General features: G+C 42.2%; 4 protein-coding genes across 5 annotated transcripts; 1 reads left to right on the top strand and 3 right to left on the bottom strand.

The window, feature by feature from the left end:
• Positions 1-33,749: 33,749 nt before the first annotated feature.
• LOC139393641 (mitogen-activated protein kinase kinase kinase 5-like) lies at positions 33,750-69,252 on the bottom strand. Of its 2 annotated transcripts, none has more exons than XM_071141995.1 (28): positions 68,800-69,239; positions 68,477-68,616; positions 67,549-67,736; positions 67,072-67,240; positions 63,208-63,314; positions 62,724-62,894; positions 62,177-62,289; positions 61,586-61,745; positions 58,493-58,643; positions 57,995-58,099; positions 57,571-57,623; positions 55,698-55,793; positions 54,934-55,018; positions 54,125-54,258; positions 53,172-53,299; positions 45,967-46,103; positions 45,546-45,651; positions 45,217-45,374; positions 41,442-41,634; positions 39,306-39,465; positions 38,784-38,955; positions 38,044-38,253; positions 37,387-37,492; positions 36,933-37,176; positions 36,482-36,594; positions 35,613-35,710; positions 35,278-35,354; positions 33,750-35,009 (listed from the first exon to the last, which is right to left on the bottom strand). In XM_071141995.1, the coding sequence occupies exons 1-28, from the start codon at positions 69,128-69,130 to the stop codon at positions 34,901-34,903; spliced, it is 4,014 nt and encodes a 1,337-aa protein (XP_070998096.1). In that variant the 5' UTR covers positions 69,131-69,239; the 3' UTR covers positions 33,750-34,900. The 2 variants fall into 2 exon arrangements, with proteins under 2 accessions (XP_070998096.1, XP_070998098.1); XM_071141997.1 differs by having other exon boundaries at positions 34,318-35,009; positions 38,044-38,229; positions 68,800-69,252.
• A 2,792-nt stretch (positions 69,253-72,044) lies between these two features.
• Positions 72,045-78,502, bottom strand: LOC139393625 (smad nuclear-interacting protein 1-like). The gene is made up of 4 exons (XM_071141994.1): positions 78,195-78,502; positions 74,321-74,444; positions 73,520-74,148; positions 72,045-73,269 (listed from the first exon to the last, which is right to left on the bottom strand). Exons 1-4 carry the CDS (start codon positions 78,359-78,361, stop codon positions 73,017-73,019), a joined length of 1,173 nt encoding a protein of 390 aa, XP_070998095.1. The 5' UTR covers positions 78,362-78,502; the 3' UTR covers positions 72,045-73,016.
• Positions 78,503-78,761: 259 nt separating this feature from the next.
• On the top strand, positions 78,762-82,980 carry LOC139405930 (dynein, axonemal, light intermediate chain 1). Its single transcript, XM_071148382.1, has 6 exons — positions 78,762-78,924; positions 79,165-79,301; positions 79,445-79,614; positions 79,856-80,034; positions 80,560-80,724; positions 82,847-82,980. Exons 1-6 carry the CDS (start codon positions 78,844-78,846, stop codon positions 82,880-82,882), a joined length of 768 nt encoding a protein of 255 aa, XP_071004483.1. The 5' UTR covers positions 78,762-78,843; the 3' UTR covers positions 82,883-82,980.
• A 506-nt stretch (positions 82,981-83,486) lies between these two features.
• On the bottom strand, positions 83,487-121,660 carry LOC139405929 (nucleolar GTP-binding protein 2-like). Its single transcript, XM_071148381.1, is given in 18 exon segments — positions 83,487-83,680; positions 83,851-83,933; positions 84,503-84,579; positions 85,125-85,222; positions 85,225-85,602; positions 86,186-86,293; positions 86,952-87,055; positions 87,058-87,094; positions 88,327-88,431; positions 95,582-95,710; positions 96,278-96,391; positions 107,838-107,996; positions 108,619-108,685; positions 108,972-109,156; positions 120,275-120,405; positions 120,723-120,817; positions 121,056-121,146; positions 121,554-121,660. Coding segments are annotated over 18 exon segments (2,169 nt in total). The 5' UTR covers positions 121,618-121,660; the 3' UTR covers positions 83,487-83,536.
• Positions 121,661-138,537: the final 16,877 nt, after the last annotated feature.

Genomic DNA, 138,537 nt, shown 5'->3' with positions numbered 1-138,537 from the left:
GTTTTTACTGCAATGTTTGCGCTTACAGAAACAACATGCCAATCTGTGCCAAAACAATGCTGGAGAAGTATAACAAAATGAAACGTCTTCACAATTCTTTAGTATGTTCTAATACAGTATTCCAATCATATTTGTTGTGCAGTCTAATGGGGCTTATAAGGTAATTTAGCAAACAGCGACTGCATGCCAAATAGAAGCAGAGTGGAAATACGTGTTTAGATTTCTTGATTTCATTAGTTCATCGTGCACTGAAAAAGATACCAAATGTACAAGCTTCTCCATAATGGATCTCTCCACTCGTTCCAACTGAAGCACTCTATCCCCCGCCTGTAGATTTCAAGGAGCATCTGCCAAAGAGGGGGCTGTGATGGGGGGTAATCGGCACGCTTGAGAGGGGACCCCCCCCCCACACCAAAAGAAAAAGACCCAGTAGGGCTCCTTTGTGCAGCTGTTCAGTCGTTTTAGCACAAACCCCCAAGAGCCACCTGTCACTGCAACTAGAAAGGAGCTTGTGTATGTGTGTGTGTGTGTGTGTGTGTGTGTGTGTGTGTGTGTGTGTGTGTGTGTGCTGGTGAGCAGGGGGCTTGTGTGTGTGCTGGGGAGCAGGGGGCTTGTGTGTGTGTCTGTGCACATGCTTGATTGTTTGTTTGCATATCTGACAGTTCATTTTTTGAAGAGGGAATTTCAAATGAAAAGAGAGGAGACAGAGATATTCAGTTGGACTTGGCTTGGGATGAATCCAGAAACCTATTCAACAATCTTTCATTTGTTTTAAGATTTGGTCCCAGTAGTATACCCAAGAGCCTTTTACAAAGATATGAGATGAATAGGAGCAAATTAAGCACTTTCTGTTGCCTGTGGAGGTCTTTACCACATATACGAAATGAAGATGAATTGAAGACAGATGTGAAAAATAACCTATAATAGGATCGAGGGAAGAGCATGACGTTTCATTTTCAGGAGATGAAGAGTAAATTAAGAATGTATATCCCTCTGCCTTGCAGTCAGGCATAGGTTCATGTACAGTGGAGAGCAATATGCTTATAAACATGTTATTAATTTGATATAACATAAGAGCTCATGTTACATAGACTGGGTTGGATATGCTCATAGCTCAATGTTGTACAGTGCAATAACCTAACAACCATGTTGGCAAAACAGGTTGTTTTCGTATGTTCTCTTTCTGCATACTAGAATGTGCTACTGTGAGTGCTGCAAGCTGGAGCCCTAGCACATTGTACAGTTAGACCTTTCAGCATGACTTCCCTGCATGCAGTATTTGGAGAGATTTGGGAGTTTAGTGCAACGGTTTAAAAGGTTTATTCACGACCTCTTTAGAGCTCCCTGCTTTGGCTTTGTCCTTGTAATCCCAATGTTTCTGCCAATCTATCAATTTTTCTGTACTCGCACAGAACAGTAGAGAGCAACTTGCCATGGGTAATTTAATGAGGAACAATGCTTTTCTGAATTAGCTCTCTCCGTGATAAACTACTCTTCATACTTTGGACTGCGTTGTAACTACCCATGGCGAAACAGGGATGACTTGGCATGTGAACATTCGATCAACAGTACAAAAAGCACCCCTTTCATCCTGTTTATTCAACTTGAGAAACCTTTTAACATCCGTGACTGTTTCACATGGACTGTAGCTGAACAAATGTAACATTTTCAAAAGATAACTTTATTTGTCACATGCTTTGTAAACAACGGCTGTAGACTAACAGTGAAACGGTTACTAAGGGGCCCTTCCCAACAATGCAGAGAGAAAAAAGAGAAATAGTAGAAACAAAAAAAATGAAAATGAAAATGAGAAGATTAAAGGATCAGTGTAGAGTTTAGCACACAGAACAACATTGTGTTTATGCCATTTGAAATGTGTCAATCTTTGCGCAGGAAGCAAAGGAAATCTGGTCCCAGATCTGTTTGTGCTGTATAACCAACTTGTGGTTGTTATCAAGGCTATAGAGCACAAACAGATCTGAAACCAGGCTAAAAGGAACTCATTGGTTTCATCACAGATTTCTCGGTTGTGATGACAAGAAAAACACACTTTTAAAGAAAGGTTTGTAGATTTGGTCATTCTATAGGCCCATAATACATAACTGTGACAATAACAGTCGAAGTAATATAAACGTTTTAGATGGTCTCCTACCTGGAAGTTACTGATTAAGCTTTTTCATTTTAAGAGCCTTTTTCTACTGCCCTCTCAAACCCAAGCTTGAGGGAGAAAAGCAGTCCTTTCATTCTATGTGCTGGAGCACACTTCTTTTTAGATCCCCTTTTCAAGAGATCTGCAAATGCACCTAATCTTTTGTACCCCCTTTTTCCAGGGTATTCAGACCCCCCAATCCTTTCATCTGTCTCTCAATGACCCCACACACGCAGTCACGCACAGGATTAATCTTTTGGATAAATCTTTTGAAAAACACACATTTTCTACAGCCTTGTAGTGCCAGTGAACTTATTGCAACTGAATTATCTTGATAGATCCACTGCACACCCAGGGCATGACGTAAAGTCCTCACTCTGTCTTAAAGAACATGGGTATGACTGTTTCTCTGTGCGCTGAAGTAATGGTTGGTGATAAGGCTACACAAAGGAGTCAGTGACATTTGTTATAAAGTTGGCCTCCAAAAATACAGTACCAGTTTGGATACAATACAGTTTGGACACATCTACTCTTTCCAGGGTTTTTCTTCTTTAAAAAAAAAATCTTTATTGTAGAATGATAGTGAAGATCAAAGATCAAAACTATGAAAGTAGTAGTAGTAGTAACCAAAAAAAGTGTGAAACAAATCAAAATATAAGTAGCCAACCTTGAATGAGTAGGTGTGTCCAGACTTTTGACTGGTACTGTACATGAATAACAAATGAATACAGTCATCTTGTGCAAGATTACAAAAATGACACATTCGCAACTGTGTGTAAAAAGTCAGATTCTTCTCTGAGGAAGAAACATTTGATTCATTGACACAAGTACAAATTATGATTAGACACCGTCCCAAATGGATTAAGTGTCTTCCTACAATGCCCAAATCTAATTTATCTTGGGGTAAAGAAGGCAAAACACTGTTTGAGTAGCTCCAACTACTGAACAGCAAAGCCATCTGATTGTTCCAGAACACCTGTAAAACAGAAACACAAGTTGTCCTATAAAAGAAGCTTTGAACAATGAATATAAAATTGGGTTGACTCGATTACATTCAGTTGACTCACCTTATTTTGGTGGAACACCCTCAATGTACTTTTAAAGGTAGTCTCATCCATGGTCCATTCTATACAGCAGTATACTTCTGGCGTTCTCTCTCTTTATTTGCTTGAGCCGACAGCGTGATAGGAAAATGAAAGGGCCCAGAAGAAAGCACACGGTTGGAGGAGTCAGGAGGCCTATGTTCTCATAGAAAGCATTTCCATGTGGTGGTAATGAGCCATTGGAAACAAGGTGGGGGTAGAGAGGGAGAAAATGGCCTGACATGAGGGCTTCCATTAGCTTTCTGCATGTAAAGGGGTCAACATAGAATTCGCTAGCAGGGCTGGCAGAGCTTAGCGCAGTGTCGCAATGGTCGTTTTACGTCACACGTTTTAGGAAGCGTCTGTGCAAACTGGTGAGACATACGAGAGCCTTTACAACCACTCGATGCAGTTGTATTCGGACAAACACGCAAAAGACAACAGTTGGAAGGAGATATCACGGATATCACATTTGATCACTGATACTGATATCAAAGAAACATGGAGAAAGATTTGGGACCGCTATGTTCGCAATCTGAAAAGGGTGAAGGAGATGAGAAGTGGGGCTGCCGCTGGTGTGTGTGTCCCACCGATTGTCTGACACTTGGATTGGTTTCGTGTTCACATGAAACACCGTCAGACAGACACCAATAATATGCCAAATACAGTATGTGCTCTTGTCAAATCCAATCTAATTGCATTGGTCGCATACACATATTTAGCAGATGTTATTGCGGATGTAGCGAAATGCTTGTGTTCTGTCATGCAACCGGGTCCTTTTGTACAGTGTCTGTGTTTCCAATCCTATGTAGATAGACATAGTTAGATCATGTGGAATTTGCTCTTTTCTGGATGGGAGAAATTGTGAGTGGGAAATATTCAGTGTTGTTATCATACTGATTATCAGGGCTAGTTCAACAATCTGAAATAAGACAGTGTGGTGTGTATGTGTGCCAATTAGACTGAGATGTTTATAAAAATCTGTAATTTTGAGTAAGCACTTTAACTCAAAAGGAGCCTATGAAGATATTTTAAGATTGCTTGCATTTTTTCCCAATGTATTCGCCATCTGCTTGTAGGTGGTGGACTGGGGTGGTGTTTTGGACAGCCCAGAAACAGAGTTGAGCCCTGATGGCCCATCTACAGGTGGTTCATTGCCCCTTGGTTCGCCACCGCTCTACCCGGCCTGGTTCGTCACCTCCTCGGCCCTTTTCCCCAACGCCCAGGCCCTTCTCACCAGCATGTTTTTTTTATATTGACTTATTTCCTCATTCATTTCCCTTTCATCACACTTTTCACCTGTGTATTACATTGTTTCACGTTGAACTATTTTCCTAAATAAATATCAAAAAGGTCTGCAAATGTATTTGTCTGGTTATTTACACTAAAATATTACTGTTCTGAATCAGTCACTCAGTAAACTTCTACTGCTTTGTATTGTACATGAGCTATGTAGATGAGGTTAATGTATTGGGGGTCTGTCCATATTGCCTACAGCTGGACACTCATTCTCACCTCTGTGCCATAGCAATAAAGTAGCGTGTGTAGCGTGTTGATGACTGAGTCGTCAGTGTCTGCAGTGCAAAGGTAATTGTGGAGGGCCACGCAGGCCTTCACAATGGTCTCAGCTTTCTGTGGGGCAACCTCAAGGGCTCGTTCCAGGATCCTCCATCTTGCAGCAAGGATCCCAAAGTAGTTCTTTGAAATTGAGAGTGGTGGTAGTTGTAGATATTCTTGGCTTCATCAAGGCCTGAAGAACCTTTGAATAAAATAATTATTTCCATTAGTATTGAACAACGACACGATGGCTATCAAATGTGTTCTGTAACAACCGTGTGGCCTATGCTTTGAACAGGCCTTTATCCTTTTACTGGGAGAGCCAGATCCCTTTTATGCGAGACATATAATTACAACGTCTTTAATGGTATAATTGTCACATCATACTGTATGTACAGTACAGTCACATGTATTTAGCATATCTTACCTGGATATGGTTGCACTAGGTTCACCATCAGAGGGGATGCTTTGTCACCTACAAAGACATATGGGCTCAGTGTTTGGGTCCGTCGGCAAGCACTCTGGCCTCGGTAGCGGCAACTGGCCGAACTTGCTCCAGACTATGCAGCAACGTTGATCACGGTGAAGCCCATTTTGCCAAAGAGGGATAAGCAACAAAATCCTCGTTCAGGACATGCATCATGGCACAGCGCATGACACAAACTGTTGAGATTCCTAACTTACAACTCACAGCAATACTTTGCTGTGTGTGTGCTGCCAATCGCCAAAAGCCGAAGGGTCACAGACAGCCTTCCTGCATCAACTACGGGCAAGCTGTGAGCTCTCTCGCATACACGATGTGAGGGGCAAGCCGCTGAAGCGAGCCGTCAAATCTGGCAACAGAGAGCCGAAAGTATTGATAATGTCTTTCCTCGTCAATACTTTGCAAAGGTTGGACAAGAGTCTTGTGTTCTCCATCGTCCCCTCTTGTAGGTTTTCAGTTTTTTCTCCTCCTGAGTAATAAGAGCAGTTCGAGCTCTGGCTGTTCAAACTTTAGCAACTACAATTCATAGAGAGACATGTTTGCTTCTGTGGCTAGCTAGCTTTCGTAAACAGGCATATGACACCAGGTCCCGAAGTTCAAATGTCGTTGCTAGCTAGAGTCAAAAAGAGTGCCTCGAGGGGCCTCCCGGGTGGCCCCTCGAGGCACTCTTTTTGTGGTTAAGGGCTCTGTACTGCAGTGCCAGCTGCGCCACCAGAGACTCTGGGTTCGCGCCCAGGCTCTGTTGTATCGGCCGAGACCGGGAGGTCCGTGGGGGCGACGCACAATTGGTCTAGCGTCGTCCGGGTTAGGGAGGGTTTGGCCGGTGGTAGGGAAATCCTTGCCTCATCGCGCACCAGTGACTCCTGTGGGGGGCCTGGCGCAGTGCGTGCTAACCAAGGTTGCCAGGTGCACGGTTTCCTCCGACACATTGGTGCGGCTGGCTTCCGGGTTGGATGACGCTGTGTTAAGAAGCAGTGCGGCTTGGTTGGGTTGTGTATCGGAGGACGCATGACTTTCAACCTTCGTCTCTCCCGAGCCCGTACGGGAGTTGTAGCGATGAGACAAGATAGTAGCTACTAAAACAATTGGATATCACAAAATTGGGGAGAAAAAGGGGTAAAAATCAACAACAAAAAAATCACAAAAAAAAAATAAGAGTGCCTCGGCCACTCTTGCTTGGTAAGCTACTCTGGCTTACCCCAAGCCCCCTAGTGGATATACACTACACAAGGCAGACTTCTTCTCTGGGTGTAACGCGACAAAAATAGTCTACGCACATAAACCATGTAGCCTTTAGACTTCATTGCATCGCACACACTTCACACTGCACACAGGAAGAGGGGTTCCACCCTCACTGCACACAGGAAGAGGGGTCCCACCCTCCCTGCACACAGGAAGAGGGGCCCCACCCTCCCCTCTCTCATCCCTCGCTTATTCACTCACTGCTCAGGAAAGGGCTTGATTTGAGAGTTGCAGCTGCACTCTCTTCACCCAAACACACAAAGAGAGAGGGAGAGACCCTCAAACTCAGACACATGCATAATCACTAACAGGAACAAGTAAACAAGAAAGCAGGCCAGTAAGCAAGCAGAAACACACACATGCAATCACACGTCGCTCAATAAATTGCTACTGATTGCTTTGAGAGGCGAAGGCCCGAGGCCCAGCAGTTAATTAAGGAAATTGGGGAATAGGGGGGTAAATAAATGCCACTGAGATTTTGAAACTATCACTGAGGAAACAAATGAACAACAAACAAACAATAGAAAAGCAGTGTAAATACAGATGATACATACTAATAGCAGACAGACAGATCACAGATCTTGCCATGAAATTATGGTGAGCCTTTGCAGGGAGGCTGAAAAGCGACTGATACCACAAAGAATGAAAAAAAGCCACACAAGATAACTTATCTACAGACAGATAACACTCGAAACTCGCCTGATCTGATTATTTCTTTGTACAGTTCCCTTTTGAGCATTATACTCTTTGAACATCTTGGCTATGGTTGTCCCTGATGGGTAACGATATAGGCCACAAGCAGGGTTGGGTAGGTTACTTTCTAAATGTAATCTGTTACGGTTACTAGTTACCTGTCCAAAATTGTAATCAGTAATGGAACTTTTTGATTACACAAGCTCAATAACTTAATCTTTCGTTCAGTTGCTTTTGGATTACCTAAAAGAAGACAAAAAAGGTTCCAACAAACACATTTGGTGTGTCATCTCTGGCTTGTGGTCAGACTCACTCAGGTAGAACAAACTTAAACTTGCACCTTTTTCCAATACTATATAGAATGTAATTGAGGAAAGAGAAAGGTGTCATAATGTATTTTTTCAAACATCCTTTCTGAATTTAAAAGTAATCCAAAAAGTATCTGTAATCCAACTACAATATTTTCACTGGTAATGAAACTGATTACAGATACAGTTTTTGTTGTTGTCAGATTACATGTAACTGATTACATGAAATCAATTACTCCCCAACCCTGGTCAGTAGATAGTTAAAAAATGCTGTAATTTTGTAGAAAATACAAAAAATCAGATAGCTGTGTGTGTGTGTGTGTGTGTGTGTGTGTGTGTGTGTGTGTGTGTGTGTGTGTGTGTGTGTGTGTGTGTGTGTGTGTGAGACTGAGAGGGCACTTGTTTTAGAGGGTGCAGTGCAGTGGCCACAGACCTATTCTGGTCTCTATTCCACAGAGCCTAGTGTCCACCAACACAATGAGTCTGGACTCTGAAGGTCAGCTGCTGTGAATGGCCGAGGTCATCAATGGCCCCTTAATGAAATAACAATAGCAGGAATGTCCAGAATGTCCCAGGAGAGCGTACGCCCAGCCAGCTCGTATAGTCTACTGAACATGCTATCTCTGAATGTTGCCAATGCTTTCTGTGATGCGTGGGTAGAGTAGCATCAAGGAAGCTTGGTCAAGACAGTTAGCTGTCAGCCTATATGCTGGATTTCATGGTGTCTGAATTTATTTTCATGCTAACCTGAAAAGCATCAATTGCACAATTGCTGCTATACAAAACTATTGGTCAGAATAAGTGTTTGGTTAAATGTTTTTTTATTATGTGTTATAACCTGCAATACAACCCTGAAATACTTACTAGCAACAGACACTGATGTTTGTACAATGCCTTTGAAAATGATAAGCATAATTCCACAATAGCAGTCCACTGAGCATGTTAAGACCAGACAGATACATACGAGCTGAGTCATCCGAACACATGAGTTTGCTTTTAAATGACAGGTCTAGACGTGCAAAATACCCATTTTGTCCTGATATTTGCTCAGGCTGCCCACCTCTGAAAGTGTTCCGGAACAATCAAGTGCAACGTGTCTCCAGTAATGTTTCCATTTTTATGTTGTGAGAGGATAGCCTAAATATCCTATAATTCACATTCTATACTATGTGTAAAACCGTGCAGGGGTGGGCAACTCCAGTCCTCGAGGGCCTGATTGGTGTCACACTTTTTCGCCATCCCTAGCCATTACAGCTGATTAATCAAATTGCATTCTAAACTGAAGATCATGATTAGGTGATTATTGAAGTTAGGTGTGTTAGCTGGGGCTGGGGCAAAACTGTGTCACCACCCCTGTAAGAGCATATAGTCACAGGTCTCCATACTAACATTTTCAGTTGGTGACAGGGCTAGCTTTCAGTAGCACAGGGAGTTGGCAAGCTGGCCCAGTGGAATGCGGAAGTACCGCGTGCATAGATGCTATCTGAAATACTCTAGGAAAATAGGGGATGCTAATCTGGTTAGCATCAGCTATAATGCCAATTAGAATGCTACGGGCCAATCTTTCCCAATTGAAAGCAGTTCAGCCAAGCCTGAATTAAAGCAATATTGATACACCATAGTTACATTTTGGGAGGTATTATAACTGGATTATAACTCCCGTCAAAATGTTGTGAATGATATATATTCATGTCATTACACTCAAAAGTGACTTCGTCTTCAACCAGTGAATACTAGCGATGCTAATAGCACAACCTGCACAGGAAATTTATATTTTTAAGGAGTATGCAGTAGCTTGGTAACGATACCGATCAAATTATGTTGTATCGGACATATCAAATAACATTCCCAGCTAATGAGAAAACAGTCATGGTATTTAGTTTGAGAGAATGAACAAGATTTAACAAGGCAACCATGGGGCTAATTTGAATGGTCTCCAATGCCATATTTTGAGGCATTTTTACATCCGTACGCCAGTACAACCCACGTGACCACAGTGAAACGTCACTCCGTGATAAGGTATAGTTCCTCACGGAATAAAGTTTCACTGTGGCAGTGGAGGCTCCTCAGAGGAGGAAGGAGGAGATCATCCTCCTCAGTGAATTTCATGATAGAAAATTTTAAAACCTTAAAAAAGTTATCCTTTTTAGATAAAATTACACTAAATATAATCACGTTACCAAATTATTGATTAAAACACACTATTTTGCAAAGCGTCAACAGCAGTATGTGGGGTAGCACCATGGTGTAGCCGGAGGTCAGCTAGCTTCCATCCTCCTCTGAGTATATTGACTTGAATACAAAACAAAAAATAGCTCTGATAGGTTGGAGGACATCCTCCGGAAGTTGTCATAATTGCTGTGTAAGTCTATGAAGGGTGGTGAGAACCATGAGCCTCCTAGGTTTTGTATTGAAGTCAATGTACCCAGTGGAGGACAGACGCTAGCTGTCATCTGGCTACACCTTGGTGCCACTCTACAGAGTGCTGCTGTGATGTGAATATATTTAGTATAGTTTTATCTAAAAAATAATAACTTCTTTAATGTTTCACTATTTATATTTTTATTAAATTCACAGAGGATGGTCCTCCCCTTCCTTCTCTGAGAAGCCTCCACCGGTGGATGGATGGCAACCTTGTTGTGAAACAGAAGGAGAGATGCAGCTTATAAACATAGCAAGGTGACTGGGACAACTGTATGGTTAAACAGTACAAATACGACCTACGCAGATCGATCAAGATGGCGAAACACAAGTATAGGGACAAAGTGGAGCAATTCAGCGGGTTGAACACGAGGCGTATGTGGCAGGGGCTTCTAACGATCATGGATTACAAAAAGAAACCAGTCATGTCGCAGACACCAATGCCGCCCTAGAGGACATGCTTATCACCTTTTTCTCATGCTCCGAGTATAACGACGACTCTGAGCTGCCAAGGAGAGCCCTTGAGGACAACGAGGGTCATGTGATTATGGTTTCCATGGAGAACGTATGTAAGTCCTTCAAACGTGTTAACCCTTGCCGGCCCAGACAGCAACCTAGCTGCAGACCAGCAGACATTTTTCTCTCTCTAACTCGAGTCATTATCCCCACTTGCTTCAAGATGTCCACTATCATCCCGTGCCCAAGAAAGGGAAAGTAACTGAACTGAAAGACTACCGACCTGTAGAACTCATTTCTGTCATCATTAAGTGTTTTGAGAGGCTAGTCAAAGACCACATAACTTCCTCCCTCCCAGCACACTCGACCCTCTCCAATTCGCTTACTGCCTGACAGATCCACAGACGACGCAATCACAATTGTACTGCTCACTGCCCACACTCACCTGGACAAAAGGAATGCAGATGTGAGGATGCTGTTCATTGACTACAGCTCGGCCTTCCATACCATAGTGCCCTCTAAGCTCACCACAAAGCTCATGGCCCTGCGTCTGAACACCTCCCTATGCAACTGGGTCCTGGACTTCCTGACGGGCAGCCCCCAGGTGGTGAAGGTAGGGAACACTAAATCAAATCAAATGTATTTATATAGCCCTTCGTACATCAGCTGATATCTCAAAGTGCTGTACAGAAACCCAACCTAAAACCCCAAACAGCAAGCAATGCAGGTGTAGAAACACGGTGGCTAGGAAAAACTCCCTAGAAAGGCCAAAACCTAGGAAGAAACCTAGAGAGGAACCAAGCTATGTGGGGTGGCCAGTCCTCTTCTGGCTGTGCCACTACCTCCTCCACACTGAACCTCAACACGGGGGCCCCACAAGGGTGAGTTCCCAGTCCCCTTCTGTACTCCCTGTATACCAACGACTGCGTGGCCTCACACAGGTCCAACTCCATCATCAAGTTCGCTGACGACACGACAGTAGTAGGCCTGATTACCAACAATGACAAGACGCACTACAGGGAGGAGGTAGGCACTCTGACGGCATGGTGCTAGGTAAACAACCTCTCCCTCAACTTCAGAAAAACAAAGGAGCTGATTGCGGACTTCAGGAGTAACCAGACTGGGCATGCTACCTACCATCTTCATCAACCGGGCCACCATTGAGACTGTCAAAAACTTCAAGTTCCTCGGCGTACACATTTCCAAGGAACTGAAATTGTCAAACCACACAGACACCGTTGTGAACAAGGTACGCCTGTGACACTTCAACGTCAGGAGGCTGAAGAAATTTGCCCTGACGCTGAGGGCCCTCAGTGTTCTACAGTAGCACCATCAAGAGCATACTGTAAGATTGCATCACAGCCTGGTACGGAATGTCCACCACTGCTGCCCGCAAGGTGCCACAGAAGATGGTACGCTCAGCCAAACGTACAGTACCATTGGGAGCACACTACCTACCCACTAGGACACCTATAACACCAGGTTTCGCAGGATGGCCAAGAAAATCATCAGGGACCTCATCCACCTGAGCCACTGCCTGTTCTCCTGGCCTCCATCACCCCTCCCCCACTCCCCCTGCTGCTCCCCCCATGGACATTTACCACCCCCTGTAATGAAATAGCTACCCGAACTATCTGCACCGACTCTATTTTGCACAAACTCCATATACACTCACAGGACTCTATCCACACACTCACGCTGACACTCTTACACAAACACACACACATGTACACATTCACACATTTTATACACTGCTGCTACTACCTCGTATTCCTGCACATTGATATGGTACTTGCTCTCCCTATATATAGCTTCCTTCTTGTGTTTTATTTCTCTTGTTTTTGTTTTTCTTATTCTAACTTCGCATCATTTGGAAGGGCTTGTAAAGCAAGTGTTTCACTGTAAGATCTACACTTGTTGTATTCAGTGCCTGTGACAAATAACATTTGATTTCACATTCAAACTTAATAAATAACCAGTCCTTAGCTAGCTAGTTATTCCAAACAACATCTGTTCTGAAACTATGTCAAGATGACACATATGTTCCCAAAACACTGAAAGTGTCCAGTTGTGCAGAGGATTCTACAATGTTCATTTTAGTTCACCTGATGTTACAAGACAATTCTCAGAAAACATTTAGTCTGTTCTTTAAAGTTTCCCAGAACGTTTCTTCAGGTTATGGGAACATCGTGGGGACATGACAAGACATGTGCTGACATTCAAATTATGTTTGTATCAGGGAGCAAAAGACATTCCTATGATGTTGCAAGAATGATGACAGAACAGCCTTACCAAGTTCTTTAAAAGTTCCCAAAACATTTAATTAGGTTGTGGGAGTTGTTCCCAAAACACAAAATATGCTCAGTTGTGATGACATTGATACAATGTTTAACATAGGTTGCACAGGACATTCCTAGAATATTGTTAGAATGTTGACAGTTCTTTAAAGTTCTTTAAAGGTTGTCTAAGTTCTTTAAAGGTTCCCAGAACATTTCATTAAGTTATTGGAGTTGTCTGAGATGTTACAAGAATATTCTTGTGATTTTCACATAGGTTGCACAGGACATTCCCTTTATGTTGTAAGAATGAAATAAGTTGTTATTTTATGACATTTATAGCATATTTGTTTAAGGTTGAACATAATATTTTATTGATGTTCATGCAATATACATTTTACCTTGCAGTTACTCATTCACACACAACCATATTTTTTTTTACACTTCATATGTTGACAATCTGCAGATGTGGGGTTAAACCCTCAATGTTTGGTTCCCAAGCAAGGTCTTTTATCTTAGCTAATGTTATGGCAATGTTCCCGGTTTGCTGGGTTTCCTTTTATTGGAGAATTTGTTCTGTGCAGCCTCTCACAAGATCTTCACCCCCACCCCCGGATGCAGACACATTACAGTAATGAATCAGTAATTTAAAGAAAGATAACTGAAAGCCAACACTTCATTCAGTGCATTCAACAAACTCACCAAAGATGGCATCCGTCCTAACATTGTCAAGCTGCGGTGCCGGTGGGAAGTCAACATTTGCATTTGACTGTGATGACTTTGACACAAGCCCAGATAGTGACGTCCGTAGCTAACGTGGCCAATTTATTCCCTCCCACTTGATTTCATTTCGAGTAGGATAGGATTTTTTTTACTTTCTACTGCAGGTCCTCAAATATCGCATATGTGATGACGCATTACGTCACTAAGTATGCATATGTGATGACGCATTACGTCACTAAGTAGATCGGTATTATAATGCAGTTAAAAATATGCAATGAAGTCATTCTTTATAGCAGTGTGTTTGTCTAGAAGTTGAATGTGGTGGGCCGTAGCAAGCTATGCGCGTTAGATTTCGACATGATCGATCTCTGTCATGGGAAGAGGAGCTGGTTTTATATATTGTGTACATTTATTTCTTCTAAACACATTTCTGTTTTTTGGCAATGTCCGACAAACTGCTATCAGTTATTTGTAATCTAACTATTTAGTTATAGAAACGTGATACCATCAATGCAAGCTGTAAAATGACTCCCAACTTAGAACACAGCAACCTTAGCAATGTGCAGTGCCTTCAGAAATGTATTCACACCCCTTGAATTTTTCCACATTTTGTTGTATTACAGCCTGAATTTAAAATGAATAAAATTGCAACTTTGTGTGACTGGCCTACACACAATACTCCACAATGTCAAAATAGTTGATATATATATATTTTTAAATGTGCTTAACAAGTCACATAATAAGTTGCATGGACTTATTAATAGTGTTTTTGAATGACTACCTCATCTCTATACCCCCACACATACAATTATCTGTAAGGTCTCTCAGTCGAGTAGTTAATTTCAAAGACAGATTCAACCACGAAGACCAGAGAGGATTTCCAATGCCTCGCAAAGAAAGACATCTATTGGTAGATGGGTAAACATCAAAAAAGCAAACATTGAATATCCCTTTGAGCATGGTGAAGTTATTAATTACACTTTGGATGGTGTATCAATAAACCCAGTCACTACAAAGACACCGCCGTCCTTCCTAACTCAGTTGCTGGAGAGGGATAAAACCACTCAGGGATTTCACCATGAGGCCAATGGTGGCATTAAAACAACATTGTAGTTACTCCGCAATACTAACCCGAAACGAAGGAAGCCAGTAGAGAATAAATATATTTCAAAACATGCATCCTGTTTGCAATAAGGTACCAAAGCAAAACAGCAAAAAATGTGGCAAAGAAATTAACTTCATGTCCTGAATACAAAGCATTATGTTTGGGGCAACACATCACAGAGTACCAGTCTTCATATTTTCAAGCATGATGGTGATTGCATCATGTCATGCTTGTTATCGGCAAGGACTATGGAGTTGTTTTAGGATAAAAATAAATGGAATTGTCCCGGATCCCTCCGGAACTTTCATTGCGCACACCTGTCCCCTATTCCCACTGATTAGTATTTGTATATGTGTGCCCTTTGGATTCCATTGGGGGGGTCGATTATTGTTACAATGTCTGTTGGTGCGTGTGAGTACCTGTGCTATGTGTTTTGGGCTTTCATGCCCTTGTGGATTGCGCAGATGATTATGGGTCTCGTCCCATGTGTTAATCATTCTGCATGTGTGTAATTTATTCGAGGTACTCATCGCTCTTTTGCTTGGGTTTCAACCCTGTGTTTTTGTTAAGTGTTTGTTTGGTCTTTGTCCCCCGTGCCTTTACACGGCACGCCATAATAAAAAATAAAAAAACTATTACGCATTCCTGCGTCTGTCTCCCGATCCTTCAAGCCAACGTAACAGGATAATCGACCATTTAGGGGAGACAGCGAGAATGGCCCGTCCGACAACGCTGCGACTGGTCCGCAACTTCGGCAGCGGCAACTAGCCTGTCCGACGACGCAACTTCGGCAGCTGCATCGGGTCCTGATCGACCAGCACTGTATTCCTGTGATCGTCCTCAAGGCCGCCGGTGTCGTCCCACTGCTGGGAGCACATTGTGTGTATGGGGGGGGGGGGGGGGGGGGGGGGGGTTGTATTCTCACGGATCCCTCCGGTACTGTTTCTCATTCCGTGCACCAGTTTCAGGAGGTCTACGTCACCGGCCTCTAGGAACTGAACTGTGTCATGATGCTCACCTGGTCCCCATATTCTCCCCTGATTAGTAACTGTATAAGTGTGGCCTTTGTTCACCATTGTCTTGTCGATTATTGTTCCAATGTCCTTTGTGCCTGTGAGTACCTGTGCCTTGTTGTTTTGGCTTTCGTGCCACTTGTATTGCGCAGATGATTAAGGGTCTCGTCCCATGTGGTATCATTGTGCGCTTGTGTATTTATTCGAGGTACTCCTCGCTATTTTGTTTGAGTCTCAACCCTGTGTGCACGCTGTAATTTGGGTCAATTTAAAAAACTATTACGCATTCCTGCGCCTGTCTCCCGATCCCTTTATACCAACGGGACAGGAATACAACTATGCACAGGAAAACTGCCTAAGGAAAACCTGGTTGCTCAGCTGCTGGGTCAATTTACCAACCCAATTTGCTGGGTTTATGTCACAACCCAACACACTGGGATTTTTTAACCCAGTAATATAGTCTAATTTCCCCAGCAGTTGGGTCAAGCCCTCAACCCACGGTGCTGGGTTGAATTAACCAAATTCTGTGTTTGTCCAATATTGACCCAGCGCTGGGTTGTCGAAATGACCCAAATTGGGTTATTTTTAACCAAGCATTTTTTAGAGTAACAAAATATATATATTTTTAATAATATGAATTGTCATATTAGGCATAACTCAATTTTTACCTTTTAAGATGCCAAAATATAAATATTTTTCAGTAATTCTTTTCAGTAACCTAATTTTGTTTTGTTTTGATTGTTTGGATGAACTTTGGATGAAGGAATTGGCCGCCATCTTCAAAGTTCTCTCAAAAAGACAGTAGTTCTGAAATGGGATTGATTTAGTTTTCGTTGTTTTATCATTCATATTTTGTTAATTCTCTTTTAAACTCAAATTGGTTAATCTATTGCTCAATTATCACTTGGCACATGTAAATCATTCTGTGGTTGTCCCTTTAAACATCCTGAGGTCAACATCCCCATAGTGTTCACACTTCTCTCATGTAGATGTTGTAGTTACATTTACTTGTCTTTGCTATTTTCTTCATTATCATGCTAATGATTTCAAGTTGTATAAAATGTATGTTGTAGTAAATATTTTAAGTAAGTTCATTTAAAGTTATGTGATTCGGTTTATTTACATATATTTCAATGTTGTTTAACACGCAGTAACGAAAAACCTGATCTAATTTGCACATTCATACTGAGTTCGTAGGAAACAAAATGTTCGCCACAAGTTTCCCAAAATTGTTTGCCAGAAGTTCACAAGTTACCCCAATAGTTTGCAGCAAAACTAATTTGCATGTGAAAATATGAGTTTTCCGCAAATTTGTTTGCCAGAAGCCAGTTTTTTTGGTAAGGGTGTACCGTACTAAGTAAAGCATTACGTACGTGGAAAAAAATTACACACAGTTCAGACTAATGTGACACAATGCGACGCCGAACGTGTTGTCTGTTGGGCAACAGGGTACAGGAGGCGAACACCGGACAACACATGGTCCTGCATGCTCCACAACACGTGGTCCTGCATGGTTCCATGCACTCAGTCCACCTTGCCTGTCCTCAGGGTCCCACGCCATACCCACTTTCTACCCCCTTCTTCCCTCCATCCTTCTTCTGTTTCAATGCACTCCATGTTTATATGACTGCATTGCTTCATTTCACCGGACCCCCCCCCCCCCCCCTTCACATGCACACAACCCCCCTCAGCAGCAGGTTAAAGAGCCTCCCTCAGTGCCTTCATTACCATGACAAACCAGAGAGAAAAAGAGAGAGAGAAAGAGGCAAAGAGAGGGAAAAGTAAATGAGAGAATGGCACCTCCTTCCTTTGACCTCTGGTCGCAGCTGAGTGTTTGGATTGTCCCTCCTCTCTTACTGGCCCTGATAGAGTATTCCTGAACCTCCATTGGTCAGCACATTTATGAATTGTTGTGGGTCAAGAAATGTAGCTGCGTGTATTTAGATACGCTCTGAACAAATAATTTTATTGGAACGGGAGTATATCAGTGCTTTTCATCTACAAGGATGATCAAGAGAAGGACAGATTCATGTTGTTAGGAAAGACAAAATGTTTTTTAAGGAATTGATGAATGTGCATCATTTTCATTAAAAAAGAAAGAGACAAGGAAGCATGGTGCACTGGGTTTATAGACTGAGCTATTAGGTAGGAATGCTCACATTTGCTTTGCCGTCTGCGGCCAACTGTTGTATTGATTAGATGTATTGATTAGAAAATGTATTGATTAGATGTCATATGGGCGGACAACTGTCAAAGTGTCACACAGGCACAGCAGGTTGAGATAACTAAGGGGAAAGGTCAAGAGGTCAAGCCCCGGTGACTGTGACCCCCCCCCCCCCACACACACACACACACACACACAATGGGTACATTTGGACAGCTGGCAGATGAACACATTTTCAAATGGCAACGTCTGTAACAGCAATTCATTCTCTCTCATCACTGTCCATATATCATGCCATTGCCACCAACATGGTCATTAAAAAGTCCCATTCCTTGTTAACTGTCCGCCGCGAGACTCAGTCAACTAACTGAAATACAGGCCAAGGTCCCTCACCCACGGGAGTAATCACATTCTTATCATCGTAAAGGGATTGACGACACTGTAAGGAGTGAGCGCACACGCTGCCTGCCATATGCCCTCGCTACACAGTTATAGCGTACACACTCAGAAGATAATAGTCTGTGCATGTGTGTGGAATACCTTAGGATACGATCTCATTAGGAGTGAAAATCATGAGGATGATGTCCCTGACCTGCTGTGCACCACATACACACAAGATCTCAGTAGAAGCAACACAGCATGTTAGTGATTTTGATAATTGTCTGTAGTTTGCAGTATGATTAGGCAGATGAGCTGTGCCCCCCAATATGACCCATGAGGGGTATGTACTGAAGAGGGTGCAGTATTTCAAATACAGAGAACAGAATACTCTCCACTTCTATACTATTTGTCCAAACAGATGTTTACAAACAGTACACCAGAATTATCTCTTTTAGGATAATCCCCCTCCCCCCTGTTAGTCCCCAGTGGTTTAGACCGGACTCTTAAAGAGATCCCAATCCCCATTGCAATCCCTTTGTTAGAGATTCTCATTATTCGCCTATCTATGGATTAGCCCCACCTTCCAGCCAGCACTGCAGAGGGGGAGGACGAGGAGAGAAGAGGATTGAGGAGTGTTAAGAGCTGTAGGTTATAAGCAATGGAAATAGAGCTAACTGTTACTTTACCTATAAACTCAGTACTGTCCTTGAACCTATTAATGGAATAAATACTGTATCAAATATGAGAGCAAGAAGAACGCTGTAGGCCTAGTATTCTGTTTTCAGTAGATACAGACAGTCAATTGTGCCTGTCCAACAACCACTGGTGCAGTGTTGGCTGCAAAAATTTCCGTCACTCAGAGTAAATAAAAACCTTTGAAAAGGCCCCACTATCAACCAACCATCTTAAATTCAATTTCCTATCCGCTTTTCTGTAAATTAGTTTTCTGTCCCACATCAGATTGGACGCAATCATGTTACACAGAGAAACTCAACATAATTCCAATACAATCCTACAGGAATGACTTCTGACGACAACAAACCATTTTTTATCCCATTAGATGGACATGCTTAATACCACTGAGGTACAAAGCCTGCTACAGCAGCGACTCAAGGGCTTCTTCTAACTTTGCATTCAAGTACCCTATGAGGAATGCCTTTGAGATGACAGCTGCAGTCCCCTAAGATGATAAGACATTATAAAGGGGTTATTCATGCTTATACCAAGTCTTACACACACTATGAAAGGTTTTACTGAAATTAATATTGGAATGTAGCAGACAAAGTTTGCCTGCTGACAACTTGGTCCAAGGACACAGCAGCGAACACCTGGCTTGATTTACTGTTTATTTTTATAAAAAAATATATATTTTACCTTTATTTAACTAGGCAAGTCAGTTAAGAACAAATTCCTATTTTCAATGACGGCCTAGGAACAGTGGGTTAACTGCCTTGTTCAGGGGCAGAACGACAGATTTTTACCTTTTCAGCTCGGGGATTCGATCTTGCAACCTTTCAGTTACTAGTTCAACACTCTAACCACGAGGCTACCTGCCGCCCCTGTACATTTAACCAATGTACAGTGTATTGCCATAGAGAGAGATCAGTGCTGATACTCACAAGTCTAGTGAGGTGTTCTGCTATCAGTTCAGGGCTCTGGTCATGGTAGAAAAGACTCTCACGAATAAGGGCTGCTTGTTCTTCTCCTTCTCGGAAGAACAGGAGGCAAGATTATCCTCTTGTGCAGTCTGTGGTGTCATAGCAAGTTGAAAACAGAATATTGTCTGCCCTACATATACAAACAAACAGCATTAGGATATCTTAAAGAATTTTGAAAATATAGAACTGTATGCACAGATACCATAGGAGGAAGTATCAACTATGAATATTTATGATTAACTTTTTTGTTCAATACACAACTTTCCAAGTCAAATGTAATCTCATTCAGTGCTGTGTGGTCCTGCCTGACAAAAATACATACAGTTACACGTTTTTCTTTTAAATATTGTGGCTATTGTAATCGACTCGAAGGAAAACCAGTGGGCTCAGACATCAACATTAATTTTTGGGGGGTCCAAGGTTCCGTGAAGGATTTTGTATCTTTAGCCCCTAGTCTTGCAATTAAGTCAGGGGAACCAACTAGATTTGACTCAAATCCAATATTGAGTCCAAATTCCAATGTAGCTGCCACATTACCATTAAATGGTGGTTTAATCACCTGTATATATACACACATTTTAAATTCAGAGACATTTTTCAGATTTGTGTAGGAATTTGGGGTACCACAGGAAAAGTTGTTTAACGAGTTACTATCTCCCGACTTAAACTCTAAAGATGTATAGATATCTCTTACATCAATAACAGTCACTTGTTAATCATTAATACCTCAGTCTCATTCTGAACGTTGCATATTCCTTGATATCTGCAACAACCCTAGCCTCATTGATGAATCCGCAATACACAATTTGGCTTAATTATTTATTTACTAACGAAATAATAACACCGAATACACATACACACTTACATGAGATAAAAGTCCGTAGAGGACTGACAAGATATAATGGCTTGTTACACATCTGTGATGTCCGGCTTACACCATCTGTCCGCTTGGTCGCACTGTACATCAACTGGTCTAATGTAAATTTTGTTACCAAGGTTTTATCCTCGGGTAAAAAGGGGGCGCTCCATCATGCCGACACAATGTCTGTGCTCAATTGGGCGTGGGGACTGACTGGACTTAAGTTTATATGAAAAACAATTCTCATTTAGAAGGCTAAAATCACATTGCTATCTTCACAAAAGTATTCTCATATTTAATCATATATTTTATACAACACTTAGATGTAAAGTTTATACATAGAATGCGTACACTTTCAGACAGTGACTTTTTAGTACCATCCTTAATGGCATCACAAAATAATAAACAACATGGCATGTTTATCCTTTAGATCCCCACAGACCATTTTAACATTTGGATGTCAGGAATAATGTTCCAATGTTTCCCTTTTATTGATGTAAAAGTTTTGGTGGCAAAGAGTTTCCTTATTCCTCCTCAACCAAACTTTACAGTTGGCACTATACATTTGTGCATCCACCAAACCCAGATTTGTCCGTCAGACTGCTAGATGGTAAGTGGGATTAATCACTACAGAGAACGTGTTACCTCTGCTCCAGAGTCAAATGGCGCCGAGCTTTACACTACTCCACCCGATGCTTTGCATTGCACATGGTGATCTTAGGCTTGTGTGTGGCTGCTCGGCCATGGAAACCCATTTCATGAAGCTCCCGACGAACAGTTCTTGTGCTGCCGTTGCTTCCAGAGGTCGTTTGGAACTCAGTAGGGAGTGTTGCAAACGAGAACATGATTTTTAACATACCTCTTCGCGGCAGAGCCATTGTTGCTCCTAGATGTTTCCACTTCACAATAACAGCACCTACAGTTGACCGGGGAAGGTCTAGCAGGGCAGACATTTTACCAACTGACTTGTTGGAAAGGTGGCATCCTATGACTGTGGCACATTGAAAGTCACTGAGCTCTTCAGTACAGGCCATTCTACTGCTAATGTTTGTCTATATAGATTGCATAGCTGTGTGCTCAATTTAATACACGTTAGCAACGGGTGTGGCTGAAATAGCCAAATCGACTAATTTGAAGGCTTGTCCACATACCTTTGGCCATGTAGTTTATGTTAGGAATCCAATATGCCCACCATAAACACTCAAACACCTTTGTCTGGATATATAAAAAGGCATGGCAACACCAGGTATTCCAAGTGACAAGGCTCTTTGAGAATCAATGAGGCAACTGGGAGGCTCCAACGAATGGAAAGAGATTCCAACCCTGACACCCTCTCCCTAGCTCTACAACTTGCCCCCACTGTGGTATAACTTGTCCCTCCAGGATTGCTAACTCTTAATAAGTCACCTCCTTATCATTTAGAAGTTAGCTTTGATTCATTGCTTGTCCAATACGTCTGCCTGAATCCAACATGACCGTCTGCTGGCTCACTGCAATTGTGATGCATATTTGAATGTTCTGGTGCACTCATCTTGTTTGTGTTGAACTGGCACATTGATTCTGCCAGACAATCATGTCCACCATCCTGGCTGTTTTATGCTGGGGTGACTCATACATTGGTATGGGAAACTGTGAAGTAATCCCAACATTATTATAAGGACAAACAAGAGGTAAAACCTGCTGTATGTGATAGTTTATGGTGGCTGGTGATTGACTGTGAGATAGTGGTCTTTGGTAACCATGCTTGATCAGCTCCACCTCCTCTGCAACCATTTTCCTGTCCATCAAAGCCCATCTTCAAATGTATACATGTGTGGAGCTGTGCTATGTCCCTCACAACCAATGCTTCTTAGGTCATAGTCTTTGACCTAGCTACACTCTAACTAACCTCGAAGTAACCTGAGGTCACTCTCACCGGTTCTGTCACTCTCCACATCTTCTGGGCGAGCCCCAGTACATAATCAATGCCAACCACCCACAGTTCATATCATCATCATATGTAGGACGTGACCTGCATGACTTTTTGCCACATTCAACATAAAAAATCTCTACCCACAGGCCAATTAGGCATTGGAAAGATCTAAAGGCAAGTCTGTTGTGACAGCCCTTTCGCATACTTCCTTCACAACCAGACAACCAACCATTCCATCTCTGGAGTGTCCTCGGCATCATTCATGCTTGGATAACATTCCAGTTAGTCAATGGGTCTCTTTGGTATGCAAGGTGCATCTGCTGACTGGCTATAGCGAACTACAGAAATAGAAACTGATCACCCCACCGCCCCAATACCCTGTGTGTCATACAGGAAGGATAATACCCTTGTAGCTGCAGCTTGCCCAGCATGACCAGCTAACTGTGCAAGCTGGTCAGGCCCCAGAACTACAACCACCACTGGCTACTTTGTCTCCTCACCCTTAGAGGACTCACTCATGTCCTGGTCGCCTCAGACTTTGAATCAACCTTGCATGCTTAGTTTTAGTGGGGAAAAGAGGGTTGTACATATACACTACTGTTGTACTACAGGTTGCTTTCCTGTAACGTGATTACGCTACTGTGTGCTTGTGTCGTGAAAGGCTTGTTATTATAGTTTGTGGAATTGCCCATTGTTGATATGCTGTAAGTGTGTGAATGAGATTAAAATATGAACACACATTGAACAACTAGCTGGCTTCGGCTACTCAAACTCAACAGAGGCATGGCAGTACCACTCATAGTCCTAGATATACCAAGAGCTGTATGAAACCATTTTAAAGATAGAAAAACACAAGAGAAAATGAACAAGGGATACTATATGCAGGCGAAGGTGTTGGAGTGTAATCCCGTTGGCTGTATCGGATTCAGAATCAAATGTATTCACACCAACCGTCTTTATAGGCATGACTGTTGTACACAATTCTGAAAAAATGCCTCATTTACAAAATTCATATTTACAGGTGATTTGACTTAACTCAAATTATGGCAGCCATATTGGATTTTGGACACCAAAATACAAAGATAATCTGTGATTATTATTAACTGCAAGAGTAGGGGCTAAAAATACAAAAACCTTTAAGGAACCTTGGACTCCAAAACATTTAATTTCGATGTCTGAGCCCACTTGTTTTCCTTAGAGCCGATTACAATAGCCACAACAACATGAGAAAACGTGTAACTGTATTCCTTTCTTTTCAGGCAGCACCATACAGCACTGAATAAGAGAGAACACATTAGACTCGCAAAGTTGTCTAATGAACAGCTACCAAAAAGTGAAGTTTATCATAAATATTCATAGTTGATATTTCTGCTATAGTATCTGTGTGTTTACAGGTCTATATTTCCAAGATGCATGGAAAAACCCTAATGCTGTTTGTTTGTGTATGTAGGGCAGACAGCTGACTACCTGTATTCCAAATTTGAGCAATATCAGAGACTGCAACATTGGGCTACATTAATTTTGCACTTTTTGAGTTAAACTGTGAAAAGTCCCCTGGTGGCGTATCTGGTAGGGTAAGTGTGTGTTTCAGAGCTGTGTTTAAGTTGACTATGCAAACCATTTGGGATGAATGTTTCTTATAAAAAGAAGACGTGATGCAGTCAGTCTCTCCTCAACTCTTAGCCAAGAGAGACTGGCATCCATAGTATTTATATTTGCCCTCTGATCACAATGAAGAGAAAGACGTGATGCTCTATTCTGGGCCAGCTGCAGCTTAACTAGGTCTTTCCCTGCAGCACTCAACCACACGACTGGACAATAATCAAGATAAGACAAAACTAGAGGCTGCAGGACTTGCTTTTTGGTTTGTAGTTTCAAAAAAAGCAGAGCATCTCTTTATCACTTACAGACCTCTCCCCATCATCTCACATAAAACATCTCCAATCCAAAGTTAAATCTAGACCTGTACCTAGCCCATCTATAAATAGCCCAAACAACTACCTCTTCCCCTACTGTATTTATTTTGCTCCTTTGCACCCCAGTATTTCTACTTTGCACACTAATCTACTGTCAAATCTACCATTCCAGTGTTTTAATTGCTATATTGTATTTACTTCGCCACCATGGCCTATTTATTGCCTTTTACCTCCCTTATCTCACCTCATTTGCTCACATTGTATATAGACTTATTTTTCTACTGTATTATTGACTGTATGTTTGTTTTACTCTGTGTTGTTATATGTGTCGAACTGCTTTGCTTTATCTTGGTCAGGTCGCAGTTGTAAATGAGAACTTGTTCTCAACTTGCCTACCTGGTTAAATAAAGGTGAAATAAAATAAATAAACAAAATAAAATCTTTACAACTATTGAATCTATATGTTTTGACCATGACAGTTTACAATCTAAGGTAACGCCAAGTAATTTAGTCTCCTCAACTTGTTCATCAGCCATACCATTCATTACCAGATTCAGCTGAGGTCTAGAACTTAGGGAATGCAATGCTCTTAGTTTTAGAGATGTTCAGGACCAGTTTATTACTGGTCCTGAACATTACCCATTCCAAAACAGACTGCAACCCTTGGTGATGGAAGATCCTTCACATGGGAAACTGTCCAACATCATCAGGACATCTCAGACTTGGCTCCTCAAGCCTCTACTTAGAACTTGGCTCCCATTGAGGTACAATAGGACACTGGAAATTAAAGGGACACTATCTGTATAGAGAGCATCATTTATAACTCTTACATTGGTCATCATCAGTCATTGACTGAGAACACTTTGTTTACTCAAAAAATTATGTTGGTTTGTATTACTAAAATTGTTATTCACCTGACTCGAAACTTGATGTAAACCCTAGCAACAAACCCTAGAGACACTATTGACCTGGACCTATCAGAGAACAGAGGCACACATTTTAATTGTGCAATAACTTCTCAAATATACTCTGTGCAGTCCTTATTTGCAGAACACTATTAGGTGACATTGTAAAAAAAAAAATCAGTGCTTATTGGGTTTGAGAATAGCCTTATTAGAATAGCCTCATTAGATGTGTTTGCCAAAGGCAAGAACAAGTATCGGAATCCAACAGCGAGGACAGCGGAGTCCCTGCCCATATTTCGAAAGCACCTAAAACCCTACCTCTTCAAAGATAATCTTAAATAATAACCCTCCTCACCTCGACCCACCCCCCCCAAAAAAACGACTTCCTTCCTACACTTGAACTTGACTTCCCCCCTTTCTAGCTCTGCCTTTGCTGACAATTACTTAATTGAGGAAAGGTGTACTTAATATGCCTGTGATATGTGGTTGTCTCATTTAGCATCATGTAAATGTACAATTTTTTAGTCGTAACTAATTTCTCTGGGTGTTTTTAATCATGTACCCATGTGCCCTTATGTGCTACATGCAATAGCAAAAGGGTAAAACACTCATATAGAGAAGAATAGAAAGGAAATAAACATTTATCTAAATAAAAAACAGACAATACTGATATGCCTTGGTGGGTATTATTCATACATTAAAGTGAACCAAGCCCAATCCCTAAATGATTTTAATATCCCTTATGACTCAGTGTTTGAGTAGACTTATACTTCACTAGCCCTCTAATATTTCCATCACTTATTGTAGTTATGAAAATAATTGACTTCATTGTCCCATCTCACCAATTGCATATAGGACCATAGAGAATACTGGGGAATAATTACACAACTAAATGGATGAAACACACACACACACAGTGTGTGTAGCCATATGGCCTGGGATAACAGGAAGGCCCAAACACTTGTCTCCAAGGTGATGTCAACAGTATAATAACAGACGGGGAAGCGTGTGTGGAATTTTTTCACCACTGATTCACTTCTTCCACCAGACTGTGTGTTTGGATCTCTCTATATCTGTGAGTGTGTGTGTGTGTGTGTATGAGATTGAGTGAGCAGGGGCGTGTGTACACTCACAGGTACACAAATATGATCCTCTTTCCTTCTATTGATCTTTCAGCTTATGACAGCATTTGGGTCTTTCTATAAACTAGGGTATCAGTGACTGTTTGGAGCTGTTACACAGTCAATAATACTCAGCTTTTTCTTCACGTGAATACATTAAGATATAAACGGGGAACTTAAAATCAGTGGATAGTTGATTAGGTACACCACCCCGTTCACAAAAATAGTTTGCTCCTACAGACAGTGAGTAACGTGGCCATGGCTTGCTATATAAAGCAGGCAGATGGGCATCGAGGCATTCAGTTACTGTTCGAACGAACGTTAGAATGGGCAAAACTAGTGACCTAAGAGACTGAGTGTGGTATGACCGCCAGTGCCAGGTGAGCCGGTCGCAGTATCTCAGAAACATCCGGGCTCCTGGGATCGTCCGGAGTCCATGGATCCATCCTGCCTGGTGCCAACGGTACCGACAGTACTAACTGTCATGGCATTATGTGATGGAACCATGGTAACACATGAGCCAAGTCATAGAATATGGAAGTGATCACACATCACAGGAGCTACCTATCAATCTATACTGAACAAATATATAAAACACATGTAAAGTGTTGGCCCCATGTTTCATGAGCTGAAATAAAAGATCCCAGTAATTGTCCATATGCACAAAAAGCTTATTTCTCTCAAATTTTGTACACAAATTTGTTTACATCCCTGTTAATGAGCAGTTCTCCTTTATCAAGATAATCCATCCACCTGAATGTGCAGTTTTGTCACACAACACAATGCTGACTGCAGGAATGTTCACCAGAGCTGTTGGGGTTTAATTGAATGTCCATTTCTCTACCATAAGCTGCCTCAAACATCATTTTAGATCATTTGAAAGTACGTCTAACCGTCCTCTCAAATGCAGACCACGTGTAACGACACCAGCCCAGGACCTCCACCACCAGCTTCCTCACCTGCAGGATCGTCTAAGACCAGCCAACTGAACAGCTGATGAGACTGTGGGTTTGCACAACCGAAGAAACCGTCTCAGGGAAGCTCATCTGCATGCTCGTCGTCTTCACCAGGGTCTTGACCTGACTGCGGTTTGGTGTCGTAACCAACTTCAGTTGGCAAATGCTCACCTTCGATGGCAACTTTGCATGCTGGAGAAGTGTACTCTTCACGGATGAATCCCGGTTTGATGGCAGACAGCGTGTATAGTGTGTGGGAAAGTGGTTTGCTGATGTAAACATCGTGAACAGAGTGCCACATGGTGGCAGTGGGGTTATGGTACGGGCAGACATAAGCTAATGACAGGACAACGAACACAATTGCATTTTATCGATGGCAATTTGAATGCTCAGAGATACCGTGATGAGATCCTGAGGCCCAATGTCGTACCATTCATCTGCCGCCATCACCATGTTTCAGCATAATAATGCACTGCCCCGTGTAGATAAGGGTCTGTACACAATTACTGGAAGCTGAAAATGTCTTTGTTCTTCTATGGCCTGCATACTCACCCATTGAGCAAGTTTGGGATGCTCAGGGTTGATGTTTACGACAGCATGTCCCAGTTCCCACCAATATCTAGCAACTTCACACAGCCATTGAAGCGTGGAACAACATTCCACAGGCCACAATCAACAGCCTGATCAACTCTATGCAAAAGAGATGTGTCGCACTGCATGAGTCAAATGGTGGTCACACCACATACTGGCTGGTTTTCTGATCCACACCCCTACTTTTTTTTTTAAAGTATCGGTGACCAACAGATACATACAGTATCTGTATTCCCAGTCATGTGAAATCCATAGATTAGGGCCTAATTCATTGATTGAAATGGACTGAATCCCTTATATGAACTGTTCAGTATAATTCATGAGTAGAATCAAAACCTGTTTAAACCCTTTGTCATATTTGGAATTTTTCCTTTCTTTCCTTACATTTATAATACTGTTTGTTGTTATATCATATACTAAACAAATGAATTACACATTGAACTTGATCCTGTAAAATTCCTGGATATTGCTGTCGGACACTTTTTTTGTATGGAGATCTCAGAAGTCACTGTAACCTCGTAACATGTTGTACCTCCCTGTGTTAGTGTGAAAACAGCTTCGAAGGGCACACACACGTCGAAAATAATGCATGCGATTGCAAAATCGAATGCATTTAACAGAAAGAGTAACTTTAACATAATTACAGAGGCACAAAAAAGTATGTGAACCCTTTGGAAGACCTGGACTTCTGCATAAATTGGTCATAAAATTCACAACAATAGGTCACAACAATAGACAAACAGTCTGCTTAAACTAACAACACAATTATACGTTCCCATGTCTTTATTGAACACACTGTGCAAACATTCACAGTACTGGGCGGGAAAAGTATGTGAACCCTTGGATTTAATAACTGGTTGACCCTCCTTTGGCAGCAATAACCTCAACCAAACGCTTCCTGTAGTTGCGGATCAGACCTGCACAACGGTCAGGAGGAAATTTAGAACATTCCTCTTTACAAAACTGTTTCAGTTCAGCAATATTCTGGGGATGTCTGGTGTGAACTGCTCTCTTGAGGTCATGCCACAGCATCTCAATCGGGTTGAGGTCAGGACTCTGATTGGGCCACTCCAGAAGGCGTATTTACTTCTTTTGAAGCCATTCTGTTGTTGATTTACTTCTGTGTTTTGGGTCAATGTCCTGCTGCATCACCCAACTTCTGTTGAGCTTCAATTGGCGGACAGATAGCCTTACATTCTCCTGCAAAATGTCTTAATAAACATGGGAATACATTTTTCCGGCGATGATAGCAAGCTGTCCAGGCCCTGAGGCAGCAAAGCAGCCCCAAACCATGATGCTCCCTTCACCATACTTTACCATTGGAATGAGGTTTTGATGTTGGTGCGCTGTGACTTTTTTTCTCCACACATAGTGTTGTGTGTTCCTTCCAAACAACTCAACTTTAGTTTCATCTGTCCACAGAATATTTTGGAATATTTGGAATATTTTGGAATATTTTGGAACATCCAGATGCTCTTTTGCAAACTTCAGATGTGCAGACATTTTTTTTTAAGACAGCAGTGGCTTCTTCCGTGGTGTCCTCCTATGAACACCATTCTTGTTTAGGGTTTTACTTATTGTAGACTCATCAACAGATTTATGTAAGTCTTTAGCTGATACTCTAGGATTCTTCTTAACCTCATTGAGCATTCTCCTCTTGCAGTCATCTTTGCAGGACGGCCACTCCTACGGAGAGTAGCAACAGTGCTGAACTGATGAACTTCAAGGCTTTTAGAGATACTTTTGTAACCCTTTCCAGCTTTATGTAAGTCACATATGTCAGAGTCAAGGCCCGCGGGCCACATCCGGCCCGCAAGAAGGTTTTTTACGGCCCCTGGGATGATCTTGATTTATTATTAGAACCGGCCCGCAGCAAGCCGGCAGCCCGCAGATCTTTTACACGCACCAATACTACATTTCCCACAATGCAAAGGTGACGCACCGAGCAGTAGGCTGCTTCATTTCAATATTTATTGGCACAGCAGTCGTCAGCATCACAGTAAAATTAACTTTCAGATACCCATCAAAAATGGCAAAACGGAAGGTGGATACTGAGAACCGGGGGTTTCAAACAAGGTGGGAGTCGGAGTATATGTTCACGAAGGTAGCTGGAAAACCTGTGTGTCTTCTGTGTGGAGAAAGTGTGGCGGTACTGAAAGAGTATAATCTGAGACGACATTATGAAACGAAACACGCGGACAAAAACAAGAATATGGACATGGAACAAAGGCTACAAAAGGCAGAGGAATTAAAACGAGGCCTCAAATCTCGACAGGCTCTGTTCAAAAAAGCCAAATCACAAGGCCAGGCTGCTGTCAAGGCCAGTTTTATTTTGGCAGAAGAGATCGCTAAATCAGCCCGGCCATTTACGGAGGGGGATTTCATCAAAAACTGCATGATTAAAGTTTGTGACGAAGTTTGCCCAGAAAAAAGGCAACTCTTTTTAAATGTGAGTCTGAGCAGAAACACCATTGCCGAGAGAGTAGACCAGTTGTCCATCAATCTAAAAGAGCAGCTTGTGAAAAAGGGAAAAGATTTTATTGCATATTCCTTGGCTGTGGATGAGAGCACCGACATTTCTGACATTGCCCAGTTGTCAATTTTCATCCGCGGAGTGGACTCCAACCTAAGCGTGACAGAGGAGTTTTTGGCTTTACGTCCTATGCATGGCACAACTACGGGGCATGATTTGTATGAAGAGGTGTCAAGATGTGTAAATGAGATGGAGCTGCCTTGGGAAAAACTCGTGGGTTTGACAACCGACGGAGCACCTGCGATGTGTGGACACAGGAGCGGACTGGTGGCGAAGATACGGGAAAAGATGCAAGAGGAAAACGCGACAGGTGAGCTGACAGCTTATCATTGTATCATACACCAGGAAGCGTTGTGCGGTAAAGCCTTGAAAATGGAGCATGTAATGAGCATCATCACGCGCACAGTTAACTTTATCAGAGCCAAAGGTTTGAATCACCGCCAGTTCAAGGCATTTCTGACGGAGTTAGAAACGGAGCATGGTGATTTGCCTTATCACACAGAGGTGCGATGGCTAAGCCAGGGAAAGGTGCTTCAAAGATGTTTCGAGCTTCGTGAGGAGATTTGTCTGTTCTTGGACAGCAAAGGGAAAGACACAACACAACTCCGAGACGAAATGTTTCTGTGTGAAATGGCTTTTCTGTGTGACATTACGAGTCATCTGAATGCAATAAACTTGCAGCTGCAGGGTCGGGATCGTGTCATCTCTGATATGTACAGTACAGTGAAGGCATTTAAAACCAAACTGACTCTGTGGGAGACGCAGATGCGGAAAGAAAATTTGAGCCACTTTCCCAGCTGCCAGACCATGAAAGAGAAGCTCTCTACCAGTGCGTTCCCGAGCACACAGTTGGCTGATAAAATAGGTATGCTTGCCGCTGACTTTCGACGCCGATTTGCTGACTTTGAAGCACAAAAAAGCAGGTTGGAACTGCTCGGTAACCCATTTGCTGTTGACGTGGAAAGCTCACCACCAAACCTCCAAATGGAGTTGATTGACCTCCAATGCAATGATGCACTGAGGGCAAAATATGCGGCAGTGGGTGCTGCGGAGTTCGCCCGTTTCCTCCCCGGCACAATGCCCCAGCTGCGCATCCAGGCTGCTCAAACGTTGTCTATGTTTGGCAGCACATACCTGTGTGAACAACTGTTTTCTTTGATGAACCTGAACAAAACATCACACAGAAGTCGACTTACTGCTGAACACCTCCACTCAATTCTGAGGATTTCTTCAGCTCAGAGCCTTACCCCGAACATTGATGAACTTGTGGAAAAGATGGGACACCACCAAGTATCACCCTCAACCTCAAACAAGTGAACATTACTGTGCAATCACATATTTAGAGTTTTTACTCAGTTCAAGTTTAAAAGTTAAAATTTAATATTTGTTTTCACTGCATGTTACTTCTCCTTAAACAAAGTGTTGTTTTTGATTAATAGATTTTTGCACTTTATTTTTTTGTATTTCAATCCAATTATATTTTAAAAATATTTCAGTTGAGTGGATGATAGAAAATTGCTATTATTGTTTTTTCTTTGAAGTAAATTTAGCCCACTTTTGCTAAAATAGAAAATATAGTCTACTGATGGTGCCTTGAATACCGGTTTCTTTCATTTAATGTTCATGTTATGGGGATATTTATATAAAGGAAATTTGTCTTTTGTGTCTGTTGAAAATTAAAGATTACTGACAGAGCCATAAGAAAATATTGCTTTATTTATCTGATCATATTGTAATATATTTGTTAGGTTTTCAGTAGGTTCAATTAGGTTCACTAGACTATATGCGTCATTTAAAAATTTTTCAATTAACATTCGAACAGTCCGGCCCTCGTCTTGTAGCTGATTTTTTTATTTGGCCCTCCGTCCATTTGACTTTGACACCCCTGATGTAAGTCAACAATTCTTAATCTTAGGTCTTCTGAGATCTCTTTTGTTTGAGGCATGGTTCACATCAGGCAATGCTTCTTGTGAATAGCAAACTCAAATTTTGTGAGTGTTTTTTAACAGGGCAGGGCAGCTCTAACCAACATCTCCAATCTTGTCACAATGATTATACTCTAAGTTAGCTGACACCTGACTCCAATTAGCTTTTGGAGAAGTCATTATTTTTCTCCAACCTACACTGTGAATGTTTAAATGATGCATTCAATATAGAGAAGAAAAGTATAATAATTTGTGTGTTATTAGTTTAAGCAGCTTGTGATTGTCTGTTGTGACTTAGATGAAGATCAGATCTAAATCCAGATAATTCCAAAGGGTTCACATACTTTTTCTTCCCACTGTATGCATAATAGTTGTTTGTTGCGCATTTGATGTCTAGCTGTTTAGTGTGAGGGGGACATTATCGCGCTACATCATCTGATTCAGGATTTGTTTTGTTGAACGTCAGTCAAGCGATAAAGAGCTCCTGTTATATTGCATGTGATTGAACAACAGCCAAAGTGCAGGAATTACTGTTGATCTCGAGGAGTGACAGAACATGTCTGTGTCCATGTTGTTACGGCGGTCAAGATAATTAGCCTACTCCGTGGACAACATTAAGTCAGGATTCCTGAGATAAGAATACAGTCCGTGTACGTTTTGATCGTTTGTTTTCCTGAGTTAAAATGGAGCAATCGGGAATGTGAAAACGGTCAATTGTTTCGTTTTAAAATTAAAATTAAAAAAAACATTTCAAATGACTTTTGGGCCTCCCGAGTGGTGCAGTGGTCTAAGGCACTGCATCGCAGTAATAGCTGTGCCGCTAGAGATTCTAGGTTCAAGTCCAGGCTCTGTTGCAGCCGGCCGCGACCGGGAGACCAATGGGGCGGCGCACAATTGGCCCAGCGTCGTCCGGGTTAGAGGAGGGTTGGGCCGGCAGGGATGTCCTTGTCCCATCGCACACTAGCGACTCCTGTGGCGGGCCGGGTGCAGTGCACGCTGACACGGTCGCCAGGTATACGGTGTTTCCTCCGACACGTTAGTGCGGCTGGCTTCCGGATTAAGCGGGCATTGTGTCAAGAAGCAGTGCGGCTTGGTTGGGTTTTGTTTCAGGGGACGCACGGCTCTCGACCTTAGCCTCTCCCGAGTCTGTACGGGAGTTGCAGCGATAAGACAATTGGATACCACAAAATCAGGAATGTTTAGCAGGGCTATAAATTATAGAGAAGTTGACTAAAGCACAAACAGACCTGGCTACTAGGCATGACAAAGAAACATGCAGTGTCCATGTTTCATGTGACATTTTGAATGACATGTAGATGTTTTGTTGTTGCTAGGTGGCGTTAGTAATTATGCCTACCAAGACTTTTATTCCTGTAACTACAAATGTGAAACAGAGAAAAATCATATTTAAACATATGACATTTTTAACATGAACATTGGCCCCTTTCTTTATCGAAAGACCCATATACACCTATTACAGACACCACCAGTATGTGGTATACACCTATTACAGACACCACCAGTATGTGGTATACACCTATTACAGACACCACCAGTATGTGGTATACACCTATTACAGACACCACCAGTATGTGGTATACACCTATTACAGACACCACCAGTATGTGGTATACACCTATTACAGACACCACCAGTATGTGGTATACACCTATTACAGACACCACCAGTATGTGGTATACACCTATTACAGACACCACCAGTATGTGGTATACACCTATTACAGACACCACCAGTATGTGGTATACACCTATTACAGACACCACCAGTATGTGGTATACACCTATTACAGACACCACCAGTATGTGGTATATACCTATTACAGACACCACTATTCCACTTATTTAAATGACCAATCACCAGAACACATTCTCGCAAAAGTGTATATTTACCATCAATAACATAACTTTTCTTCAAGTCCTAGGCCCTGCGAAGAGCTCAGAAATGGTGTACATTAAAGAGGTACATTTTGTTTTATACTACACACCAAACTAACAAATGAATGTGAAGTATCATGGAGGCACGGAGTATCTATTGAGGTAAAAATATGACAGCTGTTGGCCCTAAATATCCCCCCTCACCCCTCCGAATATCAGGGAATTGTCAATGGTTTAGAACCCCATTTCAGCCAATCAGACTGCAGATTTCTCCGAACCCGTTTTACAAGTACAGTTATTCACAATAAGAAATGACAGAAAAACATATCCTTGACTGTTCATCCATCTTTTTGTAACCATTTCAGTTTCAATATAACATCTTTGGGGAAATACTAAGGTAGGTCCCAATTTTTATGACATGATTATCTTGTTCTCAGAAAACCGTACATGCGCACACACACTGACACACACACTAATTCCTGCATCTTAACTATGACACAAATTCACAGACTCAGTAAATTTGTACCATGTTGTGTTTATAGGACCAGCCTATTAGTGGAACACGTAATGACCCATCAGAGAATGGTGTCCTCGTCCTCTTCAGAGTGTGTGCTGAGCTGAGATTTGAGCTGTGACTTCCTCTGTGTTGTGATGGCCGCCCAGACACGACACAGCATCCCTCCTCTGTGGAGAAACAGTAACAGTAAAAAATACAACCATTACAGTACAGACCCTTTGTGTGTGTGGGTGGGTGTCACATCCATACACCCTCCTACTGCACAGATCCCTAGTCACACATTGACACATCTCAGCGATTCACAGTACTTTCACAGTCCTTTGAATAACGACATAAACATCCAAACAGAAAACAATGGGTTTTCCTCATTAGCGTAGATCAGTTTCCTGTTTCTGCTTTAAGGATGAGCGAACATGATTGGAGGAGGAAGTTCACCTTATGGCACAGTACATCAAGTCATCCCTGCAGGCCATGGTGAGGAGACAGTCCAAGGTGAACCCGTGAGAGAGTAACTACAAACAAAAGCACAGTGAGAACAAGCCTCACGCAAACACGGACTGAAACCGAGCTACATTACTTCCTATTTTTTCAGATTTTTCGTGGTATAGACTTTTGTGATTTGTCATATTATTATAATGTGAATAAGGCTCTTTTCACCAATTAGATGGTTTATTCCATGCATGTAGTTACCCATAAATCAATAGCCACACCATATTTTGATAACCAATCCCACATCATTAAAACACAAAGTCGTTTTTGAAGTTCCTTACCTTGTCTATGGTGTCCTGATCTACTGGGATAGCCTTCAGCCAGCAAACCAATGACTTGACTTCTGGGTTCAAACTTATCTGCAGGGACAACTCGGTATCTACAGGAGGATGAGAAGACAAGTCGGTATGATCTGGTCACCAGTTTGCACCATCATGCTACTAAGCTGAACATTGTGAGTATTTCAAATGCAGATTTTCAGGTATGGTTAAGGTGTTCGACTGACAGTCACATGGACTGAGGTTTTGAGTCCCGGTCGGGCTATTCGCGACAGTATGCGTTAACATGGGTAAAGGAAGTAAACCTGACAGATAAAAAAGCAAAAGCGTTAATTAGGGTCTTATAAACAAAAACAGGCCAACATTTTCCGATGCCAGTTTCTAATCATTATTATGACTGACACATCTGGTTCCAAGTCTCGAATCTCAGCGGCAATGAGCGACACGCCTTAAACTCAAACCAGTAAAGCAGAAATCCACTGTCTGAGGGTGAGGTGTGGAGAGAGATCTAGAAACACAGGGTGTGAATCACAAAGCCTACAAACTGTCTCAATGGCATTCCGTCTCTCCATTTTAGGAACATGACAGTAGGCATGCTGTAACTTGTGGGGACACTGTCATACCACAAGCTTCAACCTCCAGTGTCTACATGTATACAAAAACACACAGGATTTTAACGCCCGATATTCATTATTTATTAGGCAAAGAGTGCTCGGCCTTGCTACATATTAAGGTGTGGCAGAGTGACAGAATTAGGCTCACTAAGGTACTTCACCCAAACGTACAATGTTTACCAACACACTAGCCTTAAATGGGCTGACATTAGCAGCAATCAGACTGCTTTGGGACGGAGTGGGATCTGAAAACATTACCTGTGGGTTCTGATGTGTTCCTGGTAGTGTCGATCTGATCCTGTCTCCTCTGGACAGAGTTCCTCAGTAGCTCCTGGTATTCCCGCTCTTTCTCACTCAGCTGAGTCAGCAGTCTGAAAATACAATTAGTCATTATGGACCAGGCCTGAAGTAACAGTACATTGTAACCGTTGTAACTGGTTGCAATGTAATCATTGGTGGTGTGCTGGCACTTGGTGGTGTACTGGCACTTGGTGGTGTACTGGCACTTGGTGGTGTACTGGCACTTTTCACTGAATCTGTAGGAATGACTATTTTCTTTACATTTTAAAGCCCATTATACTAAAGTTGAAATGAAAGGAAACCCCAGGTTAAAAGGTGGAATAAAGAAAAACATGACAATACAAATGCATTTTTTTTGTCATGCCAACAAAGCAATATAATATAAACAGCTAAGTAAATGGCACTGAACCTGCGAGTCTCTAGCCGTAGATCTGTCAGTTCCTGACTGAGGGGACAGTTAGTGTTGTACTGGAGGCCATTGGGTAAGCAGGCGCTTTCTGAAACCTCCTCTATGGTCTCTGTGTCGGCTGGCGCCGCCACCTGGTCATCTGAGAAAACTGCAGGCAAAAGCTTTACTAGCTCACTGGGCCGCTGCCCTCTCTCTGGGCTACTCTCCTTCGTCTCAAAGGAAGACTGCAGCTGTAGCTTGAGCTCTGAAAGACATTGAGGTGTGTGTGTGAGCAAGAGTGTGCGTGTGTGCGGGATTTGGGAGGTGGTGAGGTCTTTGAATGGTGGGGATGGACTCAATTCCAAATCCCAGAGTCATATCATGAAATTGAACAGGAGTTCTATGAGGAATTTCTATGTCCAATACAACGGATAGAAGTTGAGATGGAATTAGGCCTGACTCTGCTGGTTCTTACCTGGTAATAGTACAGTGATGGCGTCCTGCACGGCCTGCCTCAGCAGGTTATCCAGAGCAAACATCCAGTGAGGTTTCACCTGCTGCTGCCTCAACACCTTTTTCACCTACACACACACACACACACACACACACACACACACACACACACACACACACACACACACACACACACACACACACACACACACACACACACACACACACACACACACACACACACACACACACACACACACACACACACACACACACACACACGAGGGAGTGAGTGAGAAGAACGGATTAGCACAATACGATTGGGTGTGATGCATAGCCTGTGGTAAAACTCCTGGCTATTTACACATATACGACTCCCCCTGTTCAATCCCCCGTCCACCCTGGCCTTGTGATTACTATCTGTCTAATACTTGAGGAACCGTGTGTGAAATCTATGGCCAATCAATGACAGTAAGCAATCTTTTACGTGCCAGGGAGAAATGGAAACTGGCAGGGCTACTGTCCTCAAGGACTGGCGATGCAACTCCTGGGTAATGTTCATTAAGTACCACATGATAAAGAACAGGGAGGGACTACTCCAATAAGATGTTGCAAGATGTTTTGTAATGTTTTCCGTTGCATACCCGAATGAACACAGAGGTGACCTCCAGTGACCTACCGCATCCTGGAAGCTGAAGAGCACAGATCGCAGGCTTTTGAGGGGTACTGCTGTAGCAAGCAGTGTGGAGCGCAACTTCACCAATCTGTTGGTCAGGTGCCTTCTGTCTGGAGAGCGGATGTTCTCCCGCAGGCAGCCAATCAGTTCAGTGATGTGCTCTGAGGTCACAGACCCAACGTCTGTTTGCTTAGAGGCAAGGAGAGAGGAAACCTTCTAAAATAATTATCGGCAAAGAAACCTACAAGTGTAAAATGTAGACATAAACACTCATTCTTTCACACCTAACATGTACAGCAGACTCCTGATAAGGGTAAACTCAGTTTAAAGTGCTTTGTGGCCCTGTGTAGCTCAGTTGGTAGAGCATGGTGCTTGTAACACCAGGGTAGTGGGTTCACTTTCCCAGGACCAACCATACGTAAAAGTCTGCTAAGTGACATTTATTATTATTATATTATTTCACCATACATTGTCTTTAATTGCTCTGGATATATGCATGCTCCGATCAGTTGAGTGCATGCCCTCATAACCATCCTAAGCCATTGCATGTATCAGGAGTTGACTGTATCAGGGATAGATCCTTCTCTGGGCCCATATTAAAACATTGTCAAAGAGTAGAAGTACCGATCTAAGATCAGGTCCATCCGGTCTTATTCATTATGATCTAAAAGGTAAAACAGATCCTAGATCAGCACTCCTACTCTGACACATACAGCCCAAGATCTCTCTCTCTCTCTCTATACCTGAGGTAGTGTGTTCTGGATGTTGTGCACCACGTCGGTGATGTACTCAGTGAGGATCCTGTGCAGTGTGGCCCTCCTCTCGCTGTCCTTCCTCAGTAGGAACAGGCCCAGGTTCTCCCCTGACGTGGCTGGACTAGCCGTCGTGTCCACAGCACTGGGCTCCTCTGACACCCTGGCCACCACAAGGTGGAGACGAGATACACCAATGTCACATAGATAAAACATTCTGCCATACAAATATGGTCTTTGGCAATATTTAGCATGGGCTCCATCTCAATTGCTTGAAAATCTGACCTCTCCTCTACTCCTCCCCTCGGTCTGCAGCGATTGGAAAATAAGACAATATGGTGGAAGCTCATCATGGAGCAGTTGGATTTTTCAGACAATTTAGAAAAAGACATGGTCATCTATCTTGAGATGATCTATTGCATTAACAGTAAGGCAATGATCTACAATGAAGTTGTTTCACAAATCGGATGTAATCGAATGGGGAACCAGAGGGTATAGGATGTTTTGACATACGGCAGGAAGCTTCTGGTGCTGGGTGGGCTCTTTTTAATGTCCTTTCCTTTGAGGGGGGAGATGGTCCTCCGGAGGTCCCAGGAGCACGACAGGTCCATCGTGTCTGTATCTGTCACAGGTATAGACACTGGGACAGACATACTGCGCTGGTAGTTGTCACCTACAAAGCAGGGCAGAGTCATTACCCCAGTAATGGTGACGGAATGGCGATGAGCATGGCCTTTCTGAATTAGGAAGACTATACACAGACAAGGGCAATAATAATTAATATTTCAGACAATTATGAAAATAATGAGTGTGGTGATAGAAATTAGGATCATTTTTGAAAGACAAGGAGAGCGAGATACATATATATACATACACACACTGCTCAAAAAAATTAAGGGAACACTAAAATAACACATCCTAGATCTGAATGAATGAAATATTATTAAATACTTTTTTCTTTACATAGTTGAATGTGCCGACAACAAAATCACACAAAAATTATCAATGGAAATCAAATTTATCAACCCATGGAGGGTCTGGATCTGGAGTCACACTCAAAATTAAAGTGGAAAACCACACTACAGGCTGATCCAATTTTGATGTAATGTCCTTAAAACAAGTCAAAATGAGGCTCAGTAGTGTGTGTGGCCTCCACGTGCTTGTATGACCTCCCTACAACGCCTGGGCATGCTCCTGATGAGGTGGCGGATGGTCTCCTGAGGGATCTCCTCCCAGACCTGGACTAAAGCATCCGCCAACTCCTGGACAGTCTGTGGTGCAATGTGGCGTTGGTGGATGGAGCGAGACATGATGTCCCAGATGTGCTCAATTGGATTCAGGTCTGGGAAATGGGCGGGCCAGTCCATAGCATCAATGCCTCCCTCTTGCAGGAACTGCTGACACACTCCAGCCACATGAGGTCTAGCATTGTCTTGCATTAGGAGGAACACAGGGCCAACCGCACCAGCATATGGTCTCACAAGGGGTCTGAGGATCTCATCTCGGTACCTAATGGCAGTCAGGCTACCTCTGGCGAGCACATGGAGGGCCACAAATGCCACCCCACACCATGACTGACCCACCGCCAAACCGGTCATGCTGGAGGATGTTGCAGGCAGCAGAACGTTCTCCACGGCGTCTCCAGACTGTCACATGTGCTCAGTGTGAACCTGCTTTCATCTGTGAAGAGCTCAGGGCGCCAGTGGCGAATTTGCCAATCTTGGTGTTCTCTGGCAAATGAAAAACGTCCTGCACGGTGTTGGGCTGTAAGCACAACCCCCACCTGTGGACGTCGGGCACTCATACCACCCTCATGGAATCCGTTTCTGATTTTGCAGGGCTCTGGCAGTGCTCCTCCTGCTCCTCCTTGCACAAAGGCGGAGGTAGCGGTCCTGCTACTGGGTTGTTGCCCTCCTACGGCCTCCTCCACGTCGCCTGATCTACTGGCCTGTCTCCTGGTAGCGCCTCCATGCTCTGGACACTCTTGCCACAGCTTGCATTGATGTGCCACCCTGGATGAGCTGCACTACCTGAGCCACTTGTGTGGGTTGCAGACTCCGTCTCATGCTACCACTAGAGTGAAAGCACCGCCAGCATTCAAAAGTGACCAAAACATCAGCCAGGAAGCATAGGAACTGAGAAGTGGTCTGTGGTCCCCACCTGCAGAACCACTCCTTTATTGGGGGTGACTTGCTAATTGCCTATAATTTCCACCTGTTGTCTATTCCATTTGCACAAATGCATGTGAAATTTATTGTCAATCAGTGTTGCTTCTTAAGTGGACAGTTTGATTTCACAGAAGTGTGATTGACTTGGAGTTGCATTGTGTCATTTAAGTGTTCCTTTTATTTTTTTGAGCAGTGTATATATTTATAATCTTGCATGCCCTTTCTTGGCCACTCCTATCGATCTGATCGATAGATAGATAGGAGTGGCCAAGAAAGGGCATGCGAGATTATATATATATATATATATACACACACACACACACACACTGTTCAAAAAAATAAAGGGAATTGATAGATCGATAGATAGGAGTCACAAGACTAGACTCTGGCACCGATGATGACTATAAAAATGATGACGCTAGCTATGACGATGAAAATAAAGCTACCTATGATTATGACGATAACAATGATGATGACTCACCAGCATCCGTAGGCAGTGTCTCAGGCTCTGGCTTGGCCTTCCTCCGGGAGGTGGACTTGAGGAAGGAGTCCTTGAGCAGCTCAGAGGCCGTGGCCCTGTTGTCTGGGTCCGGTGTGAAGCAGCTCATGATGCAGACTTTGGCATCACCTGACATACACTCCGGCACCTCCGGGTGGATCTTGAACATACCAACCTAGAGGGAGACGGGAACAGAGTACGTACTCTTCAGGGTTGTGTTCAGTAGGGCACGCAAGGTAAAACGTTTTGCAACGGAAACTGACAGTTTCTTATTGGACAAGTTCAGGTAGTCCCTCCCCGTTTTAGTATATCTTCAGTTTGATGCTTTATGAACACAACCCTGGATTCAGCTGGTAAAATTCTGTACTGTCCAGTATTCACCAGGTACTAACCAGGTATACTACCTTGAGTATGTAATAACGTACTCATTGTCAAACCTTTAGGTTTTAAAGAAAAAGAAAGGCACACCTATTTAGGCGAGGTGCTGGCTAGTGGAGTAGAAAACTTGACAATAAAAGAGAGCCGCACACTCTAGGAGCTCAGATGCAAAAATGTAATACCAACGTTTTGACAGCCAAGCTGTCTTCATCAGGGTGTAATCACAAACACTGCGGGATGACTCGTTTATATAGTGTCAAAAGACACAGGTGTCTGTAATCATGGTCAAGAGTGGCCTAATATCATTGGTTAATTCTCAAATATTAAAATGTCATACAAAGAACAGCATACAAAAAACAAATGGAGAGCATACGATCATAGATTCATTTTCGACTACACAAGCTGTTAATGATGATGGCATATTCAATGATCTGATGAAAACTAACCAAGCGCTCCAGGACAAGTTGTCTACAGAAATAAAATAACTTATAAACAAGAAATTCAACCAAGACAAAAAAGACAAGGCCGAGGATAAAGTCTACTTCTGGAGAAACCCTGACAAGAGGTCTGCTCCTCCTCTCCATGGCAGACGCAGGAGGGATGCCGCTTACGTCCATCCACCCCCGTCTGACCAACGCTCTACAACCAGCGCCTCATTGGCTTCCAATGGTAGTTTTTTATTCAACGAGAGACTGGACGGACGGAAGGGCGGAGGAGGCCGCAGGCACGCGCATCGACGAGACGCCGCACCCGACTGGGTAAGAAGAAACGACTATCAGAGGCAGAGGAGACCGTTCACACGGTACCAGAACCCACGGGACTGAGTGTCTTTAATTTATCAAGCGAGATATTGAGCCCTGCCCATGTCTCTTTGCTTAATAAAGGGTTATCTTTTGTGCCTACAACCCAGTGCAACGATTTTGATGTTAAGGCAGACATGTTTAAGTTTTTTAGAAACATCCGTTTAAGGGAATACTTTAGCTCCCCTAATTCTGACACTTCTATTGAACCAGTAGGTTGCTCTCCTGCACATATTCCGACTCTTTTTAGAAGCAAGAGTTATTTTATACCTCCAGCCAATCGCAATCACTCTATCGAGACATATTGCAGACTTGTGGAAAAAGATGTTGGACATCTCCTTAAGAATAAACAGGGGTCCAAATCTTTCCATAATTTACCTAAGGATGAAAAACAAGCTTTGCTTGATTTACAATCCGATACGTCAGTCCTTATTCGTCCTGCTGATAAGGGTGGGTCGGTTGTACTCATGGATAGGACAGTTTATGTAAATGAGTGTCATAGACAGCTGCTTGACAACACCTTTTACAAGAAACTTCAGAATACTATCTTTACTGTCCTAGATGGGTATTTCAGTTCGGGTCGGATAACAAAAAAATAACATTATTTTTGGGCTATTCAACACCCTAAAATTGCCACTTTCTACACTTTGCCGAAATTACACAAAAATGTTACAACCTCCAGGACGCCCTATTGTAGTGGGCATTGATGCAGTAACGGCCCCTCTATCTACTTCTGTTGACTTTTTTTTATTAGACCACTCGCAGAACAGCTCCCCTCCTTTGTAAAGGACACCAGCAGTATGATCTCTATCATTGAATCTCTTGATCCTCTCCCTGAGAATACCTTGTTAGTTACTTTTGATGTTGAGTCGGTATACACAAATATTCCACACGAGGGCGGTATTGAAGCCATGGAACATTTTCTTCTGCAACGTGACCCTAATGAACAACCTTCCAGTGCATGCATTATAACATTGGCTGAAATAGTACTCACACAACTATTTCATGTTTCTAAATTATTTCTTTATTCAGATGAAGGGTACTGCTATGGGATCCCCCATGGCTCCTAACTATGCTAATTTCTATGTGGGTTACATTGAGAAACAGTCTATTTTCAATCCTCTCAAAAATGTTTTCTTGCCTAACATTATTTGGAAACAGTATATTGATTATATTTTTTTTCTATGGAAGGGTGATGCAAAACAGCTCCAGGCGTTCCATGCTTTTCTTAACTCCTGTTCTGATCATTAGAGATTTACTATGCAATCTGATACACGTCAAATCAGTTTTCTTGATCTGCTGATCTTGTGTGAAGATAATGTTCTATACACTGATCTTTACAGGAAACCTACTGATCATAACAGTTTGTTGAGGGCTGATAGTTGTTACCCACTTCCCTTGAAAAATAGTTTGCCCTACAGCCAATTCCGTCGAATCAAAAGAATTTGCATAAAACAAATCAGGTTTCGACAGAAATATGGCTGACACGCAAAGAAAGTTCAAGGAGAGGGGCTACAAAAATGATCAGATTAATATTGCCATTGAGAAAATTCAAAACAAAACATGACCTTTTTCAAGGTCAGTCTCACAAAAAGACGCATTCTTGTGTTCTAACTACCCGCCATTCAAAGCGCTCTGAACAAATTAAGGTAATCATTCACAAACATTGGCACATTCTAAAATCTGATGAAAGTCTCGGTAATGTGTTTTTGGACCTTCCCTTGGTCGTATTCTCGCGGAGCAGAAATCTCAGAGACCAATTGTTACACTCTGATTTACCACCCCAAGATATTCCTGAACAACGTCTATTTGCGCCCCTACTGGATGGAAATTACAAGTGTAATGGCTGTGCTCAATGCAATGGCACATATAAATGTAGATCCTTCAAACACCCTCAAACAGGGAAATCGATCCCAATCAAAGGTGTTATTACGTGCTCCACTAAGGCAGTTATTTATCTTATAACTTGTCCTTGTGGTAAAAATTGTGGGTTAAACAAAGCATGAATTAAAAGTACGTATCTCAGAGCATCGTAGCACCATTAGGTGCAAAGACTTTACTTACCCAGTTGCGGCCCACTTCATGGAGGCAGGCCACTCGATATCGTCTCTGCGTTATATTGGCATCGAACATGTCACCCTCCCTAGGAGAGGGGGTGACCTTGATAATTTATTGTTAAAACGAGAGGCTGCCTGGATCTTTAACTTAAAGACCCTTGCTCCCTTCGGTCTTAACGTAGACTTTGATCTGAAGCCGTGATTGTGACTTTGCCATTGTAATTGTTTGTAAGCTTGTGTAGTTTAAAATGAATATATGATTGAATGCTCTCCATTTGTTGTTTGTATGCTGTTCTTTGTATGACATTTTAATATTTGAGAATTAACCAATGATATTAGGCCACTCTTGGCCATGATTATAGACACCTGTGTCTTTTGACACTATATAAACGAGTCATCCCGCAGTGTTTGTGATTATACCCTGATGAAGACAGCTTGACTGTCGAAACGTTGGTAATTACATTTTTGCATCTGAGCTCCTAGAGTGTGCGGCCCTCTTTTATTTTCTAAGAGAAAGATTACCTTGAACATGGCTGCCTGTGGGCTGCCCAGCTCGTGGAAGGGTGGTTTCCCCGTGGCCATCTCTATGATGGTACAGCCCAAGGACCAGATGTCTGCAGGCTTCCCATAACCCCGCGGGCCCTGGTCGATGATCTCTGGAGCCATGTACTGCAGTGTCCCTAAGAACACCACACAGAGACATTTAGACACCTGCCTACACAAACATGTAGACAACACATGTAAATAATGTTCATACCAACAAAGTCGAATATAAATGTTCATATGAAAAAAGCATGGCCACATACCCAACCACACTCATACAAAAGCATCAAACATACAACCACACACACCTGTAAAGGTCTCTGTGCAAGGGTTGATTCCCGCCAGTCGTTTCGAGGTGCCAAAGTCAGAGATCTTGAGAACACCACTGTAGGTGTTAATCAACACGTTGTCACCCTGTGAGAAAATGGCTTGTTTCTTACACCAGATACTCTTTCCCCACAACACATTGTGACACATTAGTAGTTGAGTAAGCAACATACACCAGGTCATGCTCAGTAGGCCACAACGTAGCAAAACATTTTGAAAAGGAAAACAAAAAGGATTGTTTCTTAAGTCCAGGAAATGCCTTCCTGTTTCACTCCATTTTCCGCCGTTTAGTACCGAATTTAACACGACTACCTCTGACCGTGAGAATTTAAATCCGCTGTGGCATTGGTACTTAAACAAAATATATATATATATATGTTTTTATTTAGCAACAAACCTCACCTTGATGTCTCTGTGGACTATCTGGTTGTCATGGAGATACTTAAGTCCTTCCAGGATCTGCCTGGTGTAGAAAATGACGGTGGCCTCGTTGTCTTTCAGGGGTCCCCATTTGGAACGCAGGAGAGAGGACAAGCTTCCTACATGGGAGAGATGACATTGGAATGGGTTACGGTTAGATATGTAAGGGATTCAATTTAGGATTTGCAACACCTGTGGGCCTCGTTTCCCAGTTGCGATGTAACTTAAGCATTACGATGACGTACCAGGTGCATCATTATATACACGAGCCAACTTGTCTCCCAAAGAACCACCCAGCGAGAACGTTCGCTTAGTGCCTTGTTATACCATGTGTCAACACTGTTAGGATCAGATATCTCCATTCAAATCTTAACATTAAAATGATTTCACAATACTGACCAAGGATCAGCCCATAGAGAGATAATAGCCTATTTTCAGGCGTAGGTGGTACTGAGGCAGCTTTATTATGCTTACCCAAAAACAATGCACTACATCACAGATTGGGCACATCGTTGACCACGTTGTCACATGTCATGAAAAACTTGGTCGAATAGCCTAGTCGAAAAATAGAACTCAATTGATGGAAATAGCCTACACAGACCCATGTAGGCTAAGCATCTTTTAATGCAGTCATCTTGGTTTTCATTCGAAGCATAATTGTATTCTTCACTTGTTTGTAACAATTTCAAACACTTTGGCAACTTTGTATTTGTAGTCAACTTAGTTCTGAAGGTAACGGTAGTCGAAGTCAGACAGAAAAAAAAAAATCAAGATGTTTATGCTGTTTAGCGAAAACCTGTGAATAAAGTGAGGCGAAAGGGTAAAATAAATGCATATAATGATGCACTATGAGTGGTCTGGATCACTAGATGTGCCACATTACTAACGAAGGAACTGGGAATCACCTCGGCTACTAAAGAAGGTTCTAACGATGATCTTAACGTTACGAACGCTCTGGGAAACAAGGCCCCGAATATTCACAATGATAAAATGTCGGAAGCTGAAATAAAACATGACTTTTTAAAGTATTTTCACTTTTTTTTTTTTTAAAACACTGGTACATCAGTGACTTGATTGCATTGTGAAATCCATTTTTCTCAATCACTGTGATACTGGAAACACCCACACTTCCTGTGTCATATTCTGCCTGCAGCTATAGCACTGAATTAGACATACACACGCACACATTCAGACACAAACACACACCAAAAAGACCTCCAGACTTCCTGGAAACATTCTTGCACTGGCTCTATGCACACTCACTGGACTCTACCCCCACACTCAAGCATACTACACTGACACGCCAACACACACACACTATTCTGTTTATTATCTATCCTGATTGCCTAGTCACTTTTACCCTTACCTACATGTACATATTACCTAAATTAACTCAACTACCTCGTACCCCTGCACATTGACTCGGTACCGGTACTCCTTGTATATAGCCTCGTTATTTTATTGTGTTAACATTTCCTTTTTTGCTATTTAGTTGTAATTTTTGTATTATTATTTTTTAACTCTGCATTGTTGGGAAAAGGTTTCTAAGTAAGCATTTCACGGTAAAGTCTACACCTATTGTATTCGGCCTGACTGAAACATGGTTTAAGCCTGATGAAATTACTGTGTTAAATGAGGCCTCACCTCCTGGTTACACTAGTGACCATATTCCCCGCGCATCCTGCAAAGGCGGAGGTGTTGCTAACATTTACGATAGCAAATTTCAATATACAAAAACGACTGTGTTTTCATCTTTTGAGCTTCTAGTCATGAAATCTATGCAGCCTACTCAATCACGTTTTATAGCTACTGTTTACAGAACTCCTGGGCCATATACAGCATTCCTCACTGAGTTCCCTGAATTCTTATCGGACCGTATAGTCATGGCAGATAATATTCACATTTTTGGTGACTTTAATATTCACGTGGAAAAGTCCACAGACCCACTCTAAAAGGCTTTCGGAGCCATCATCGACTCAGTGGGATTTGTCCAACATGTCTCCGGACCCACTCACTGCCACAGTCATACTCTAGACCTAGTTTTGTCCCATGGAATAAATGTTGTGGATCTTAATGTTTTTCCTCATAATCCTGGACTATCGGACCACCATTATATTACGTTTGCAATTGCAACAAATAATCTGCTCAGACCTGAACCAAGGACCATCAAAAGCCGTGCTATAAATTCTCAGACAACCCAAAGATTCCTAGATGCCCTTCCAGACTCCATCCACCTACCCAAGGACGTCAGAGTACAGAAATCAGTTAACCACCTAACTGAGGAACTCAATTTAAGTTTGTGTAATACCCTAGATGCAGTCGCACCCCTAAAAACAAAAACATTTGTCATAAGAAACTAGCTCCCTGGTATACAGAAAATACCCTAGCTCTGAATCAAGCTTCCAGAAAATTGGAACGGAAATGGCATTTCACTGAACTGGATGTCTTCTGACTAGCTTGGAAAGACAGTACCATGCACGAAGAGCCCTCACTGCTGCTCGTTCATCCTATTTTTCCAACTTAATTGAGGAAAATAAGAACAATCCTAAATGCATTTTTTGATACTGTCGCAAAGCTAACTAAAAAGCATCCTTCCCCAAGAGAGGATGGCTTTCTCTTCAGCAGTCATAAATTCATGAACTTCTTTGATGAAAAGATCATGATCAATTAGAAAGCAAATTACAGACTCCTCTTTAAATCTACGTATTCCTCCAAAGCTCAGTTGTACGGAGTCTGCACAACTCTGCCAGGACCTAGGATCAAGGGAGACACTCAAGTTTTTTAATACTATATCTCTTGACACATTGATGAAAATAATCATGGCCTCTGAACCTTCAAGCTAAATACGGGACCCTATTCCAACTAAACCACTGAAAGAGCTGCTTCCTGTTCTTGGCCCTCCTATGTTGAACATAATAAACAATGTGTACCAAACTCACTAAAAGTGGCAGTAATAAAGCCTGTCTTGAAAAGGCCAAACCTTGACCCAGAAAATAAAAACTATCGGCCTATATTGAATCTCCCATTCCTCTCTACATTTTTGGAAAAGGCTGTTGCGAAGCAACTCACTGCCTTCCTTAAGACAAACAATGTAAACGAAACGCTTCAGTCTGGTTTTAGACCCCATCATAGCACCGAGACTGCACTTGTGTATGTGGTAAATTACCTATTAATGGCGTCAGACCGAGGCTCTGCATCTGTCCTCGTGCTCCAGGTCCTTAGTGCTGCTTTTGATACCATCGATCACCACATTCTTTTGGAGAGATTGGAAACCCAAATTGGTCTACACGGACAAGTTCTGGCCTGGTTTAGATCTTATCTGTCAGAAAGATATCAGTTTGTCTCTGAGGATGGTTTGTCCTCTGACAAATCAACTGTTAATTTTGGTGTTCCTCAAGGCTCCGTTTTAGGACCACTATTGTTTTCACTATATATTTTACCTCTGGGTGATGTCATTCAGAAACATAAAGGTTAACTTTCACTGCTATGCGGACAACACACAGCTTAACATTTTGATGAAACATGGTGAAGCCCCAAAATTGCCCTCACTGGAAGTCTGTGTTTCAGACAAGGAAGGAAGTGGATGGTGGCAAATTATCTACTTTTAAACTCAGACAAAACAAAGATGCTAGTTCTATGTCCCAAGAAACAAAGAGATTTTCTGTTGAATCTGACAAGTAATCTTGATGGTTGTACAGTCATCTCAAATAAAACTGTGAAGGTCCTCAGCGTTACTCTGGACCCTAATCTCTCTTTTTGACGAACATATCAAGACTGTTTCAAGGACATCTTTTTCCCATCTACGTAACATTGCAAAAATCAGAAAGTTTATCAAAATCTTATGCAGAAAAATGAATCCATGCTTTTGTCACTTCTAGGTTAGACTACTGCAATGCTCTACTTTACGGCTACCCGGATAAAGCACTAAATAAACTTCAGTTAGTGCTAAACACGGTTGCTAGAATCTTGACTAGAACCCCAAAATGTTATCATATTACTCCAGTGCTAGTCTCTCTACACTGGCTTCCTGTTAACCTGTTGAATCTATGGGGGCGCTATTTCATTATTGGATAAAAAAACGTGCCCGTTTTAAGCGCAATATTTTGTCACGAAAAGATGCTCGACTATGCATATAATTGACAGCTTTGGAAAGAAAACAGTCTAACGTTTCCAAAACCGCAAAGATATTATCTGTGAGTGCCACAGAACTCATGCTACAGGCGAAACCAAGATGAAACTTCAAACAGGAAATGAGCAGAATTTCTGAAGCTCTGTTTTCCAATGTCTCCTTATATGGCTGTGAATGCACCAGGAACGAGCCTGCGCTTTCTGTCGTTTCTTCAAGATGTCTGCAGCATTGTGACGTATTTGTAGGCATATCATTGGAAGATTGGCCATAAGAGACTACATTTTCCAGGGGTCCGCCCGGTGTCCTTTGTCTAAATTGGTGCGTAATCTTCAGTTGCGGGCATTTTCTCCTGGGATTCAGGACAGAAAGCACACTTCCACAAACAATATATCATTGAAGAGATATGTGAAAAACACCTTGAGGATTGGTTCTAAACAACGTTTGCCATGTTTCAGTCGATGTTATGGAGTTAATTTGGAAAAAAGTTTGGCGTTTTGATGACTGGATTTTCGTTTTTTTTTGGTAGCCAAACGTGACGCACCAAACGGAGCGATTTCTCCTAAACAAATAATCTTTCAGGAAAAACTGAACATTTGCTATCTAACAGAGTCTCCCTCATTGAAAACATCTGAAGTTCTTCAAAGGTAAATGATTTTATTTGAATGCTTTTCTGGTTTTTGTGAAAATGTTGCATGCTGAATGCTACGCTAAATGCTACGCTAAATGCTACGCTAAATGCTACGCTAAATGCTACGCTAAATGCTACGCTAAATGCTACGCTAGGTATCAATACTCTTACACAAATGCTTGTTTTGCTATGGTTGAAAATATATATATTTTGAAAATCTGAGATGACAGTGTTGTTAACAAAAGGCTAAGCTTGAGAGCTAGCATATTTATTTCATTTCATTTGCGATTTTCATGAATAGTTAACGTTGCGTTATGGTAATGAGCTTAGGTCTATAAATAGGATCCCGGATCCGGGTTTGCTCGCCGCAACTGGTTAAGGCAAGGGCTGATTTCAAGGTTTTACTGATAACCGACAAAGCACGGGGCGGCAGGGTAGTAGTTAGAGCGTTGTACTAGTAACTGGAAGGTTGCAAGTTCAAACCCCAAAGCTGACAAGGTACAAATCTGTCGTTCTGCCCCTGAACAGGCAGTTAACCCACTGTTCCTAGGCCGTCATTGAAAATAAGAATTTGTTCTTAACTGACTTGCCTAGTTAAATAAAGGTAAAATAAATACAAAAATTACATGGGCTCGCTCCTACCCATCTTTACGATTTTGTCTGGCCATACATACCTACACGTACGCTACGGTCACAAGATGCCGGCCTCCTTACTGTCCCTAGAATTTCTAAGCAAACAGCTGGAGGCAGAGCTCCTATAGAGCTCAATTTTTATGGAATGGTCTACCTAACCATGCGAGAGATGCAGAATCGGTCTCGACCTTTAAGTCTTTATTGAAGACTCATCTCCTCAGTTGGTCCTATGTAGACTGGCCCAGGAGTGTAAAGGTGAACAGAAAGGCACTGGAGCAACGAACCACCCTTGCTGTCTATGCCTGGCCGGTTCCCTCCACCGGGATTCTCTGCCTCTAACCCTATTACAGGGGCTGAGTCACTGGTTTACTGGTGCTCTTCCATGCCGTCCCTAGGAGGGGTGCGTCACTTGAGTGGGTTGAGTCACTGACGTGATCTTCCTGTCTGGGTTGGCGCCCCCCCTTGGGTTGTGCCGTGGTGGAGATATTGGGCTATACTCGGCCTTGTCTCAGGATGGTAAATTGGTGGTTGAAGATATCCCTCTAGTGGTGTGGGGGCTGTGCTTTGGCAAATGTGGATGGGGTTATATCCTTCCTGTTTGGCCCTGTCCGGGGGTATCGTCGGACGGGGCCACATTGTCTCCCGAACCCTCCTGTCTCAGCCTCCAGTATTTATGTTGCAATAGTTTGTGTCAGGGGGCTAGGGTCAGTCTGTTATATCGGGAGTATTTCTCCTGTCAAATCCAGTGTCCTGTGTGAATTAAAGTATGCTCCCTCTAATTCGCTCTCTCTCTCTCGCTGAAGACCTGAGCCCTAGGACCATGCCTTAGGACTACCTGGCCTGATGACTCCTTGCTGTCCCCAGTCCACCTGGTCGTGCTGCTGCTCCAGTTTCAACTGTTTTACCTGCGGCAATGGAACCCTGACCTGTTCACCGGGCGTGCTACCGGTCCCAGACCTGCTGTTTTCAACTCTCTAGAGACAGCAGGAACGGTAGAGATACTCTGAATGATCGACTATGAAAAGCCAACTGACATTTACTCCTGAGGTGCTGACCTGTTGCACCCTCTACAACCACTGTGATTATTATTATTATTATTTGACCCTGCTGATCATTATGAACATTTGAACATCTTGGCCATGTTCTGTTATAATCTCCACCCGGCACTGCCAGAAGAAGACTGGCCACCCCTCATAGCGTGGTTCCTCTAAGTTTCTTCCTAGGTTCCTGCCTTTCTGGGGAGTTTTTTCTAGCCACCGTGCTTCTACACCTGCATTGCTTGCTGTTTGGGGTTTTAGGCTGGGTTTCTGTACAGCACTTTGTGACATCAGCTGATGTAAGAAGGCCTTTATAAATACATTTAATTGATTGATATGACAGTTTCATAATTAGGGGAGCAGAGAAAGATGAGCAAGACTGGAAGTATTGATGAGAGAATGAGTGAATACAGTACCAGTGTGTGAGTGGTGGGGAGAGATTGAAAGAAGGAGAATGAGTAGAGAGGCACAACAACAACCGAGAAGTGAAGACTGAAACCATTAGCTGTATGGCAGTTTAAAAAGGTAAAGCAGGACAAGATTACCAAAACTTCCGTCAGTGAAAATGAATACTGTACATACCAAGTGAAGGAATGATAGAAAGACTTGTCTAAAGACTACACATTTGTAGTAGAGAGGCACAAAAGTTGAAATTAGAAACAGTAAAAAAACTGGTTCTTTGTGACCTTGTTTATGGGACCATAGAAACAGAATGAGATTTAATATAGAATGAAACAGATTCTATTTCTATGCACTGTACCTCCAGGAACCTCCTCCATAAAGATCTTGATGAAGCCGTCCTGACTCATAGAGCCCAGGTACTGAACGATGTTCCTGTGCTTCAGCCTCTTGTGCAGAGCCATCTCCTCATGCAGAGGCTGGGAGTAACTGAGATTCACACGCAGATGGGGAGAGAACCAACAGTTAGCATTGGCACTAGATTAGCAGAGCATTAGCAAATGGGACAGTGTTCATCTGCCGTTATAACAACATTGCTACAAAACATAAACAAATGTTAGTGCTGGCTGTGCCGTCATTGAGAAACAACATAAAATTCACTCCAATATTGCAGTTGCGCTGACATGGCGTAGCTGTGACCTTCGCGTACTGTATGAATTTGATGAGAGCTTTACAATCACCCGTCATGTGCTGCTTTAACCTATGTGGCCATTAGTTCTGCAGAGGAACTAAGTACTAACATTTCTTGAACTATGGGGCTCAGCTCTTAGTCGAGGTCGAAGGCTCGTAAACAAGGAATGGGGAAATCTAAATAGACATCCATCTCTTCAGGGAGTAGATTCCAGTGTAGCTATGGGGATACTGGGCAAACATGACATTTGGCAGGCTGAGGAAAACATCTGCGCATTCATTATTCTCATCATTAATCGTGAACCGTTTCGCTCACATTGTATAATGTATTACACATATTAGGCTAAAATAATCATTTGGATTTATGGTATCATGTGCAAAGAAAAGCAGCCTGGTCCCAGATCTGTCTGTGCTGTCGTGTCAACAGGTATGGTCATTGTTTGACAATACAGCAAAACAGAACTGGGACCAGGCAAAAAAAAAAAGGTGAAATTTAGCCTGGTCCCAGAACTGTTTGTGTTGTTGTGCTGTCGTGTAAACAAGTATGGTCATTGTTTGACAATACAGCTAAAACAGATCTGGGACCAGGCGAAAAAAGAAAAAGGGGAAATGTGTTTTCCATACGTGCTGTCTTTCTCTGGGATCTCCTTGATGGCGATGCGGACTTGGTTGCTCAGGTCCCTCCCAGCATACACCACGCCATAGGTTCCTTTACCCAGAACCACCTTGTCTCTGTTTTCGCTGGTCTCATAGATAAACTGCAAGTCGTAAGGGAGGTTTAATTCAACAGGATGACGGGTGTGAAACTAAATGTGTGTGTGTGTGTTTCATAAAAACTAAAAAAAGTGTCTAAGAGAGTGTGTGGGTTAGAAATAGTGTAAAGAATTTCACAAGCAACCACAACAGAAAAGGTTGAGTGAGAGCACAAAGCAATGGAAAGGGATGTATATTTAGAAACCTTCTGCTGCTCTGAACTGCAGTGAACTGAAATACTATTTGAAATGATTTCAAATAGTATTTGAACCCAGCTTTGCTGGAGTGACATGCTGGACTGAATCCAATGTTCTGTGAATACCAGGAACTTAACACACACAAAAATGAGGGGCCGGGAACACGGTAACCATAGCACTACTTGGGCGACGGTTAAGGGAAACTTTTCGCCTATTGACCCCATCATGACAGGGCTTGTTGGTGTACTGGTAGGTTAGAAGGGGGAGGGTGTCAAAAAAGAAAAGCAGCCTCGAGAGGGAGGATCCTAGGGCCCTATCGCAATTTGTGTCTCCACAACTCCTTGAATCCTTTCTCCTCACCTCCTTTTCAACCGTATTTTAGGAGAAGGTCCTATGTCTCACCCCTCGAACCCTGATTTCCAATGCATTTGCAGGAGGAGGAAAGAGGAGAGGAAATATAAATTGAGAAAGAACCTAGCTGACCTCCAGTAATCCTCCAGTGAGCTCGCTGGAGTACTCCACTGGGGCTTCTGCCTGGGTTAGAAGAGAATTGACCATCTCACAGAACCTGATGGAGAAACAGCACACACAAGAAACTAAATCACGTGGAAAAGACTGTTCAAATACATGTGAGCATGTCACATATCAGTCAGTCATATATTCATAGACCTCACAGGCAAATCATAGATAAGACCTGCAGAAACGTACACAAACAAATTCAGTACACGGCACTGTTATCAATCTTATATGTCATGAAGTATTAAAGGGGATCTTTCGATTGCCCGTTATTCGCCTTTCACTGATTCCACAAACACTACTATGAAAACCAATTCCTACGTCCTTCCTTCTCAGAAAGTATTGGATAACACCTGGGATTTACTGTATCCCAATACACAACACCTAGCTAATACTGTACTGTATTAGCACACAATGTAAAATGCACATCCCTATCAATTCATACCAAAAGGGGAGAGAGAGAAGCAGGCTCTATTTTCACTAGGCTAGAGTAAAATAAACATTAACAGTTGTCATGTCAACACAATCAAATCATGTGATAATGGTTGAAAGAACAGGCCCAATCTGTATGTAGGTTTTGTGTGGAGAATGTGGGGAATGAATCAATGGTTGATATGGTTGGTTGTTACACCCCTTCCTGCTAGACAGCTGGGCTAAAGGCTGCCTTTTGGTGTGCGTTTGTGCGTGCGTGCCTATGTACACGTGTGTTTGTACGTGTGTGTGTGTCTCACCCTTTACAGTGCAGCTCGCTGGGAAAGCAGAGTTGGAAGTCATCCGAGTTCTCCAGGACATACAGGAAGCAGCTACGCTCGTCAAACTTGGAAACACTGAGCCGGTCAAAAGGTTAAAGAGGGGCATTAAGAGCTACACAACACTTCAAAGCTAACAGCGGCGCCACAATGAAATAACAACAAGTATTCTCAAAATACCAATGCAGGCAAACAAAGGAATATGAATAAAGACAAGAAAAGCCAACAGTGGCACATTCAATATGTGGCTCTCCAATTCAGAGAAGGACGTTTTCTTTCCATCTCGTATAGATTGAAATACTGATACGTCTGAAGCCACCAGGTGACAGTAGGGCTGGGCGATATGACGATATATATCGTGTGATGAAAGACGTTTTTTTATCGTTTCATATTATGCTCTTTCGTTTACGTCGTTGTGTAGCAAATCACACAAGGCAATATTTTTCATCAAACGTGCCGTGTGGAAGGAAATTTGCAACACAAACAAACATGGAGGGGAGTGAACGTGACACAGAGCACGGAGACACGGAGTTTGTACCTAAAACAGGGGCTACTTCGGTCGCATGGACGTGGTTTGGGTATGAAAAGTCTGGTACGGACTAGAAAACAGTCCTCTGCAAAATATGCCGCAGGCCGGTCCCGACGACAGGCTCAAACACCACTAACCTCTTTAACCACCTGCGTAAGAATCATGTGAAAGAGTGCGGAGAGAGTCTACCGATGAGACCCAGAAAAGTACAGTCAAGTGCTCAAAACAAACCCCCAACTCAGACATTGCAAGAGGCTTTTGCCCGCGACACACCATATGGTAAAGAATCAGGAAGATGGAAGGAGATAACAGCTGCCGTTACAACTTACATCTGCAAAGACACGGCCCAAATTTACTCGGTCGAGAAACGGGGGTTTCGTGAGTTGGTGCTAACGCTCGACCCAAGGTACCAAATGCAAATTGATGTGTGACACGTATTAATGCCAAAATAACATGCAAAACAGGCAAGCCCCTAAAAATATTTATTATATCAGTTGAAATGTTTTCTATTTACCTTTTTAGATTTTATACATTCATATTTTGTTACATGTTTAATTGAAAATTTGCACAAAGGTTCTAAAAAAAAGGAGAAATAATCAAAACATGAGTAAGTACCTTTTATTTGTTGGGTATAATTCTAAATGTAATAAGAAATAGGCCTTTACATGTAGTCATTTTATATCAACTATTTATTCATTGAATTTACAGAAAATGTGCTATATCGTGATATGTATCGTTATCTGGATATGAAATGACCTATATCGGGATATAAGATTTTGGCCATATCGCCCAGCCCTGGGTGACAGTGTTGCCAATATAAACTGAAAGAAAATAAATCTATCGCCCTGGAGGCAGTTCGGTAGGCAAAACAAGGGTAAAGTACACAGTGACCTCCACAGCCAAATAGACACGGACACACACACACCCACACACATCCAGTCAAAGTCTTTGAAAACAACACAGACAAAAACACCCTGATGGCCAGTGGCCAAGTCCACCAGACAGATAGTGTTTAGACTCAGTAGACAACTTGGCTTCAAATACTATTTGAAATCCTTTCAAATACTTTAGCTGGGCTTGATTGAGCTTGCCTGGCGCAATGGAACCAATAGAGTCGTCGCAAACCTGCAAACTCCGCCCATCTGGAACTCCAGGCAGGCTAAAGGAAACGCTGAAATAGTTCAAAAAGTATTTGAGCCTAGGTCTGGTAGACTAGCCCTGGTAATGTGTATGGGCTGCAGGCGTGAACATGACACACCCACACGTCACAGAGCCAGGAACTCAGCCCAGAAATATTAGCACACTCTGTACTGTCTGTTACCGTACCTCACTCCCCGGATTTGCGAGGCTGGGAAAGTCCACTGGGCTTTCTGGCCTTTCTATGGAAGGGAAGACATGGCAAACTGTCAAAATGCTGACTCAACAGTCTAAACACACACACACACACACACAGTGTGCACTCGCCTGCACACACACGCGGGTGGCACACATCCTCATTAGACGATGATAGGCATGTCTTCTTTCCCGTGGTGCCGTTTTGAAAACACTCCACGCCTATTCTGGTTAAAAACACCATTCCTGAACTACCATTTTCTATGTCTTAACAGGTTGAAAACTGTAGACCTGTACAGTACAACTCAGTAGTTCAATATCTACAAGGCGGTAGAGGGGTCTGTTCACCTGGTCCCAGATCTGCTTGTCCTGTATAGCCAACTCTTACGGTCATTGTCATGCCAAACATGGTCTGTACCTTCAGGGGTGTGATATGGCTGAGCCGAACCGTGCAGCTGTCATCCTCCTCACTCACACACACTATAGTGGGCTGGAGCACTTTGGTCTGCTCCAAGATCAGAACCTGAGGAACGGCAATGGTTAATGGCGATAACAGTTTTTGGCATTAAAAGGTTACTTTTCCAAATACTTTTGCTGCGGAAAGGTACTGTACATTGTCAACATGACAAACTCTCCCGGCAGGGTGACGCCAAGTGCCAACATCATTAGCAATTATCTGACCATGACCGTGCAGTTAAATGCATGTAAAAGCAAATATTTTTACTGCACTGCATTTGAATGCCCAGAACTGTTATATACTAGGCAGAGAGAATCTATTGAGGTCTCACAAAGCAATGTGGGTTTGAGGAACTGGGAGTACTTGGAGCGGTAGTGTCTGACAGAGTGACTTGGAAACATGCCGCTATGCTCTAACTAAATAAAGCTGAATGTACTGGGAGCTGTGGTGAGGACTTACTGGGCAGCGGTCAGTGGAAACAGTGGGCTTGCAGGCTTGCAGCAACAGCTCCATCCAGAAGTCCACAGTCTCCTGTTTAGACGGTTTCACCTCCGGGGGCTTAGTGAACTGATGGTACAAGATGAACGTCTCCATGATCGAGCCCACATACCTCAAAAGAAAGATGCGAAAAAGTATTTGAAAATCAAAATCAAAGTTCAAAACATTGACCTTAAGAGGTGTCATGCCAAACTTTTGCTTAGGGGAAAGGTGTCCCCTAAATGGCCAGTATCTTTAACATTAAAGGTCCAGCATAGTCAAAATCATGTTTTTCATCAAATGGATGATATTTAGATGAAACCAAATCAAAGTAGGATGAACAAAGTAGGAAAAATGACTGTTGCTGGTACATTGATCAAGTCTGATCATAAAGTTACTGGTCCCCTCCCCCCGTGTCAAACACTTGAATTCAGGTGGCGGGATAATTTAGGGTTTCGTGTGACATCACATAAAGTCCTCAATTTAATACACCAATGGTAACGTCATATATTCTCTTGCCTAATTTAAATAAGTACCGACTCGTAACCATCAGCATAGAAGGTGTGGTTTACATAGCTAGCTAGTCTACTGGTGCTAAAATTTGACTGCAAGGTGACATCAAATTACAGGTTTCTCCTATTCATTAATGGCAAAGATAATTTTAGGTTCCCTATTTCATCTGTGTCTGGTGTTTGCTAGTTACTGGCTAGCTAGTTCTTCAGCCAGCATGGAACAAAAGGGGGGGGGGGGGGGGGGGGGTCGTTCAAAACTCAGACGCAGTTGTCATGTCAACATTAGAGTGTTGGACTAATAACCGGAAGGTTGCAAGATCGAATCCCCGAACTGACAAGGAAAGATCTGTTGTTCTGCCCCTGAACAAGGCAGTTAAGAACAAATGCGTATTTTGTGGGTTAACTGGACTTGCCTAGTTAAATAAAGGTAAAATAAATAAATCTGTCAGTTCTGCTGCAAAATGCAACAGAAGACACATGCCAAATGGGAGATCCTGACATCATTGATAGTCATGGTTTATGAATATGGTCTGGCAGTCAACATAAAAACACACACACAAATATATATACACATACACACATATATACACACACACACACACATATATACAAACACACACACACACACATATATACAAACACACACACACAGTTGAAAGTCAGAAGTTTAAATACACTTAGGTTGGAGTCATTAAAACTCAATTTTCAAATACTACGCACATTTATTGTTAACTAACTATAGTTTTGTACCTGTGGATGTATTTCAAGGCCTACCTTCAAACTCAGTACCTCATTGCTTGACATGGAAAAATCAAAAGTCAGCCAAGACCTCAGAAAAAAAAATAGTAGACTTCCACAAGTCTGGTTCATCCTTGGGAGCAATTTCCAAACGCCTGACGGTACCATGACCATCTGTACAAACAATAGTACGCAAGTATAAACACCATGGGACCACGCAGCCATCATACAGCGCAGGAAGAAGATACTGGAGGAAACAGGCACAAAAGTATCGATATCCACAGTAAAACCAGTCCTATAATCGACATAACCTGAAAGGCCGCTCAGCAAGGAAGAAGCAACTGCTCCAAAACCGCCATATAAAAAGCCAGACTACGGTTTGCAACTGCACATGGGGACAAAGATTGTATTCTTTGGAGAAATGTCCTCTGGTCTGATGAAACAAAAATAGAACTGTTTGGCCATAATGACCATTGTTATGTTTGGAGGATAAAGGGGGACGCTTGCAAGCCGAAGAACACCATCCCAAACGTGAAGCACAAGGGTGGCAGCATCATGTTGTGGGGGTGATTTGCTGCAGGAGGGACTGGTGCACTTCACACAATAGATGGCATCATGAGGCTGGAAAATGATGTGGTTATATTGAAGCAACATCTCAAGACATCAGTCAGGAAGTTAAAGCTTGGTCACAAATGGGTCTTCCAAATGCACAATGACCCCAAGTATACTTCCAAAGTTGTGGCAAAATGGCTTAAGGACAACAAAGTCAAGGTATTGGAGTGGCCATCACAAAGCCCTGACCTCAATCCCATAGACAATTTGAGGGCAGAACGAAAAAGCATATGCGGGCAAGGAGGCCTTACAAACCTGACTCAGTTACACCAGCTCTGTCAGGAGGAATGGGCCAAAATTCACCCAACTTATCGTGGAAAGCTTGTGGAAGGCTACCCAAAACGTTTGACCCAAGTTAAATAATTTAAAGGCAATGCTACCAAATACTAATTGAGTGTATGTAAACTTCTGGCCCACTGGGAATGTGATGAAAGAAATAAAAGCTTAAATAAATAATTCTCTCTGCTATTATTCTGACATTTCACATTCATAAAATAAAGTGGTGATCCTAACTGACCTAAAACAGGGATTTTTTACTTGTAATAAATGTCAGGAATTGTGAAAAACTGAGTTTAAATGTATTTGGCTAAGGTGTATGTAAACTTCCGACTTCAACTGTATATATTTTTATGAGGCATACCCAGACCTCAACCTGTCCAGTTTCAACTGAAATGTTCTAAGATGAACTAGCTACAAGATGAACTAGCTACAAGATGAACTAGCTAGCTAACTTCATGATCTCACTGCAACACTGCTCATTACATCCAAATTGCTTGTCATAAGTATTTCAAAGAACTGTCAGTCAAGGCGAGCTCCCCCCACTCAGCCTATTAACTCCCCGCCCACTCAGCCTGTCTTTTCAGTCTTACTGATAGTTAGACATGAGAGAAGAAGTGCATTTCCTCAAATTTGGAGCATTTTTTAAATCGTGAAAAAATATAAAGTCTATTTTACATTTAATCCGGATGACTGTACTTGCCCTTTAACAGGATATTTTGAAATGTGGCCCCTCATCCTGGTTTCTAATAATCTCAATCTCAAAAAACAGGTTCATATAAACATCAGTGTTATTGAGGAATCTGTTAGTTAATGATATGCTCACATATTTCACATCAAGAATGCCTGCCTGGTCCCAGATCTGTTTGTGCTGTCTTGAATGTTTGCAGTGACAATGACCATAGGATCTAACAAGATGAACTGTGAGTCCTCTCACCACATGGGTGCATTGAGCCGGTAGAGTTTCTCTGAAGCCTCGATGACCTTCCTGTGTTCGTTGGCCAGGATGCTGGCTCCCAGGTAGAAGCCTACGTCCCAGTAGTCCTGCATCTTCTCCAAGCTGCCCTTCCTCCCCAGCAGGCTGCTCAGGGTCACGCCTGGAAACACACACAACAAACACAAACACACACGGGCGCAGACAGACACAGAGGTTGGATAGTGAGAATATATTTTTTTTTTTTCCTCAGGCTAACAGTATGGCATCGAAATGTAACGAAAGAAGACATGACATGCCACAGAAGCCCAAAAAGAATAACAGTGACATGCATTAATAAATAATGTAGGGGTGTAATTATTTAGTGTCCTTATGCAGGCTGTTAGTAATGATGATAGTGATTGGCAGGGAGTAGGACTGCACCAACAATTAGCCCACATTCACTGTGGTTGATTACCGGCATGGATAAAAAAAAAAAAAAACAAGGCAATTGTAGTTTACTTAAGCAATTATACAAAACAAAACATGAACACACTAGTTCACTTTGACAGGCTACTGATTCAGGGCAGTAGAGTGTCGGTGAGAACAATGTACCTATCTTGCGCAGCTCGATGGAGGTGTCAAATTCGTGGCCGGCAGCCATCAAGAGGACAACGTTGTTGATGCCGGAGTGAAGGGTTTGCTCTGTCTCGAAGGCTTTGCCGTACCTGGGGGAGAATTCGTGAAGGGAGATTAAAATGGATTAATTAATAAATGTATATTGCTGCCTAGTCAATGAGCTGACCTAAGCAATGTTTTGCTTAATAACAGCGTATCATATAGGATCAGGTGTGTCAGATGTCATAAGCCTGACACAAGGCGTCATGACTGTTTATGCCATCTGCCATTTCTTAATTCTAACAGTGTTATGCAGCCTTTATGACAGAGGACTCAAGTAAAGTGTAACTGAAAAGGATGGAGAGAACACAAAGGAATAACATAACATAGACTGATGTCGAGCCCTAGTAAGGAGGACTTGACTGGAGTGAGTGAAGGGATGCTGTGTGTACGGTGTGGATATTAGGACGACCGACAAGTCCGAGTGGCTTTGACACCAACTCCAAGGCTGTACTAATATGGACACCGTAATGGAAGGTCTCACCAGTAGCAGGCCTGGTCTCGACTGCGATGGTCTTTAAAGCCTGAGCTCATGAACATGTCTTTGTAGATACGGCCACAGAGGCAGTGCACGTCCGACGCCACCCGGTCACCTGACTCCACAATGGGCAGAATCACCTCCAGGGCCTTGGCACGGTCACCTGGACGATTCCTCCTGAAGGTCAAGGATTAGGAAACATTATGACAGATGGAATCCTCAGAATGAACAGCCTGTGTCGTGCTGAAAGTTAAAGTGTCGGGTAAATTTCTTGAAGAAAATCTGTGTGCTCGCTTCAGTCGTCTAAAAGAATAAAGATAGGGGAAAACAGTACGGTGCTTTCAGCAGGCCCCCTAATTAAGTGTTAAAATGGGGGTTGGCTCCAATCCATTTAGTGTCGTATACACATTATTTCCTTTTATGATATCATGTGAAAGACTATCGCCAAACAGAATATGTGAGCAATACACAAGTGGAGGAACAATGGTACCTGTTTAAAGCAAATATGTAGTGAAAATTGATATTCTGCTGGGAAGCCACCAAGCAGGTGGGCAAGTTGTTCAGGCTCTCTACCAGTTTGATAATGGCATCGTAGTCCTGAAGTCAGAAAAAGGACTGGATTAGAGCAAACCCTTTATCAACATTACAATGACCCCTCTGATTTCAAAGCATTATAAATTAGGCATAGCTGCAGACCCCTTTAATATTTTTAAATAGACATATAAAGTGAAGATCCTCCCTCAAATTGATATATTTTAACCCCTGCAGTACTTGTTATACATGCATGTGGGGTTGGGCGATGTCAACCTTTATTCAAACATGATTAAGAAGCTGTGACAAATGGTGATATAAAATGAATATCCCCCTTTATTTGCCAAGCCTAAAATATACACAGTACCAATCAAAAGTTTGGACACAACTACTCATTCAAGGGTTTTTCTTCATTTCTACATTGTAGAATAATAGTGAAGACATCCAAACTGTGAAATAACACATATGGAATCATGTAGTAACCAAAAAGGGGTTAAACAAATCAAAATATATTTTAAATTCTTCAAAGTAGCCACCCTTTGCCTTGATGACAGCTTTGCACACTCTTGGCATTCTCTCAACCAGCTTCACCTGGAATGCTTTTCCAACAGTCTTGAAAGAGTTCCCACATATGCTGAGCACTTGTTGGCTGCTTTTCCTTCACTCTGCGATCCAACTCATCCCAAACCCTCTCAATTGAGTTGAGCTCGGGTGATTGTGGAGGCCAGGTCATCTGATGTAGCACTCCATCACTCTCCTTCTTGGTCAAATATCACTTAGAGTCTGGAGTTGTGTTGGGTCATTGTCCTGTTGAAAAACAAATGATAGTCCCACTAAGCGCAAAGCAGATGGGATGGCGTATCACTACAAAATGCTGTGGTAGCCATGCTGGTTAAGTGTGCCTTGAATTCTAAATAAATCACTGACAGTGTCACCAACAAAGCACCCCCACACCATCACACCTTCTCCTCCATTCTTCACAGTGGTAATCATACATGCAGAGACCATCCGTTCACCTACTCTGCGTCTCAAAGACAATGCGTTTGGAACCAAAAAAATCAGCCTCATCAGACCAAAGGACAGATTTCCACCGGTCTAATGTCCATTGCTCGTGTTTCTTGGCCCAAGCAAGTCTATTCTTCTTATTGATGTCCTTTAGTTGTGGTTTCTTTGCAGCTTGAAGGCCTGATTCACACAGTCTCCACTGAACAGTTGATGTTGAGATGTGTCTGTTACTTGAACTCTGTGAAGCATTTATTTGGGCTGCAATTTCTGAGGTTGGTAACTTTAATGAACTTATCCTCTGCAGCAGAGGTAACTCCTTTCCTGTGGCGGTCCTCATGAGAGCCAGTTTCATCATAGCGCTTGATGGTTTTTGAGACTGCACTTGAAGGAACTTTCAAAATTGACTGACCTTAATGTCTTAAAGTAATGGACTGTCAATTCTCTTTGCTTATTCGAACTGTTCTTGCCATAATATGGACTTGGTCTTTCACCAAATAGGGCTATCTTCTGTATGCTAACCCTACCTTGTCACAACACAACTGATTGACGCAAATGCATTAAGGAGGAAAGAAATTCCACAAGTTAACTTTTAACAAGGCACACCTGTTAATTGAAATGCATTCCAGATGACTACCTCATGAAGCTGGTTGAGAGAATGACAAGAGTGTACAAAGCTGTCATCAAGGCAAAGGAGGGCTACTTTGATGAATCTCAAATATAAAATATATTTAGATTTGTGTTAACACTTTTTTTGGTTACTACATGATTCCATATGCGTTTTGACTGGTACTGTATATTTGTTTACATTGAAAATAGTACATACAGTTTAAAAAAATGGACACTAAAAAGTTGCTAAAACATATTTTAGTAGCCTATTCCTCTCTGTTGGAGCTGTGGCATAAAATAAGTGTGTGTCTGTGTGTGCCGACATATATTATGGGTTGTAAATAATGAAGGGTCCGGCTGCAGAGCACGCAACTCTGCTGTCCCCAGAACTGGATAATTATTCAATGATTTGCATTTTTGCCTAATCTTCCTCTCTTATTAGGCCTAATATGTTGTAGGTAGGTTCTGTACATTGCTAATAATAGGTTATTGAAGTAGGCCGACTCCACATATGATTTCTTTCATAAGCTTTGCTCAGCTGCAAGTTTCCTTTTAACTTCTCATTAGATTTTTCCCATCAAACTATTGTTTGCACAATTTCACTTCTTGTTGCCTGTAATATTTGCCATTCAAAATAAATGTTGTAGAAAATCACCTACAGATTCTGACTTTCACAAGTGTTCCCATTTGAAAGCTGTAACTTTAGGACATTAAAACACTTTATTAGAATGGCCTACTTGGGAAATATATTTTATAACTTTAACTAGTCTTAATGTTTTGATAGGCTATTTTAATTAGTAGGATTTGGCTTTTGGCAGTTTGGTTCGCAGCGGCAAGTAGGAGGGATGAATAACTTATTTTAGACTAAGCTTTGTTGAAACTACTCATTCTATTTGTCTATCTTGCTCTTGTATGAGCTACCTCTCATTGTTACCTTAGGACTATCATGTTAAGTTATTCAAAAACAACTTGAAACTGTCTGAGAAGTCTGTTAAATAAATGTATTGTTTGATCAGGAAGTAGTACAACGGGAGGAAGCCAGCATGCATAAAAACAGATGTCTAATTATTTTAAAATCCAAATGTTGTATTTTCTCTCCATTTGACTTGAATATGACACCGCATTGTCCCCTATAAAAATAAAAAAAATTATAGGCTTCGGCTATATGCCCATTGAGAAATAAAAAATATATGTTTCTGAAAGGACATTCTGCGCTGCTTTGGTGAAAATCTACATTGTTCTTTTGCATTCTGTAAATTCTTTGTAACATATTTATTGAAATAGGTTATGCAGGCTATAGCAAAGAAATAGCCCACTTGGCATGGCCCTGCTGTGGGCTGCCCAGTCAGCTCTTTTCTGTGAGGAGCCAATCAAGTCGAAACAGGCTATACATTGTCTGTCACAGCACGATGTCATCACCATCAGCGATAGCTGTCAATCGTCTTCGATATCCGATACTATCGTAATATCACCCAACCCTAAAAGTTCTTGCCTACAAATTAGACCCCGGATAAGATTAGTTTATTTTTTTACTTAGAATAACCTTGGAGGGCTGCTATCTAATCATTGTTAGCATTCAACCCATTTAAATATTGGTCTTTGTGTTCACAGAGAAAGAGCATTAATGTTTCAATGAAGGTAGTCAACCAAACACAGTCAACCATCATGCAGACTGTAGATCCGCCACACTAACACACAGGTTTTAAAGGTAGATTTGGCGATATATGCAGTAAACTGCAGAGTTGGGCCAATTTCCACACCAACTAAAAGCATGAGGAACGAGGCTAAATTTCTCAGCTATTTTGGTACCGCAGCTATCACATTGCAGCAGTTTCTCTGTGTGAACTGTCTTGCGTCCCGCTTATCTGCAATATGTGTGGTTCATTCTTCTGCTCGTGGTAACTTCATATCGCCGATTCTCTGTTTAAAACACCACAAAAGCATTCCACAGTCATAAAAGTGAGCCCATGCCAAAAAAATATACTGCACAAACAACAGCCAACATAAAATAAACAAGGGCAGTCTTGACACTGGCAAACACAGAACCACTGAGCACTAGGTCGTGTTCATTAGGCACCAAATGGTAGGGACTACCTGGACTTGTCCGATAAGAAGAGCTCGTTTTCATTTTCTATTACACAATGCTTTGCTACGGTGTAACCTAATGAACATGATCCAGGTCCCTGTCCCTCGCTCCCATAGCTAAGCCCACCTGGACATCCCGGTACGACAGCAGTAGGTTCATGATGATGTCTGGGCTGAGCAGCTCCACCGTGTCAAGGCGCTTCTGGATGCGACCCAGCTCCAGACTCAAGTCCTGGCCACTGAAGCGCTCCCGAGCCGTGCGGATCTCGTGCCGGATGGACTCCCGGAAGTACTCACTAATAAGAGAGTCAGTTTTACCCTTACGCAAGGCACTTAACCCCTGAAAATGCTTGTGATCCAGGGGCATATATTGTATATAGCACAAATGACTGATAATAGCTCATGTCTAACTGAAAGACATTTGCAGTTGGGCAGTCTAGACATTTCCAAGCTTAACCATGTACTTTATTTGCTGCTACTCTCCCACCCAACCAAGCTATCGAACCAAGCAGATGGGTTGAGCAAAAAAACAAAGTGGAAGACACAACGAGGGAGTCATAAGGGAATAATAAGACATGCAGCGTGGGAGGCATGACATGCTGACCTGGCATGAACGTGCACATTGTCCAGCAGTTGGATGAGCCTCTCTACTAGTGGGGTAAGGAGGGGTTCCAGTTGGAAGCTTGGCTGCATCAGTTCTTTGATGCCGTTTACGAGGGTCGCGTCGCAGGCAAACACCTTGCCCTGTGGCAACACTACATACGGGATGAACGTGTAGCTCCCACACTGCTCCTGAGGGAAGACACACATATGGGCATTAGCATACGAGCTCTCACTCACAAGCGTTACCTATATGCAGCATACATAAACATTATGACCAAATCCCAGCACACGATTAGCAAACAGAAACATATACAATATTCACTTTGGAACCACTGTATTAACGTGTGTTAAAATATTAGAAAATGTTTTTTTGCTTAATCCCATCTCTGCAAAAGCTGTATAAATATAAATGAGGTGATGTTCCATTGTCATATGCCTGCTTGAGGACTTATGACAATGGAGTACTCATCTTGCTACCTTATCCATTCCAGAGTGGTATCATGCTGCTTTAAACACACATATCTACTAAACACACACATCTGCTTGATAGGCCTAAGAAAATCCATTGCCCTATAAACCTGTAAAATACTGCAATTCAACCTTTGTTCAACAATCCAGAGAAAACAACCTCAGGATCAATCTATATCAGGAAAATTAGGGCTATAAAAAGTCACAAATCCTTATTTAAAAAAAAAAAAAAAATGTAAGTACAGAAGTAGATATTGGCAATATTATGCAACTGGTGGTGTGATTGTTGTGGCAATGGAAGGGACATCTTTATGGCACTGTAGCCTACTTCTTCCAAAATGTCACACCCTAAAATCTGTTTACAACCCAAATTCCTCCCCAAAGTGAGCTGGCAAAAGCCTCACTTGGTCCCTTCGTCAATCATTTAATAATTGTAAACTCTCACGATACCCTGCGTGTACCTTGAGTGCTTGCAGGTCACTGTCCTGCTTGTAACAATACAGGATGATGTTATTGGTCATGCTGAAGCTCTCTCTTACACCCAGGTGATAGAAGAGTGACTGCTGGCAGCAAGTGTCACTAATTTCCACCACTGCAACATCTGTCAAAAGAGAAGGGTCAAATTGGGTGTCGAAATTCGAAAACACCCGTGCAGCCCCGGTACACACTTAAAATACCTGTGTGTGCAGAACACACACTAACTTTTTGGCCAACAACAATTTAGAAGAATGAAGTAGTGTGGTGTGGCAAATGCCTTGCTGACAGTCGACATGACTATACTTGCCTGCATTGTAGAATATATCAAGAATGTCAGTCGTCCCAAGCGATATCCTCTCGAAAGGAATTGTTTTGAACACCGCGTGCGTGTCCGCGCAGGCTTCTTTCACAGACTTCAGTGACAGGTTCTCTTCTGTCTGTGGCAGGGATGCATCCTCAACGACAATGTATACAACAGCAACAGCCCTAGTCCGGCTCCGGGGTGAAATAATGTGCTTATTCGAGGTGCTGAGATCAATAGCCAAAGGGTCCTGCCATAAACTTCCAGCTGATACCCAAACAGGATCCTTTCTCTTGACCTCGTGCAGGCTCATACGCCTGCGTTCGGTGGTATACATTTTCCCAAATATTCAAGGACGCATATTCCAGTGTGTCATAGACAGTGCAGCTCTGTTCCTGTAAATTCCCCAGGTGCGTCTCGTCTCCAGTGTCATTCCGCGAACAGTTCCCTACACGCTTTCAACCCCTCCCATATCCCCGGCTGCGAACTCGCCCAACGTCCACACGCAAACTTCAAACACAGGACACGTTACAATATGGAATTTAACAAACGTCTTTCTCATTGGTGTAGCAAGTGTTCATGTGCACCTGAACATCGCATCCACTTTGGTATTTTATTAGGATCCCCATTAGCTGTTGCAAAAGCAGCAGCTACTCTTCCTGGGTTCCACACAAAACATAATACAGAACATCAATAGACAAGAACAGCTCAAGGACAGAACTACATAAAACATTTTTAAAAGGCATATATATATGTAGCCTACATATCAATGCATACACACAAACTATCTACCGGTAGGTCAAATTAACTGTTAGGTTTACAGAGGCTCCTCTATGACCTCTGCTGGCGTAGCGAGAAATTCGTTTGGTGGGCCTGCAGAAATGTTGCTATTGAGATACATTTGTCGTTTTATTGCTAATCTCATGCTATTCTACACATTTTGCTATGATGCTGATAGAAAATATTTATATTTTAAAGCTAATTTCCTATAATTCTACACATTTTGCAGAGGGAGAAAGAAGTGTGTTTATTTCCATATTGTAATGTGTCCTGTGCTTTTTAGTTTGCGTGTCTCAGAGCTCCATGTCTTATCTGTCACGTCCGTGCATAATGGGAGCACTGGCCATTCCATAAGTGATACTTTTGCCACCTTTAGGCCTGTAGAACTATTGTTATTAAACATCTATGGCCTGGTATACCCCAACCTGCTATAGCTGGTTTAGTAGGGTAGGACAGGTTAAGGCTTAAGTTTTCAATTTAGATTTAACTCTGTATTTTGAGAGTCTGTTCATTTTGTAAATATGTAGATTATGTAAATATTCATTCATTTGATTTCATCATTGACTGGGAACCACCTTTCACTGTGAAAAAAAACGGGACACCATGTTGCACTTGATCCTGCTACTTACTGCCTATAAGGCTGCTTCAACATTGAGTCTCTACGACAGCATCAGAGAAAATTCGGCATTTTTCAAGCTCATTTCCTGCAATTCTACACATTTTGGAATGGGGCAGAGACTTTTTGTTGTTGCAGCTTTAAAGCTAATATCCTGCAATTCTACACATTTTGCCATGAGGCAGAAAACCAGAACTGTGTTATGTCCAAAAACATTTCAAGGGGAATGCAAGAAGTATTGATGGAGTACTATGGGAGCCTCCAAGACCCATGTTGCCCAGGGTTAAGAACATACATTGTAGAAAAGGCGCTAGGCTTTATGTTATATTTGTTCTTAATATCGACATTAATAGTAGAATGATAGTGTTTCGCATTATTCTTTCCCCAAAAATGTATCAGGTCCACACAAAATTGCATTTAAGGGTAAAGCTTTCTTATTGGTCAACACAAGACGACCATATCGTGGTCAAATTGACTGAGTTTCCTTTCGCTTCAGTACAGGTTAGCTGACGTCACAAAAACGGTGCGCAAGCTTAAAGGGCAGCAGGCCGTGTGTTATGGTTCTGGATGGCCAGATAGCTAGCAACAATGACAAGAAACTGAGTGGTGGTGAATCCTTAGTGGCTCGTTTCAGCCCAGTTGATCTTGTTCTTAATACCATATCTTATTTGAAAGGTGTTTTGACTGATGTCACATCTATGATAATATATCCCCCAAAAATGCTATCTAACCAACAACCTAAGGACGTATTTGAGAAAGAAACAAGTGCTCATTGTGCAACTTTGTGTTTTCAATAAACATTGGAGATGGACTGTTGACAAATGCCGTCAAAAATCTATGCCAACCCCGTGTTTTGCCCCATAGTTGCGCACTTGTTGGTTTTGTTGCTAAACAATCAATCCCTTCTATATCCCCAAAGTAAGATTCCACAGCCACAGTCAAAGGTTGACCACAAAAAAAAAAATAGTTTAGGGTTTTAATTTAAGGTTAGCATTGCGGTTGTTAGGGTTACATTAAAATGTTAAGAGAAATTGTAGAAAAGGGTAGGGATTATGACTTTGTGGTTATAGAAACGAGTGACGACCAATTGACTGGGGCTGTGCGATTTCTACATGTTTGACATTTGCTGGCCCCAGTCAATTTGACAAGAGACAGTTCGTCTTTTGTTGACCAATAAGGCTGCACCATTAGAATGAAGTTGTGTGGGCCCCCAATAAAAAAAAAATGGAAAATGTATCACTATATATATATTAAGGACTTTCATGAAATTACAATGCAAAAATGTTACATCTAGTTAAAAAATAGATATTACATTGTATTGCATTACACCCTCTAAACTTATTTGATAGATACCAGTCTTTGGACAAAATATGTTCAATATGTTGTGGTTAGCAATATTCATGTAATTTTTCATCTGGCAGTATCTCTGTGGCCCACACTTTGAGAACCACCAGGGATATTCAACTCCTAACCTACGAGTCCGGAGCCCGCTGGTTCTCTGTTCTACCTGATAATTAAATTGCACACATTTGGTGTCCCAGGTCTAAATCAGTCCCTGAAAAAAAAATGCTGTGTAACTGGCTTTGAGGTCCAGAGTTAAGGTTGAGGGGTCTACGTGATACTATTACTGATGATATGACAGAACGTTACACAAAGCAGAGCAGCTTAGGACTGCAGGCGAGGCTAATAAACCTGAAATAACCGTGGTTATCAGAACTTTGGGTACATTAGTCTGTAGAGCTTGCGAAATGTACCTCTGGTTTATAACTTGATGTGGCTTACTGTGTGGTTATGATGGTTTACTTGAACATACAACCATCAAATTTACAGCGAACAAATATCAACAAAACTAAGAGTCTTTCACAACCTTTATGTACAATACAAAACATCTAAAAATTGAACTACAATGGGGTTCAAAAAAGTAAAAAACAAAATTGTCTTTGTAGTGGGAATAGTCATGCTGTACAATCTTTCTCCAGAAACCTCCATAGCCTACAGTCAATTCGGTAGTAAAGAATGGGTAAATGAGAATACACTGCGACACACATTTTTTCCTACGTCACAAGCAGCACACATTTAAAGCAGATACATACACACGTATGCTTTCTTCACTCCTTGTTGCAACGCTCAAACCCAAATACAGTACACTATATGATGAATCCAGCGTTCACATTCAATACATCCAGTGTATTTACAGTTAAGGTCTGGACATAGGCTAGCCTTCAGCAATATACTAATTTGTATTCAATGTTCTATTCCAAAAATATAATAACAAAATAATTTTTTGTAAAGTAACTTCTTTCTGGCATTGAGCACTTGTGTTGAACGTAAGCAGTCAGATATATTGGGGGGGGGGGGGGGAAATCAACCACACTACTGATCTTAAGCTAATGTCCTGAGAATAGAGTACTGAGACCTGTTACTGCAGGTTAAAGCAGGTTTTTATGACCACCAAAGAGACCACAGAATTCTCCTACCCCTCTTTTTATTTGTTCCGTTAACCCTGAAAGTTGCTTAACCCAACACGCCACCTGTGCAGTTCATTGTTCCATCCGTGTTAAGGAGATGGCCAACAGGCGGTAGGCATCAGTGAACATTATTTTCCAACAATACACTTGACTGGATAATCCGTGGCCCTGTCAGAATAGTTGAAAGAACGCACATTTCCTTCCTTGTTTGTTTCCCTGAGGTAAGCACATATTTACTAAGCAAAATCCTACTATTTTCAACAATCCAACCAATTAAGCTCTGCAATTACTTCAAAAAGGAAAGCAGGACGGAAGTGCGCATTGTGCAACTATTTCGAAAAGGCTCAGAGGTCTTGCATTCACGCATCCAGGCCCTCGTCATCTTCCTCCGCCCTGGCGTCCACCTCGGCTGTGTCGGAAAACTCATGCAGCAGGACGTACTCTCGGCTACTGAAGCCAAACTTGAGCACGTCCTTCTCCTTGAGCTCGTAGTACCGCTGCGCCTCGATGCGCTGGTTGTTCAGGTAGGTGCCATTGCCCGAACCTAGGTCAATGATGTAGGGCTTCACCCGCCGCCCGCCAGTTCCATCCGAACGCGTGAACTCCACCAGCCTGGAAATAAGCAGAAAGAACTACATTACCCAGAGGTTGAAAGTGTCCCGACCTAGAGATTGAAATCACATAAACTCAACAGAACTACATTAACCAGATGTCATAAGTGTCAGAACTCAACAAAATGTAGGGAAATTATGTAAGTGGGAAAATGGCATAATTTCAAAACAGAGACCATTTTCGAAGGATTAGCAGACTAATGTCATCCCGAGGGCCTGATTTGAACAAACAAGTGATTATCAGATCTCACCTATACTGGAACACAGCGTGCTGTTTGGAGCAGGATGGGTGGTCAATGGGAATATCAGCAATCTTCCTCTGCCGCCCCATCAGGTATGCACTCTGCCTGTGGACGTACATGACCGGGAGCTGCTCATCGTTCTTGAAGGGGTACAGTCGCCACCTGCGCTTGGGGATGCGAGCCTCGGGGGGCTCGTTGTACTTGATCACTTCCCCCCTGAACGTGTTGGTATCTTCTGTGAGCGCACCGGACAGTTCAAAGTTGGGCTTCTCTTTATCGACTGGGGGGCTGTCTTTGCCCTCGCCACCCTCTTGGGTACCTTGTCCGAAAGCTTGTCCCCCGTCATCGTTCTCCTCAAACCGGTGCCGGTTGTCCCGTCGTTGATTGTCGTGCTGCTGTCTCTCTGCCTGCTGCTCCTGGAAGGAGCGGGATTCTCGCTCTCTGGGCCTGTCCCCACCTCCACCCCGCTCTCTCTCTCCTCGTTTTCTCTCCCTGGGTCTGTCAGACTCTCTGGGTCCGTCAGCCTGCTCCCACCTACTTCGCCGCACTGGTGGCTCCGAGGGCTCTGGCTTGTCGTTGCGGTCGCGCCTTCTATGGTCATCGGCACCCCGGTCAGCACCGCGGTGGTCACCCTGCTCCTGTTGGGGAGACAGTGAGACAGGAATATTAGCCTAATTCCCGAGTCAAGCACCGGGACAAAATTAGTTGGTAAAGTGTTTTTATTTAAAGAACATATTTGCTGCATTGAAAGTTTTACATTAATGCATTTCCCCAATTGTTACATTTACTCATAAGTAGTGACAGAATCACCCGCTTTATTTTCACATCGGCACCACGGGGAGGGCTTCGGCTCCTGCCGGTGTTTTTGGGCGATCTGTCTCGTCTTCCCAACGCCCTTCTACCTGGCAAATGACCTTTTGCCCTGGGTGGCGATCTAGTCAATCAAATCAACAAGGAAAGGCTTTAAAACCAATAGTTAATTTAACACCAAGGCTAGCTAGCTACAACGGACAGCTCCTATTGTATTCTTCTCTGAGCGACATCTGACAAATAATTCGGAATACGGGGTTCGACATACAGGATGGCCGCTGGCCTAGGGAGTCAATAATCCGTGTCAGTGGCCTGCTTGAGCCAGAGAAAAGTAAATATTGTAATAATACAATTTTCAATCTGGGATATAGATTTGATGAAAAACAGAAATTCCCAAAGCTGTTACTTCTTTATGCACATTATTTATAACACGCACCGCACACATAGCCGTTGAGAAAAATATAATCTGTCGGGCAGCAAGAGGATGCATCTCTCAACTGGTTGTTGCGTAGAGCAGCTCACAGAAGATGTTTCAACTTATGCTAACTACCAGTAAAAGCTAAGGCAACAATGGGTATGTAAACCGGGTATTTAAAAAGTCTGGTCCGAAGTCATGGTTAAATCGTTGATGCGCAATTCAGGCATCAGGCTCTGTTTGAATGTCATCAGGCTCTGTTTGAATGAACATTTCTAAATGCTTTCCTAAAAAACCTTCCCAATTTGTTTTGTAAACTCTGGCATCACAATTAGGCTACATGGTACAGTATAGAAACACCATTAGCCAAACTGTCTCTTGCTAGGTGCGCAATTGAATTGAATGGCAATACCCTCCTCCAACATCAAATTTTTTCCTGACCTCAAACGTGGTCTCCTGATGTGGTTTAAGCAGTTTGGGACTTAGAACATCACATTTGTATCGTTTTCTATATATAAAAAGTGTAATTTTGAGGGTGAAACCCAGACAAAAACAGGAAACCCCAGAAACTGGGAAAATGGACTTTAGCAAAAGATAACTGATTTTATAGGGTCTTTATAGAGTACTGCTGACTGTTAAAAATCACGAATAACACCCTTTGATATTACGTTAAGGTTTTATAAACAATCAATGTAAATATTATAATGTCAAGTTACGATGCAATTATTAGTGTGTGGAGGGTAAGTTATTATAGGCTACTTGCTCAGCCTGCAAAATATGTATACAATCAACTGATATTTAAATTATGCGCGCATTATATTTTTCCTGTGGGATCTTGGCCCGGGACAGTGTATAATTTCTTCCATTTGGGCCAGTGGCTTTCAGTTGGCACTGGGCTGGTGTGTCACCGGCAAATTTACCATTTATAGCTAGTCTGATTAATCCGGCTGTAATACTAATGACTGCAAAATCATGTAAATGTTCCTTAAAAAAATGTCCTTAAAACGAACCATATACCTACCGGCTCTCTAAAAAGTTGGGTAAACAATACTTTCCTGTGGATATTTTCTCAAATTTGGAGAAGATGAAGGACAAACCACTCAGACAACCAGTAATGTTTAAATGTAATTTTATCCAACATTCTGGAGGCATGAGTTTCAGGCTGCGTCCCATTTATCGGTGTATTACTGCCTGATTAATCAGACTAAACACATACAAGGCCCTCCCTCGTCCTCCGTTGGGCAAATCCGACCATGACTCCCTTCTCCTGCTTCCTGCTAACAAACCAAAGCTCAAAACAGGACGTACCAGTGATGTGCTCAATATGGAGGTGGTCGGAAGCAGACGCGAGGCTACAAGACTGTTTTGCTAGTACAGACACTTGTGATATGTGAAAGGGCCTGCAGATGATAAGGGATTAAAGGGAAACCCAGAGTTGCCCAGCGATGCAGAACTCCTAAACAAGCTAAATGCCTTTCATGCTCGCTTCAAGGAATAGAACACTGTGCCTTGCTTGAAAGCCCATTTTTCCAGATGACTGATATCCAATTTGCATACCGCCCCAACAGATCATGCAATTTCAATTGCACTTCACAATGCCCTCTCCCACCTGGAGTGTGCAAGAATGCTTTTCAGACTACATCTCAGCGTTCAACACCATAGATCATCACCAAGCTAGGGGACCCAGTGACTGAACCCCCCAACTCTGCAAATGGATCCTGGGTAAGCAACAACAACTGCCACGCTGACCATCAACACAGGTGCCACTCAGGGGTGTTCGCTTAGTCCCCTCCTGTACTCCCTGTTCACCCACGCAGCTGCACAACTGCAACACCAAGTTTGCTGACAACACGACACTGGTAGGCCTGATCACCGACGAGTAAGCCTACAGGGAGGTCAACAGAGCCTTAGAGTGTGGTGCCAGGAAAACAACCTCAACTTCAGTAAGACCAAGGAGCTGATTGTGGACTATAAGAGAAAGAGGGGAGAGCATGCCCCCTGTGGTTCCTTAGCATCCACATCACTAAGGACTTTACATAGTCCACATGCACACCTGCAGTCGTGAAGAGGGCACAGCAGCGTCTCTTCCTCAATAGCCAGTTAATGGTACCAGAACTATCTGCATTGACCCTACACACACTCACTAGACTACATACACGACACTGACACTTCCACACAGACAATACAAACTACACACGCACACACTTTTACACGCATCATTTGCTGCTGCTCCTCTTTATTTTACTCATCATCATCTATCCTGATACCTAGCGACTTCACCGTCTTCATGTGCATATCTACCTCAAATAACTCGTACTTATGCACATTGACCTGGTACTTGCTGTATATACTGTCAAATCAAATACAATGTTATGTCACATGTGCCGAATAATAGACCTTACCGTGAAATGCTTAATTACAAGCCCTTAACCAACAATGCAGTTAAGAAAATATTTCCTAAATAAACTAAATATATAAAAAAAATATTTTTATTAACAAAATCAAACGAGGCTTTATACAGGGGGTACTGGTACCGAGTCAATGTGCAGAGGTACAGGTTACGGTAGTGCCATTCTTGTGTATTTTATTCCTCGTTACTATTTTATTTTTAAACTCTCATTTCACGGTAAAGCCTCCAGTGTGTGACAATTGTATTTGAATTCTAGCTAGCTATCACTGTTTCCAGTCAACTAACATTAAATGAACTAGCTAATTGAGGGGAAACTGGCGGCATTCAGTCATTTACTTTGCCCACTACCACCTCATAAGAACTAGATACAATCATGACACCGTGTTAACGTTCAGAAAAGTCAATAAATCATCACTTCCATAAGTCTTTCAAGACATAGGGAACTTATCAGCGAGAAATTTTTTTAAAAAATACACCCAATAACAGTTTTGCAGATCCATTCAGCTATGGTGGCCTCCACCAGATGAAACTATGCTTACACAGGTGTTGGGCTGGAGCATGCTAGCTAGATAGCCAATTAGCACAGGTGGTCGGTCGCCTCGTCTTCGGAAACAAGGGCTTTAACGTGGAGACATGTCAGTGTGGGAACACTGCGTGTATCAAATTAGCCCTTTGTTTTTTGAAAATTATTATTTATTTGAAAAATATGCTTCCAAATCCGTACCGCCAGCGACGCGTGTTAATGTTCAGATTGAGCGTCGGTGCTCATAACAAAACTCCCCGTACAGAAGACGCCGTTGTTCAATGACTTGTGTAATGTAATGGAACAAGAGTCGTGACCAAGGGCTACTTGAGGGTTAACGTTACACGACTAAAGCATAACAATAACGCCTACTAGTAAGCTAACTAAATCGTTAGCTTGCTCAATCGTTAACTTAGTGGCTAGCTAGTTGCTATTATTGAAATTGTGTAACATCATAGCCTTGCAACCCTACGGTGTAATTTGTGTTCGCTAACTACAATACTATACACCCATGAAATCAGGCTACCTGCTCGTTCGTCTCCTCTGTGGCGGTGGGCTTGGGCTGCCGTTGGACCCCGAACTCGAGCGGCGTGATCTCTGGGGCCTAGCAGGGCTGAGTTTCTCTTGTTTGATTTTCGGTTTTGAGTCCCGCACCGGGGATTCCACTCTTTTATGCCGTCTCTCTTTATCCATTATGAAACTTAACCAATAGTTGTAAATCGACTAAATAAAGTTCATCGCGAATACATATGTATAAAAAGTGAACAACAAACGCTGAGAAAGTTCTCTATTGTGCGCAAGGAAACGCTTTTCCGTTTCCGGCAGAACGCTTTAAATATTTTTCACCGTGACTATGGACTAGTTCACTTTAGTTCCGTTGTAATATTGCAGACATATTCTATCATCTTTTCAATAAGGTCATACACCTACACAATGTTATACTTAAATGTATGTACTTAATTTTCCTTCCCCATTTCATAGCGTCAAGTTTGAAACAACTCCGAATCATGCCTTCGAGCAGCTCGGATAGGTTAGTGAGTAGCGCATGGAATTAAGTTGCCATGGTAAAAATAAACAATTAAACGTCTTCAATTCACATTTCAACAACACACATTCCTTGAGACATTACCTGCTACAACAAAACACTTTATGTGTAGTGTAATCAAAGTATCACAATGATTCCTCCGGCTGATTCTCTGCTGAAATATGACAACCCAGTCTTGGTGAGCAGAAACACAGAAAAGAAGTCTCCAAAGGTAGGATAACGTTAACAAAACACGTTTTTAATGCTGTCTGCTAACGTTAGTTACAGTAGCTAAATGTATCCATACAGTGGTATCTAACATACATTATGTCCACTGTCATTATTTTGAAATCAATGGCATGCCAATGTTCCTAGTGAGCTGTGAGAGATGTCAATCAATTATTTATTTTTTCAACAAATTGGCTGAAGATTGATGTTCTTCTAATCTAAATGATGTGTACTGCAAATTCAGGCACGACCCCTGAAAGTGGCTCCACAACAGCCTGCCATGACTGGCCCTGTGCCACCTCCACCCAAACCCAAGACCCCCTCAGCCGATACCAACAAACAGCAAACCGAGGAGATCCTCAATGCCATCCTACCACCCAGGTATTACATGACACGGACACATCTTTACTGATAACACCCTTCTCCCTATTTTTTACTCTTAGGGAAATTAACCAATATTCCCGGCTTCGCAAAACCTGAAATTTGGCAACCCTGTGTTAATCTCAGCTCTACCACTGTTACAGGGAATGGATGGAGACCAACCAGCTGTGGGTGCAGCAGGTGTCCAGCACGCCGTGTACCCGCATGGACGTGGTACACCTACAGGAGCAGCTGGATCTGAAGCTGCAGCAGAGACAGGCCAGGGAGACGGGCATCTGCCCAGTCCGCAGGGAGCTCTACTCCCAGTGCTTCGGTAAGGAGAGAGGGGAAAGCGAAATGAGATGCATGGATGGTAGTAATAGTAGAAAAGTGTGTTGGATACAAATCCTAAAAGCTGGACCAGTTTCCAAGAGGACCAAGATTAGGCTAGACTCAAGCTGGTTCTGAACTAAAAAGCAATTTCACTGGGTTTATTCTGTGTCTGGGAAACTGGTCCTAAAGAATGTTGCACTGTGAGTTTGTGTTTAAAACTCTAAGCCATTGATTGCCTGTAGATGAGTTGATCAGACAGGTAACCATCAACTGTGCTGAGAGAGGACTGCTGTTGTTGCGTGTGCGAGACGAAATCCGTATGACCATTGCTGCTTACCAGACACTGTACGAGAGCAGTGTGGCCTTTGGCATGAGAAAAGCCCTGCAGGCTGAGCAGGGCAAGTCTGACATGGAGAAGAGGGTAAGGAAATGGGTCACACAAACATTTTACACTTTTCTAAAAATAAATTAGCATTTTCCAACCTTTGCATCATTGTAGATTGATCTTTACATTTAGAATGCTTGACCTGTCTGCAGTGTCACTGGAAAACTTTTCAAGCAACCAAGCTAGTGTAGACCAGTAGAGGGAGCCATCTTCCTAGCCCTCATGGCTGCATTTACACAGGCAGCCCAATTCTGATCTTTTTCCCACTAATTGCGTCTTTTGATCAATCACATATAATCTTTTCACAGATCTTGTTCAGAGTTGATCTGATTGGTTTTAAAGATCAAATTATTGAAAATAAATATCAGAATTAGGCTGCCTGTCTAAACCTGACATGACGTCAGAGAACGCTCCGCTTTTACCACTTTTTTTTTTTACCACAGATAAAGCTAAAGATAGTGAATGAGGAGAAACAATCCAAGTGAATGGACTGCTGCACCATTGAATGATTAAAAACCTTTATTACCCCAAAGTGAATTTGATTTGCATCTACTTGTGTAGATCTCCGATTTGGAGAATGAGAAGCGGGACCTGGAGAGACAGGTTAATGAGCAGAAGGCCAAGTGTGAGGCCATTGAAAAGAGGGAGACTGAGAGACGGCAGGTAGAGGAGAAGAAACACACAGAGGAGATTCAGTTCCTGAAGAGAACCAACCAGCAGCTCAAGGTAAAGGCGCTCAGTCATCATCATTGTGCGGTCTTGCCAACTCCTATGGGCATTGTCGCACCAAATAAGGAAAGTCTTTGAAATGAAATCGATCCATTGATGTCAGTTGAAATATATTCACAAAAATATACATGCATTATCAAATGTGTTGGTACCAGCTGAAATTATCCCAGAAACTTTCCACATGCACAAAAAGCTTATTTCTCTCAAATGTACACAAATTTGTTTACATCCCTGTTAGTGACCATTCCTCCTTTGCCAAGATAATCCATGCACCTGACAGGTGTGGAACATCAAGAAGCTGATTAAACAGCATGATCAATGCACAGGTGCACCTTGTGCTTGGGACAATAATAGACCACACGCTCCCTCAACATTTTTGAGAGAGCATGCAATTTGCATGCTGACTGCAAGAATGTCCACCAGAGCTGTTGCCAGAGAATTTAATGTATATTGCTCTACCATAAGCCACCTCCAACAATTTAGAGAATTTGGCAGTACGTCTAACCGGCCTCAACCGCAGACCACGTGTAACCACGCCAGCCCAGGACCTCCACATCCAGCTTCTTCACCTGCGGGATCTTCTGAATCCAGCAAACCGGACAGCTGATGAAACTGGGTTTGCACAACTTTAGAATTTCTGCCCAGTTAGCTTATCTGCGTGCTCGTTGTCTTCACCAGAGTCTTGACCTGACTGCAGTTCGGCGTCATAACGGACTTCAGTGGGCAAATGCTCACCTTTGATGGCCCCTGGCACACTGGAGAAGGGTGCGCTTCACAGATGAATCCCAGTTTTAAACTGTACCACAGGCATTGAAGAGTGGGACAACATTCCACAGGCCACAATCAGCCTTGTCAACTCTACGCAAAGGAGATGTCGTGCTGCATAAGGCCAATGGTGGCCACACCAGATACTGACTGGTTTTCTGATCCACGCCCCTACCTTTAAAAAAAACTATATCTGTGACCAACAGATGCATATCTGTTATCCCAGTCATGTGAAATCCATAGATTAGGGCCTAATGAATTTATTTAAATTGACTGATTTCCTTATATGAACTATAACTCAGTAAATATTTGAAATTGTTGAATATTGCATTTATACTTTTGTTCAGTCTTCAGAACCCTTGACTTTTTCCACATTTTGTTAGGTTACAGCTTCATTCTAAAATCGTTTTTTTTCTCCTCAATCTACACACAATACCCCATAATGACAAAGCAAAAAAACAGGTTTTTAGAAATGTTTGCTAATTTATATATTTTTTTTAAATATATTTACTTAAGTTTTCAGACCCTTTACGCAGTACATTGTTGAAGCACCTTTGGCAGCGATTACAGCCTCACGTCTTCTTGGGTATGACGCTACAAGCTAGGCACATCTGTATTTGGGGAGTCTCTCCCATTCTTCTCTCAAGCTCTGTCAGGTTGGATGGGGAGCGTTGCTGCATAACTATTTTCACAACTTCAGAGATGTTCGATCGGCTGGGCCACTCATGGACATTGAGACTTGTTTGGCATTCACCAAACCCAGGTTTGTCTGAAGTGTGATTCATCACTCCAGAGAACGCATTTCCACTGCTTGAGTCCAATGGCGGCGAGCTTTACACCACTCCAGCCGATGCTGCTCGGCCATGGAAAACCCATTTCATGAAGCTCCCGTTGAACAGTTCTTGGTGCCGACTTTGCTTCCAGAGGCAGTTTGGAACTCTGTAGGGAGTTCCAGACTACACGCGTCAGCAACCGGCGGTCCCGTTCTGTGAGCTTGTGTCCTACCACTTCGTGGCTGAACCGTTGTTGCTCCTGGACATTTCCACTTCACAATAACAGCACTTACAGTTGACCTTGGCAACTCTAGCAGGGCAGAAATTTGACAAATTGACTTCTTGGAAAGGTGGTATCCTATGACGGTGCCACGTTGAAAGTCACTGAGCTCTTCAGTAAGGACGTTCTACTGCCAATGTTTGTGTATGGAGATTGCATGGCTGTGTACTCAAATGTATACACCTGCCAGCAATGGGTGTGGCTGAAATAGCCAAATACAAAAGTATGTGGACATCCCTTCAAATTGGTGTATGTATATTTGACAGATATTTTTAACATTTACATTTCTTATCCTTTACAGGCCCAGCTGGAGGGGATCATTGCCCCAAAAAAGTGACTCCTCCACTCCACAAGTGATCTATATCCAGCAGATTTCAGATGGTCCAACACAGCATTATGTAATAGAAGTCTACTTCATAACCATAATGCATTGCGTTACTATAGCAGAATAAAATAAAAAAATTAAATAATTTGTTCATATTCTTTATTTTATGGTATGACATGCATATTTGGATAAAAATTGTCACTTGATGTTTTTTTCCTCCAAAAGTGCAGTACATAACCTGGGTGCCAGTGTTTCAGCTCTCTAGCCAACTCCTTATGGAATTGTCATGCCAAATTTGACAGTTAGCAAAATAATGAAAACAGACTGGCACCCAGGCTATGCAGTACAAGTGTACTTTTTGGGGGGGATGACAGACCCATCCTTTCACTTCTCAGTGAAGCTCCATATGAGTTTAAGTAATAGTTTGACGAAAGTGATCAGTCACTTCGCTGAAGGTCACTCAGGATCAGGTTAATGCATCAAGCGATTCACTTGATTAAGAGGTTAATCAAAACCTAATTCACTCAATGTCCCTTCCCCAAATCACTTTACATCAAGATACCAAGGGTAGGTACCAAGATACCTTAAAACAATTCATTACAATGACAGGGTCATTAAAATAAATATTTATTAGAAATGTCCCAGTTTGGTCTCTTGGACCCCAGACTAGCGCTTCAATCTCTTGGCTTTCTTGCCCTCGCTGGGCACCGTAGGCATCTTTCTGTTCTTGTTCTTATTCTTGACGTTGTGCGTTTCGTAATAGCGCATTCCAACTTTCTTCACCTTCTGAGCACGATCCGTTGCTCTCCTCTGCAAGGGGGGGAAAGACAAATGAGGGAGATTTAAGCCTGAGGAAGAACAGTGCCTTTCTTCATTCCATTAACAATAGCGGTAGGGGAGCGGCCATCCATCGGAGGCGTCCAGTCTAGATAGATACCCCTCTGTTTGACATCAAACAGGCCTAAGTGAACACACAGTACCTGCTTGGATGTTAGATTTCTGTTTGGACGCGTGAGCTCCTCTGCCTCATCAGTTTTCCTCTTCTTGCCAACCTGTGTTACAGCTGAGGAACAAAAGGTTGGCCAGTAAGTGGATGACCCGTAGGCATGGAATCCCTAAAACACTTAATAGGACATTCCCATTCTATTTATATGGTTTGATTGCTTGTTTGGTTTCAGTTTGACAGTGGTCTTTGGCCAAATACCTACTCTAATTATACATTTTATCTGCTGCTATCCATGAAGACTTGTATAAAGTCTGTACTTTGTGTAAAGGAAAGTGCATGTTTTGCTAGAAGGCCCTTGTATTCTTTGATGGAATACATTTGCCGGGTTAGAAGAAAATAAATCCCATGACTGGAACTTAAGTTGATCTCAGATCAAATGTCTGCGGAGGGAAGTGAACCTCCCCTTTCATGTAAAAAAAAAAAATAATAATCATGACCATTATGCTTTTAGGGAAAGAGGATCATTTTGTACATGTATTAAACTGCAAGTTTGACCAATTCCAGTCCTTTTCAATTGGAAAAAGAATCCATATGACAGAAATCCGTGACAACTTTAACCCCTGCATTTGGGGTGTCAGGTAAGCCCACAAAGCAAAATCACTAATAAGTTGAAATTAATTTGCTACCTTTAGGTTGAGGGTTATTCGCCGCCTGCTTCACTTTCATGTCTGTGAGCACTTTGTCAGAGAGTGCCTTCGGAATCCTGAACAAAAAAAGAACAGTAGAAAGAGTCGTCACATATAATCTCATTACTCCCTGCACATCCAGACAGTTTAGTCCAGTTGGAATTCGCTGAGCCGACAATGGAAAGCAAATTGGCCGCAGACGACTCTTATTTGACGTTGTTGAGTGAGGGCGTGAGCTGAAGTTCACCAGCGAGAGAGACAGTTGGTGAGTCCGCGGAACATGACATAAATGGTGATGGAAAACCCCATCTATCAGACAGAACGGTATGAGTAGCTGCCAATCCCCAGGTGCCTGGACAGTGAAAAACGAGGCATGTTTCACCTCAAAGGACCTAGGCACCCTTCATCTCTCTATGGCTTCGTCCCAAATGGCATCCTATTTCCTACATGGAGCACTACTTTTGTAGTTCACTATATAGGGAATAGGGTGCCACTTGGGACAGAGCTATGCCGGTATTTTGGACAAGAATCGGGGTTGATGTGGGTTTATTAGAAAATAATAAAGCACATCTTCAGAACAAGACTGAAATGATAAGTGGTGGGGAGAACGGAGAAGACAAACCGGATGGCGGAGAAGCGCTTGAGTCTGGCCTGGTCTAGGAACTGCTTGTACTTTGCAATCTTCCCATCCAGCTCGCGGATAGTCTCACGCAAACTTTTTTTCCCTCCACCTTGGCAGGCTGACCGGCTGGGGTGGTGGCGGCACACTCAGCATCTCCCGCTGCTGTCTCCCCATCCCCCTTCTCTTCATCTCCATTTTCCTCTTCCTCATCCACGTCCGAGAAAACGAGGTAGTCGGTCTGCACGGGTGCCAGGTCTTCATCGTTGAACTCGGGCACCACATTGATCTTGCCGAAGTTCTGCCGGACGTTGGAGAGAATCTTCTGCACCTGCTCATGTTTGTGTTTCTGCTGCTGCTGGGCCTCCTGCTCGGCCGACACTGCAGCCACCACCTCCTCGCTCTGCTCCTCTGTTGCACCTTCTTCCTGTACACGCTCTGTAGCTTCTGGTGCCCCCTCCACTGGTAGTACATCCTTGTCCTGAAAACAACACACCAGTCAGTACAACTTTCATAATCATGGCTAGGTTCCGATTCTCCTGAAGTGTGCACTTGCACACTCATTCGACATAGATTTAAAAATTATGGAAACTCACTCCAGCCAATGCTTACACCAATCCAATGGGGAGAGTGCAAGTGCACACTTCAGGAGAAAGGTAGAGAATCGGGATGCATGCAGACCATGTGTACATTTCAGATTGAGTGGACAATATTGCCCACCTGCCATCTTGTTGCTCACCTGAGAGGACCACAACAGAAATAAGACATTGGGTTTTAGCCTCAATCATTTTAATGTATGCATTGTTGTCCCTGGCTGGAAGCAGCTTTATATATTTTTACTTGTCAAATAAAGCAAATGTAAAAAACCACTTGAGCAAAGAAAGTCAATGTGACCATGCTTGCACTCTTGCCCAATCTTGGCAAGGCCTGTGATGATATTTTACATTTAGCCAGAGGGTGGCAGACTATAACCAGAATATGTGCTAACATTGCTGTTGAGAATGTCTCTTTATTTTCGTCTGCGAGGGAGAGAGTTTTACTCCAGCTGTTTGTCCACCCCTCACCTCATGCTCTCCCTCACAGCCAGGGGGTTTTACGAAGAAGGGGATGCGTCCTCTCTGCCAGTCATTCAGCACCATTTTGGAGACACAGGGAAGGTCTGTCTCACCCCCCTGCAACAGATCATGCATTAGGGAAACATGAGACGAAAATAAAGTAGGAATAAATGGAGCGTCCTTCCATAGACTTTATGTGCCACTTGGGATTGATGGGGTCCAAATAAGCTTAGTAAGCTTCAGGGTCAAGTGTAGAATTTCAGACGGATCAAAAAAATGGCCCATACAAAAACAGAGTGTATGTTTAGGGAAGATCATTTTTTACCACTGACCTACAGCTTGTCAAATACACAAAGGATAAATCCTGAATATAACACACACCTTTCAGGACTAAAGTATATTGTGACATTCAAATTCCCTTAACCACAAAGAGTTATAAAGATAATTCAGACAGATGAAAGATGGTCAGAAATGAAGACAAGCAGCCCAGGCTATGTAGCCTGGTGGTCTCAGATCTGTGCCGTCTTGCCAATCCCTATGGTCATTAGCATGCCAAACAACAACCATAAGAGTTGGCTATGAAGCACAAACAGATCTGGGGTGACCAACAGCCTACAGACAATTACACTCCAGGGTTATGTTAATTAAGTACCAAATGAGACAACTGACTGCGACAGGGAGGGACTATCCGGTCGTGTCCAATAAGAAACACTTTTTGTTTTCAGTTCAAATGTTTTCCCTACAGTGTGCTTGAATTAATATGACAAGCCCTGACCTTAAGAAGTTTGCCCATGCGCATCGCCAGTTTCTCCAGGAAGTCCTCTGGGGAGCGCCAGGTGGGGATGCGGTACGTCTTCTGGATGTACTCTGGTTTGCCGGGATATGCTCCTCCGGGTTACGGATCTTCTCCACTTGCACCTGGGAAACAGCAGTGAAGCATACAATGATACAATTGTTAGGTTAGAAATGCTACAGGTTTAGACATGGAAGTATAAAAAAAACTATCAATGAGAAAGTTAAGACGCACTAATATCATACCCCCAAGACATGCTAACCTCTCACCATTACAATAACATGGGAGGCTAGCATTTTTGGGAGGGGGGGGTGATATTTGTTCATTTAACTTTCTCACCCATCATTATTCACTATACATTCAGGACTATCTGTAATCATGGTACCATCAACATTAATATATATAAGTGTTTAGAAACATTCTATTCACCATGAAAGTGACTCCAAAATTATACATTATTTACCTTTCATTTCTATTGGGCACAAAATTACCTGAAACGCAACTAAAACAAACAGAAAATCCATTAAATAAGTTTGGCTTCACAAGCTTGACGAAATCATTGCATGCTGGGAATATGGGACCAAATACTCAACTTTTGACGACCTTAATACACAAGTAAATTTGTCCCAATATTTTTTGTACCCTAAAAGTAATTTCCAAACAGATTACCCAACATGGATGAAAATACCCTCAAATTAAAGCTGACCATCTGGGCCTCCCGGGTGGCGTAGAGGTCTAGGGCACTGCATCGCAGTGCTAGCTGTGCCACCAGAGACTCTGGGTTCGCGCCCAGACTCTGTCGCAGCCGGCTGCAACCGGGGGGTCCGTGGGACGACGTACAATTGGCCTAGCGTCTTCCGGGTTAGGGAGGGGTTGGCCGGTAGGGATATCCTTGTCTCATCGTGCACCAGCGACTCCTGTGGCGGGCCGGGTGCAGTGCACGCTAACCAGGTCGCCAGGTGCACAGTGTTTCCTCAGACACATTGGTGCGGCTGGCTTCCGGGTTGGATGCGCGCTGGGTTAAGAAGCAGTGCGGCTTGGTAGGGTTGTGTTTCGGAGGACGCATGGCTTTATTCACACCTGTACAGGAGTTGTAGCGATGAGACAAGATAGTAACGTCTGGATACCACGAAATTGGGGAGAAAAGGGGGTATAATTCACACAAAAAAAGCTGACCATCTGCACTTTAACCATTTCAAATCCAAATTGCTGGAGTACAGAGCAAAAACTATTTCCCACTGTCCCAATACATTGAGCTCACTGCATAACCCTGCCTGCTCAAATAAAATAATAAAAAATGGTTTACTACAAACAAAACAACCATATAGATTATTGATGGAGAAAAATAATAACATACCACTCCTTTCAACACGATGTCGCTCTCGCTGTCTTCAGAGGGGTAAACTACACCAGGGCAGTCGATGAGGAAGATGCGTCGCATCAGGGTGATGTACTGCCACACCTAGAAGAAGAGACCGGGCCCAAGATCAGCTAAGTCACAGGGTCTAATGACTTTCTACTCAGAACCTATTCACAATAACTCACCGGTTTGGGACAATTACATTTAATTTGATAATGTAGCAGAAATTAAGACCCTACTGCATAAACAAACAAAACAGATCTTAATCTACTACCCCCCATAGTACAAAAGTTGAACTATTGTATTCTGCCATTAGCGGGAAAATACCATTATCAAAAGGGACCGCAAATGCGATTATGCATTTAATGCTTTTTTATAAAAGGTGCATTTTTATGGTGAAAATTATCTTCCTCAAACTTGAAACTTCGTTCTACAGTTGCACCACTGGTTGCATCACCGCCTGGTATGGCAACTGCTTGGCATCTGATCGTAAGGCACTACAGAGGGTAGTGAGTACGGCCCAGTACATCACTGGGGCCAAGCTTCCTGCCATCCAGGACCTATTTAATAGGCGGTGAAGTGGAAAGCCCAAAATATTGTCAGAGACTCCAGTCACCCAAGTCATAGACTGTTTTCTCTGCTACCCCTCGGCAAGCGGTACTGGAACGCCAAGTCTAGGACCAAAAGGCTCCTTAACAGCTTCTACCCCCAAGCCATAAGTCTGCTGAACAATTAATCAAATGGCCACAGACTATTTACATTGACACCACCACCCCCATTTGTTTTGTACACTGCTGCTACTCGCTGTTTATTATCTATGCATAGTCACTTCACCCCTTCCTACATGTACAAATTACCTCGATTAACCTGTACCCCCACACACTGACTCAGTACCGGTACCCCCGTAAATAGCCTCGTTATTGTTATGTTATTGTGTTACTTTATTTGGTAAATATTTTCTTAACCAACAGTGCAGTTCAAGAAGAGTTAAGGACTTGTAAGGAACCATTTCACGGTAAGGTCTACACTTGTATTTCGCGCATGTGACAAATAAAGTTTGATTTGAGTATGATTTAAAGTCGCAAAAAAAGGCATGCATTGTTTCTTGCCTTATACACTGGGGCATCATTCACAAGTGATAGGCTAATATTGTAACTCAAACTATTCTTGATTTAAATATTCTTTACATATACTAACTAAAATCTGAAATGTATTTGGATTTACAATGGACCATTACCATGCACCTGTCTCGAAACAGGGGGGGGGGAAATATGTAATCTATGCTTAAATATCAAATGGAGGATGCTTTTCCAGTGGTTCATTTTCATGCCCGCCAGATAGGCTATACTCCTGTTGCAAAGACAAGCAATGTGCTTAATACTAGGAAAGTTGAGATATAAATATAGTAGACCTAGCCTTTAGAAAGCTGATGGCTTCTATTAAAAATAAGAGGATCCCATCACTCTGTTTTCTCACAATTGCATTGCCTATAGAAATGTTGCAGAACATGAGCTCTCATGAAGTGTTTGATGATATTTTTGATGACATTTGCATTGTCAGAGTGATTAAAAGGACAGAGTGCTGAGTACCTGGCAGTTAACGAGTTTGGTAGGCTACTAATGATCATCAGCCACATCAGAGCTTGGAGAAGCCTAATTAGCATGACTAAACGGTCACAAAGAATTTGACTACCTTCAAGGCTCATGACCGCCGGTGTGGCGGTAACACGGTCACCGTAACAGCCCTAATCAGGTCTACCACCGTCGTGTCGTCGGCAAACTTAATGTGTTGGAGTCGTGCGTGGCTAGGCAGTTGTGGGTGATTTGGGAGTACAGGAGGGGACTAAGCACGCACCCAGAGGGGCCCCCATGTTGAGGGTCAGCGAGGCAGATGGGGCAGTCCATCAGGATCTAATTTAGGTCTGATTTAGGTTGTTTATCTACTTGCCCAGAGTCAGACGAACTCATGATTACCATTTTTATATATCTCTGCGTGCAGTTTGGGGGTTGAAGTTAGCTTAGCGCAATTGCTGGAAATCTTCCGGTACAGTAGCCAGCTCCTCTCAAAAGCAGGGGAATAAACCTAACTACACCAAAACTGGGTGGTTGGTCATTTATAGTCTTACAAATCTATACATAGTAATCAATATTTTATACATTTGTTAATTTCAATGATCATCAATCAAACAAAACTAGATTCTATCTGCCTCATTCTCTGACCAGTTGTTGCATAGAGATTTAGAGATAGCAATGTTGTATCGGTCTCAATGGCTCTGCCCGTGTGCTTACAGACGCTATAAATGGGACAGATAAAAGATTACTAGCTCTATAAATCTCTATGCAACAGGGAAATAATGAGGACGTGGATAGAATCTCAGATCTTATGAATATCAGTTGAAATTAACTAGATTGTTTTATCAATGCTAGTTAACCTCTTGAAGCTAGGGGGCACTATTTTATGTTTGGAAAAATAACGTTCTCAAAGTAAACGGCCTATTTCTCAGGACCAGATGCTAGAATATGCATATAATTGACAGATTAGGATAGAAAACTCTAAAGTTTCCAAAACTGTCAAAATATTGTATGCGAGTATAACAGAACTGATATTGCAGGCGAAACCCTGAGGAAAATCCAATCAGGAAGTGCCTCTTATTTTGAAACCCTTCTGTTCTTATGCATCCCTATTTCCCATTTAAAGGGATATCAACCAGATTCCTTTTCCTATGGCTTCCCTAAGGTGTCAACAGCCTTTAGACATAGTTTCAGGCTTTTATTTTAAAGAATGAGCGTGAACGACCACATTGCGTAAGTGGATAGTTGGTGCCTCTCAGAGTGAGTTGTGCGCAAAAGAGAAAGGCGGCCATTGTTACTCCCGGTCCTAGTGAAAAGCCAACTGTCCCGGTTGATATATTATCGAATAGATATTTGAAAAACACCCTGAGGATTGATTATAAAAAAAAACTTTTGACATGTTTCTGTTGACATTATGGATATAATTTGGAATTTTTGTCTGCGTTGTCGTGACCGCTCTTTCCAGTGGATTCCTGGGCATAACGCACCAAACTAACGGAGGATATAAAAAATATCTTTATGGAACAAAAGGAACATTTGTTGTCTAACTGGGAGTCTCGTGAGTGAAAACATCTGAAGATCAAAAGTAAACGATTCATTCGATTGCTTTTCTGATTTTCGTGACCGAGCTACTTGATGCCTAGTGTACATAATGTTATGCTATGCTATCGATAAACTTACACAAACGCTTGTATTGCTTTCGTTGTAAAGCATAATTTCAAAATCTGAGAAGACAGGTAGATTAACAAAAGGCTAAACTGTGTTTTGCAATATTACACTTGTGATTTCATGAATATGAATATTTTTTAGTAATATTATTTGACCGTGGCACTATACTACCGTAATTGCTGGACTATTAAGCGCACCTGAATATAAACCGCACCCACTGAATTATTAAAAAATATGTATTTTGTACATAAATAAGCCGCACATGTCTATAAGCCGCAGGTGCCTACCGGTACATTGAAACAAATGAACTTGGTCACTATCTTCCTCCTCCTGTGCACTGAAACCACTGAAGTCATCTCCTTCGGTGTCGGAGTTGAATAGCCTCAGAATTGCTTCATCCGATGTTGGATCGTTTTCATTGTCGCTCTCGTCACTTTCATCCGGAGGCAAATACCCCGCTGAGCTCATGCTGCCCCTTCAACACGCAGCAGTCCAGCCTTTCGAAACCCGTTGATGATAGTGGATTTTTTGACAATGCTCCACGCTGTCAGGACCCACTGGCAGACTTGACCATAGTTGCTCTTCGCATGCAGCCCGTTTTAGTGAAGGATTTCTCCCCACTTGTCATCCAAGCCTCCCACTGAACAAGGAACGCCACCTTAAATGCACGATTTACACTGATGTCGAGTGGCTGCAAATACTTTGGGCCATCTGCTTTTCTTCCCTCTGAAAGCTTTTGTTGTCTTTTTGCAGTCAGTTCCTCACGCTGCTGTTTCCAACGTCTTATCATCGACTCATTAAGGCCAAGCTCCCGTGCAGCAGCTCTATTTCCTTTTCCAACAGCCAGATCGATCGCCTTCAACTTGAAAGCTGCATCATATGCATTTCTCCGTGTCTTTGCCATGATGAGGGTGACAAAATTACTACCGTAATCAGAATGATGGGAAGTTTGAGCGTGCTCGATTTACGTCACATTATGTGACGGTGCTCAGTTTTTGGGCGGCATGAATCTTGTGAAAGCGGGAAAAATCCATAAATTAGCCGCGTCATTGTATAAACCGCGAGGTTCAAAGCGTGGGAAAAAAGTAGCGGCTTATAGTCCGGAAATTACGGTATTCAGAGTTGCTGATGACAATTATACCGGATCCGGGTTGGGTGGTTCTGAGAAGTTAAGGATACTATAGTTATCACGTTTCACATTGAATTTAGAAAACTACAAAATGGTAAGACCTGTTTTTAATCAAACTCTCTGCACACAAGCTTGTTAGCTAGCTCTGGTCTAGCTTTCAAAATCCAGGTGGCATTATGTGTAATGTACTGGAAACAGTGTCATGACTAAGGGCTGACTCTGGTCAAACTTTAGTTAAGCCAAATCTCTGAAATTCAAAGACATTAAAGTAGGTATAATTCTGTAGGCCTAATTCAGATAATGCATGTCATAAGAACAAGATGCCCAATGCTCTCGTCACCCACAACATTTCAGACCCTACACTACGTGCACAATTATTAGGCATGTGAGTATTCTGATCTTAGCATTATTTCTATGCACATTTTCCAACTCCAAACCATATAAACTTGAATGCTTATTGGATTTAAATCATTTTCAGGTGATATGTATTTGTGTAATGAGGGAGGGTGTGGCGAAAGTGAATAACACATATCAAGGTGTGCATAATTATTAGGCAGCTTCAGGTAAAATGGGCAAAAAAATAGATTTAACTGACAATGAAAAGCCAAACATTTTAAAACTCCTTTCAGACGGATGCAACGCTCTTGAAATAGCTAAACTATTGAGGGGTGACCACCGGACAATCAAACGTTTTGTTGCAAATAGTCAAAACGCACGGAGAAGAAAAGATGCAAATGAACTGCAAAAGACTTTAGAAGAATTAAACGTCAAGCTACCAGGAACCCATTATCCTCCAGTGCCACCATATTCCAGAGCTGAGAAGAATTAAACATCAAGCTACCAGGAACCCATTATCCTCCAGTGCCACCATATTCCAGAGCTGCTGCCTACCTGGAGTGTCCAGAAGTACAAGGTGTCAAGTGCTCAGACACATGGCCAAGGTCAAGAAGGCTGAAACACCACCACCACAAGTTGAAGCATCAAGATTGAAAAATCTGTCTTATGGTATTTTTTTTTTTTTGCCCAAAGGTTTTATGGACAGATGAAATGAGAGTGACTCTTGATGGACCAGATGGATGGGCCCGTGGCTGGATCAGTAATGGACACAGGGCACCACTTTGAGTCAGGCGCCAGCAAGGTGGAGGAGGGGTACTGGTATGGGCTGCTATCATTAAAGATGAGGTAGTTGGACCTTTTCAGGTTGAAGATGGACTGAAACTCAACTCTCAAACCTACAGCCAGTTTCTGGAAGATTCTTTCTTCAAGCAGTGGTACAGGAAGAAGTCCTCAGCATTCAAGAAGGCCATGATCTTCATGTAGGACAATGCTCCATCACATGCATCACAAGTACTCCACTGCTTGGCTAGCCAGCAAGGGCCTCAAAGATGCCCGAATAATGACCTGGTCCCCTTCCTCACCTGACTTAAATCCTATTGAGAACTTCTGGGCCCTTCTCAAACCTGAGGGAAGACAATACACCTCTTTGAACAGCATTTGGGAGGCTGTGGTTGCTGCTTCAGCAAAAGATGATTGTGAACAGACAGACTATGGATGGAAGGCTCATAGCAGTTATTTAATATTTTTTGAAGGCCAACATTTTTATTTAATTGTCATTTTGTGTTACTTATCTGTTACACTTACTCTAAAAATGTAGTATAAACAAGTGAGTTGGGAAAAATTATTTTTGTAATATAGTTGCCTAATAATTGTGCACACATATTCCCCTAAGACAAAACTCACTTTTCCTTTGTTAAACACTCAGGTAAATAACAGTTGATTGACTAAAACCATTGTTTGATCAACAATAAAATGAATCCTGAGGAATACAATGCCTAATAATTGTGCACGCAGTGTACACTTGTCTGTCCAATGCATGTACATAGCTTGCCCTCTCCATAGCAAGTGGCTCTACCCATTAGTGAAGTAATTTAACGTTGAGGTAAATTTTTAAAAGTATCGATATCAGAGGTTTCAAAAGGAACACAAAATAACGGACGAAACTGGAAAATGATTTCAGTTCCAACCCCTGGTAAGAAGGTCTCCTGCTTTTGAGAGGAGCTGGCTACTGTACTGAGAATCACATTGCTTTTCTCTTCTGCCTGAAAACCAATACTCATATCCCCATTTGGACGAAGGAAGGAAACATACATTAACAAGCTTTTTTTTTTTTTTAAACACAGAAACAAACGCATTGCACATCCATTCAAACAACCGGGGCGTGAGAGAGTTAGAGACAGGAGGGCCAGCCTAATGCTGAACAACCTTGTTTGGCCAAAGACAGGCAGACAGACACTAGCAGCCTCTGGCGAGAGCCACCTTGCATTGGGCGATAAACTCTCGCTGGTTACGCGCCGATCTGATAGATCCCAAAGAGGAGGGAAAAAAACTAACTTGGATCTCGTTTGCACGCTCACAGCTCTGGCAACAGACGGCCAACTCCGATAGTATCATCCTCAGTGGGGTTTCCAGACATCCAGATCCACCGTTTGGTTCCAAACAGGATGAACAGGTCCAGCGAGAGGAAATGAAGGATGAGGGTTATTGTTTCTTGCTTTTTGGCCACGTCTCTGCCAGGTATCAGACGTGTATAATCGAGGCGGAGGGTTTAAATACATATACTTCAGCGCATCGTTGGGAAGTTACTTAGGATATGAGTAGCACACTGATACACAAAATGTAGCCTGCAACATTCTATTCTGTGCTCTCTTAGCAATCAAGGGAATTGCGTGAGATCGTCGTCCCCCCACCCCCCCCCTGCATTGGCCATTATTGAAATTACATGGACGTATGTACATAGCTCATCATGACACCCCAGGTATCAATATGGGCTTATGTTCAAGTGTTTTTATTTAAAAAAAGGTATTTGAGGGGAACGATACCATACCTTGGTCTCACCGGCGAGGGGTGCCACGTTGCAGACCTTCTTGGAGCGTAGCGTGTTGATGACAGAGCTCTTTCCCACGTTGGGGTAGCCAATGAACCCAACGCTGATCTGCTTCTTGTCTGTGTGGAGCTGAAGAGGCAAAACAAGTTAAAATAGCAGTTTCCTGAAAACCAGTCTATACTTAACCTGTCTTCAATTCCGGACAGCAACAACTCCAGACCACACTTTGATGTAGGCCAAAACCAATAAAACATGTGACCATGTAATCTAAAAAAGCTTGTTTTCACCAGCAAAAAATAGCTACTGGAAGCAGATAAGTCTACACCATGGATCAAAAATCTGTCAAAACCAAGAGGTAGGTATAAATATTAGTCTCCTCTGAGCATTCAAGGCCATGTTTTATGGCCCGTGCGTACCAAAAATAGCTCGGCAGCAGATGTAAGGACCCCGTGCGGAGCCGTATGCTCATAAGGGTGGTTAGAGTCGGGTGCCATGACAAAAGCTGGCCAAGTTGTACCAACTTCTGCTCCTTAGGGACCTACTTTTGACCAAATGGGGAGTGTAGTTCGGTCCGTGTCGAGTGGGGTGTGTGTGTATGTGTGTGTATGTATGTATGTATGTGTGTATGTGTATGTGTATGTGTGTGTGTGTGTGTGTGTGTGTGTGTGTGTGTGAGAGAGAAGGTGGTGCGCCTACCTTGCCAAACTGCCTGAGGAGTTGGATGAGGGAGCCCTTGCCGAACGAGTTGGTGAGGCTGGCATGGAAGGCCAGGGTGGGGTACTCGGCGGAGAGCACGGCTACCCAGCGTTTCTGGTTCGAAGACGACAAAACAGACATACCTAAGTTAGACAGACATGGACATACATTTACTCTATGTGAAATGTTAGTTTGCACAGCACGTGTGTCAGTATGAAAGGAAAGTATGTCGATAGTAGTCTACAAAGCAGGCAAATATCAAACATCAAATATCCTGCAAGTATGCACAATTCAGTTGGCCATTGAACAATTTATGTCTAGAAATGTATAATTTACTCTAGGGGGTCGGGCAGCATCTTCTCCGATGCTGATGGAGTAAATAATATACTTTTGAGCGGGAATGAGGTGCGGTTACACAAGATTAGCACTGGAGAATAAACCATTTAACACAAGGCACAAACCATGTGTCATTTCAATGTAAGGCTGACATTCCTTCATAATGTGTGCTGAACAGTGCATCTCTAGTGTATTCCACTGGCACGACAGCAAAATCCTGAAGCACACCATGAAAACAGTTGGCGCGGACACCATCCTTCCTGCTTTGGTGACCCCCGAATCCACACACACGTTATTTGAGGCCACAAGCTATCCTTCGTCAAAGTAGAGCAAGCATGATACGGGATTGGAAATAAAAAAAGAAAAAAGTTGTGGATAACTACTTCCATAAAACTCCTGAGAACATCAACTCACTCCAGAAAACAATTGGCATGGAAGGCATTGCCAGTCTTGATCATATATTAGTCTTTTGATCAAACACTACTGAGCCAAACCAAACTGAGCTGGTTTATTTTCCATCCGCCATAGTTGCTGCAACCGTGTTGAAAAAGACAATGTGAAAAGAAACAGACAGCTCAGTACAGTTTGGGTCGGCAATATAGTGTGAACGGGGTACATGTGTCGGCTTGGCCAGAGGTGTGGACTCGAGTCACATGACTTGGACTCGAGACGGACCCAAATCACAATGATGACTTGAGACGCGACTTGATAGAAACTAAAACTTGAGACTTGGGAGCCCTAAGACTCTGGACTCGACTTAGACTTGGAAATGATCTGGGCAGGTTGTCACTACTCACCATGCAGCATCGCACTTGAAATAAAACTGATTGGCTAGTGAAACGCACACTCGGCCCTCTGATTGGACCAGCAAGCTGTCAATCAACACAGGTCGGGTGGGGGCGGAGCATCAAGCAACAATTACTAGCATAGCTGGTCTTACGGTATGTCAAAATTGCTTGGAATTGATAAGAGTTACAAACCTTGCATTAGGAATTTGTTGCTAAATTAATTATTACATAATCAAAATAATGAAAAGGGCTGTCTGGTAGCCTCAATAGATGGTCACAAAATCATGTGTCTGTAGGACTATAAAAAAGTTATTTCTGAACAAAGCATAGTTCTGAGATATTGAGCATCAGATTTCACATACTAGATATCAGAACCGTTTTGTAGTGAATAAGATTTTTTAAAACCCATTAAAAAGGTCCTCACCATAAAAAGGTACCTAAAGTACAGAGTATCAAAATTCTGCGACATTAGAAGATTATTTACCGTCTGCAACTGCAGATAGAACTTCATTACTCTGAAATGTCAATCTTTGTTCAGCCATAAGTTTGACACTTCTTCTATGTTCAGTTTTTAAGAAGCCTTTATCTATTTGAATACATAAATTATAGAATAGCACTATTTTACCAAAATAGAAAATACATTTCTTAATGTATTATGATCAGACAAATTACTGCTATCACTGAACAATGTGACAAATACTTGATTTTTAAAAAAACCTTTATTTAACTAGGCAAGTCAGTTAAGAACAAATTCTTATTTTCAATGACAGCCTAGGAACAGTGGGTTAACTGCCTTGTTCAAGGGCTGAACAACCGATTTTTACCTTGTCAGCTCGGGGATTCGATCTTGCAACCTTCCGGTTACTAGTCCATCGCTCTAAACACTAGGCTACCTGCCACCCATTTAAAGATTTCCGACACCGCTTTTTGCTTGTGTGCCATTATTGCTGATTAGACTAGCCTAAAACATACAGTGCCTTGCAAAAGTATTCAACCCCCTTGGCTTTTTTGGATTTCATGTAATGGACATACACAAAATAGTCCAAACTGGTGAAGCAAAAAGTATTATTATCGGTAAAAAAAAATATGAAAAGTGGTACGTGCATATGCATTCACCCCCTTTGCTATGAAGCTCCTAAATAAGATCTGGTGTAACCAATTACCCTCAGAAGTCACATAATTAGTTAAATAAAGCCCACCTGTGTGCAATCTAAGTGTCACATGATCTCAGTATATATACACACACACACCTGTTCTGAAAGGCCCTAGAGTCTGCAACACCACTAACAAGCGGCACCATGAAGACCAAGGAGCTCTCCAAACAGGTCAGGGACAAAGTTGTGGAGAAGTACAGATCAGTGTTGAGCTATAAAAAAGCACCATTAAATGCATTATTAAAACAATTGAAAGAATATGGCACCACAACATACCTGCCAAGAGAGGGCCGCCCTCCAAAACTCACAGACCAGGCAAGGAGGGCATTAATCAGAGGGGCAACAAAGAGACAAAAGACAACCCTGAAGGAGCTGCAAAGCTCCACAGCGGAGATTGAAGTGTCTGTCCATAGGACCAGTTTAAGCCGTACACTCCACTGAGCTGGGCTTTAAGGAAGAGTGGCCAGAAAAAAAGCCATTGCTTAAAGAAAAAAATAAGCAAACAAATTTGGTGTTTGCCAAAAGGCATGCAGGAGACTCCCCAAACATATGAAAGAAGGTACTCTGGTCAGATGAGACTAAAATTGAGCTTTTTGGCCATCAAGGAAAACACTGTCTGGCGCAAACCCAACACCTCATCACCCAGAGAATACCATTCCCACGGTGAAGCATGGTGGTGGCAGGATCATGCTGTGGGGATGTTTTTGCATCAGCAGGGACTGGGAAACTGGTCAGAATTGAAGGAATGATGGATGACACTAAATACAAGGAAATTCTTGAGGGAAACCTGTTTCAGTCTTCCAGAGATTTGCGACTGGGACGGAGGTTCACCTTCCAGCAGGACAATGACCCTAAGCATACTGCTAAAGCAACACTCAAGTGGTTTAAGGGGAAACATTTAAATGTCTTGGAATGGCCTAGTTAAAGCTCAGGCCTCAATCCAATTGAGCATCTGTGGTATGACTTAAAGATTGCTGTACACCAGCAGAATCCATCTAACTTTAAGGAGCTGGAGCAGTTTTGCCTTGAAGCAGTCCTTAGAGGGAGATGGCAAAGACATGGGTTACTATAAACCTGGTATCGTTTGATTGGTCAATGGTAGTTGTTTTTAGGTTGAAAAGGTTACACCTCAGATGGTATCAATGGAATCAAGGTCTGTTCTCTCTCTTATCCTGTATCCAGTCCATGGAGGAAGGTTGAATGATCAATTCTCATTTCCTAGGCTTTATGTCTCTGGCCTAATGGGCATCTTTGTTCATGATTTGTCTTGAAATTTAAGATCTATATACTTGGACTAATGCTTGTAACTTAAGCTTTATGCCTCATTTTACAAAGTAATTAAATACACTTCTATTTAGAATTCCATTCTCAGACATTTCTTGATTGCCTTTTACTGTAACTCAACTGTAGTCTATTGCATATAGCCATTTATCTTTTGGAGTAAGATACATATTTGAATAGGCTAATTGCGTCGTCTTACTATGAGATGCACGGGAGGTACACTGAACAAAAATATAAACGAAACAATTTCAGACTTTACTGAGTTACAGTTCCTAAAAGGAAATCAGCCAATTGAAATAAATTCATTAGGCCATAGTCTATTGATTTCCCATGACTCGGGAATACAGATATGCATCTGTTGGTCACATATACCTTAAAGAAAAGGTAGGGGTGTGGATCAGAAAACAAGTCAGTATCTGGTGTGACCACCATTTGCCTCATGCAGCACGACATCTCCTTATCATACAGTTGATCAGGCTATTGATTGTGGCCTGTGGAATGTTGTCCCACTCCTCTTCAATGGCTGTGAGAAGTTGTTGGGATATTGGCGGGAATTGGAAGACGCCGTCGTAAATGTCAATCCAGAGCATCCCAAACATACTCAATGGGTGACATGTCTGGTGAGTATGCAGGCCATGGAAGAACTGGAACATTTTCAGCTTCCAAGAATTGTGTACAGATCTTTGCGACATGAGGCCGTGCATTATCATGCTGAAACACGATTTGATGGCGGCGGATGAATTTCACGTCAATGGACCTCTATCTTGCCAAGGTATCTCTGCGCATTCAAATTGCCATCAATAAAATGCAATTGTGTTCGTTGTTCGTAGGGTTGCAAAGGGTCAAAAACTTTCCGGGAAATTTCTGGAATTTTTTCAAGTTAAGTTGGGGAATTTTGCTTAAATTCATCAACAACAAAAAAGTTAGCTTATAACAGTGAACATTTTTTGTGGGATACACAAGGCAATTATAGGTCTTGTGGTATATTTTGGTTAAACTATCCCCAATTCAATGGAATTGCAACCCTCTGCATGCACAGTGAATTCTTCCATCATAGGTGCAGTGCATTCTTCTATCACATATACAGCTGATTTTCAAGATCTTGCACACTAATGAGTTTCTATTGAGCCACACTACTACACTGTCTGAGCCAAGGACGATATGCTTTCTGGTAAGTTTTGATTACAATACTGGGTGGGGTGAATATATTTTATATGACATACATGATTTTTTTGCTAAGTAGTAGATTGTAACCTACAACAAGGTGTGTTTAAGTTCTAACTTGTTTACAATTTCTGCTAGTTAGTTTTGTCTAGAAGAAAAAGAAACGCACACGTATTTAGGCGAGGTGCTGGCTAGCAGAGTAGAACTTGAAAATAAGAGAGCCGCACACTCTAGGAGCTCAGATGCAAAAATGTAATATCCACTGTTGACAGCCAAGCTCTCTTCAACAGGGTATAATCATAAACACTGCGGGATGACTCGTTTATATAGTGTCAAAAGACACAGGTGTCTGTAATCATGGCCAAGAGTGGACTAATATCATTGGTTAATTATCAAATATTAAAATGGCATACAAAGAACAGCATACAAAAAACAAATGGAGAGCATACAATCATAGATTCATTTTAAACTACACAAGCTTACAAACAATTACAATGGCAAAGTCACAATAACGGCTTCAGATCAAAGTCTACGTTAAGACCGAAGGGAACAAGGGTCTTTAAGTTAAAGATCCAGACAGCCTCTCGTTTTAACAATAAATTATCGAGGTCACCCCCTCTCCTAGGGAGGGTGACATGTTCGATGCCAATATAACGCAGAGACAATATCGAGTGGCCTGCCTCCAAAAAGTGGGCCGCAACTGGGTAAGTAAAGTTTTTGCACCTAATGGTGCTACGATGCTCTGAGATACGTACTTTTAACCCACAATTTTTACCACAAGGACAAGTTATAAGATAAATAACTGCCTTAGTGGAGCACGTAATAACACCTTTGATTGGGATCGATTTCCCTGTTTGAGGGTGTTTGAAGGATCTACATTTATAAGTGCCATTGCATTGAGCACAGCCATTACACTTGTAATTTCCATCCAGTAGGGGCGCAAATGGACGTTGTTCAGGAATATCTTGGGGTGGTAAATCAGAGTGTAACAATTGGTTTCTGCCCCGCGAGAATACGACCAAGGGAAGGTCCGAAAACACATTACCGAGACTATCAGCGGATTTTAGAATGTGCCAATGTTTGTGAACGATTCCCTTAATTTGTTCAGAGCGCTTTGAATTGCGGGTAGTTAGAACGCAAGAATGCGTCTTTTTGAGGGACAGACCTTGAAAAAGGTCATGCCTCGTTTTGTTTTGAATTTTCTCAATATAATCTGACTGAGCATACAAGTATCTAAGTATCTGACTGAGCGGGGGTAGGCAGAAGCAGGCGCGTATTCATTCAAACAGCACTTTCGTGCGTTTTGCCAGCAGCTCTTCGGTGTGCGTCAAGGATTGCGCTGTTTATGACATCAAGCCTATCAACTCCCGAGATGAGGCTGGTGTAACCGAAGTGAAATGGCTAGCTAGTTAGCGCGCGCTAATAGCGTTTCAAACGTCACTCGCTCTGAGCCTTCTAGTAGTTGTTCCCCTTGCTCTGCATGGGTAACGCTGCTTCGATGGTGGCTGTTGTCGTTGTGTTGCTGGTTCGAGCCCAGGGAGGAGCGAGGAGAGGGACGGAAGCTATTCTGTTTCACTGGCAATACTAAAGTGCCTATAAGAACATCTAATAGTCAAAGGTTAATGAAATACAAATGGTGTCGAGGGAAATGGTCCTATAATTCCTACAACCTAAAACTTCTTACCTGGGAATATTGAAGACTCATGTTAAAAGGAACCACCAGCTTTCATATTGTCATATCATGTCCTGAGCAAGGAACTGAAACGTTAGCTTTCTTACATAGCACATATTGCACTTTTACTTTCTCCTCCAACACTTTGTTTTTGCATTAGTTAAACCAAATTGAACATGTTTCATTATTTACAGTGCCTTGCGAAAGTATTCGGCTCCCTTGAACTTTGCGACCTTTTGCCACATTTCAGGCTTCAAACATAAAGATATAAAACTGTATTTTTTTGTGAAGAATCGACAACAAGTGGGACACAATCATGAAGTGGAACGACATTTATTGGATATTTCAAACTTTTTTAACAAATCAAAAACGGAAAAATTGGGCGAGCAAAATTATTCAGCCCCCTTAAGTTAATACTTTGTAGCGCCACCTTTTGCTGCGATTACAGCTGTAAGTCGCTTGGGGTATGTCTCTATCAGTTTTGCACATCGAGAGACTGACATTTTTTCCCATTCCTCCTTGCAAAACAGCTCGAGCTCAGTGAGGTTGGATGGAGAGCATTTGTGAACAGCAGTTTTCAGTTCTTTCCACAGATTCTCGATTGGATTCAGGTCTGGACTTTGACTTGGCCATTCTAACACCTGGATATGTTTATTTTTGAACCATTCCATTGTAGATTTTGCTTTATGTTTTGGATCATTGTCTTGTTGGAAGACAAATCTCCGTCCCAGTCTCAGGTCTTTTGCAGACTCCATCAGGTTTTCTTCCAGAATGGTCCTGTATTTGGCTCCATCCATCTTCCCATCAATTTTAACCATCTTCCCTGTCCCTGCTGAAGAAAAGCAGGCCCAAACCATGATGCTGCCACCACCATGTTTGACAGTGGGGATGGTGTGTTCAGGGTGATGAGCTGTGTTGCTTTTATGCCAAACATAACGTGTTGCATTGTTGCCAAAAAGTTCAATTTTGGTTTCATCTCACCAGAGCACCTTCTTCCACATGTTTGGTGTGTCTCCCTGGTGGCTTGTGGCAAACTTTAAACAACACTTTTTATGGATATCTTTAAGAAATGGCTTTCTTCTTGCCACTCTTCCATAAAGGCCAGATTTGTGCAATATACGACTGATTGTTGTCCTATGGACAGAGTCTCCCACCTCAGCTGTAGATCTCTGCAGTTCATCCAGAGTGATCATGGGCCTCTTGGCTGCATCTCTGATCAGTCTTCTCCTTGTATGAGCTGAAAGTTTAGAGGGACGGCCAGGTCTTGGTAGATTTGCAGTGGTCTGATACTCCTTCCATTTCAATATTATCGCTTGCACAGTGCTCCTTGGGATGTTTAAAGCTTGGGAAATCTTTTTGTATCCAAATCCGGCTTTAAACTTCTTCACAACAGTATCTCGGACCTGCCTGGTGTGTTCCTTGTTCTTCATGATGCTCTCTGCGCTTTTAACGGACCTCTGAGACTATCACAGTGCAGGTGCATTTATACGGAGACTTGATTACACACAGGTGGATTGTATTTATCATCATTAGTCATTTAGGTCAACATTGGATCATTCAGAGATCCTCACTGAACTTCTGGAGAGAGTTTGCTGCACTGAAAGTAAAAGGGGCTGAATAATTTTGCACGCCCAATTTTTCAGTTTTTGATTTGTTAAAAAAGTTTGAAATATCCAATAAATGTCGTTCCACTTCATGATTGTGTCCCACTTGTTGTTGATTCTTCACAAAAAAAATACAGTTTTATATCTTTATGTTTGAAGCCTGAAATGTGGCAAAAGGTCGCAAAGTTCAAGGGGGCCGAATACTTTCGCAAGGCACTGTATTTGAGGCTAAATTGATTTTATTGATGTATTATATTAAGTTAAAATAAGTGTTCACTCCGTATTGTTGTTATTGTCATTATTTCAAAAGAGTAAAAACATAATTGTCCGATTAATCGCTATTAATCGCTTTTTTGGTCCTCCAATAATCAGTATTGGCGTTGAAAAATCATAATCGGTTGACCTCTAGTTTCAGGCATATTTCTGTCGCTAATTCTTTTGATTCGACAGAATTGGCTGTAGGGCAAACTATTTTTCAAGGGAAGTGGGTGACAACTGTCAGCCCTCAAACTGCTACGATCAGTAGGTTTCCTGTAAAGATCCGTGTATAGAACATTTTCACACAAGATCAGAAGATCAAGAAAACTAATTTGACGTGTATCAGATTGCATAGTAAATCTCTAATGATCAGAACAGGAGTTAAGAAAAGCATGGAATGCCTGGAGCTGTTTTGCATCACCCCTCCATAGAACAACAATAGTAGTTTAGTTTTTTCTACCATGTGGGTTTTAGCTTGCTTGAGCCTGCTAACTGAGAAGTGTTAATTCACCTGTTTCCATACATGTTTCATTTTAAAACATTGATCTTACAAAAGGAGGAGTTGTTTAATCTGACTGCTTAACTATTTATCTGTACATGGAATTGTATTTGAGGTTTTTTACTCATTTTTTTCTAATCTTTACAGGACAATGCCACAGGCACTATCTGATGTGTGGAGACATTTCACTTAAACTAACGTAGAAGGAAGAGCTGTGTACATTTGAAAATACTGTGTCAAATCATATGTGAAGAATGCAACAAAGATGCAGAATCATCTGGCCAAGTGCATAATGCTCCCTCAGTGATCACAAGCAACCTCTGACAAAAAGTCCCTCTACTTCTATTTGAGGTGAAAATGATGACTGGTTTACCTCTGATGCTCACAGGCAATGTGTATTGGAAGAGATTTCTAAATGTTCTTCGCCCAACATACGCCCCTCCGACCAGACATGCTTTATCTACTAATTTGCTGGATGCAGAGTTCAACAGAGTTCAAGTGAAGGTCAAGCAAATCATAGCGAAAGCAGACTGTATTGCAATCATCTCTTATAGGTGGTCGAATGTTCGTGGGCAAGGAATAATAAACGACATAATCTCTACCCCTCAACCAGTATTCTACAAGAGCACAGACAAGGGACAACCGACACACCGGTCTCAACATTGCAGATGAGCTGAAGGCAAATGAGCTGAAGATATTTGCACTGGTGACAGACAATGCTGCGAACATGAAGGATACTTGGTCTAAAGTGGAGGAGTCCTACCCTCACATCACACCCATTGGCTGTGCTGCTCATGCATTGAATCTGCTCCTCAAGGACATTGTGGCACTGAAAACAATGGATACACTCTACAAGAAAGCCAAGGAAATGGTTAGGTATGTGAAGGGTCATCAAGTTATAGCAGCAATCTACCTCACCAAGCAAAGTGAGAAGAATAAGAGCACCACATTGAAGCTGCCCAGCAACACCTGTTGGGGTGGTGTTGTCATCATGTTTGACATTCTCCTGGAGGGGGAGTCTCTCCAAGAAATGGCCATATCACAGTCTGCCGATATGGACAGCCCCATCAAGAGGATCCTCCTGGATGATGTATTTTGGAAGAGAGTGGTAAGCAGCCTGAAACCTATAGCAGTAGCCACTGCACGGCTTGAGGGAGGCAAAGAAATGCATCAAAAAGCGTGAAGACTTCTGCCTGAAGCCCATATACGATGCAGTGTACATGTTGGACCCCAAGCATCCTGGAAAGAGCATCCTGTCTGGTACAGTGATCAACAAGGCCTACAGTGTCATCACTACTGTGTCTCGCCACCTCGGCCTGGATGACGGCAAGGTTCTTGGCAGTCTGGCAAAGTATACTTCCAAGCAAGGGCTTTGGGATGGAGATGCAATATGGCAGTCGTCCCAACATATCTCATCGGCCACCTGGTGGAAGGGACTTTGTGGATCTGAGGCTCTTTTCCCGTTGCCCCCATAATCCTCCAAATCCCACCAACATCAGCTATCTCAGAGCGCAACTGGTCCTTGTTTGGGAACACAAACACACCAAAGCACGCAACAGGCTGACTAATACAAGGGTTGAAAAATTGGTCACCATCCAGGAATTTTTTTGGCTTTTTGAGCCTGACAATGAGCCATCCTTAACAAGGTTGGAATGTGACATTGAAGATGAGGCCTCAGAGTCTGATGTTCAAGAGGTGGACATTGAGGTCCAGGGAGAAGACATGGAAGCCTGAGAGGAAGACAACCAAAGCTTTAATTTCTAGACTATCATTTTACAGATGTATGTTGAAAACGTTTTTGGGAGATGCGATGGATCATTGGGGATCATTCAATATTCTTTATTTTGTTGTTCAGTGAAATCATCCCATGTTAAGAGTCAACTCATTTAATTAAAGTTAAATTTGTATTCTAAATAATTTTTTTTATTTCTATTGGAAGGATTTAATCATTTGCAATTATGTATCCTTATATTTCTGTCTCCAATATGATATGGTAAATATATCCAATGCAAAAAACATCTACATTTAAATGGTATTAATATTAATTCCCATATATTTCCGTTAATTCCCACAGAAAGTTTCCACCTCTGAATATTCCCCAAAATGTGCAAACCTAGTTGTCCGTAGCTTATGCCTGCCCATACCACAACCCCATCGCCACCATGTTCACATCAGCTAACTGCTCGCCCAAACACGACACCATACACGCCATCTGCCTTGTACGGTTGAAACGGGGATTCATTGCTGAAGAGCACACCTCTCCAGCATGCCAGTGGCCATCGAAGCTGAGCATTTGCCCACTGAAGTCGGTTATGGTAGATAATTTCATGTTAATTTATCTGGTAACAGCTCTGGTGGACATTCCTGCAGTCAGCATGCCAATTGCACACTCCCTCAAAATTTGAGATGTGTGGCATTGTGTTGTGACAAAACCACACATTTAAGATTGGCCTTTAAAAGTGTGCAGGCCTTCTTGTTCTTTACTGGCTTTTTATTGTCCCCAGCACAAGGTGCACTGTGTAATGATCATGCCGTTTAATCAGCATCTTGATATGCCACACCTGTCAGGTGGATGGATTATCTTGGCAAAGGAGAAATGCTCACTAACAGGAATGTAAACACATTTGTGCACAACAGTTGAGCATATGGAACATTTCTGGAATCTTTTATTTCAGCTCAATGAAACATGGGACCAACACTTTACATGTTGCATTGTTATTTTTGTCAGTGTAATACGCATACACGATAATTATTACCCCCCTACACGTGCATTTCTCTCAGGATAGAGTAAAGGGATCTCTTACCGTGACCCAGGTAGGGATAAGGTCACACTTGTTGAGCACGAAGATCAGATGCTTCCACGGCTTCTCCTTCCTCATGTAGGTCTCGATGCTCTGCGAGCGCGTACCCATGGGGTCGCGGGCATCCAGCACCTGTATGATGACGTCTGACGAGTCTATCACCTGTGGGTTAAGGAGTGATATTGAGAGAGGAAGGCAGAGTCAGGGTTTGGGCATAACCAGGAGTGAGAGAGTTCGTAGCTGAGCTAAACTCATCTCGAATCACTATATTTCAGAAACATTTTTTTCAGTGAAGTAAAAGCGTAAGCATGACTGTCACTGTGGTCCATTTTTCCTATATGGCAGTGACTGAGGCTGCATGTCTGCAAAGCCTAGTCAGACTGGCCTGCTTGCTCACGTATCCAACCCCATCACTGCCTGCACACCCCAGCTCGCCATCACGACTAAATAACATTTTAAAACTGATAGAGGTGCACAGAAAGAATGGAGAGAGAAAAGCAGCTGTGTAGACTAATGGCTTGTTAGGGATGCGGAGAGCTGCTCACAGCCGTCACACGTGATATTATTGGATGACGCATTCTGCTATGACATATCGGACATCACGTTCTGACCTTTGATATTCTATTTGTAGGAAGCGTAGGGATGCATTCTGTAATTCATTTCGATATGAGAAACATAGTGGCAAGTTTGCATCCCTGATACCTGCACCGTACGCAGTTTCTATTAGGAAATATCAAGGTGAACTAAAATAAACATTCCTAGATCAGATAGAAAGATGCTGTACCTTGTAGAGTTCTCCCCAAATCCTCTTTGACTGGCCCTTCTTGAAGATCTCCTCACGAGCCTCCTCTCTGTGTGTAGATAACATACAGTGCAACAGGTGCCACACCCAAACAATAACCACAGACTGGAACTGCTCATGTGGTCCAACATACAGTCTAAAGCTAGGCTATATTATCAAAACAAAGAAAATGGAGTATCAATCATGGAATTGGGGTAGTAGTAAATAGAAAATGCATAGTAGTTATTGGTATACCTGAAAAAGCCCAGTACGTTTGGAAGGCATTGTCACTGTCAGTCAAAGTGACATCAGTGACAGTAGCCAGTGACAAAATTAACACGCGCTACTGCACTCACCTGACCCCATCGTCCTCTGTGACCAAGTCGCGGTCCTTCTCAGTGCTGTAGGTCTGTACCGAGACCTCAGCCTGTTCTGCCAGGTCCTTCATGTCTCCCACCATCAGGTTGGGTCGTTTACGCTGCGCCTTGGGCCCGAACGTGGTCTCAAAGCCCTCGGTGTCCAGGATGTGTACCTTAGAGTTCTGCAGAAGATGGTGGCCAAGGGGAGGAGACGGGGAGAGATAATTTAGACAAATTTGTTTGACAGACTGCACTGGTTAGATAACAGGAGGAGAAACAGGGGCTTTTGCAATCTATTTGAGAGGCCATTCTATCACAGCTGCTTCCTGAGAGAAGCAGCAGGAGGGATACATTAGGAAGACAGACAGGGGGAAGACTTGACGATAGATTTGAAAGATGGATGTGGAAATGTGGGACGATAGATGCGATTATGTCTGTGCAGTACTCTCTTATTATGGTCCTCAAATGGGTGTCTGAGCTCTATAACCATAAGCGTCCTCAAAATGTCTGCAAGTTGTTCAGCTGCCTTACAGACAAACCACAAGCCAGGGGGGCTGGAGAAGAGCAGTTCTGTGCTCGCCCAACAGATTTACGGCCGCCTGCGTTGTATCACAGAGTGTGGCTTTGTAATGCCGCATGCAATGCAAAATAAATGCATCCGGTAAAGCAACAGTTGCTCTCTCTCCCTCGTGCGAAGAAACAAGCAGAATAAAAACCCAACGGCTTGGAGGGGGTTACAGTTGGAACACAACTCTTGGGTGGAACAGTAGTGGAGAGAAAGCACAGTGATGTAGAATTCCATGTGTGTTCCGTGTGAGGTATAGGTTAGGTTGTAATTAGTTGGAGCAAACTGCAAAGCTTTATGCGACGGAGCTGGTGGCCATGTTCCAGGGGTTCCACCAATAAACAACGGCGCACCTCAAGTATGCAGTGAAACTGTCAATAAACTGCATTGTCTGAGCCAGATCTGATTAGGAGTTAAATTATCCTCCGACACAGCCGTAAAAGGTAGCCTTAGTCCTATTGCAACACGGAGAGAGAGAGAAAACAAACAAACAGTTTATGGATCTCGTCAAAAGCAACAATGTTTAAGATTTCAGCTTCACCTTGACCATCCGCCAGGATGTTTTGGAGGTTGTTCTTTCTAAAACGACGTGTCCATCACCTCCAGTTTCATTCTTCCACCCCTTCTGGTCTTGTTTTGAAGTATTCTAATGCTAAGCATGGCTTTTTAAATTAAAATATAACAGTAAATGACAAAAAAAATAATCCTTGGGGGGGGGGGGGGGGAGCAAAAAACTCCAAATACGTGCTACCGACTGAAGACAGAAACTATGGTGAAAACATCACCATAAAATAGAATAAGAGACCTGACAAAGACCTTGGCGAGAATACTCAGCCAACAAACGGTGAAGATCAGGAACAGATCAGAAGACAGAGAACCAGAATTGACATCAAATTAAAAATTATTTATGCAACGTATCTGGACTTTCTCACATTCCTTTGGCATGGGGCTCAATTCTCTAAATGGCGTAAGACATCAAATGGCAAGAGGAAGGAGGAGTGGGGAAAGGAGGGAGAGTAAAAAAAAGGAAAAGGCCATTCATTTCCAACAGCTTTGAGCGTCTTGAAAGGTCTCGCACGCATATGGAGCTATTTAGAGGGAAAAGAACACAGAAAAACTCACTCAACAACAATGTTCAGAGAGAACATGAAGAACTGGACAGAAGTATTGTTTGTAGTCTTTTGGGGCGTTTTTTTTTTTTTATAGCTAGGCGAAAATGGACAATAAGTCATATTGTGATAAATTTGACCATGTTGCTCAATAACAAATACAAGAACATTCACTGCACATTAGTGGCAGCGGATGATTAAAAAAGCTATTATTTCATGCAGCATACACAGGGAATGCATGACTAATATTTTGATATGAACCCTGTCAAAATAAGATCCAGAATTATCAGATTTATTTTGGGCTCTTCAGAGAATTTGATGACATCTTTGTTCATATTGGCCTATAAGCTATATTATTCACATCCTGAGGAAGTGCAAAACATTTTGGTAGATTGATAACTCAAATTATTTGTGTGTTTATATATAGCCATGTAGGATCATTTATTAATCCATCAGTTAAATGCAGGCTAATGATGTAACTGAAAGAGTAATAGCTTAAAAAAAAAACTAATTTGCCTGCAGTAGCACTTTCGTCAATGGTCATATGGTTGTGCTTCTCAGAATGCATCTCTCCCTCCACCATGCGCATATCTCACACAGCAGCCGGCCGCGAAACAGGGACAGGCAGATACTTTCATAGCAGGAATCAACATAATGCATAGGCTATTACGGTTGAGAAAATAATGGTTTTAGAGCAATCTACAGGAACATTGTGTAGCAAAATCACCCGGGGCGCAAAGTTGGCCAACTACATCGAACTCTCTCTTGCAAAGCACAACTCGATACAGGCAGGTTGGATCATTGTGAAGCGGAGCAAAACGAGCAGAATAGGCCAGTTGGAGAGGAAGATCCCACCTGACCTGTCAACCCGTGCATTTTTCACCTCACAAATACAGCCTGGTTAAACCGGAATGAATGCTCAGTCTGGTGTAACCAGGCTCTAAGAAATAGGCTGCCTGAGGAAAACGGTGTAATGATTTTACAATAAGTTAACTGACTTTCAGCATAAATAAAAGGCACTCAACTTGCACTGCACTGACTCAGATGACTGGTTCAAATAAAAGAATAAGATGATAGTTGGAGTTGCATTGTTAGATTTCAGTGAAGCCTTTAATTTTATTGATCATAAATTGTTATTGAAAAAAACTCACTTGCTATGGCTTTACATCACATGGTTGCAGAGTTATTTATCCAACAGAACCTAACGTGTTCTAACTAGTGTTCTAACGTCAGATACAGTATATATACACAAAAGTATGTGGATACCCCTTGAAATTAGTGGATTTGGCCATTTCAGCCTCACCATTGCTGACAGGTGTATAAAATACGAGCACATCGCTATGCAATCTCCATAGACAAACACACGGCCCTACTGAAGAGCTTAATGACTTTCAATGTGGCACCGTCATAGGGAAATCTTAATGCTACAGCATAAAATGACATTCTAGACGATTCTGGGCTTCGAACTTGGTGGCAACAGTTTGGAGAAGGCCCTTTCCTGCTTCAGCATGACAATGCCCCGGTGCGCAAAGCCAGGTCTTTACAGAACTGGTTTGTCGAGATCAGTGTAGAAGAACTTGACTGGCCTGTACAGAGCCCTGACCTCAACACCATCGAACACCTTTGGAATGAAATGGAAAGCCGACTGCGAGCCAGGCCTAATCAGCCAACATTAGCGCCCAATCTCACTAAATGCTCAAAGCTGAAAGTCCTTGCAGCAATGTTCCAACATCTAAGTGGAAAGCCTTCCCAGAAGAGTGGAAAATGTTATAGCAGCAAAGCGGAGACCATATTAATGCCCATGATTATGGAATGAGCTGTTCGACGAGCAGGTGTCCACATACTTTTGGTCATTATGCATCTATTTTTCTTTTACAAATGATTTGCCACAAAGCTATAATGACTGTATGTAGATGAGTCCACACGCTACATTTCAGCAACCAAAGCCAGAGGGCTCACTGAAATTCTAAATAAGGAGTAGTCAGCATCAGAACGGGTGATTCATAATAAACTTATCTTTACTATATTAAAACGAAAAGCATTGTATTTGGTTCAAAACATTCCCGAAGACCTGAACTGGAGTTGTACATAAAGGTGTGACCATAGAGCAAGTTGAGGAAGCTAAACTCCTAGGTATTACATTGGATGGTCAAGTGATATTGACAAAGTCGTGGGGAAGATGGGGAGGGTTATGTCTGTTATAAAAACATGTTCTGCGTTTGACACAAATCAACTGTACTAGTTGTTCAGTCTCTGCTCCCATCTTGATTACTGTCCAGTAATAGGGTCAAGTGCAGGAGAGAAAGACCTAGCAAAGCTGCAGCTGGCTCAAAACAGAGCAGCGCGCCTTGCCCTTAACTGTACACACAGAACTAAAATCGACAACATGCATGCCAGTCTTTCTTGGTTGAGGGTTGATGAGCGATTAACTGCTTCTGATCTACTTTTTATAAGAAATATTACTGACGAAAATTAGAGGTCGACTTATTCTGATATTTCAACGGCGATTATTCAAGGACCAAAAAAAGCCGATACCGATTAAAATTGGACGATTAATATTTATTTATATATACAGTTGAAGTCGGATTTTACATACACAGCCAGGTGGCCCAAACTGCTGCATATACCCTGGCTCCGACTCTGCTTGCACTGAACGCAAGAGAAGCGACAATTTCCCTAGTTAATATTGCCTGCTAACAGTTAGAGTCATTAAAACTCATTCTTCAACCACTCCACAAATTTCTTGTTAACAAACTAGTTTTGGCAAGTTTGTTAGGGCATCTACTGTGTGCATGACAAGTAATTTTTCCAACAATTGTTTACAGACATATTATCACAATTCTAGTGGATCAGAAGTTTACGTACACTAAGTTGACTGTGCCTTAAACAGCTTGTAAAATTCCAATAAATTATGTCATAGCTTTAGAAGCTTCTGATAGGCTAATTCACACCATTTGAGTCAATTGGAGGTGTACCTGTGGATGTATTTCAAGGCTTACTTTCAAACCCAGTGCCTCTTTGCTTGCTTCATGGGAAAATCAAAAGAAATCAGCCAAGGCTGCAGAAAAAAAACTGTAGGCCTCCACAAGTCCGGTTCATCCTTGGGAGCAATTTCCAAATGCCTGAAGGCACCACGTTCATCTGTACAAACAATGGTACGCAAGTATAAACACCATGGGACCACGCAGCCACCATACCGCTCAGGAAGGAGAGGCGTTCAGTCTCCTAAAGATGAACGTACTTTGGTGCGAAAAGTGCAAATCAATCCCCGAACAGCAGCAAAGGACCTTGTGAAGATACTGGAGGAAACAGGTACAAATGTATCTATATCCACAGTAAAAACGAGTCCTATATCGACATAACCTGAAAGGCCGCTCAGCAAGGGAGAAGCCACTGCTCCAAAACCGCCATAAAAAAAGCCAGACTACGATTTGCAACTGCACATCAGGGCAAAGATTGTACTTTTTGGAGAAATGTCCTATGGTCTGATGAAACAAAAATAGAACTGTTTGGCCATAATGACCATCATTATGTTTGGAGGAAAAAGGAGGAGGCTTGCAAGCCGAAGAACACCATCCCAACTGTGAAGCACAGGGGTGGCAACATCATGTTGTGGGGGTGATTTGCTGCAGGAGGGACTGGTGCACTTCACAAAATAGATGGCATCATGAGGCTGGAAAATTATGTGGATATATTGAAGCAACATCTCTAAACATCAGTCAGGAAGTTCAAGCTTAATCACAAATGGGTCTTGATCACAATGATACCAAGCATACTTTCAAAGTTGTGGCAAAATGGCTTGAGGACATCAAAATCAAGGTATTGGAGTGGCCATCACAAAGCCCTCACCTCAATCCTATGGAAAAAATTAAAAAGTGTGTGTGAGCAAAAAGGCCTACAAACCTGACTCAGTTACACAAGCTCTGTCAGGAGGAATGGGCCACAATTCACCCAACTTATTATGGGAAGCTTATGGAAGGCTACCCAAAACATTTGACCCAGGTTAAACAAACAATGTAAAGGCAATGCTACCAAATACTAATTGAGTGTATGTAAACTTCTGACCCACTAGGAATGTGATGAAAGAAATTAAAGCTGAAATAAATCATTCGCTCTACTATTATTCTGACATTTCACATTCTTAAAATAAAAAGTGGTGATTCTAACTGACCTAAGACAGGGAATTTTTACTAGGATATAAATGTCAGGAATTGTGGAAAAACAGTTTAAATGTATTTGACTAAGATGTATGTAAACTTCGACTTCAACTGCATGTATTTGTAATAATGACAATTACAACATTTTTTACTTAATATAACACATCAATAAATTCAATTTAATCTCAAATAAATAATGAAACATGTTCAATTTGGTTTAAATAATGCAAAAACAGTGTTGGAGAAGAAAGTAAAAGTGCAATATGTGCCATGTAAAAAAGCTAACGTTGAAGTTCCTTGCTCAGAACATGAGAACATATGAAAGCCGGTAGTTCCTTTTAACATGAGTCGTCAATATTCCCAGTTAATACGTTTTAGGTTGTAGTTATAGGAATTATGACACGTTGACTATTTCTCTATACCATTTGTATTTCATATACCATTGACTATTGGATGTTCTTCAATACTTTCGTATTGCCATCACCCGCTTGAAGTCATAAAGAGCTCTGTGAATCAAGTAATTGCTAAGAGCTGCTGGCAAACGCAGTAAAGTGCTGTTTGAATTAAGCCTGCTGCTGCCTACTACCGATCAGTCAGACTGCTCTATCAAATCATAGATTTATTGATAATAAACACACAGAAATACAATCCTTGGTCATTAATATGGTCATATCCGGAAACGATCATTTTGAAAACAAAACGTTTATTCTTTCAGTGAAATATGGAACCGAAATATTGCTGTTACATTGAAGGTTGTGCAATGTTATGTCATAAATATGTAAAAATCTGGCAAATTAATTCTGGTCCTTGTTGGGAAGAAATGGTCTTCCCACAGTTCACAATGAGCCAGGTGGCCCAAACTGCTGCATATACCCTGACTCTGCTTGCACTGAACACAAGAGAAGCGACAATTTCCCTAGTTAATATTGCCTGCTAACATGAATGTCCTTAACTAAATATTCAGGTAAAAAAAAAAAAAAACTACTTGCGTATTGATTTTCAAAAGGCATTATGAATGGGTACATTTGTGCAACGAATGTGCTTTTTTCACGATTGCGCTTTTGTTAAATCGTCATCCGTTTGGCGAAGTTGAAGTAGGCTGTGATTCGTTGATAAATTAACAGGCAACGCATTGATTATATGCAATGCAGGACAAGCTAGTTAACCTAGTAATATCAACCATGTGTAGTTAACTAGTGATTATGTGAAGATTGATTGTTTTTTATAAGATACGTTTTTTATTTTACATTTTACCTTTATTTAACTAGGCAAGTCAGTTAAGAACAAATTCTTATTTTCAATGAAGCTAGCTAGCAACTTACCTTGGCTCCTTGCAGCCACAACGTCATTTTGATGCTGCACTTGCGTAACAGGTGGTCAGCCTGCCATGCAGTCACCTCGTGGATTGCGATGTAAATCGGCATCCAAAAAGGCAGATTACCGATTGTTATGAATAATTGGCATGGCCGATTCAAGTTATCGGTCGACCTCTAGTCTATATAATCAAATAACATTCAGCTCAGATACCCATACATACCCCACAAAACATGCCAACAGGGGTTTCTTTCAAAAACAAATTCACTGCAAAGCACAGTTTTATACAGAGCCATGATCGCATGGAACTCCCATCTCCAATTATTCAAGCAAAACTACCTAAAAACAGATTAAAAAGCAACTCATGGAACAGCGGGGACAGTGAGGAGTCACTTTTTTAAAAATGTATTGTTTGTATAATGTTGTATTTAAAATGTGTGTGACTTGTCTATCAGTGTTTTGAGTTTGTGGACCCCAGGAAGAATAGCTGCTGCTTCTGCAAAAGCTAATAGGGATCCAAATTATTACAAATTCATGTTCATATCACACAAGACAGACAGACAGCTACAGCTTTGCCAGATGGGACAATATTGAATAACATTGCGTGAGATCGAACACAATTGACACTCCCCGTAGTCAAAAACATCACCACCACAAATATGAAAGCACACAGTGTGGAGAGTGCCGTCTGCTCAGCATCAAGTAGCCAACTCCACCCCAGTATTGAGTCACTTGGTGTCCTAATTTGACCGGGGTCGTATTCATTAGGCACCAAACAGAAGACTAAAAGTCCTGAACCACTTTTAGTTTTCAGTCGCAAAACATTTTGCTACAGTGGGCTAATGTAGCACGGTCTACCGAAACGTTGGTACTTTTCGATACTAAAAACATGAACAGTTTGATACTAGAATTTGTTACTTTCGGCACTTGTGTCAAATGTATCTCAAGTCATATACGGATTGAGAGGAGCTAGTCTGTCTAGTAATTTGTCTGAATCTTTTCAAGGGGGACAGTAGTAAGATAGCCAGGCTACTTGCGCATGCAGCAGACACAGCGCAAGCCATATTTGAGAAGCAAGCGGGAGAGAGAAAATGCCAACAACATGGCTTCTTCAAACTAAAACATAACTCCACGCCCCCATGTTGTTGACGAAACGGTCTCCAGAAGTGAACTATGGGAATACTTTGCGTACAGAGCAGATGAGGGCCAGCCAACATAAACAACTAAGCACAAGGTGCTACAAAGCAGTGCAAGGAAGGTTTATTCCAAAACGACCAACAACTTTTTAGTGTGGAGAAAAAGTATGTGAACCCTTTAGAATTACCTGGATTTCTGCATAAATTGGTCATAAAACGTGATCTGATCTTCATCTAAGTCACAACAATAGACAAACAGTCTGCTTAAACTAAAAACACAAACAATTATAATTTGTCATGTCTTTATTGAACACACAGTGTAAACATTCGCAGTGTAGGTTGGAAAAAGTATGTGAAACCTTGGATTTAATAACAGGTTGACCCTTCTTTGGCAGAAATAAACTCAACCAAACGTTTTCCGTAGTTGCGGAACAGACCTGCACAACGGTCAGGAGGAATTTTAAACCATTCCGTTTTACAAAACTCTTTCAGTTCAGCAATATTCTTAGAATGTCTGGCGTGAACCACTCGAGGTCATGCCACAGCATCTCAATTGGGTTGAGGTCAGAACTGACTGGGCCACTCCAGAAGGCATATTGTTGATCTGTTGTTGATTTACTTCTGTCTTTTGGGTTGTTGTCCTGTTGCATCACCTAACTTCTGTTGAGCTTCAATTGGAGGACAGATAGCCTTATATTGTCCTGCAAAATGTCTTAATAAAATTGGAAATGATTTTTTTCCGGTCGATAATAGCAAGCTGTCCAGGATCTGAGGCATCAAAGCAGCCCAAAACCATGATGCTCCCTCCACCATACTTTACAGTTGGGATGAGGTTTTGATGTTGGTGTGTTGTGCCTTTTTTCCCTCCAAACACAACCGCAGTTTAATCTGTCCACAGAATTGTTCCAGTAGCGCTGTGGAACATCCAGGTGCTCTTTTCCGAACTTCAGACGTGCAGCAATGTTTATTTTGGACAGCAGTGGCTTCTTCCATGTGTCCTCCCATGAAAACCATTCTTGTTTAGTGTTTTACATACTGTAGACTCATCAACAGAGATGTTAGCATTTCTGTAAGTCTTTAGCTGACACTCTAGGATTCTTCCTAACCTCATTGAGCCTTCTGTGCTGTGCTCTTGCAATCATCTTTGCAGGACGGCCACTCCTAGGAAGAGTAGCAACAGGAAGGAAGAGTAGCAGACAATTTGTCTTATCGTGGACATTCTTTCAGAGATACTTTTGTAACCCTTACCATCTTTATGGAAGGCAACCATTCTTAATCTTAGGTCTTCAGAGTTATTTTGTCCGAGGTTCACATCAGGCAATACTTCTCGTGAATAGCACACTCAAATTTTGAGAGGTTCTTTTTAATGGGGCAGGGCAACTCTAACCAAAATCTCCAATCTCGTCTCATTGATTCGACTCCAGGTTCATTGACTCCAATTAGCTTTTGGAGAAGTCATTAGCCTAGGGGTTCACATTTTTCCCAACCTACACTATGAATGTTTAAATTATGTATTCAATATAGACCAGACAAATACAATTTGTGTGTTATTAGTTTAAGCACAATGAGTTTGTCTATTGTGACTTAGATGAAGATCAGATCAAATTTGATGTCAAATGTATGCAGAAACCCAGGTAATTCCAAAAGGTTCATACTTTTTCCTGCCACTGTACACGGAACATTTGCATTGTAATGTTATTCTACTAGCAACTAAATTTGAATGACTTGAGTGAGAATGACGAACATACAGTACCAGTCAAAAGTTGACACACCTCCTCATTCAAGTGTTTTTCTTTATTTTTACCATTTTCTACATCAAAACTATGAAATAACATACGGAATAATTTAGTAACCAAAATATATTTTAGATTTCAGATTCTTCAAAGTAGCCACCCTTTGCCTTGATGACAGCTTTGCACACTCTTGGCATTCTCTCAAATAGCTTCATGAGGTAGTCACCTGAAATGCATTTCAATTAACAGGTGTGTCTTGTTAAAAGTTCATTTGTGGAATTTCTTTCCTTCTTAATGCGTTTGAGCCAATCAGTTGGGTTGTGGCAAGGTAAAGGGGGTATACAGAAGATGGCCCTATTTGGTAAAAGACCAAGTCCATATTATGGCAAGAACAGCTCAAATAAGCAAAGAGAAACGACAGTCCATCATTACTTTAAGACATGAAGGTCAGTCAATCCAGAAAATGTCAAGAACTTTGAAAGTGTCTTCAAGTGCAATCTCAAAAATCATCAGGCGCTATGATGAAACTGGCTCTCATGAGGACCGCCATGACTGCTGCAGAGGTTAAGGTCATTAGAGTTACCAGCCTCAGAAATTGCAGACCAAATAAATGCTTATTGAGTTCAAGTAACATCAACTGTTCACTGGCTAATTGACCAAGAAGGAGTGATGAAGTGCTGCATCAGATCACCTGGCCTTCACAATCACCCAACCTGATCCCAATTGAGATGGTTTGGGATGAGTTGGACCACAAAGTGACGGAAAAGCAGTGCTCAGCATATATGACAACTCCTTCAAGACTGTTGGAAAAGCCTTCCTCATGAAGCTGATTGAGAAAATGCCAAGAGTGTGCAAAGCTGTCATCAAGGAAAAGGGTGGCTACTTTGAAGAATCTAAAATATATTTAGATTTGTAGTAACCAAAAAAGTGTTAAACATGATTCCATGTGTTATTTCATAGTTTTGATGTCTTCACTATTTTTCTACAATGTAGAAAATAGTCAAAATAACTCTTGGGGGTAATTAATATGGCGTTTTATTTTTTGAAAGAAATGGAATATATTAGTTTAAATGTTGTACTAAATATGGGTTAAATAAAAAATAAAAACTAGCTATCAACATATTGTTCAATGTTAAAAATAAATAAAGCCCAGTGGTTATTCTGTGACATTTTTTGCAGATGTATCGTTTCAGTGTCCTGATACTAAACCTGGTATCGATGTCAAAATGCTGGTATCGTGACAACACCAGTGTGCTCAAATGAATGTGTCCCTGCTTGGTACTCACGTGTGCTTTGACTCTGTCGTGCATGGGCAGCCTGCTCTGTTTCATTACTACGCGGTATGGGTCCTTCTTCACCGCACCCATCTCATCCTGAAACTTCTGTAGGGATGACTGCTTGATGACCCGAGTGTTTGCTGAGACAGTGGAGACCAGAGGGGAAGAATTAACCAGTGTGTGTGTGTGAGAAAGTTGAGGCTGCCATCTTATCTCTCCATACACAGATATTTAAAAAAGGCATAAAACAGATTTATTCTTACAAATCAAGAGTTTGCTAGACATTATTGACAAGAACTCCACCATTCTGTATACAGTTTCAACTTGCTTCAACTAGCCAATCAATTGTTAGACAAATTGCCATTATACCTGTCAAATCAATAATAAAAACAGAGCCAAGAGAATTTGTGGATTAACTTGAGACAGTGTGGCAATTGCAGTTAACAGCACTACTCACCAAACCATTTGATGTTGGGCTCCACTCTGGCCAGTGTCCCATCAGCCACAGTGGACTGGTACGACAAACGCTTGATCACCTGGCCTCTGTTGTTGCTAATGGCAGAGGAAATAGTCAGTGGCCACAAAAGCAGGTGCATGGAAATTATACTACAGTCAAATATATTACAACACAATCATTTTTAAAAAATTTTATGAAGAGGAGCTACATATAGAATACCAGGAACTGGTGTGGTTGATCTGGGTAAAGTGTCAACTGCTGACCTGAGACACTAGCATTAAAGGGAAGAGTTCATATGGAAGTGTCACATGTTGTTTTCTCTCCACCATTTACCATCTCTGCTTTTGTCTGTACATATGCAGACGCCTGACAGTTGCCCGGTCCCTCATGCTGTTGCCTGAACCTGCAGGAGTCTTTGGTCGGTCTGTAAAAGGTAGAGTCGTAAGGTTATGGTGATATATGCCACACAGTGTTAGAGATTATAGGTGTGTGGTGGTATTTTGGGTTAATTAATTGTCAGTGTCAGAACGATATTGGAAATCCATATAAGAAGTGTAGTTCTCAATTGTGTTATGGAAGTTACGTTATGTTTTTGGCAAAAGGTTTAACAGAATGTGTAGCTAAATTAGCTAGTTACTGAACTAATTATGTCAGTGCCAAACATATTGTATACGTTTCCATTTCTAGCTAACACAAATGTCACATATGGACCAAATGTGTCTGTGTTGTTAGACGAAACAGATCTATCAGAGAGAAAGTCTATCGCGTTAGCTAGCTAACATTAGCTGTAAACAAACAGTAACGTTACATAGAGCATGGACTGTAACATACCAGGATTACTGCTGGCCGCCGATGTGTTTATCGTGCTTTTCCCCTTGAACCGTGGCTTCACCATCTTGACAGGTTATTTGACACACGTAGAAAACACTCAAAATGTCAAGTTATAGCTTCAACTTCTTCTATGTACCCGAACCACGTGTCCTAAACCAGTCCCGCAGATTCCGGAAAGACGTCATCAGAGAGCGACAATACATGTGTTCTTTATTATTTTTTTAATGTTTATTTTTTAGTGTGTATATATATATATATAAACAAACAGGCAATGATATGCTAAGGGGTAAAACAAATGACAGATTATACAAAGACCTTAAAATATACACACATATTGATTGTTTTAACAGCTTTCTTATTAGAATAATGTAGAATGGTCTTAATGTACTGTTCAAATTCCTTACAGAAAACACGGAAGAGTATTTTTTTATTAGTGAATTTACATTTATGAATATGAAATTTTGACATTAGCAAAATTAGATTTATGAGGGTAAAACAAATGACAGATTATACAAAGACCTTAAAATATACACACATATTGACTGTTTTAATGGCTTTCTTATTAGAATAATGTAGAATGGTCTTAATGTACTGTTCAAATTCCGGAAGAACACGGAAGAGTGTTTTTTTATTAGTGAATTTACATTTATGAATATGAAATTTTGCCATTAGCACAATTAGATTTATGAGGTAAAATTGTGAATGTCTTTTTTGAATTTCTTCAGGTAATGATTTGCAGGGTAATACTTATTGATCATTCTGAAAGAGACCTCTTTGACCTTGTTAACAAGCAGGTATTTGTGTGGTAATAACCAGACTTTTCCCCAACAGATATTTTAGACAGATGTGTTCCAGTAAGTTGTGACATAAGGAATGGATACAATATCCCTTTGAAATAAAGCACATATAGATCTGTTCTGAGGGAACAAGGAGAAACACATTTTTCCTACTGAAGAGTCAACTGGATTAAGCGAGGGTAGGTCAAGAAGGTGAGGTCTGGTTACACCTCTAAATAACATGAGAGTTCCAAATGGAATAGCATCAAAGACTATGGCAAACTCTCTAGCTGTAACAGGGATATTGTAATGAGATATAAATTCCTCATAATTGAGTAACAATCCTTCTGCATTAAAAAGTTTACTCACCAGCAGGATATGATTATGATTAAATAAATACTTTTTCCTATACAAAATATCCTTCCAAATGAAATACCTATGCAGGAAGAAAAAAATAATGTTTATATATTAACGACCACGCTAAGAATACTTGTCTATGAAAAGCAGATAATTTTGTAGGAATCTTATCAATGTTATCCAGGCTGCATCACATCCGGCCGTGATTGGGAGTCCCATAGGGCGGCGCACAATTGGCCCAGCGTCGTCCGGGTTTGGCCAGGGTAGCCCGTCATTGTAAATAACAATTTGTTCATTACTGGCTTGCCTAGTTAAATAAAGGTTAAATAAAATTTTAAAAAACAATAATTGCAAAGTAACATAAAATTGAAGCCACCAAAACGGGAGAAGATATAATGAGGGATGAAATTCCAAATTGAAGTTGGATTCTATAAGAAATGTTTAGCCCAATTAATCTTAAAAGTATTATTCAAAGTAGGAAAATCCCAAAAATTGAGACCACCATATTCATATGTGTTCATAACGACAGATTTCCTAATATAATGTGTATGATTTTTCCAGATGAAGTTGAAAAGCATCTGGCCAACCACTTTACCTATTTTGTTGTCAAGATGGAGGGACTGGGCTGCATATGTAAGTCTGGAGATACCTTCAGCTTCAGAAAGCAATGCTCAACCTTTCAAGGATAAATCACTTTGCAACCAATGATTTAAAAAATGGTTCAATGGTTCAAAAAAACGTTGTTTTTTTCAATAATGTGAAATGTAATGAGCATCTTTCCTGTTGATCCTTAGATATGGTAATCCCAAGGTATGCTACTTTTTCCTTGACTGGAATATTGCATATAGAGGGTATCACACTTTAGCAGCAAACAATTCACACTTATTAAGGTATAGGCAAAGAGCAGATGCTTTGGAAAAAAATATGTATCGGCTGCTCTAGGAATCTGGTCAGCATCTTTCAAAAAGTGGGTGGTGTCATCTGCAAGCTGACTTATGATAATATCTCTGTCAGCAATAGAGATCCCTTTTATATCGCTGGATTTAACAAAACTTGTAAGAAGTTGGGTTGCAAGCAGGAAGAGGTAAGGCGACATTGGGCAACCTTGCCTAATTCCTCTTTTCAAATCAAATCTAGGAGAAATGCCATGCTTTAATTTAATGGAACTGTTCCCATTCATATAAAGAGTTTTAATAGTACTACAAAATAATTCCACAAAGCCAAATTTCTCAAGGGAGAGAAATAGAAACTCATGTTCCACTGTATCAAAGGCTATATAAAAGTCTAAGAAGACAATAAAACTCTCTTCGAAGATTAGATCAGAATAGTCAATCATGTGTAACACAAGTCGGATATTATTAGATATACAGTGGGGCAAAAAAGTATTTAGTCAGCCACCAATTGTGCAAGTTCTCCCACTTAAAAAGATGAGAGAGGCCTGTAATTTTCATCATAGGTACACTTCAACTATGTCAGACAAAATGAGAAAAAAAATTCAGAAAATCACATTGTAGGATTTTTAATTAATTAATTTGCAAATTATGGTGGACGTCGGGCCCTCATACCACCCTCATGGAGTCTGTTTCTGACCGTTTGAGCAGACACATGCACATTTGTGGCCTGCTGGAGGTCATTTTGCAGGGCTCTGGCAGTGCTCCTCCTGCTCCTCCTTGCACAAAGGCGGAGGTAGCGGTCCTGCTGCTGGGTTGTTGCCCTCCTACGGCCTCCTCCACGTCGCCTGATGTACTGGCCTGTCTCCTGGTAGCGCCTCCATGCTCTGGACACTACGGCGACAGACACAGCAAACCTTCTTGCCACAGCTTGCATTGATGTGCCAGCTGCACTACCTGAGCCACTTGTGTGGGTTGTAGACTCCGTCTCATGTTACCACTAGAGTGAAAGCACCGCCAGCATTCAAAAGTGACCAAAACATCAGCCAAGAAGCATAGGAACTGAGAAGTGGTCTGTGGTCACCACCTGCAGAACCACTCCTTTATTGGGGGTGTCCTTTATTAGGGGTGTCTTGTCTATTCCATTTGCAAAACAGCATGTGAAATTTATTGTCAATCAGTGTTGCTTCCTAAGTGGACAGTTTGATTTCACAGAAGTGTGATTGACTTGGAGTTACATTGTGTTGTTTAAGTGTTCCCTTTATTTTTTTGAGCAGTGTATATACAGTGCCTTGCGAAAGTATTCGGCCCCTTTGAACTTTTGCCACATTTCAGGCTTCAAATATAAAACTGTATTTTTTTGTGAAGAATCAACAACAAGTGGGACACAATCATGAAGTGGAACGACATTTATTGGATATTTCAAACTTTTTTAACAAATCAAAAACTGAAAAATTGGGCGTGCAAAATTATTCAGCCCCTTTACTTTCAGTGCAGCAAACTCTCTCCAGAAGTTCAGTGAGGATCTCTGAATGATCCAATGTTGACCTAAATGACTAATGATGATAAATACAATCCACCTGTGTGTAATCAAGTCTCCGTATAAATGCACCTGCACTGTGATAGTCTCAGAGGTCCGTTAAAAGCGCAGAGAGCATCATGAAGAACAAGGAACACACCAGGCAGGTCCGAGATACTGTTGTGAAGAAGTTTAAAGCCGGATTTGGATACAAAAAGATTTCCCAAGCTTTAAACATCCCAAGGAGCACTGTGCAAGCGATAATATTGAAATGGAAGGAGTATCAGACCACTGCAAATCTACCAAGACCTGGCCGTCCCTCTAAACTTTCAGCTCATACAAGGAGAAGACTGATCAGAGATGCAGCCAAGAGGCCCATGATCACTCTGGATGAACTGCAGAGATCTACAGCTGAGGTGGGAGACTCTGTCCATAGGACAACAATCAGTCGTATATTGCACAAATCTGGCCTTTATGGAAGAGTGGCAAGAAGAAAGCCATTTCTTAAAGATATCCATAAAAAGTGTTGTTTAATGTTTGCCACAAGCCACCTGGGAGACACACCAAACATGTGGAAGAAGGTGCTCTGGTCAGATGAAACCAAAATTGAACTTTTTGGCAACAATGCAAAACGTTATGTTTGGCGTAAAAGCAACACAGCTGAACACACCATCCCCACTGTCAAACATGGTGGTGGCAGCATCATGGTTTGGGCCTGCTTTTCTTCAGCAGGGACAGGGAAGATGGTTAAAATTGATGGGAAGATGGATGGAGCCAAATACAGGACCATTCTGGAAGAAAACCTGATGGAGTCTGCAAAAGACCTGAGACTGGGACGGAGATTTGTCTTCCAACAAGACAATGATCCAAAACATAAAGCAAAATCTACAATGGAATGGTTCAAAAATAAACATATCCAGGTGTTAGAATGGTCCAGACCTGAATCCAATCGAGAATCTGTGGAAAGAACTGAAAACTGCTGTTCACAAATGCTCTCCATCCAACCTCACTGAGCTCGAGCTGTTTTGCAAGGAAGAATGGGAAAAAATTTCAGTCTCTCGATGTGCAAAATTGATAGAGACATACCCCAAGCGACTTAGGTCGCAAAGTTCAAGGGGGTTCAAAGGTCGCAAAGTTCAAGGGGGCCGAAAACTTTCGCAAGGCACTGTATATATATATATATTTTTTTTTTTTCCCCCCAGAGTTCCCAGTTGTCTTGAACACACTGAAGTCGGAAGTCGGAGATTTCCGAGTTCCCAGTTGTTTTGAACGCTACATGAAATCTCTCATTTCACCTTTTCCTCTCTGACCATGTGATGCTCAAGTAATGGTCAGTGCTATCCGGGATCATTAGGACTTCTCCACCCTCACCTTAAACATAACCCTTAGCCATATAGTTTCACTAATAAAGGACTATTAAAAGCGCAGTGCACTAAATCACATTTTTTTATTCAGATTTCTCAGGGGATGCTGTAGCGCCCTCCCGCGGCTATGCCCTAGCCCATCTACAGCATTAGGGTTACTGTTCCCACACAGCCATGCATCCATGTTACAGCATGTATTTACAGAAGACAAAGGGACCACCTGTGCTAATTAGTTATCTAGCATGCTAATGGATTAAGGCCGCCTGAAACATGTCAGTGACCATGTTTACATGCACACCAATATCATGTTATTATTCAGGATACTCAAGTATTCTGTTTGAGTTGACACATACTGTATAAACCTCATCTCATTTACAATAACCCAAAAAAAATGTATCCTGGTGTTAAAAACCCCGGATAAGATGCCTGGTATATGCTGATCTAAAACAGGATACTGTTGCATGTAAACATCTTATCCTGTCTGTTGTATTGCGGTCTGTGCAGGCTCAGTTTCACATACCGTGGATGTTGTGTGATGATGTTTTAATCTGATTGTCAAACAAGTCACGTTACCTGCGCAGTTCAATCCAACATAATAATTTAGCCTACTATAATTAATTTACTTACTACTGGCTACTTTCACCCCTAATTTAAACAACTTTCTGCTTATAATTTCCAACATTTGCTAGGCCATAATATAATTTCCGACATTTGGGAGGCCATTTGTTTGTCAACTATAGTTTGATACTGTAACGGTTTTCTTTGGTGGAAGGAGAGGAGGACCAAAATGCAGCGTGGTAAGTGCTTGTCATGTTTTAATAGAAAAAAACTGAACACTAAACAAAAATTATAACGAAGAGAAAACGAAACAGTTCTGCTAGGTGAACAGACACTAAACAGAAATTAACTACCCACAAAACCCATGTGGGCAAGAGCTACCTAAGTATGGTTCTCAATCAGAGACAACGACAGACAGCTGTCCCTGATTGAGAACCATACCCGGCCAAAAACAAAATACAAAAACAAAGACAAAATAACATAGAACGCCCACCCTAGTCACACCCTGGCCTAACCAAAATAGAGAATAAAAAGCCTCTCTATGGCCAGGGCGTGACAGTATCCCCCCTGCCCCCAAAGGTGCTGACTCCGGCCACAAAATCTAAAGGGGAGGGTCCGGGGGGGGCCTTCTTACGGCGGCGGCTCGGGTGTGGGGCGTGGACCAGAATCGCAGCCCCTCAGTCCAGAGGCGCCCCTCAGTCCAGAGGCACCCTCTACGAGGGTCTTGAGTCCGGGGCACGCTGCGAGCGTCCCCGCTCCAGAGGCACCACCTAAGTGGGCCAAGACTGAGGCGGAGCGGGGACCCTCGCAGCGGGCCCCGGACTGAAGACCCTCGTAGAGGGCGCCTCTGGACTGAGGGGCGCCTCTGGACTGAGGGGCTGCGATTCTGGCAGCTCCGGACTGGAGGGGGACTCTGGCAGCTCCGGACTGGAGGGGGACTTGGTTCTGGGAGCAGGCACAGGACTCACCAGCCTGGGGAGACATACAGGCGGCCTCTTCCTTGGCCGATGCACTGGATACACAGGGCCGTGGAGGCACACTGGTGGTCTCGACCGCATTGCTGCCCCCCTCCCCGTTCTCGCTGGATGCCAGCTTCCACCCGGCAAATGCGGGACGCTGGCACCGAGCACACCGGCCTGTGAATACTCGGCCGAGACACAGTGCGCATCACCCCATAGCACGGGGCCTGACCTCTCACCTGCTCGCCCCAGGAAGCACGGGGAGCGGGCTTAGGTCTCCAACCTGACTCCGCCACACTCCCTGTGTGCCCCCACCAATACATTTTTGGGGCTGCCCTCTGGCTTCCTTGCCAGCCGTGTTCCCTCAAAATCACTGGCTCCCTTTTCCTGCTGTCTCCACTCTCCTGGCTGCCTCCACCTGTTCCCATGGGAGGCGATCCCTTCCAGCCAGGATCTCCTCCCATGTGTAGGATCCCTTGCCGTTCAAGATGTCCTCCCATGTCCAGTCCTCCCATGTCCATTCCTCCTTTTCCCCATGCTGCTTGGTCCGTTGGTGGTGGGTAGTTCTGTAACGGTTTTCGTTGGTGGAAGGAGAGGAGGACCAAAATGCAGCGTAGTAAGTGTTCATCATGTTTTAATAGAAAAAAACTGAACACTAAACAAAAATTATAACGAAGAGAAAACGAAACAGTTCTGCTAGGTGAACAGACACTAAACAGAAATTAACTACCCACAAAACCCATGTGGGCAAGAGCTACCTAAGTATGGTTCTCAATCAGAGACAACGACAAACAGCTGTCCCTGATTGAGAACCATACCCGTCCAAAAACAAAGAAATACAAAACATAGAAAAAAATAACATAGAAACCCCTTCCTAGTCACACCCTGGCCTAACCAAAATAGAGAATAAAAAGCCTCTCTATAGCCAGGGCGTGACAGATACATGCAGCTTCTCTTCTATCAATACGTGTTCCCCCAGAAGACTAAAAAATGTAGTGCTCACCAGAATAATGTCTTACAGCGATACAATTTAATGCATCAGTAATCTATACTGAAGAAAAATATAAACGCAACAATTTCAAAGATTTTACTGAGTTACTGTTCATATAAGGAAACCAGTCAATTGAAAAAAAAAACTTATTAGGTCCTAATCTATGGATTCCACATGACTGGGCAGGGGTGCAGCCATGGGTACCTTGGAGGGCATAGGCCCACCCACTTGTCAGCCAGCGCCCACCCACTGGCGAGCCAGGCCCAACCAAGAATGAACCCCCCCCCCAAGACTATCCCGCAGGTGAAGAAGCCGGATGTGGAGGTCCTGGGCTGGCGTTGTCACATGTGGTCTGTGGTTGTGAGGCCGGTTGGACGTACTGCCAATTGCTCTAAAATTATGTTGGAGGCAGATTATGGTAGAGAAATTAACATTAAATTATCTGGCAACAGCTTTGGTTAAATCAAATCAAATCAAATGTATTTATATAGCCCTTCGTACATCAGCTGATATCTCAAAGTGCTGTACAGAAACCCAGCCTAAAACCCCAAACAGCAAGCAATGCAGGTGTAGAAGCACGGTGGCTAGGAAAAACTCCCTAGAAAGGCCAAAACCTAGGAAGAAACCTAGAGAGGAAACAGGCTATGTGGGATGGCCAGTCCTCTTCTGGCTGTGCCGGGTGGAGATTATAACAGAACATGGCCAAGATGTTCAAATGTTCATAAATGACCAGCATGGTCGAATAATAATAAGGCAGAACAGTTTAAACTGGAGCAGCAGCACGGTCAGGTGGACTGGGGACAGCAAGGAGTCATCATGTCAGGTATTCCTGGGGTTAACATTCCTGCCGTCAGCATGCCAATTGCACACTCCCTCAAAACTTACGAGATACAGTATGTGGCATTTTATTGTCCTCTGCACAAGGTGCACCTGTGTAATGATCACACTCTTTAATCATCTTCTTGATATGCCACAACTGTCTGGTGGATGGATTATCTTGGCAAATGAGAAATGCTCACTAACAGGGATGTGAACAAATTTGTGCACAAAATTTGAGAGAAATAAGCTTTTTGTGCGCATGGAACATTTCTGGGATCTTTTCTTTCAGCTCATGAAACATGGTACCAACACTTTACATGTTTCATTCAGTGTATATTACACTACATGTGAGAGGTTATAGGCCTACAGTCAGAGTTCATATTTCAGTTACTATTCCATTTAACCCATATATTTAAATGAGGTTAATTCTGTTGATTCATAGATACAGGGATACTCATGAGGGGGATATCAAAGGTGCATGTAAACAGCTTAAGTGGGATATGAGCTACTATCATGAATACTGTCTGCTGCAACTGTGAAGAAGCCAGTTAAAACATTCTATAGTAAGTGTATATTTTTGCATTTGTGAAATGATTTTGATGTGACATGAAAGTAAAGGGCTTTATGTTTCGAGAACCGTATAGCAATTGAGAATCAATTCACATTTAGATGGAGCTTTTGGTTGATTTGGCTGGCAGAGCCAGTTACCTATGAAAATAACATATAACATCCTTGTACCTTAAGGAGTAGCGGTAGGCTCCTTAAGAGTAGACCTACATCCTGGGCTATGTCCTATGCAGTTTTGTCCAAAAATTGTTTAGCTGGTGTTCTAAGATCGTCTGCTTATTTTACATTCCCAAACAAATTCCCAAACGGGTGCTGTTTAGCCAAGCAAAATACTAACAATGCAAACCACGCCCCAAAACAACCAATAAAATACATGTTCTGTCTTTTTCGAGGTGACCTCCCCCGCCCCAAACTAAATGTTCCACTCTATACCCCCAAACTAAATGTTCCACTCTTTCACCTTTTTGTAGAATTTGTATTTTTTTTAATCACCACCTGAGAAAGCAGTTTTTAATGTAGACCCTATTTATATAGTAGCTTGTACTGGTGATACTAGCTACTAAATGCTATAATTCTGCACATTGCTGCTTTTTCCAGAAGAGGGTGCAATACAGTTGTATTGGTTTGCTTGCCTGGGTCATAGAGGATTGTGCACAAAAGTGTACAGTAAGCCTTTTACTGTCAATCCTATACATCTATTCCTATTGCAACTGTTCTTTCAGGTTATAAATTGGGATTATAAATAGCCTTCCCATTTTAGTTTTACAGTTGCACTTTATTTAACCACACAACAATTTATTTTATACCCTACCCATGTGTGCAGTTTATGGGCCTACACATCTATTTATATAGGCCTAACTACCAACTTTGGACTGTTTGTCAACCATCCTACCTGTCTTTTTGCTGTTGTTTCCATTCAGCATTCTTAACTGAAAACACTGTCATTCTGATTACTTATCCACTCATTTATTAAAAAGTTAGCCTAAATGCATCAGTTTCAGCTCAAATGCAAATGTTGGTTAGATTACATTGTTGTTCTGCAACAATCTGTGCTCATAGTAGATACGTTTATGAACATGTGGTCTTCAAGGTATTCTTGTGTGTGACGGTACAGCCCTGACAAATATAATAAATGTGTTTTGCCTACAGTCTACAGTCTATTAGCCTACAGGCTAATACACTTGAAACCTGTGCAGATAGCTTGTGGAATGCGTAGATAATGGCGTCAAAGGCCTTGCGTGTTGCCAATAAGAAACAGGCATACCCAGCTTAATAATGGTCCTCTGTATCCATTTTATGTGACGTTTAAAGGAATTTAAAAGTGTTTTTACCTTGACTGTGTGTTTAGAGGTGTTTTACCCTGTCGGAAGAGACATGTAAGGTTCCACTTTAACAGCCTACTGAGTATTTTTTACTTTCGTCATCAAGATACACTACCGGTAAAAAGTTTAAGAACACCTACTCATTCAAGGGTTTTTTTTCATTTTTTTTCCCTAATTTCTACATTGTAGAATAATAGTGAAGACATCGAAACTATGAAATAACACATATGGAATCATGTAGTAACCACAACAAGTGTTAAACAAATCAAAATTTTTTTTATATTTGAGATTCTTCAAATAGCCACCCTTTGCCTTGATGACAGCTTTGGACACTCTTGGCAAAGATAAGCTTGTGTAGAGTTGGCTACTGTGGTAGTACTACACTATATGGCACAGTGCCATGCCGTAGCGTTCATTTTCACTGCCTCTGAAGGTGTCTCTGCCAGTGTTCAACTCCAGTAAGCTCGCAACAGCAGCAGGAGAAAAGTTCTGACCAAACCAAGTAACGTTCTCTGCTAATTTTCATGCAGATGAAATTGGAACAGACGGCATTAGCAAAGCACTGCAAATAAATCAATAAAACACCCTCAGATCACAAAGCTGCATTTTCCCTTCAAAATGTATTGAAATCTCAAGCAAAGGCTGGGTTCTTGTCAGGACAAACAAAGAGAGAACAGACAAATGCTCCTGAATTACTTTCAGCTTTTACACCTTTTATACCCTAACCGTTAAGATTAGAGTGGGAGTGCAATTTAGGGTAATTTCTGAGTATTACTCTGGTCATATCATACACAGATAATAGCCTATTCCTGTTTTATCTTTAACATTTTGTTCTTTGAGCAATAAAGTGTTGTAAATGAATGTTGCAAAGTGTAACCAGTCATTTACTACCATGTGGAGCCAGCCATCTACAACATACGGAAAACATTTTGACTAAGACATTTGTTTTCATTGTAGTTGGTAGGAGACACTATACTGCCTAACAGAAGCAGAACAGTTCAATCGAGTACAGGCTAAACTGAATAGACAACAAAGACAGAATGCAATATATGCTGATGACAGGTAGCCCTATGCTAGGCAGCTGGCATCAAAAACCACTCGCTGGGGGAAAGGAGTTCCAATGACAGGCCTTGAGGTTATTATGCTGGAGGTGGTGAGGGGGGGGGGGGGGTTGGTTGTCAACACCTGCTGCTGAAAAACAGCAAGTGAGAGAACATGAGAGTAAGTTGACAAAAATACCTCCCAAGATTTATACCCCTTGGTTGAGAGAGATGGTGATAATTGCAAGAGTGAGCCCATAGGTTGAACAGCAAGCATGAGGAATGTGCATCACCGTGCCTATAGGCTATGTGTAACGACAGATTTCCTCTTCTGAAGAGGTGTAGCAATGATCGGACCAAAACACAGCGTGGTAAGTGTCCATGTTTTAATAGTATAAACTGAACATGACACAATAACAAAGTGAATATAAACAAAACAGTCCCGTGTGGCACAAACACTGACACAGGAAACAAACACCCACAAACCAACAGTGAAACCCAGGCTACCTAAGTATGATTCTCAATCAGAAACAACTAACGACACCTGCCTCTGATTGAGAACCATACTAGGCCGAAACAGAAACACAAACATAGAAACACAAAACATAGACTGCCCACCCCAACTCACGCCCTGACCATACTAAATAAAGACAAAACAAAGGAAAATAAAGGTCAGAACGTGACACTATTAGGTAAATAGGTGATTGACATTCCGCAAAGGAAAGAGGAGAAGAAGCAAGACGCAATGCTAATGATGATATGTTTGCATTCATTCCCACTATGCCCATTTAATAGGAAACACAGTAAATTATGTTCTGCATACTTGATGAATTTAATAAGCGTTCAGACCAGCCTTCTTGATTCAACTTTCGAAAACTATATACTATGTCACCTTGTATCATAGGGGTTTTGCAAAGTATTTTACATTTTCAGTAGGTTGAATTTAAACAGACAAAGGGTACGTCCCAAATGAAACCCTGTTGCCTATTTAGTGCTCTGCTTTTAACCAGGCCCCATAGGGCTCTGGTCAAAAGAAGTGCACTATTTAGGGAGGAGGGTGCCATTTGGGACGCATCCAAAGTGATCCTGTTGATGTTTGCCATATGAGATGGGTCTATATTCTCCTCCACTTGTGTGGTAAGGTTATTTATACCCTACTCTTCAGGCAGGTTTACAAAAGCATGTATCAGTGCTCCCAGACTCTGGAGCGTCTAAGCCGTGTCTTGGAGGGAGAGTGAGGTCACAGTGCTCTCGTGCAGACAGAGCAAGCGGCGGCAGACACAGCTAAATTACACCACTGCAATAAATTGCAGATTTAGCAAGCAATCTTGTATTAAATTACAGGATTCTGCGTGTATTAGTTTTTATAGAACTATATAACAAAGTGGGCTAGCAAGTAGGGGAGCCCCATGTGCTCTGGCCACTCATCCAGGAGCCAGTGTGAGAAATATTTGACAGATGACTTGCAGAGTGCTTCTCTTCCCTTTCTTCTTCTTGGGTCCTCTTCTGGAGCCTCATGGGAAGGAGAACTTGTTTATTTCGTCTCTGCTTCTGCCCAGGGCCAACGAGCGAGGTCATGGCATCCCTCTTGCGGGTTCGTATTGACTCAATCAAGTTCTTGGATGGATGCGGACCTCCTCCGTGGAGCGTGTTCGTGACTGACGTCACAGAAGTAGGACGTGGGATCCAGACAACACCGTTTCCCAGCAGAGCTATCAGAGCTGATCATATGTTTTATAATAAACACAACACTGGACCTCGTGCTGTGCTAAGAGTCAAGGCGTCTCATAGTAAACTGTATTGTTGGGTAACACTTTACGTTAAGGCTGCTCTTACGCCTGTGGATACTGTAAGCGTTGTCGTTAGGCCTTCATTGCTTTGCTTTGAGATTATTCAGTTATGTCTCAAGTAACATTGCAGGACTAATGGTGTATTCACCTCTGATGTTGCTTCACTTAGGCTACCATATAGAACAAGGTTCAGAGACTGCAGAGGTGGTGTCTTCCAGCTAACCTAAGTATATGAGGTTTCAGAAAGGCTGGTGCAGTTTAATGAATGAGAACCAATTCCCCTTGATGGCTTACCTGTCCCTGGCAACATAGATGATATAAGACAGAGAAACCTGAGCTGCTCTATTGCTGTTCTATGGCTGCTGATGGAATGCAGGTCAAACTTAGGTCAGTGTGGTGTTCATCACAAGAACATGTAGTGTGTGTGGCCTCGGTCTTCATTTTGTCAGAGCAAAACAAATCACATAACTTCTTCAGAATCTGTAACTGAGGACAGATTTTGGCCTACAGGAAAATGTAATTCCAAAACACAAAGGCAGGCGTTAAAAGCCCCCCTTCTGTACAGCGAAGCACCGAAAAATCTCAAAAGGCCACAGCAGCATCAAATTAAAGCTGGTATAAAACCGCAGTGCCCGAAAAGCACAATGATTCGTCATAAGCAATGCAATTAGGCAATTCCTCCCTCGCTATTGTTTGGCTGGGCACTAATACGCTGTGGCAGGAATTATAAACATTTTCTTTTCGTTGAAAACATTTGTTCTCTCTATGCACTAGCTAGACAAATGCCAGATGCAGAGGATACAACGAGGCTAAAAGGTACAGTTGCCTTTTTAAAATCGACAGCATGCTGCGAGAGGGGATGATCAAAACAGGCTAGGCCTAGTGAGTTATTCCACTTCGGCTCGCCGTGGCGTCGCATTGAAGTAAGCTCCTAATTGACTGTGTATGTACATTTGTAGATAATATCTCAGTGTGGTTAATTAGAAGGGTCTCGAAGCAGCTCTGCTTTGAGTCAAAATGGGATACGTGGCCCTGGTGAGGGAGTACAGCCTTCGACCGGCCTGACTAAACAAAAAGAGATTAATTGGTGATGGTCTAAGCTCTCTCTCGCACTCTGAGCGCTGTGCTGTGCTGTGGAGACCCTGCTGTAGAATACCTGCTCTCAGGACAAGGGGGTTTCAGAGCTGGACTGAAGTGCTTCCGAAGCCACTGCTGCTTTGAGCCATTTCATCAAAATAACCCAGAGATTTGCCATCACATTCGAATGGGATCACCCATCGACGGAGAGAAGGTGTAGATGCAGTTGTGGGTTGGAAACGCAGAGAAATGAGATTCCATCTTCTTTGGGTGGTAGCATGTTCAGCAGAGCTAAACCCAATTGTTAAAGCGGTTCCAACATTCCCACTTTGTGTCATTGTATAGCATCTGAAGATCCTCTTGAGGGCTTGTGGTTTTTGCTATGAGGCAGCAGCTATCTCAGCTCCTCAATCTCCATCTATCCACACTCGGCTAACAGGCCAAAGCAGCTACCCAGCAGCACTGTCTGCAGATCACTCATACCCGCCTACACCTCATTAAATATGTGGACAGACTATTGCCAGTTTAATGTGGGATTAGACCGGTTTGGAATTCACGGTAGGGGATGAACGAGAGAAAGATGGAAAGACGGGAACAAACGGTGAATCACTAAAACTAATGAAAACAATGTTGGAAAAACCCAGCTGGAATGGAATTACGGCACTTCTTGTATTTTCTTCTTTAAGGAGATATGTTTTACTAATGGGTTTTATCCTCTGTTTATTTTTGCCCCACTTCCCCAAAACCTTCCACTTGTTTAGTTCTCTAGCTTGCTGTGGCCACAATTTTCACACCACATAAATCATGGCATTATCTGCTGGCAGGGGCTTTGGGAGGCGTTCTCTGCGCCCACTCTTTTAATGAATGGTGTTTATGGGGCCTAATCTACGGCATATAAACTACTGTTTGGGCTATATGTCTCCGTCAATAGGGTTAGGCCGAGTGTATGTAGTACACTTGCTGAACCTTTGCCTAGATTGTTGGTAGGATCCAATCTGCTAACCTGGCTAGAATCCAAACTGATATACTCTGTTTCACCATTGTTTGACTTCATCGGTTAATTCCATGCTACCAATTTACAGTCAGTCGTTCAGTGATTTTTCCTCTGCACTGGAATCATACTGGGAGCAACCCACTGGGCAAAAACTGGATGAATCAACTTTGTTTCCACGTCATATCAACAAAAACATTTAATGTGACGACGCTGAATAAATGGGGAAAACTGATTGGATTTGAAAAAAGTAATCAACACAAGGGAATTCTGTATTTTTTCCCCACCCAACTTTGAACCTAAATCCAGTTAAAGGGTGACAGTTCGTTGAACTGACGTCTGTGCCCAATGGGAAGCGATGTAGGCCTCACAGTAGTGAGGAATACCCGCCATCATACTGACTCATAATGGCCGCTAATTCGCCACCTACATAGTCTCTCTTTGTCACAAATCACAAGTGAGCATCACAGTTAGTGTAAATTTGTGCATGACCACTGAGAATAAAACAGCTTCTGTTGTCACCTCTGTCACCTCTGAAGGAAGACATTTTTGTCGCATTGAGCCTGTGATTGAATGTGTTTTATAGCGAGTCAGGGGTTTTACAAGTCATTTTCTACATTGAAAGGCATTTATTAGTTAGCCTGAAAATAGTTTTCCACTTTTGTTTAGTGTTTTATCTGATCAGATACCGATCTCCAATGAATCATGTGGGAGCAATTACGAGCAAAGCCCAAAAAGTCTAAATAACGATACTTTCAAGAGTCTTTCGATGGAACAATATCAAGGACTACAAAATCTGTAAAACAGGGTGCATGACTGAACTAACAGAGAGAGACTTGTGTCTTGGAACGACCAAGGCAACAGGACATCAAGGAAACTGCTCTCCCAGAGCCCTTTTTGTTATTCTACACCTCTTGTTTCTTTGTGACTGAAAACACACTCATCTGTTTCTTACGGGCCTAGTATTTCAAATGAAACACAATAAGGAAGGCAAGTATGCAAACTATCCCAGAGTGTTTAAAGTAACAATAAAATAATGACCTTCTCATAAGAAAAATATGTGCAGCCGAGGGTTTCTCGGAAATCCGACGCTAATCTGAAGTGAAACGCGAAAACGATTCCCCGCCCGCAATCTCAGTTTCCCAAGCCATTTGCTTTCTGCCAGAGCACTTGCTCAAAGAAGCTGGCAGATGTAGGTCTGTCTATAGTCGGTCCAAAACAAACACGCTCGGACGCTCCTCACTCTCCAAAGTCCAACGATGAGCTCTGATGGAGTTCAGGTCTCTCCTTCGCACCACGTCTGTGCATCTGGGGTGTTCGTGCAAATGTAAAGAGCTTGGACTGCAGGCTATAGTTTGAATGTCAGTAACTGGATTGCGGTCATGCTGTGATGTAAAACTGGAGGGGAAGGCTAAAAATATGTTTTGCACGGTAAGTTTAAAGAGGGCATTAAGCCATGCTTGCTCCCTGCCAATACTTCTCTCCAGTTGAATTGAAACAGTGCTGTGTTCCCCAGTGGGCACCTCCACTCTCTCCTACTCCTCTTGTTTTTCTGTGGCGGGTGCTACCCACTGTGCCACCTTGTCTCCACTGTTTATCTGGTGCACTCTGCATTAGATAGAAACAACAGAGAAGACCATTGTGCCCGAGGTTCGTGACACCCTGAAACTTTGAGGGGGAACCACTGAGGTCATGCAGTGAGATGTATCTATAGCACAGATGATTACAACGACTCTCTGCCCTCTCCAAAGAGTCATGGTCTGGTGTGGATCTAAGAGAACCAAGAAACCACTTCCCACTTTTCTTGCCAGGAGAGAGGGCCTGGGGAGGAAGGGAAAGGGTCTGGGACTCTGGGCAGAGGGACTATGGCACCATACCTCACATTTCCATCTTGAACTTCGTGAGAAAAGTGAAACGCCTGTGATACTAAAAACCACAAGATGCTTCAACTAGGGTCTCTTTAT

The sequence above is a fragment of the Oncorhynchus clarkii genome, chromosome 3, assembly GCF_045791955.1.
Source record: "Oncorhynchus clarkii lewisi isolate Uvic-CL-2024 chromosome 3, UVic_Ocla_1.0, whole genome shotgun sequence".
Taxonomy (NCBI): Eukaryota; Metazoa; Chordata; class Actinopteri; order Salmoniformes; family Salmonidae; genus Oncorhynchus; species Oncorhynchus clarkii.
The sequence above is the reverse complement of the archived record's forward strand: the minus strand, read 5'-3'. Positions and strand labels throughout refer to the sequence as shown.

Bases quoted from the DNA above. Each gene is read 5' to 3' on its own strand.
- LOC139393625 (XM_071141994.1), bottom strand. From the start codon at position 78,361: ATGGATAAAGAGAGACGGCATAAAAGAGTGGAATCCCCGGTGCGGGAC. The intron at 74,445-78,194 runs GTAGCCTGATTT...TTGATTGACTAG, and splicing joins CAGAGGAGACGAACGAGCAG to ATCGCCACCCAGGGCAAAAG. The intron at 73,270-73,519 runs GTGAGATCTGAT...GCTTATTTCCAG, and splicing joins CACGCTGTGTTCCAGTATAG to GCTGGTGGAGTTCACGCGTT.
- LOC139405930 (XM_071148382.1), top strand. From the start codon at position 78,844: ATGATTCCTCCGGCTGATTCTCTGCTGAAATATGACAACCCAGTCTTG. The intron at 79,615-79,855 runs GTAAGGAGAGAG...GATTGCCTGTAG, and splicing joins GCTCTACTCCCAGTGCTTCG to ATGAGTTGATCAGACAGGTA. The intron at 80,725-82,846 runs GTAAAGGCGCTC...TATCCTTTACAG, and splicing joins GAACCAACCAGCAGCTCAAG to GCCCAGCTGGAGGGGATCAT.
- LOC139393641 (XM_071141995.1), bottom strand. From the start codon at position 69,130: ATGTATACCACCGAACGCAGGCGTATGAGCCTGCACGAGGTCAAGAGA. The intron at 45,652-45,966 runs GTGAGGTTTGTT...ATTTTCTCACAG, and splicing joins TAGTCCACAGAGACATCAAG to GGTGACAACGTGTTGATTAA. The intron at 35,711-36,481 runs GTAATGTTTTCA...ATCCTCCTGTAG, and splicing joins GAACACATCAGAACCCACAG to ATACCGAGTTGTCCCTGCAG.